At 41.3% G+C, this 121,896-nt stretch overlaps 2 protein-coding genes, 1 non-coding gene and 1 pseudogene across 6 annotated transcripts; all 4 read right to left on the bottom strand.

Annotated features, from left to right (window-relative positions):
• Positions 1-42,359: 42,359 nt before the first annotated feature.
• LOC137096861 (zinc transporter SLC39A7 pseudogene) lies at positions 42,360-43,235 on the bottom strand (annotated as a pseudogene).
• Positions 43,236-44,417: 1,182 nt separating this feature from the next.
• Positions 44,418-83,791, bottom strand: KLHDC8A (kelch domain containing 8A). Of its 4 annotated transcripts, none has more exons than XM_060772918.2 (7): positions 83,174-83,791; positions 56,367-56,409; positions 55,612-56,027; positions 53,946-54,110; positions 50,395-50,610; positions 46,941-47,042; positions 44,418-45,918 (listed from the first exon to the last, which is right to left on the bottom strand). In XM_060772918.2, exons 3-7 carry the CDS (start codon positions 55,985-55,987, stop codon positions 45,725-45,727), a joined length of 1,053 nt encoding a protein of 350 aa, XP_060628901.2. In that variant the 5' UTR covers positions 55,988-56,027; positions 56,367-56,409; positions 83,174-83,791; the 3' UTR covers positions 44,418-45,724. The 4 variants fall into 4 exon arrangements, with proteins under 4 accessions (XP_060628901.2, XP_060628903.2, XP_060628902.2 ...); XM_060772920.2 differs by lacking the exon at positions 83,174-83,791 and adding an exon at positions 72,212-72,451; XM_060772919.2 differs by lacking the exon at positions 83,174-83,791 and adding an exon at positions 72,208-72,451.
• A 5,379-nt stretch (positions 83,792-89,170) lies between these two features.
• Positions 89,171-117,018, bottom strand: LEMD1 (LEM domain containing 1). Its single transcript, XM_060771525.2, has 8 exons — positions 116,829-117,018; positions 105,399-105,568; positions 103,718-103,834; positions 98,377-98,450; positions 96,555-96,638; positions 94,874-94,978; positions 93,102-93,160; positions 89,171-92,079 (listed from the first exon to the last, which is right to left on the bottom strand). The coding sequence occupies exons 2-8, from the start codon at positions 105,550-105,552 to the stop codon at positions 91,869-91,871; spliced, it is 804 nt and encodes a 267-aa protein (XP_060627508.2). The 5' UTR covers positions 105,553-105,568; positions 116,829-117,018; the 3' UTR covers positions 89,171-91,868.
• On the bottom strand, positions 116,659-116,730 carry TRNAW-CCA (transfer RNA tryptophan (anticodon CCA)). Its single transcript has one exon. It is a non-coding gene; the product is annotated as a tRNA-Trp (tRNA).
• Positions 117,019-121,896: the final 4,878 nt, after the last annotated feature.

Consider the following 121,896-nt stretch of genomic DNA (forward strand, 5'->3'; position numbering starts at 1 on the left):
GCTCTGGCAGGAGCAAAACATACCACAAGAACACGCTAATACAATCAGTGCAGAGCAAATTTGTCTGGACATAAGGTTTCAACTGAAAGTAAATCCAGTTAATTCCGTGCCTGATAGGGTTTGAATAAGGTCAATGGGAGCATCCTATATCACCCATCAGTCTTGTATTTTTAATTTAGTTCAGCATGGATTTGGTCTGACAGTGATATTTATATAATAGACCAGGCATGGGCAAACTTTGGCCTTCCAGGTGTTTTGGACTTCAACTCCTACAGCCTGTTAGGAATTGTGCGAGTTGAAGTCCAAAATACGTGGAGCGCTGGAGTTTGCCTATGCCTGTAATAGACCATTTAATACCTGGAGATAATAAATGTCATCACCATCAATTGAATAAAATTATACGGTGTTGGTATTGAAGTAAAGCTCATTGCAGAAAACAATACATAGAATGCAGTGAGAATGGTCAATGATTGCTTATCTAGATATAGATTAGTTATCTAGATATCATCATTAAGGTTAAAGGTAAAAGTTCCCCCCTGACATTAAGTCCAGTTGTGTCCAACTCTGGGGGTTGGTGCTCATCTCCATTTATAAACCGAAGAGCTGCCATTGTCCATAGACACCTCCAAGATCATGTGGCTGGCATGACTGCATGGAGCGCTGTTACCTTCCCGCTGCAGCGGTACCGATTGAACTACTCACATTTGCATGTTTTCGAACTGCTAGGTTGGCAAAAGCTGGAGCTAACAGTGGGAGCTCACACCACCCCCTGGATTCAAACCTGCAACCTTTCGATCAGCAAGTTCAGCAGCTCAGTGCTTTAACCCACTGCTCCATTGGGGGCTCCAGATATCATCATTAGAGAGAGAGAGAAGAAGCCGTTAAAATTGAACTTTTTTTTTACAAGCCATAAATAAAAATGCAGATGTGTCAACCTGAATAAAACCTACAACAAGGGATCAAGAGAAACTTGAAGGCATGCAGGGCACATCTCTTATTTCCAATTAATGCAATTACTGTGATTTATTTATTTTCTAAACGTTATCCAGTCCTTGTAAGAGAGATGGAAGAAACATGTTATAATAAAGCATGCTATGAGCATGTTCCAACAGCTGTCATCTTCACAACAGCCCTTGACAACTACAAATTATTTCTTCAGGTCAGCTTTGTTTGTAATGCTCTATGGTTAAAACAAAATGTGTGTATTAATTCATTAAGCATCATGAAAGAAACTTGATTTGCATTTCTTGAGTGTATGCCCAACTTGTACATTGTGGTAAATAAACTACTCCTGGATAACAAATCCTCATAATGCTTAGCCAGCATAGCAAGTCTTGAAGATTATGGCAGCTGAAGTCCAGAAATGTATCGAGGACCAGAAGTTGTGTATCCCAATGTCATAGCAAATCTCTGCTTAAAGAGAAATGTTCACATGTTGTAAAGCTTTGCATAATCACAGTTTTGAAAAAGGAGTATAGAAGAGCCGTGTGTAATTAACTAAAAGGCCTATATAGTCAAGCATTCTGTACACATTAGAATTAAACAAGTGCCTTCAGTGAGTGAGAGAGTATTGTCCTTGTGGCCCAATTTCTCAGCAATTGATATACAGTTGGATCTTGGTATCCACTGTTGGTTAGTTCCAGGATCACCTGTAGATAGTAAAATCTGTAGATGATAATGTCCTGCTATATGCAATGACAAAGTAAAGTGGTGTACCTTAATTAAAATGGCAAATTCAGTTCTTTTGGATTAAAAAATGTATTTTCAAGCCATGGGTGGTTGAATCTGTGGGTACAAAATCCATGGATACGGAGGGCTGACTGTACAGAGGCATGCTACTTCCCTTACTGGATGGAATATGTATATCAATCATTATGTGTAGAAAATGACAGTTTGTTGATCATTATGTGTAGACAATGACAGTGATGCTATCCGATATTGTTTATTTATTTATTATTTATTTCCTGCATTTATATCCCATCCTTCTCACCCCAAAGAGGACTCAGAGCAGCTCACAATAAAGGCACAGTTTGATGCCTTGAGTACATATAAAAATAAAACAACATATATTTTAAAATCACATAATTAAAACATATCAAATAAAAAATACTTAAAATCGCACAGTCCAAAAGCATATTCCAGGATTGTCAATTGTATAATTCATTGACTGAGGGATCATTGTTCCACTGGAATATCACGTTACCTTGTGGCAATCAATTTTGCAGTTTGACTCAATCATGAAGAAATAATTGAGCATCGGTTAAACCACTGGGCTGCTGAACTTGCTGACCAAAAGGTCAACACTTAGAATCCAAGGAGCAGGGTGAGCTCCTGCTGTTAGCTGTTAGCCCCACCATCTGCCAACCTAGCAGTTGGAAAACATGCAAATGTTAGTAGATGTGATACCATTCCAGTGGGAAGGTAGCGTTGCTCCATGCAGTCATGCTACCCATATTACCTTGAAGGTGTCTACAGACAACTCCGGCTCTTCGGCTTATAAATGGAGATGAGCACAAACCCTCAGAGTCGGACACAACTAGACTTCATATCAGGGGAAAACCTTTACCGTTACCTTACAAAACTCATTAAAATACATTTGTTGTTTATTCGTTCAGTCACTTCTGACTCTTCGTGACCTCATGGACCAGCCCATGCCAGAGCTCCCTTTCAGCCGTCACCACGCCCAGCTCCTTCAGAGTCAAGCCAGTTACTTCAAGGAAACCATCCATCCAACTTGCCCTTGCCCAGCCCCTCTTCCTTTTTCCTTCCATTTCCCCCAGCATCAGTGTCTTCTCTAAGCTGTCCTGTCTTCTCATGATGTGGCCAAAGTACTTCATCTTTGCCTCTACTATCCTTCCCTCCAATGAGCAGTCGGGCTTTATTTCCTGAAGTATGGACTGGCTGGATCTTCTCATGGTCCAAGGCACTCTCAGAATTTTCCTCCAGCACCACAGTTCAAAAGCATCTATCTTCCTTTGCTCAGTCTTCCCGATTGTCCAGCTCTCACATCCGTAGGTGACTATGGGGAATACCATTGCTTTAACTATGTGGATCTTCATTGCCAGTGTGATGTCTCTACTCTTCACTATTTTATCGAGACTGGTGATTGCTCCCCTCCCAAGAAAAAAACATGTCTGAGGTGTGCATGAAGCCCATATAAAAACCAAATCCAGTGGAAATTAAGGAGATTTTAGTTATTTCAATCACTGTGGCTTTCCTATGATTAACATTTATTCTAAGCACATACAAAGAGTCAAGGAATGTAAGAGAACTTGCTTGAGAAATCATCGAAAACCAGAGTGTGGTTTAAACTCTTGTAATGACCAGCTTCACAAAACCAAGCCCATCTCATGTGGATTTTAATGTATTAAAATTCACTGAGTTCCGCAGATACATACCCAGATAACAAATATCAACACACTCAACACACAGTGAATTTTATTGTGGATTTTTATTGCCTGAATTTGGTGTCATCTGGACGACAAGGAAGAAGGCTTGTTGCCAAACATGACGGAGATGAGAGAGATCATCAGACAGAGACTCAACGCATGCATGATCTGAGAGATGCCGTGGCAGAACCCAGCAGCCCTTGTGGTCATAGACCATTACCAGGCACAATTCTGTGCATGCCTTTCTTGTTCACCCAAATGAGGGCATGCAGTTATCCAGCTACCTAATTGTGCCTAGCGACTCAGAAAGCTGAATGCCATGTCCCTATCCTCAACTGAACCCCCAAATTCTAGAGCCTCATTCACTAAGAGGCAGAGGCATTTTTTTGCTACTTTTTTAAAAAATGAAGCCTTAATATTACTAAACTGATGCAGAGCCAGGAAGCCAAACATTTCTATTTCCACCTTCGTTTGCAAGCCAAACAGCACAAGCATTTCTAAACTTTTATTATCAGAGATAAACCCAATATATACAAATTTCTGACAACACATTACAGCAACAGCAAAATTTGAACAAAAACAGTAAAAACAGTAAAATCAGCTTTTTTAAAACAGAGATTAATTTAGTTGTACAGAAGCTGCAACAACTGTTACAGGTAGAAGAAATGGAGTGGAGAGAAACATTTCTTTGAAGAATCCAACATCAAACAGAAATCACAGGATTGGTCAACTGTCAGGAAACATTTTTGTAGTTTGACCACAGGCTGCACTGTTGCATCATTTCACACCCGGTTGTTATTTCTGGCTATTTTCAATACTTTTTTAAAAAAACTTTAAGCAGGAGATTGGAGATACTGAGTGGCTGGGTGGGGGCAGAAAATGGGATTTGTGGCCTGTTTGAGGTTGCTTGGACCTGTTTGAAAATTGGCACATTTTTAAAAATAATAAACTCAAGGATTGACATGAGCCACCGGTAGTGCAGTGGGGTAAACTCTTTTGCCAGCAGGACTGAAGACCAATAGGTCAGTGGTTCAAATCTGGGGAGAGCAGGTTGAGCTCCCTCTGTCAGCTCCAGCTCCCCATGAGAGAAGCCTCCCACAAGGATGGTAAAACATCAAAACATCCAGGCGTCCCCTGGATAACGTCCTTGCAGACAGCTAATTTTCTCACACCAGAAACAACGTGCAATTTCTCAAGTCACTCCCGACACACATACACACACACACACACACACACACACACACACAAAAGGATTGACAGAGTTGAAAATTGCAAAAGAGGCTCCGGGCCCCAAAAATTATTACTGAGGGGCATTCTTACAGGAGATGCATCAAATGCACAAATGTAACAGAAAAATCTTCTCCTATTAATTTATCTTATCTCAGACTGAATGGGTGATTATCAGACATGTAGCTGGCATTCAAATTAGAATGAACAGCTTGTAGATATTTAATGGTATGCTTCGAGGGCAAAGCCCAGAAAACTAGCACTTTTGAATTATTACTGCTGTCTAAGAAGGAGAAGAAGCAGCCAAGGCCCCGCTGCTGAGGTAAGGAAAAGGGGCTGGATCGAGGCAGTTAGCCATATGAATAGAAGGTAAAAGTTTCCCCTGACATTAAGTTTAGTTGTGTCCGACTCTGGAGGGTGGTGTTCATCTCAGTTTCTAAGCTGAAGAGCCAGCATTATCCATAGACACCTCTAAGGTCATGTGGCCAACATAACTGTGTGGAGTGCTGTTACCTTCCTGTGGAAGCGGTACCTATTGACCTACTCAAATTTGCATGTTTTCGAATTCCTAGGTTGGCAGAAGCTGGCCTAATAGCAGAACCTCATCCTGCTCTCCGGATTCAAACCATCAACCTCTTGGTCAGCAATTATAGCAGCTCAGCAGTTTAACCCACTGCGCCACCAAGGAGCCCTTGGCCATGTGAATAGGTGATGGAAAAACTGGCCCAGGTCAGGCAATGGAGGAGAGGAAGAAGAGGCTGTGGGCCAAGGAAAGGCAGGGGAGATGTGTAAGGAAGGAGGAGGAGCAGGAATGGGCTTTTGCTGCTCTAGAGGATAGGATATGGAGCAAAAAATTCAAACTGCAGAAAGAAGAGATTCTGCTTTTTTGGACGTTTTTAAACAGAGGCTGGATAGCCATCTGCCAGAAGTGCTTGGATTGTATATTCCTACATGACAGGAGGTTGAACTGGATGGCCCTTGTGGTCTCATCCCACTCTATGATTCTACACATCTTGTTTCCATCAGAATGCCTTTCAGCGTATTATATTGGGATCAGCCTGCTTCCCCACCGAGCAACCAAACTGTTAAGTTGCTGCAGTGATATGTAAAATCTCCTTGCTAGGAAAACAAATGCTTTACCCTTTTGCCAGGGAGTATTTATGTTTGATGTATTCTTGTGCACCAGGAGGCCCCTGTACCAGGATGGGCTCCTAAGCCGCCAACACAACTGTTTGATTACTCTCTTTGATGTGGTTACAGACATTCCATGTCAGATTCTATGGTTGCCTTTCCTATTTGATCTTTTGCAGGAGACCATTTGATAAGAAAGAGCAAGCATGGAAATATAAAACAGAAGGGCATGAAATGGAATAAGAAACCCAAGGTTTAAATGTTCATCCCTCTGGGCAGCTTGCTTCCCCTTCCACCCCCACCCCACCTATGTGCACACAGACTCCACCATTATAAGGAACTGTTTGCTTTCACTAAGATGGAAACACAATCCTTAGGACCTACTTCAGACTCACAAAAGGTTGGGAAATGTCAGAGACTAAGAAACACTCCATCCTGCTCTGCAGCCCTTGATTTTTATCAAGAGCAATTTTGGGGCTTTGTAGCAGTGAAAGGTCATGCAGTACTGTACTGGGTGGGGGGAATTTGAGGAATGAAAGATAGTGCTCTCCCTTTTAACTCTTAGCATGCCCTAATGGTCTCATCTTGCATCAGTATCCCCCTCCGAATGGCCGTCTCTTCCCTTTAGGCAAATTGCAAGGTGAGTCAGTAGCTAGCCAACCCAGTGTGCCAGGCATGCTGGTTATCTTGGCTAGTTAATGAGTGATCAGCTGTTCTGTTTTTAGCATGTACTTGTGCAGTTTGAGCAAAAACAGGCACCAGCCCCAAGACCTGTCGATGCTGGAGGTTGAGCACTAAATCACACCCACTTTCCTAAGTGAAGGTACAAAGGGCCCAAGGGCAAGCATGTTGTTTTGATACATGGGGTGGGAAAAACCCCTTCTCCCTACAGGAGTAAAAAAAAAAAAACACCCAACAACAATAATCATTCTGATGACTAGCAATTGCTTACCCATTTGCGACACCCAACGTGTGCCACCTGAGGCAGTTGCTTCACTGTCTAATGGTAGGGCTGATCCTGGCAGAGCTTTAACAGAGGTCGGGAAAGTTGCTACTTCAGACTACAATACCTAGAACCCCTTAGATTCCCAGAATTTCCTGGGTCAGAATAAACACCAGACATGCTGGTTGCGACATTGTGGAAACTGTAGTCTAAAGCAGCAGCTTTTCAGACCTTTGGTTTGTTAACAGTAAAAATTACTAGCCCCTTAATGTGGGAAGCACAATGCATTTTCACAGCTTTCCCTTTTTTGGTGGGTTGCTGTGAGTTTTCTGGGCTGTATATATATTCCAGAAGCATTATTTTCTGACATTTCACACAGATAGGGGTGAAACAGCAGGAGAGAATGCTTCTGGAACATGGCCATACAGCCCGGAAACCTCACAGCAAGCCAGTGATTCCAGCCATGAAAGCCTTCGACAACACATTTCCTTTCCCTCCTGTTTCTTCTGTAATTATCTCTTATTAGGAATTTGCATATGAATGTATCATCTTCCACCCACCTAACCATTCAGAAGGCAATCAATTATGCAGACATTGCTGGTAATTTGGACGGAGTATCATTTACCTTCTATCATCGAAGTCATGTAAGAACTCATTGAAAAAGCCAGAAACAAACTAAAATCATGAATGGAAAATTTATTATGTATTTACTATTGCCCCACCTTTCTGAATCCAAAAATTAAAGCAATCTCAAAGACTGCTGACAAAAGAAGAACAAATGAAATGAGGAGACAAAGCAGAAGGTTTAAAAAGCCACACACAAAACTGAAAACAGCAATGAAAACAGGAGCAAATATAATCAAGCTGTGTCCATACCAAAGGGCTGCTGTAACAAAGAGAAAACCGCATCCTATAGAGTGACATAAATGACCAGGCAGATTTCCTGAAGCAGGGTGTCCCCAAGGCTGGCTGCCAGAATTCAGACATGTTGCTGTGTGCCTTCAAGTCATTTCAGACCTATGGTGACCCTAAGGCAAACCTATCATGGATTTTTATTGCCATAATTGGCTCAGAGGAGGTTTCTGCAGCATATAATGGACATAAGGTATAAATCCAAACCACAGTGGGTTAAACCAGTGAGCTGTTGAACTTGCTTAGTGGAAGGTCGTAGGTTCAAATCCGGTAAGCAGCATGAGATCCCGCTGTTAGCCCCAGCTTCTGCCAACCTAGCAGTTCAGAAACATGCAAATGTGAGTAGATCAATAGCTACTGCTCTGGCAGGATCATGCCAGCCATGTGACCTAGGAGGTGTCTACACACAATGCCAGCTCTTCGGCTTATAAATGGAGATGAGCACCAACCCCCAAAGTCGGGCACGACTAGACTTAATGTCAGGGGAAACCTTTACCCCCCCCCCCTTTTTAAGTGATAACACCTTTCCAGAAATAAGGCATTCACTGGAAATAATAAAGAATTTCCATTACTATCAGTGGGTACAGGACACTCACTGCAATCTTCTGTAGCAAGAAGAGGTTAGTAATAGGAAATAGGCTGAATTTGGGCTGTTAAATTATCTTTTTGCCTGTACTTTAATTCCCTTTGTTATTGTGTGCCTCCAAGTTATTTTCAACTTTTAGTAAACCAATCACACAGTTTTCCTGACTAAGTTTGTTCAGAAGAGGTTCACTTTTCCCTTCCTCTGAAGATGAGAGAGTGTGACTTTCCCAAGATACCCCAGTGGGTTTCAATGACCGAGTAGAGATCTGGACTGTAGTCATACTCCAATTTTCAAATCACCACACCACACGGGGTTCTCAGGACAGGTTGTATATCACTTCAAAATGTATGACATTCATTGTGAGGAAGGGTAATACAAATTCCCCCCAGACATTTATCTGTCAATGTGGAAATGATGTAATTGTTGACATAACCTTGTAAAATCATTCCAAAAATGCCCTAGTCCAAGCAGAGGATCTATTTGCCAGCTCTTATCAGGATGATAAAGAGGGGAAGAATCGTAGGGTCATTAGTGGTGTAGCAAACTCTAGATAAGGCTCCAGTTTCCTGTTTTGTAAAAAAAAAAATCCTATGTCTTCTCTAAATTTCTAGCCACAGGAAGCTAAAAATAAACACAGGTCCTTTGTGCTCGAAACTATTTATTGTTTCCTATTGTTGGAGAGATAGCTGAAGGGTCTTTTGCTCTGACTCACCATGGAAATTACCATCACTTCCAATACATTGTGGCAGAAGTGATTTGTATATTCAGAAACACATTTCTACTTCCATGTGGCTTTGTGGGATGACTGTGACATATAGGAAGAGATGCCACAACCTGAAAATAAAAGAAAGAAATAATAAAAGATTTTGAACAGCCATTCTTAAAATGAACTGTAAGATAAATTAAGCAGAAATGTGGAAACAGATGAGATCACCAATGAACTTTTTCCACACAGAAATAAAACAAAACAAAATCTTGTGATACCTCAAATCCTAACAGATTTATTGTAGGATAAGGTTTTGTGGTCTGTATCATCTTATATATTGAAAGAGTTGAATTGGAACATATGAAGGGAAAATAGTAAACCATGAAGACTATATAAAGGCACAAAAAAGGAGGTTTGCATATACAGTTCAAACGGATTCAAGATTAGTATGAGGATAGATCAACTTATATCCCCATACCAAAAAAGGGAAATGCGAAAGACTGCTCAAACTTCCGTACAGTGGCCCTTATTTCTCATGCCAGTAAGGTAATGCTCAAGATCCTGCAAGGAAGACTCCAGCAATACATGGAGCGAGAGTTGCCAGATGTTCAAGCTGGGTTTAGAAAAGGCAGAGGAACGAGAGACCAGATTGCCAATATCCGCTGGATAATGGAGAAAGGCAGGGAGTTTCAGAAAAACATCTACTTCTGCTTCATTGACTATTCTAAAGCCTTTGACTGTGTGGATCATAATAAATTGTGGCAAGTTCTTAGTGGGATGGGCATCCCAAGCCACCTTGTCTCTCTCCCGAGGAATCTGTACAAGGACCAAGCAGCAACAGTCAGAACTGACCACGGAACAACAGACTGGTTCAAGATTGGGAAAGGCGTACGGCAAGGCTGCATACTCTCACCCAACCTTTTTAACTTGTATGCAGAACACATCATGCAATGTGCGGGGCTGGATGAATGCAAAGCTGGGGTGAAAATTGCTGGAAGAAACATTAACAACCTCAGATATGCAGATGACACCACTCTGATGGCCAAAAGCGAGGAGGAGCTGAGGAGCCTTCTAATCAAGGTGAAAGAAGAAAGCGCAAAAGCCGGGTTGCAGCTAAACATAAAAAAAAAAACAAGATTATGGCAACAAGAATGATTGACAACTGGAAAATAGAGGGAGAAACCGTGGAGGCCGTGACAGACTTTGTATTTCTAGGTGCAAAGATTACTGCAGATGCAGACTGTAGCCAGGAAATCAGAAGACGCTTACTTCTTGGGAGGAGAGCAATGTCCAGTCTCGATAAAATAGTGAAGAGTAGAGACATCAGACTGGCAACAAAGATCCATTGCCTAGTCAAAGCCATGGTATTCCCTGTAGTCACCTACGGATGTGAGAGCTGGACCTTAGGGAAGGCTGAGCGAAGGAAGATCGATGCTTTTGAGCTGTGGTGTTGGAGGAAAGTGCTGAGAGTGCCTTGGACTGCCAGAAGATCCAACCAGTCCATCCTCCAGGAAATAAAGCCCGACTGTTCACTGGAGGGAAAGATGCTAGAGACAAAGTTGAAGTACTTTGGCCACATCATGAGGAGACAGGAGAGCCTAGAGAAGACAATTATGCTTGGGAAAGTGGAAGGCAAAAGGAAGAGGGGCCGACCAAGGGCAAGATGGATGGATGGCATCCTTGAAGTGACTGGACTGACCTTGAGGGAGCTGGGGGTGGTAACGGCCGACAGGGAGCTCTGGCGTGGGCTGGTCCATGAGGTCACGAAGAGTCGGAGACGACTGAACGAATGAACAACAATGAGGATAGAACCAAAAGTTCTGTCTCTGTGCAAAATAATAAACCAAAACACAGGCCTGGAATCAAAAACAAAAACAGTCCAGAACTAGTTGGAGAATATTTTGGCCTCAAAGGACATTTGAAAGTCAACATTCATGGGAAATTTTCCAGTGTAAAATCCTCCAAATTTCAATTTATTGAGAGTGTTTATTCTCTTAATTTAGAACTCAGGGCCAATCCAGAAAGGCCCATATCTCAGGACCTGTCGCAATTTTACCAGAGGTGTCCAAATGACGTCCGGTAAAACCGAATTAATTAAACACTTGGTAAGACCCAGACCCAATCCACACAGCCATCTCAGCCGATCCCTGGGCCCAGTCCATACAGCCATCTCAAGTTTTTGTTCTCCATGAGCATCCCACCCCCCAAGCTCCAAAAGAACCCTTTAATTTTTTAAAAAATGTACCCAGTCACCACTGTGGTCCTCCTCAGACCCCTGGGCTTCTGGCGCATCATTTCCTCACACCAGGAAGGTCTGAAGATGGCTGTATGCCAGCCCAATTGGTATTGGAATGGTATGTAGCCCACCCCCACCCCACCCCCCACACACATTTTTGAACAGGAAACATAATGTTGATGGACAGGAAAAGAGATTTAAAGATGGGCTTAAAGCTAACCTTAAAAACTGTGGCATAGATGCTGAGAACTGGGTAGCCCTGGCCCTTGAGTGCTCTAATGAGAGGTCAGCTGTGACCAGCAGTGCTGCAGAATTCGAAGAAGCACAAATGGAGGACAAAATGGAGAAATGGGCCAAGAGGAAGGCGCATTAAGCCAACCCTGACCAGGACCGCCTTCTACCTAGAAACCGATGTCCTCACAGCGGGAGAATATGCAGATCAAGAATAGGGCTCCACAGCCACCTACGGACCCACCTCCAAGACACTACACTTGGACGACCATCATCCTTGGGCTATGAGGGCTCCCCTAACACTGATAAATGGGCCCAGTCATAGAAAAAATATATTATTTTCAATTTACCCATGGTTTATAAATTCCTTTTTTTTTTTTACAGGACTGGAATGAGAAGAATTATGCAAAATAGATCACACATCTTCTCATTGACAGATCCCTGTGGTCACATTCATCAGTTATATAAGCCAGAGGAGCAATCATTGAGTCTCTTATGTCATAAATTACCCTTGAGGTGCTCTTTTCTAGTGGTACTAATGTGTTTGCCTATCTCTTCTGTTTGTCCCTGAAACTAGCAGGATTAGATTAGAGCTAATGTCTTCATTGTTCTTCAAAGGATGGGTGAATTTCACACCTGTCTGAGTTGCTGAGCTGTAGGTAGAGGGTGTCACTGGCTAGTAAGAAAACAAATTAAAGCCAATTATGGTTCAGACATCTCATCTAGTCAACCAGCTGCTCAGCAGGTCTCAGTGGACTATCTTCTTTCCAAGGAAGTCTGACACTGTCATCATAAGATGCCAATAAATAAGAAATCTGGCACCTTTAGAAGATGATAATACAATAAAAAATATCACACAGGGCCCAGAAAAGTTCAGATGACAACTCTCAACATCCCAAAGTTGGTAGGGATCTGGGGAATTCTGGGAACTGTAGAGAGTTTTAGAGGGAAATCCCCAAGCTTTTGGTTCTCTTTCTTTTATATCATGAAATTCCTATGCAGAATGTCTTTCTTGGAGGACCTATTTTCCCTGCCATAAAACAAAGCACTTTGTATGATGGTAATTCTTTAAAATAGTTAATGCTACTTTCTTTGTGGGTCCATGTTAGTTTGCTACAGCAATGAAGCTTCAGACACCTTAAAGACTAACAAGTTTTTTTTGTTTTTTTTTTAGCACAAGCTTTTGTGGATTGCAGGGACTTCATCGAATGCATGGAATGTAACTGCAGTTTGGATGCTGCAGGCAAGGGCAGGGTGATTGCAATCCATGATGGTAATGAGCTACAAAGATGTGGGCCTTTGAGCCCTAAATAACATGACTTCTTAAAACACGGTTTTCTAAACTCTCGCACTATCTAAATTTTATTTCTTCTAGCCTTCACTGTTTAATCATCATCCCCAGTTACCAGTCATAGACAAATGTATCTGAAACTTGGAAGAACACTTCATGCATCTAATATAGTCAGTCCCTTTGGTTCTTGAAAAGTAATGCTGCAAATCCCCTAGTTGTTTCTGTTGCCCTCTTGAATTTTTTTATCGCTACTATTGGGAGTCACAACTGAAAGACATAGGTTTACCAGGCCAGGAAAAAGTTGTCCCAAGTCACATTCCATATTTTCACTTCATGTGATGAAGCTTCTTAGAAGAGCCTTGGGCCCACAGAGCAAAACAAAACAAAGAAAAACAAGCAATGCATAGTCCGGACTTTTTTGTAATCACCGGGACAATGTTTTCACAGGCAACATGACCTTTAGTGTGTTGGGTGGCACCTGTGTACACATCCAATGGCTGTCATGCATCACTGAAATATCACACAGTAGAAACTTATTTTACAGCCATTGAAGAGACAGCTGGATAATATAATTACTTCGGTTACAATGTCTGCTGGTGAAAGAATGAAGTCTGATGCCTATTTATTTATTCATTTATTTATTCATTTATTTAGAACATTTATATCCCATCGTATTCGCAACCTCTGGAGAGGGACTCAGGGTGGCTACCAGCAGACAACAATTTGATGCCAATCTATATAAATAAAAATGTAATGTTTGTTTGTGGGATTAACAGAACTCAAAAACCACTTGGGGAATCGACACCAAATTTGGGCAGCATACACCTAACAATCCAATGTATGTCCTTCACTCAAAAAAATGAGTTTGACATTTGGGAGTTGTAGTTGCTGGGATTTATAGTTTACCTATAATCAAAGAGCATTTTGAACTCCACCAATGATGGAACTGAACCAATCTTGGCAGATAGGACTCCCATGACCAACAGAAAACACTAGAAGGGTTTGGTGGGCATTGACCTTGAGTTTGGGAGTTGTAGTTCACCTACATCCAGAGAGCACTGTGAACTCAAACAATGATGGATCTGGACCAAACTTGGCTTGAATATTCCATATGCCCAAATATGAACACAGATGGAGTTTGGAGAAAATAGACCTTGACATTTGGGAGTTGCAGTTGCTGGGATTTATAGTTCACCTACAATCAAAGAACATGCTGAACCCCATGAACGATAGAATTGGGGCAAACTTTCCACACAGAACCCCCATGACCAACAGAAAATACCTAAGGCCATCCAACTCCCTTCATGAGGGCAAGAAAAGGTAATCAAAGCCCTCCTGACAAAGATCCATCCAGCCATAGATATAAATAGATATATATGGTTCTCACAAACACAGATATAGTATCATAGATTTGAAAGGGACCCCTAAAGAAGGACAATGATATGTTGCATATTCCAGAGTAGGCAAACCAGACAATCTCCACATCAAGAAACAACAAGAAGTACTGTTTACCCACAAGCATAAAGAAATTACATATATTAGAAACCAACACTTCCTCATTACTTTAATTTCCAGATCACCAGACTGGGCCACAGCAACGCATGGCAGGGGATGGCTAGTCTATATAAATAAAAATGTAATGTTCATTTGTGGGATTAACATAACTCAAAAACCACTGGACGAATTGACAAGAAATTTGAACACTACACCCCTAATAAACCAATGAGTGACCATCACTCATAAATCCCTCCCAAAAAACAGCAGAAAGGACTTAAACACCCCCCAAAATCTAAATGACCATACAGTGCATGCATGAAAATGACAGCTCCCAGCATCCCCTAGACCAGACCCTTTAGGGGAGGAGGATGCTCGAAATGCACTGCTTCCAATCTGCAAGCTTGCTTCTCCTTGGATTTCTTTGAGAACATCACAATCTGTACATATTTCCTATTCCTGGACTGCAACTCCTAGCAATCCTCCAGATAGATAAGATATATAGATTAGATAGAGATAGATAGTAGGTAGATAGATCAATCAGGAGGACTGCTGGGAGTTGCAGTCCAAGAATAGGTAGAGAAGGAAGAAAGGAGAGAAAGAAAAATGGAAGGGAAGGTAGAGAAGGAAGGAAGGAGAGCAGGCATTGATGAGCTGACCTCACAACCTCTGAGGATGCCTGCCATAGATGCAGGTGAAATGTCAGGAGAGAATGCTTCTAGAATATGGCCATAGAGCCTGAAAAACCTACAACAACCCAGTGATTCTGGCCATGAAAGCCTTCAGCAATACATTCTTTTGTATATGTGGATTGGTGGATGACACAAACAAACTTGATGCCATGAAAAAAACCAGTTCTATATATATGAGCAAACTACAATGTGTATATCCAAAAGTAGGGATAAAATGAAATATCAAACAAGATACAGCTCAGTTTTGCAGTTTCTGCCATATAAAACAATTATCGGTGCAATTTTCATCAGGAAAAAAATGATTAAAATCACATGGAGATAGAAAATAGAGGAGCCATATTGCCTTTGGTTGGCTTCTTTTCGGTAGTGCTAATAGTGTAGTGCCTGTGGTCATTTCTTTAGCCTCAGATTAGATACAGGAATAATTTTGCTCAAAGTAATGCAAAATGCTGAAGCCATGAAAACAACATTCTGTGGCACTTCTAACAGCTTGATTTTTAAACAGCATACAGGAGGACTTAGACAGCAACCATCATATTTGAGGCAAAGAATTTGATAGATTTTGTATATCCACAATTACTGAGTTTTAATAAGGACAAATGTACAGGGCTGTAGGCATTTTTCTTCATGGAAAGTGGGGGTATTAGTGGCGTGAAATAAGATTTGGAGCAAGTGTGGGTGAAAGATGGCCATTTAAGGAGCAAAACCCACCGGTAGCTAGAGAACTAAAAGTAATCTTTATTATGGGAATGCCATTGTAGATAGGAGAGATAACTGGGGGCCTGCTCTATTGTTTGTCTACATCCTACCCTCCACCCAAGTCTACAAACCAGCAGACTTTTTTTTTTTGGTGAAGGGGACAGTGACTGGTATCGGATACTCCCTACAACTATGAGGATTGGAGTAATGATTATTTCAGTTGCCTTCCACCAATACCGAAGTCTACAAACTAGCAGACTTCTGAGGGGGTGGTTGCCGACTAAGATCATCTCTGCCTTGTGCACTAAATCTGCAGGGAGCAGAACAGCCATGATCTTAGGCCCCTTCCACACAGCTGAATAAAATCCCACATTATCTGCTTTCAACTGGAATATATGGCACTGTGGACTCAGATAACCTAGTTCAAAGCAGACATTGTGGAATTTCCCACCTTGATATTCTGGATATTATGGCTGTGTGGAAGAACCCTTAGTCACTATGCACTTGTTAGATGCAAAGGATCACCACACACCCCCACTGTAGTCTGCTGCTTTGTAAACTTTGGTGGGGAATGGATGGCAACTAAAATCGCTACTGCTCGGCTTCCCACAGCTTCAGGGAGAGGTGCAGTGGCAATCTCACCAACCCCTTGTCAAACTCAACGAAGGAGCAGATTTTGAGGAAGCTTGGTGACTTCAATTATTGCTGACCAACCATGGGAAGCAGCGCATTCGCCAAGCCTGTAAATAATCGAATTCCCAAATGCCAATCCTGTATTTCCATTTCTTACATGTTCCATGTCTTGTTTGCCTTTTTCTTCATTTTCATCATGGATCACAGAACTAGGGCTTGCACAGTCTATCCATCCTGTATATTTTCATCTTTTGCATCTAACAAATGTATGGATATGAACAACAACAACAACAACAACTCTATTTTTATACCCCACCTCCATCTCCCTGAAGAGACCCGGGGCAGCTTACGAAAGGACAAGTCCAGGGAGCACAGATTTAAAAACATAATGCAATAAAACAAATCAAAACAAAACCAAATAGAAACATATCGCAATAAAACATAACATCATTAAAAACAGTACCATGGAGAGCAATAAAAGGGCTGAGTTCAGAGGGCTCTGAGTTTGTTTAATGAAGAATAAAATGTCTTCATGAAACAAATTCTGTTGATATGCTTTAAGGGACTGTTTCTATAAATATTCATATATTAATTCACACACACACATCTGTAAATATTCATCTGTAAGAAGTGGGGGAATGAGGACATTGTTCCCCTAAATAAAAATTATTTCTTTTTTCGCCCTCAGTTCTAGAATTCATAGCACTGCAGAGACTGAAACGTTATTAATTTCCCATATCTCTGCAATTTGTTGGGTTCTTATTACCTTGGTGACTTTGCCTACTCCTTTTCTTTGCATATCTCACACTGTATTTCTAAATGTTTGACCAAATTTTAAAGTTGCTGTAATACTAGAAATTTGGAGACTGAAGAAAATGCCTTAATTTTCCACACATACACACTAACAGTAGAATGGAGGAAGGAGGAATTAGAATTGAGTAAGTGGAATTAGAATTGTGATATAGAGCAACCTATATTAAACTGGCCATGTAAGCTTACAGATTCGTAGAACTGTAACCTAAAAGATAACTTTTCCAACTTCAGCCTTAGGATGAAGATGGAAATTCAGATAACCAAAATTTGAGAGGCATCCCTTCTCCAGACATTATTTTTCTTTTAAACAAATTACTTGGAAAATTGATCTGTGAGTACAGTCTTCCCCCACCTTTTCACTTCTCATTTTTTGGATAAATCATTTTTTTTTTCATTTCTGTGAGCTTCAGAGACCTATGAAATTCTACACACTACATAAGAATAATTCTGTTTCAATATATACACCCCAGCTCACTGATAAGTAGTTACATCACATGATAACATACATGTATATTTCTATTTTCCTTTTGTAGGTACTTTTTCAATTGTGTTTGCATGCTATTTTTTCCTAGAGTGTGGCTTCAAAAAACAAGTCCTTTTTTAACCATCATTTTTCTAGTCCTCAACTTTCTAATTTCCTCTCCTGGAAAACAAATGTAATGGTGTATCTCACAGATCCTAAGGAGTGCTTAAATAAGGAAGGAAGTAAACCTTTCTCATAAAATGTTCCCTTGTTGCTCTCCTGCTTCTTCTTCATATCTATGTCTTCATTTATACTTTTGAGTACAGAACTATGTCTATTTGTGATTTACGTGTATGCTGTACTTTCTCCTAGTTGCATGCTATGTGTTGTTAATGTTGGCATAGCATGCTGATTTCTTTCAATGCAGAAATTTATGTTCAAAGCTTGACAAGGCAAGCTTTGTGTAAGGTTGCCATTGCAGTATCTACAGATATCATTTCCTCACCTAACTAGAATCAACATTTTCAAACGTCTGTCTAAAAAAGAACAAAGGATACCTGTATGATTTTTGGGGGAGGTGGGGGGAGGGGTTGTTATGCATGATAAGCAGCAAACAGGACTTTGAACCTTTGCAATGTTTTCCATTCTCTTCTTTGTTGCTCTTGATACTGTGTGAAGCAGGTACTTCCTTAACAAAGTCAATTATGGAAATATTTACATAGTATTTTTTAATCTTAACACAAATACTTTGGATGAAGTTGTGTATAGATGTTTTTAATGTATATCACTTTAACAGAAAATATACATCTCTCATTTCTTTCTATTTTATGAATTTTCTCATAATGAAAATGGCATATACTGTATAAGGAAAGGGAATAGGATAGAAATCACGCCATAAAATTCTAGTTACAGCAGAACCATTGAACCTATTACTTTTTAGTTAATCTATTGGATTCAGGCCAATATATAACATTTTGACTAGTTAAGAAATCCTCAGACACATTACAAAGATAAGTAGGAAATTTTAGAAATTTTGAGAAATCCCAGGGCCCTTCCTACAGTTATACAACCCAAAATATCAAGGTAGAAAATCCCACAATATCTGCTTTGAACTGAGTTATCTGATTTGTCCCATTCAAGTATATCATAGAATCATAGAGTTGGAAGAGACCTCATGGGCCATCCAGTCCAAACCCCTGCCAAGAAGCAGGAAAATTGCATTCAAAGCACCCCCAACATATAGCCATCCAGAGTTCCACTGCTGAACAGCTCTCACACCTATCCTTTTTTTCTAGTTTTTCACCAGCAGGTGGCTGCTAAATTAGGTGAAGCAATTACATTTCTTTCTTTTTTTAAAAAAAAAAACTGAAACTGATTCCAGCCACCCAGATAAGATGCAGCCAAAACAAAGGTTTGTGATGGTCTCTGTGCCCATTTCATTGCGATGTAGGGAACCATAATAATCCAGTGTTAAGTAATAATTTGGAAGTTCTAGTTTAGGCTTGTGTGTATATAATCCCATATGTACAGATGAGAAATGTTTTTAGGTCTAATATTCTCTTTCCTGTTTTTCAAAACGTTGCCTTTCTAAAAAGCTATGTAGCATTTCAGACAGTTTGAGGGTTTGCCACTAAGAGAGTTTGCCACTGCGGAAAGGGTCTGACTGTGTATTTTCTCTGAACATAATCCTTTATATCGCACATTTTAGTGTAGCAGAATTCCCAAATGTGGAAGTAACTTCCTGTTCGCATTTAGGGAAAACTATGTATTTAGCCATTTCAAAATGAAAATAAAGAAAAATATTATAAATCTTGCTTTTAATTTTGCAATGATAATGAATTATCTCACAATGATATAGGAAAGGGAGTTATAATAAATTCTGCACACTTATATTAGGTCACAGGGTTTCTTCAGTCCTCATTTCTTGGCTACTGTTTCACTCATAGCAAACCGAAGGTAATGAAACTGGCTTCACTGTATACATGAGTGGAATTGAAATATTGAAAACTTAAGGTAAAGGTTTCCCCTTGACATGAAGTCTAGTCATGTCTGACTCTGGGGATGGTGCTCATCTCCATTTCTAAACCAAAGAGCTGGTGTTGTCCATAGACATCTCCAAGATCATGTGGCAGGCATGACTGCATGGAGTGCCATTACCTTCCCACTGAAGCAATACCTATTGATCTACTCACATTTGCATGTTTTCGAAGTGCTAGGTTGGCAGAAGATGGGGCTAATAGCGGGAGGTCACCTTGCTCCCGGGTTCGAACCGCTGACCTTTCATTCACTGACCTTTTTTCATTGATTGCACACACTTAACAAATACTTTGGTGTGAAAGAAAAATGGGAAAAGTGGGTCAGAATTTGATATGTAATTCCTTTTCTATTCAGTATTAACATCTGGGAACTCAAGTCAACTAATGCATTGTCCTGGAATGTTCAGAATGTGCATGAACTTTTATGAGTTACATCTGATTTTTCTTTTGGAACTACAGCAGCATTCTGCGAGAAGAACCTATTAGATTGTTGTTTTGGTGTGCTGAATACCTCATGTCTCATAGTATGAAAAGCAGTAGGCTGCCAAAACTCCAGGAGGAGCGTAGGTGATGAAGTTATCCTGTTGTCAAGGAGTCGTATCCCTCACAGCCCCCAATTTTGGATTCAGCATTTATATTTGTGTGCCAAAATGACAAACAGGGAGCAAAAATACAAGTATCCCAAGCACAAATGCTATTGCTATCTCTGCTACTTAATGTAAGAAAAAGAAAAGAATATACTTGGGTGGTCTAAATGCACTCTACTGAGGACAGTATGCAAAACTGTTCCATTTCACAAAAGGAGCAGGGAGGCAGAAGATGAATGACAGTCTTAGGTCACACATCTGCAGCCCTGAAGAAGTTTTCTTTCCTTGCCCTCAAAGCTGACACTGTATGATCTAAATCCCTGGCAAAATTCCCTCTTTTGAAACAACTAGACTATAAAAATTGCATAGCTAATTCTGGTAGTTACATAAAATGAAACTTCAAAGGACCAGCACCTGTGTCCTATTAGAGTTGGGTTAAACTGGCAGACTGAGGTAGGAAAACAAACAAACACTCTTGGTACCATTCGCTGCTTTCAGGCCCCTGTGACAGACAGAATAACAAATCAGTGTTTGCAAATCGAGTCTGGGGATGCAATTACTAATGGCAAGTTCCATCTTGACTTGGTTGCACTAATATATCTGGAGCTTGTTGGCCTCTAAATGTATTAAACTAATCTTGCTCCCTGGATTCTATAAAAAGAGCTAAACTAAAAAGCAAGGTCTTGTATTAAACATGAGGTATTCTTGCATCTACACTGTTTTGGAATAGACATCCATATGGAAATCCTCAACCACAACTGGTAGTGTCCAAGCATTGTAAGGCTCTGAAATTCGTGCTCATCGTTTTTCTTTCTTTTCTTTTTTTAGATACATTTTATTAAACACAAAAAAGTTTTGTTTACATAAAAAGAGGTGGAACAATATGATTACAGAAAAGTAGAAAAACAGACTTAACAAACAAAAGAGAGAGAGAGAGAAAAGAGAGAGAGAGAGAGAGAAAAGGGGAGCGTTCATGTTGACTTCCATTCCAAGCTTTGCGGTTCAATTTATCTTTCTTAATTAGTCTATTCTCCTCATTTTGCCTTATTCTTACATACTTCTGCTTGACTTATCTTACTCCTCAAATGATTCCAATTTGTCCATTTTATCACATTTCCCGAATTTTTCTTTAAAAAAATAAGTTAATTTGTCCATATATATTCATTTTCTCTCAATTTGCTTATCCAGCTTTCAACTTCAGTACCTTTTCAAGTTTCCAAAGTTTTGCAAAAGAAATTCTCACTGTCGTAGTCATATATGTAAATAGTCTATCCTTATTTTCATCCAGAGACAGTTCTGAGTCCGTGATGCCCAGTAAATAACACTCATCATTTTTCATCTGTAGCTCTTTCCTAAAGATACATCTTCATATTGGCAAATTGGTGATGACATGTGCTTACTGGGACATAAACATTCCAGACAGTAATCCTGCCTCGATAATCCACTGTAAAGATTCAATATGTACCCACTGACTTTTTGTCTATATTACCTGAAATAAGATAAATAACCTTTTCTCCTTTAGGTGCTTAGAACTTAAGGATTTCGCTAAGCAGCCTTCATGACAAATTTCTTGTTTAAAGCTTTTTATGTTACTGAGGATAGATAGTTACCAATTTGTGGAATCATAGAGTCAGAAAACCACAAGGGCCATCCAATACAAACTCCTGCCAAGTAGGAATGCACAGTCAAAACAGTCCCAACAGATGGCCATCCAGCATTTATTTTTTTAAAACCCCAGAGAGGGAAGGCACCATGCTGAAGCAGTATATTCCACTGCTGAACAGCTCTTACCGCCAGGAAGTTCTTTGAATGCCCGTTTAGGTGCAATCTCTTTGTGTTGTAGGTTTTTTGGGTTGTGTGGTCATGTTCTAGAAGCATTCTCAGTTTCCAACAAACCTCACAACCTCTGAGGATGCTTGCCACAGATGCAAGCGAAACATCAGGAGAGAATACTTTTAGAACATGGTTATACAATCTGAAAAACCTACAACAACCCGGTGATTCCAGCCATGAAAGCTTTCAACAATACATTGCAATCTCTTTTCTTGGAGTTTTAATCCATTGCTCTGTGTACTAGTCTCTGAAGAGACAGAAAACAATCATGCCCCATCGTCAAATATTTATTTCCCTTTATGCCCATACAGTGCCTAATCCTAAAGATACTCTGAAACTGGCATTCAAAGATACCTAGTTGGTGATATATGCTGTACGAGTGAATCAAAGTTCTATAGCTTTAAAGAAGTTTTGCAGTGATGTCCAAGTTATTATAGCAGTGATTATACATGCTGAGAGTCTGAGAATTGTGTTGGTCTGCAAATATTCTAGAAGGCCAAACAATTTCCACTGCTAATGGGCATAACATACATGCCTACACAAAAACAAATGCCTGCGTCTTCACTCTCCAATACAAATATCGCAAATGTAGTACCAAATCCTGATTCAGTGCATGTTTCAGTGGAATTCACTTCCACTAGGTTCATGAAGATGCATTTCACTTTTGCAGTAGATTTTTAACTATTTGCTAGAGCCTTGTGGATCTATATTGTAGAGGCTATGAGATCAAAAGGCATAGCAAAATATGTTAATTAAGGAACAAATAAATAACATTGTTGTTTGCATTCAAATCATTTAAGATTTATGGTGACCCTAAGGCAAGGCCTATCATGGAGTTTTCTGGGACTAAGTGTGTGTCGCAGTGGGTTTCCATGGCCAAGTAGAGAACTAAACCCTGGTCTGCAGACTCCTAATCTAATGTTCAAACCTGACTTTTCTCTTTAAAGAAGTCTGACAGTGCAGTCAGGCACAAAGTAATGAATTTATTTCTTTGCAAATGCATTTTAAAACCAGAGTTATCTAGTTTATCTGTACTCTCCATGTTGTGTCTTCCTTCACATACATAGACACCTGGAATTACATGTATTGCTGTCTGAGAACGTAAGTATACGTCTGTATACGTAGATAAACAAGTTAAGGTTCATGATTCCAGTGCACATAAGAGATGTGTTGTGTCTCTGCAGAAGCACACGTAGACAGGGCAATCTCTCCCTTCATCGCATCCCAGGTCTTTGAGGCTGAGTCTTCAGAAGCAGCCGAACAATTTTTTGGCAGACAGACAGCTTCATTGTAAAGTTTCATCCTGACAAGCAGTTTCCCATCACCCTCAGCAAAGGTAACTAAGTCTGCCATAATTGGTAATTATGATCAAAGACCCTACGCAACAGAGCTGGTTTGATCACCAGTTAAAATTGCCTGGCTTATGTTTTCTCTTGTCGCCTTGGGCAGAGTAAGATCCATCAAGTATCACTTTCAAAGATGGAAACAGTCTCAGATCCTATTGCTGAAAAGAATGCTCAACGTTTTGCTTGTGGACTTGCAAAAAAAGACCCCAGCCTCATTTCCTTGGAGATCACAAGCAGGAGATATGCCATGGGATTCTGCCAGAAACCATTCAAATCTGCTTTTCTACTGGAGAAAAAGATCATCGGATTTTCAGGTTCATCCACAGAAGTCAAGGTACATATATACTGGAGACAGAAAATCCCACCAACACTTCTAAAAATTGGCTACCCTTTAATGACACCACAAAACTGTCTCTAGAATTTCACACTGAAGCTGGCAATGCAGTTTTTTCTTTTCCTGATAGAGACATCCTTCTTTGTGCTTTATTTCTCATCTTCTGAGAAATGGGTACTATCCTATGAACACACCCTTTACAAAAGACATTAAGGATCATGAGTTAGAAGACTACTTGTCAAAGAGATAGAAGCCACTTCTACGGTGCAGGTTACACTATGTCATTACATAAGTAGGTTGTGTAATAGGTTGTGCAACTGAAATTAGATCTGCAGCAGCATGCTGAAAGATCTTATCTTCATAAAAGGGGGCTCTGCCAGCACCCACTCCTAGAACAATTGACCTGCTATCTATCACAGCAGAAGGGGAGCTTGGACTGTATTTCTAGCACTTCGTGGTCCAGCCTAGATATGTTGGTTCTCTAAGTAAAATAAAAAGACTATAATATAATAAAATAGATGGCAGACTATGAAAAGCCATAACTTAGTAAAAAGTATTAACTAGAACTGGTTGATTGAGTAGTTCAAACGAATATAAACGGTTCCGGCCCAGCCTACCTATCCGAACGCATCTCTTCCTACAAACCCTCCAGGAAGTAAAGATCATCTGAGGAGGCCCTGCTCCCGATCCCATCTGCTTCGCAAGCATGCTTGGTGGGGACGAGGGACAGGGCCTTCTCTGTGGTGGCCCCTCGGCTGTGGAACTCCCTGCCTAGGGATATTAGACTCCTGACTTTTCAGAAGAGAGTAAAAACCTGGCTCTTCGAGCAAGCATTCGGAACCCTGGAATAGATAGTCAAGCTTGAGATGGAGAATGACCCAGGAACAGCCAAGACGATGAAACGGATGAGGATTGGAATGAGAGGATGTAGCTCTTTTAAAATTGTTATTGCAATGTCTTTTTGTCTAAATGCACTTAATTGTTTTTGCTTTTGTATTGTATTGATGGCATCGAATTGTGCCAATATGTAGACCACCCTGAGTCGCCTGTGGGCTGATATGGGCGGGATATAAGTGATGTGTGTGTGTGTGTGTGTGTGTGTGTGTATATATATATATATATATATATATATATATATATATACATACACACACACACACACATACACACACACACACACACACACACACACATCACTTATATCCCACCCATATCAGCCCACAATATCAGCCCCCTAAAATTATATACATGTGTGGATATTGAATAATAGGCAAGAGTCATTGGGTAGCCTGCTTGCTATTCTGTCTGCTGTCTAGGTACCAAGTGTTGGTGGGAAACATCAACCCCCCCCCCCAAATTTTTTTATGGTTTTTCTGTAATGTGAGCCTACATTGAAACAAGCAATGCTTTGAAATACTACTTCCTGGGAGTTCTTCCAAACAAAATATATGGTCATCCTAACTCATGAATACCCACATGTATTCTGACTGTGAAGAAATATTATATATATTATATAATATAATTATATATATAGTATTGGAGTGCTTCAGTTTTGTCTAAAAATATTCAAAATAGTAATGAGTACAGCACTGAACTTATGCAAAGTATTTTTCTCATTATTGAGCAACCCCAGACCACCTAAGAGTTACGTTTTCCAAGTCAGGTAGTTTATACCTTTTTTTAAAAAAAGCCAAAAATCAAAACCCAAAACAAAACCTTACAGCAGAAAATTTCTGAGTAAACTTTGCAACCAGACGGTATGCATATTGATTGAGAGGTACATCCATCTTGCTCATGCACAAACCCAGATTATAATAACTACCTTGGAAATACCAATAGCAGACACTGAGATCAGCAAAGGTCTGCATGGCCATAGTATCCATGTTTTTCTTTATGTTTAGAACAATCATTGTCTTTCCCCATGTCCCATGAGAAACCAAAGTTTTGAATATAAATGAAAGAAGGGTTGGCAAAAGGCTCTAACTGATGCTAACATGACAATTATGGCAAGTCTCTTTATTCCTCTTTTAATCTTAGAGTTCTGGTGCCCTCTGCTGTCAAAACTCTACGGAATTAATAAAAACTATACGATAATATCAATTACAATTGGTATGATGGCATAATGAATTCCATAGGAGTCACTGCACTGGAACAATGGCTTTAATGCACAGGCAGTCCCCAAGTTACCAACATTCAATTTGCAAATGACTCATAGTTAAGGACGGGGGTGAAACAACAGGAAGTGAGAGAAATCTACCTTTCAGAAGAGAAAGGTAGATTTCTCATGATAACTCCTGGAAGAATTATCATGAGGGAAAGCTGTTTCCACCGAAGCTTTCCCATCAATCCTTCTTTCTACAACAAGTCAATTTTTTTAAAAAAATCCAATTATCACTAGTTAGTTTGAAAAGGCAAACACATTGGAAATAGGGGGAAGGAAACACACAGTGCAAAATAGGACAAAAGAAGATACCAGTTTGCATAAAATGTGCATGCACCCATTTGTCTTACAGACCTAAAATTATATACATGTGTGGATATTGAATAATAGGCAAGAGTCATTGGGTAGCCTGCTTGCTGTTCTGTCTGCTGTCTAGGTACCAAGTGTTGGTGGGAAACATCACCCCCCCCCCCAATTTTTTTATGGTTTTTCTGTAATGTGAGCCTACATTGAAACAAGCAATGCTTTGAAATACTACTTCCTGGGAGCTCTTCCAAACAAAATATATGGTCATCCTAACTCATGAATACCCACATGTATTCCGACTGTGAAGAAATATTATTTCACTCATATGGCCATCTGGCATGAGGGAGGGGGAGAGAGCCTGACAGATTGGTGGGTAGCAGAAAATGTTCAGTGCTACTTGCTGGGGTATATGTTTATGTTTAGCATTAATGCAACTGATCCCATTTATTATACTATTATTGATGAAGAGTACTGAAGCTGCCATCCACACCCCAGGTGAGCACAGGCATGGGATCAATGGGGAGGAGACAAAAGGAAACTAAACTAAAAAAAGTATATATTCGTTCTCATAAAATTAAAATTAGGTAGCAAGAGAGGCAGAAAATAGCTGATATTCAAACTGGTAAAAAAAACACAACAGAGCTAAGGTCCTTTTGATGTGAAGTAAAAAACTGGGGGGGGGGGGGGTCCTTATTATCCAAAGGCCCTTATCCATTGAGGATGAATTGGACATATCAACATTGCAAAATCCCTTCCTTTACTTATGTAGAGAAAAAGACAATGTTAACAGCTGTCTCCTTTAGTCTCCCTTTTCCCAGATAAGGGAACTGAGGCTGACAAGCTTGATTTATCTGTGGCCACCCACACAGTTCAAGGGAATATGAACCTTGTCAAACACACTGTCTGCTTGACTTACACTTATGGATTGTCAGATTTACAGATATGGGATCAAAGAGGGCTTGTTGATGTTTTTCACTTTGAAGTCCCCTGTGGCTCAGATACTCTGCTGAACAGTTTATAGAAAACATTTCACCAAAAAGATATAGTTGTTGCAGTTTGCAATAAATAAATAAAATAATCCTGTAGAAGCATTTCAAAGATCACTTGGGCACTTAAGTCAAAGTGATTGGTCATATTCAGTAAGGATATGTAGTGTTGGGATGGTCTTTCAGTGTGAACCTCCTATGCTGTTAGAATGTCCACGTACTCTACTCATTTCCCATTGCTGGCAGTCCTTTTTTTCATTACAGAAAGTAAAGAAGCAGTTCTCAAAGCTGTCTTGTACAATGGGGCAGAGTACCATTGATAATATTCAAGTCAAAGGAATAGGACTGGACCTACCATTAGTGAGTTTGCTCTTTAGCATTACAGAGGACAGAAACCAGAATGTTTGACAGATGGTTCTTGGGTGGTCCTTGCTGATATCAAGGCTGATATCCTTGCTAATATAAAGATTTAATTTGTATTAGTGACTATAGGCAGGAGCCCCTGGTGGCACAGTGGGCAAACCCTTGTGCCGGCAGGACTGAAGACTGACAAACCAGAGGTTCAAATTTGTCAGCTCCAGGTCTCCATGTGGGGTCATGAGAGAAACCTTCCACAAGGATGGTAAAACATCCAAACATCTAGGCATCCCCTGGGCAATGTCCTTGCAGACAGCCAATTCTCTCACAGCAGAAGAGACTTGCAGGTTCTAAAAAAGTGACTATAGGCAAGTCAACACTGGACATTTAGTCAGAAGTGGCCAGATGCACCCAGCTGAACCTGCTGCAAAACTATGTTGGCATCCAACCAGTCCAGTAGGCCCTGCTGTTACATCACCTCATCCTCAGTGTTCCATCACCACTCTTGGCTGGCCACAGAGCTCCATCCATATGGTTCGCTGTCACCTTTCACATCAGTGATATCATGATGCCCGCATGACCAGCAAGAAGGAAGGAAGAGTGACCTTCTGTTTCTTACTGGTTACCTTATTCTAATAGCACAGACATGATGGCAGTGACTAAATGTTCAGCTAGAGCTTTGTGACTGATAGGGAACAGTCATAGTGGGATAAGCACCCTCTTTATCTGCGCTAATTGACGCAGGGAAAGGGCTGGTTGTATGTTGTCACGATAATGGATTGGGCAGAATCAGATCTGATCCAGCTGTCCAGGCTATCACAAAGTCCTGAGCTACTCTCAAGCTTCCAGCAAGCTCTAGGGTATCTCTCAACATTGCCGAAAGTGGAGAAAAGTCAGGAAGTAGAAAGTGGGTTCACATTCTGCGTTGCATTTTTTTGGGGAAAAACAATGCATTTGTATAACCCTGATTTAGACTTTCAAGCATGCTAAAATCCCATCAATTTGAAAGGAAAAAATATATGGCTCTGCTCAAATTTCTTAACATATTTTATGAGCATATTTTATGAAGGTGGGGTTTAAAAATAGTCTAAAAATGCAAGTGCTATTAAAATTAATTAATATAATTATACAAGAAGAATCAAAGCAAAGCAGTGTTTTCCTTAGTTCTTCAAACACCACTTTGAAAAGAAAATTCATATACATATACCTAATTGTGTGGGGTTTTTTTTAAAAAAAATAGCCACTGAATTCTGACATTTTGTTAAAAGTGAGAGTCAAAAGTGGAGACATAGTTTAACCCTCTAAGAAATCACTGCCTGATCGGACTTCGTAGAGACCATTATTTCTCTCCCACCCCTCCTTCAACTTTATCAACAATGGTTACACTCTTCTCATGCATATCTTTATTTAATGTGTGAACCCTTTGCTTTTCTGCTTTAAAGTCAAACACATTTTGGCACCAGGCAGGTGAATTTACCTGACACTTATGATGGATAATCCAATGGGACCTGAAAGATATAGAGTAACAGAAGTTACCCAGTTTGAGAGAGTGCAGAAAAGTGGCTCCTCGCCACCAAGACTCTTGTTTTTACAATGAATTGTGGTTTTTTTCTTCTTTATGACACATATTATTTGCTGGCCCCTCACATGGTTAATTGAGGGAAACCGTCTAGTGCATTTCATGACCCAGGAGCATTCTTGTGGCTCTGCAGTTTCTAATCTGTGCTTTATTCCAGGACTCTTTCATTATCTAATTTCCAGGCCAGGACTCTGATGCCACCCATGATGTTTGCTGAACAGACAGGCTAGTCACAAAGCTTTAGTCAAGCACACCAGGTAGGACGCCTCTTGCATGGTCCATTTCCCCTGGGTAATAATTCAGTCTTGTCTGCCTTTGTTTTTTTCCCTTTACCTCATAATTCATAAGTTCAGCAACTGGTTGTCAACAGTTAACTTGTCTGCCTGCCAGTTTGGTTTCTTGTGGTACTATGTAGGTCTGGCAGTGATTCAATATTTGACATCAGTTCTACCTAAAGTACCATCAAAATTAGCTTTGTGACTAGCCTGTCTGTTATTTGTTTGCATTTTCCCTATTGATACAAACTAGCCTTCCTCAACCTGGCACCTTCTAGATATGTTGATCTATACCAGTGGTTCTCAACCTGTGGGTCCCCAGATGTTTTGGCCTTCAGCTTCCAGAAATCCCAACAACTGGTAAATTGACAGGAATTTCTGGATGTTGTAGACCCAAACACTTGAGGGGACACAGGTTGAGAACCACTGACCTAGACCTTCCATCACCATCCACATTGGTGGTGAGATACTAGTGAGATACTAGTGTGCCACATATAAAGAACGTAAAGTTATGGAAGATTACTGAAAGGCATGTCTAGGATATGTACCATATCAGTCCGTTTGGTTCCAGTGTCCTACAATTTCCAGCACATTTGTATGCTTAATGTGGATGCATACATAGAACAAATGGAGGGCAAAGAAGAGACTGCAACTTCAAGTCACCATCAACTTAAAACTTGTTTGGAAAACTTCTCTTGACACAATAGAAATAGCAGCAAATCAGAGGCGTAAGTTCTATGCATACTTCTAACAAGTAAAAGCTTTCCTTGTCTTGATAACATAGGATGCCACAAACCTTTATTTATGCATCATGGTATTACTGTGCAGCTTAAAAGCTCTACTCTGTCATTTCTGTCAAAGCCATTTTAAGATAAGTAATCTAATTTACAGCCCCAATTCAAATGTAAAAGGATACTATCAGGATTGTTATTATGACAATAAAAACCTCAAATCATGTTAGTGAAGTTGTAATCATAATCAGAAGGTCACTGTCAATGGGGTGCGGTGGGGGAGGGCAACAAAATTATGCCATTAATAGAAAACCTTGGAAATATTAAGAATGTGTACTTCATTTCCTAGAATTGCTTCAACCAGCACAACCATTACTCTTGTTGGTTGGTGAAATTCTGGACTTGTAATTCAAAAAACAAACTTTCCACATTTTGCTTACTTTTAGTTTTTGAGAGGGCATATTTCCAAAGTTTTTCAAACTGAGATTATTGAGCTAGCTTTGGTTGTATCTATGTGTGTTTAGTTTATTTTTTGTGGTGGTGGTGGTGGTGGGGATGTTTTGGCAATTATTTCCAGGATTCCTTCTGCTGGATTGTCCCACAGATACCTTGTATAAACTTCTCTTACACACACACCCAAATGGAAATTGTTAAACAGGACAAATTTGTGGAGTAATGGAGACCAGAACATATTTTGAAAACACTCGAGAAGAGCACAATTTCTTTTTTGAAAGTTTGTAGCTCAGTAGTGGTGCTAGGATGGTCAGATACAAGGAAGACTTCTGAACCTTTCCTTTCATAGGATGAGGTTTCAGCTTGTGAAATCCTCCTCCCCTTTTCCACCTGCCTTGTCCCTGCAACCACAACTTGATTATGATGTCAATTCATGGGTTGACTAATGATGTCATTTTATGTAGTTTTTATGTTGTTTTATGATGTTGTTTTTATACATTTTATTATGCTATGTTTTATTTCTGTTTGATCAGGTTTGTCCCCATGTAAGCTGCCCCAAGTCCCTTTGGGGAGATGGTGGCGGGATACAAAAATAAAGTTGTTATTATTATTACTTACTGACATAAAAACACAGTATGTCACGTCAAACGAGATATATATGCTGGATTTCATATCACAAAATCACATTATTATTATTATTATTATTATTATTATTATTATTATTATGGATACATCGTTCAATTACTTTCAGAATGAATGGCATTTTTAAAACATGGATGTACAGGCAGTCCCCAAGATAGGTTCTGTAGGTTTGTTCTCAAGTGCTTAAGTTGAATTTTTATGTAATTCAAAAAGATATATTTTAAAGTTCAATGCCTATCTATCTATCTATCTATCTATCTATCTATCCATCCATCCATCTATGGTGTTTTGTTTTGCTGTCTGTGCCCCTGTTCAGAAGATTTCATCTCACTTTCTGTCCCTGTGTACACTGGATGTAGACAAATTTGACTTGTTGTGGAAACAAGGATTGGTAATAAAGCTTCAGTTGAGACACCTTTCCCCACAATAACTCTTTCAGGAGTGAATTTCCCTTTCAAATGCTAGCTTTCTCTCATTTTGTCTTGCCCCCATTTTTAATAAGTCAGATGTTTGTAGCTTGGGGACTGCTGTATATGATTTTAATATTAAAAATACACTGAATAGAATGTATGGAAAATGCAATGTTTCTAAAAAAGGGAGACAGCAAAAAATGTGAACTTAATCCAGCATACTTGTTACTTCCATTTCCATGATGGAAGGAACTGGGGGGCGGGGTGTCCTCCTGCTGGTTTTTGGGTTGGGGTTATACATCTTATTGCATCTTTCATTTTCCACTGAGAGAGGAATCTCGCCTGCATTCTCCAAAGCTGGCATCCCACCAGGAGACCTGGGTTCTCCTCTCTTGGCTGCCTATTGTGCAGCATTGATGATGCTGGAGAGCACACATTGATGCGAGGAGGAAGAGAAAAATGGAGCTCATTGGCTTGTTGCCAGCAGACAGCCCCATTCTCACAAACAGCAATTGGTGCTAATGAGAGGAGTCATTGGCGCCGAGGGCATGTCCTCCTGGGGACAAGGTGCTTTCAGGACAAAGGGAAGTGTTTCATTAGGGGCAGATAAATGGCAATGCTAGAGAAGGGAAATATAAAGTCTGACATGAGAGGGAAGATAAAATGATATTGATTTTGTGAGGTGAGGGGATGACAGGATTGTCATTAATAAGACCCTTTTATGTCACATCAGCCTATCATACATGTTAATTATTTCTATGGGTGGAGCCCCCGGTGGCGCAGTGGGTTAAACCCCTGTGCTGGCAGGACTGAAGACCGACAGGTCGCAGGTTCGAATCCCGGGAGAGGCGGATGAGCTCCCTCTATCGGCTCCAGCTCCTCATGCGGGGACAAGAGAAAAGCCTCCCACAAGGATGACAAAACATCAAAAAATCATCCAGGCGTCCCCTGGGCAACGTCCTAGCAGACGGCAATTCTCTCACAACAGGAGCGGTTGCTCCTGACACGACCAAAAAATAATAATAATTCTATGGGTGCATTCATACTGTAGAACTAGTACCATTTGACTCCACTTTAACCATAATGGCTCAGTGCTATGGAATTGTGGGAACTGTAGTTTTACAAGGTCTTTAGCCTTGTCTGCCAAAGAATGCTGGTACCTTACTAAACTACAAATCTTAGGATTCCACAGTATTGAGCCAGGGCAATCAAAGTGGTGTCAAACTGCATTCATTCTACAGTGAATGCCGTTTGCCCTAGGATGACACCATCAAATATTGACTAGCTCCGTACTCCACAAAAGATGGTTCTTTTTTCTCCCTTGTCTGATCCCATAACCAAAATGAGCTCGGCCTGTTAGTAGTTGCTTTTGGTAATCAAGATTTACATCTGGGAAACCATACTGGGAAGCAAAAGGGGAAGAGTTATAAATTGGAAGGCACCTAGGCACTAAAACGACAAGCATAGGGTATGTCTAGATGTGGGGGGACTTATTTATGTGGACTTATTTAAACACATGGGAATGCCTTACACTAATTGTGGAAACAGTGTAGATGCACTCTCAGTAATACCAAAGGCCAGTGAATAATGCATTTAAAAGAGGGCAGCAACCATCAAGTATAAATAGCAGAGCCAAGTAACCTCTATTCAAATTTATTTATTTTATTTATTTGCAGCATTTATATTCCGCCCTTCTCACCCCGCAGGGGACTCAGGGTGGATTACAGTGTACACATATATGGCAAACATTCAATGCCAATTTTGATTTACAACATATACAGACATACACAGAGGCTATTTAACTTTTTCTGGCCGCCAGGGGAGCTGTCGCTTTCATCGTCCATCTGCGACACTGATGAAGTACTTCCGCATGCTCCGCATGCTTTTTTTGCTGGAGTGCTTTGCTGGAGTCTTTTTTATGGCCTCATAAATTAGTTAATTTAGCCTCCCCACATTTTAAGGTGGTACCTAATTTTCTACTTGACAGATGCAACTGTCTTTCGGGTCGACAACAGGCTACACAATTGGTTGGAAACCCACTCCAACCCGGGCTGGCTTTGAACTCACGACCTTTTGGTCAGATGATCTTAATGCAGCTGACACTCAGCCAGCTGCGCCACAATCCTGGTGCCTCAAAGTCACCTTAGCACCCCCAAGTGAGGCTAAGGCTGGATCTACACTGCCATATATCCCAGGATCTGATCTCAGATTATCTGTTTTGAACTAGATTATATTAGTCTACACTGCCAGATAATCTGTGTTAAGAAGACAATCTGGAATCAGGTTGTCAGATATAGGGCACTGTATCCAGCCTTAGCAGTAGCAAAAGCCTGTGAATAATGTTTCCAAAAGAGTATATTCCATATTTAGTGCAAGCATCAAGTAGGAATCAAGAGACCACTTTTCAAACTCATCCCATCCCTTCATGTGAGGCTTAATATTATCATAGAACAGGGAATAATGGTTTCAGTTAAAGGACAGTGTGTGCCAATGGTTGGTGCAAGCACAAAGAGTGGGGTCAAGTGGCCACTCTGAATACATGTAAACACCCCATGTGGGATTGAGTAGTAGCATGGGCCAGGAAATAATGGTTTTACATAGAATACAGTATCCAGCTCCTCACCTGGTAAACCTGCAGGAGACCACTGTGTATCAAGGGGATAGGTCTGGTGTGTCACAATTATTCTATCCATCCCTATATCTCCTACATATCCTTAACGTCGACTCCTTTAAGGACTGTTATGTTGAATATGATCAGGAGAGGATGGGTCTAGAATGCAAGAAGATACCCTAATCCAGTGGTTCTCAGCCTGGGGTCCCCAGATGTTTTTGGCCTACAACTCCCAGAAATCCCAGCCAGTTTATCAGCTGTTAGGTTTTCTGGGAGCTGAAGGCCAAAAACATCTGGGGACTCCAGGTTGAGAACCACAACCCTGATCAATAAAGTTGTTTGCTGTCAACTGCTTTGGCAAGATATGAAACACCTTGCTGTTCAGTCAGAAACTGAACATCAGTGCTGGCCAAGATGGGGGTATTTGCCATTCTAGGGTTCCCTACAACTGATGGGGAAGGAAACTTGCTAGGTTTCTATTTCTCTTCTTTAATATTTTGCCTGCACTAGGGAAAAAAAACATTTTGAGTTTCAAACTACCTCTGTGCTTATTGCCTCTGAATAAAAAAAAAAGAAAACAAAAAAACCCCAAAAACCAACCTTTGCCTTCGGGAAAACAATCAGATGCTTCTTGGAAGCCCAAAGAGAAGTCTTGAAAGTGTTAGCCCTACAACTCCCAGAATCCCTAAGCCAACACAGCTAATGTTCCTGTGCTGGCTGGAAAATCCAAAGTCTAGAACATAACAATGCTGCAAGGCTGTCTGTCATGCCTAGTAGCAATCAACTTTCCCATAACTTTTTGGATTGTGATTCAGAGAAAACACAAATTTCATCTGCAGCCTTTATAGGGAAAATAGTTTTTCCCACAGCTAACATCCTGGTGCCAGCCATCATTATTCAATATTTGCCCATACATATTAACCAAAACCTAATATGCATTTAAATTAGCCCAGTCACAAAATGCCATGGAAACAAGCCGGCTGTGCCTCCTGTCAGCAAGCGGTTGTCAACCTGGGAGAATCAATCCCCAGAGCTTCCCAGGATGGGTTTGGAGAAGGCATCTGATTCGTTCCACATTTTGCATAGCAAATCAGAAGCACAAGAATCCAGCCCAAGCTCTAATCCTCTGTCCCTTTGCAAACACCCCTGTCATTTCCTTCTTGACACCTCACTGCCTAGTCCCTCTTTTAACCTGATAGTTTGTTGACCTTTCCTTTTGATATTGTTTGTAACTAGCACAGCTTGAGAATGCATCATTTCTCTGGGGCCAAACAAAGGGGTGTCGACTCAGAACATGCTACCAGATCCTACAGATGTTTCTGCAGAAGTGAAATCCAACCAAGTCCAATGACACTTGGCTCATCCAAGTGACCATATGCATTAATTTATTGGACGAATATCTCACTTTTCTGCCAAAAGCATGATAAAAAAGTGGGGTATTCATCCAATAGATTAAATGTATATATTGGGTTTCTGTGAGTTTTTCAGGCTGTATGGCCATGCTCCAGAAGCATTCTCTCCTGATGTTTCACCCACATCTATGGCAGGCATCCTCAGAGGTTGAGGGGTCTGTTGGAAACTAAGTAAATGAGGTTTATATATCTGTGGAATGTCCAGGGTGGGGGAAAGAACTCTTGTCTGCTAGAGTATGTGTGAATGTTGTAATTTGCTACCTTGATTAGCAGTTAATGGCCTGCAGTTTCAAGGCCTGACTGGTTGCTGCCTGGGGGAATCCTTTGTTGGAAGGTATTAGCTGGCCCTGATTGATTCCAGATATATATATTCATTTGGAAAAGGACTGGAATCATCTAACAATAATAAAATCAGATAAAGAACTGGAGGAAACTAACAATGATAATATCAGATAAAAGAAATGCAATTGAGATGTCAAACAACATTTAAGGGATTACAAAAATATTTAGATTTACAACACCACACTCACATTGTTAAAAGTCCTTCTCATGGTAACCCTTCTGAAAAACCAAAGGCTTGCCTGAAAAAGATAAATTAGGATCAGGGTGGGCAAAACACAACTGATGGACTGCCTGCAATCCCTGAGCTGTTTGGAAAAGAAGGGTAAAGCCATCCCCAGAGTTCCTTTAAAAATGAGTGGGAAGGAGTGCTTTTCTCTAAATCCTAGATATTTAAGGAGTACCTTAAAGTATCAAATTGGTGATATCCTTTCATCTCTGAGCTCTCTACTACTGGAGGGGAAAAAACTTTCAAAAGCTTAAGGCAGACCAATTAAATGGTTTATATTCAATTTATTTAGAGTTGACTCGGTTATTAATGCTGCTGTCTTTTTCAAGACTAATAACACAATGTTATACTTGCAATGCCTCCAACAGAGTAATTTGTCACCTGTGGAAGTGTGTCTTGTAATCAGTAAATGAGGAAGCCAAAGGTAAAGCAGTTGTCTTCAATTTTTATTAATCCCCTGTTCTAAACTTATTCTGCCTTCAGTGCCACGCATTCTTCCAGTGGAGTATTCCAAATATATGGGTTGAATGGCTTCTCAGCAAAAGCAATAAACCATTAGTTTTCTGCCACAATTCCCTCTTTAAAGATGGGCTTCACCCTCCCTGACCCTCCCCACTAAGCCTAGCTTGATAGGAAGTGAAGCAAAAAGCCAAGATGGGCTGGAAAGGGCATTGATTCCCCATAAGAGAAAGTCCTTCTGACCGGTTACCTGGAGGTGAGTCTTAGTACTCACCTGGAATCCCTCTACATATCTTATAATATGGAGACCTATTTTACATTTTGAGAATTCAGGACAAAACTAGAGAAGTCACTTAAAGGAGTGAATTTCATATAGGAGAACATTTGGGGGCCAAATTCCAGCAATTGAATGGATAGAGCTACTTCCAGAGGTCCAAAAATATTGGGCATATTTTAGCTTAAAACTGTTATTGTCAATATCTAAGGGTGTGTGTGCACTGTAGAATTAATCCAGTTTGGCATCACTTTAAGTATGATGGATCAACACTATGGGATCATGGGAGTTGTAGTTTTATAAGGACTTTTGCCTTCTCTGGCAAAGAGTACTGGTTCCTCCCAAACTACAACCCCCATGATCCATGGCAGATAGAGTGGCATGACTAATTTTAGCAGCCATTAACATTACATGCCTTGCAAAATACTGGCACCCACTGGACAAATATTAAATTATAAGGGTTTTAAAAATTCTTTATGAACAGAGTGTTTAAGTTGATGGAATGCTACCATCTAATGGCCATTAATATAACGGCAGCTAAAATTTCATGACTGGGAAATACTGTCACCCAGTGGACAGCTACATTTGAAATGATAAGGTGTTGGGTTTCCAAAAACAGGGGGATTCCAGACAAGAATCAATCAGGGCCAGCTAACACCTCCCAACAAGATTTCCCCAAACAGTAATCAGCCAGTCATTGAAGCTGCAAGGCCATTAAATGCTAATCAAGGTGGCCAGTTGCAATATTCACACTTGTCTCAAGCACACAAGAATTGTTTCTCCCACCCTGGACATTCTACAGATATATAAACCCCACTTGCCTAGTTTCCTACAGACCTCACAACCTCTGAGGATGCCATAGATGTGAGCAAAACATCAGGAGAGAATGCTTCTGGAACATGGCCATACAGCACAGAAAATTCACAGCAACCCAACTTCAATAGTAATGGCTAAAAAGTTGGATGAACTAAAACACAAAGGACTTGAAACAATTTGACAAGCAAGGGGAAAAAACCAAGTACTAAAACAACAACTGAAATTGGAAATAAGAAGGAGCCTTTTGAATCAGCTGGACCAGGATGAGTAACACAGAAATGCCTGCTTGGAAGGCCGTTCTCTGACTTACCCAGAAGTGGCATTTGCAGGTTGGCAGAAGCAGAATGAGGCAGGCACCTCTTTCTCTGCCTTCAGAAGTTTTCTTTTGAGCATATATAGTTTATCGTCATCATCATCATCATCATATTATTATTATTATTATTATTAACTTTATTTGTACCCTGCTAGCATCTCCTGAAGGACTCGATGCGGCTTACAAAGGCCAAGGCCTCAAAACACAACAATACAACACCTAAAGCAAACAAACAATAAACAATACATCAAGACACTATAAAACTGGGCCGGGCCAGGGTAATGGGTACAAGATTAAAAGTGCTGATGTGATAGGTGATATGTAAGGATTATAGGGTAAGTGTAGTGTGCAGAGTGCGGCAATCTTAGTTCTAATAAAGTGCTTCTGGGACTTGTTATTGGAGATTCCTATTCTGGAAAGGCACATTGGAACAGCCAGGTCTTCAAGTTCTTTCTAAAGACTGCCAATGTAGGGGCCTGTCTAAAATCTTTTGGGAGGGTGTTCCAGAGTCAGGGGGCCACCACAGAAAAGGCCCTGTCTCGCGTCCCCACCAAGCGCGCCTGCAACACAGGCGGAATCACGAGCAGGGCCTCTCCGGATGAACGAAGTGAGCACGTGGGTTCATAAATGGAGATGCGGTCACGCAGGTAGGATGGTCCCAAACCGTTTAGGGACATATCATAGGCTATCACTGATGGCCAAGTATGATTATTTTCCAGGGGTATACAAGCTCTGGGAAAGGACGCGTACACTAGCTAATGAGATCCCAGGTACTTGGCTAACAGGAAGAACTAGAAAAAATAGAGGATTCTCATCTGAACCCTGCTTAGATACCAGTCTCTGAATCACCAATCAGCTTGGTAGATGCATCTCCTCCCCTACACCCCCTTTGCCCATCTCCAGGGTTAGTTACTTTGTTGAATGGAATCTTGCATTTAGTATTGCATCTTGCATTTTTCTCACAACATGGGTGGTTTTAACATGGGGCCAAAATCCAGTTGGAGGGAGACAAGGCCTGGGCATTCATCAGATCCAACCAGGTCTGCTTATGGCTCTGGCCCACAGCCAAGTGGTGGGGGAACCACCTAATGATATATTCACATCTAAAATCCCACATATGTTATTCTGGAAGTATAGCCAGCATGTGAACTGGATGTTTTCTCTCATAGGTCAGCAAGCAAGTCAAAAGATACATGCATCCAAACATATGCTGGAGCCAATATGGACTGTTTTTGTGTCTTTATTGCCAACTAGAGACCCATCCTGAATGAGCAGTTATCGTTACATGACTGGGAAATGCTGCCACCCAGATAATACAAAAAATTTGAATTATTATGTGTATTTTTTAAATGACAGCTAAAGTCTCCAGAGTCACAGACAATCCCCAAAGCCAACCTGAGTCCTATGTCCGTATAAAGGCAGGATTCCGTTCACTGAACAGATACATTCAGGACCTTCTTTCCATCTTCCTTTCTTGTTTTATTCTTTCCAGTCCTTCACCTTTTGAAGAGTTTCCCCAGTTATCCACTGGTTTTCCTTTCTTTTTAGCTACATATTTTTTTGCATTTTTCTTTAACAAAGTCCCTGACGTCATCCCAGAATTCTTCCAAACACGGTGCCACTGATTGGAAATCGTGAAAAGTCTTTCTTGGCTGGTTTCTAATGCTTTCAAGAATGAAGATCTTAATGCTCCTGACTCACATACCCATCAAAACCCATATCCAATTATCTTACCTCATTATCTACTCTGCTGATAACATTTGCTTTTAGCTACCCAGCACTGTTTCATGCTGTGCTTTCACATTTTACCTAGGCGACCCATTTCCTTGTCTAAATATCCATCCATTTCCTTTTTTGTAATATTCTACTTAAATGTCTTCTCACTGGCATCGATTGCACTTTTACTATCATGCTAAAAAGTCAATAAACATACATATGTGGAAATAAAATAAAATAAAAACATGAGAAACAAGACCTATGATGTCTTGTTTAAAAAAATATTGTCCATTTTGCATCACATACTTATAAACTTTTGACTAATCAGGCTTCAATCACCATCTCATCCCAATGGAACTGTATTATTCTCAAATAGCCAGTTCCATATGAGAGGGAGAAAATGTCTAAGACCTGATCCTGTTTTCAGGTTCCCTTGAACCAATTCCAGATAGGATTACATTTAAAACCCTGCACAGCTGGTCAAGATGTTCTGTTGTCTGAGACAAAGATTTGTCTCTCCTTTGCCATATGAACAATGACTGAATCTTCCACAGCTTTCCACAGTGTACCTGAAGGCAACAAGGAAGCTCATGGGTTTCAAGAGAGTATACAGGGCACACATTGTTCTGTCCTCCATCGCATTCCTGTAATTTAGCACATCCTTCCCTGGAAGATCTCAAAACCAGTTGCCTCATTCTACCTAAAATCAGTGGTAGTTGATTGTTTCTATGTCAACGGTACATTGATCCAAGTTTTAGTCCTAACTTTAAGGAACAATTTGGGGAGGAGGTTGGATATCTCCTTTAAAGTTCACACTGAAACCAGGAGCAGATTCACACCCTAATAACATAGCCACCAGCTACCATTGCTTAATGGTATGACCAGTCCTGTAAACCCATTACTTGCCCTTTTGTCCTGAGAAAGAATAGCTGCTCATCATTTCCATGCTGTTGTTTTCTAAATTGTGTGAAGAAACCTGTGACATTTCCCTCTTGTAGCCACTTCACTCTGAATATTTTGACCACACAGCCATTGCGCTGAGCTCATTGCATATAATGATACTTGTTTCACTAAAAAGAAGCTGCTCCATGGAGAAAGTACTCAAAGATGTATAAGAACACATAGTATTTGCTTGCAGATTTTTTTTTACCTCTTCCAGCATTATTGCAAGAAGGCTATATTCAAAGCTACTCTTGATCTTGACTTCCAAGCCTGAATACATCCCATGTGTCTCCCTCCCACTTGATATAGGCTTCAGTATGCACTATCAAATTGCAGTAGGAAAGTCGAGGGATGTTTTGCCTACTTTATTATAGTTATGTACGACAGAAACCGTTTTTTCAGAAGCACTCCCTGCCAACATGTGCGTCACTCAGTGATTCTGCCAGTTCTGTATGGGCAGAGGATTAGCACAGATGGCTCTATCTGCCTGCCAGGGGAAAGCCAGCCTTTTATATACTGCCTGAGAAACTCTTGCTGTGACAGCTCCTGCCATGTGAGAACCATGGAGGAATAGCAACAGTATCTGAAAGAAGGCAAGAGGCTTAGGCCATTTACACTTGGGATCAGTGCTTGCTAAGCTGCCATGCAGCTTTCTCCTCCCCTTCACCCTGTACAACTATGGGCTGTGATTATAATACGCTAAATCCCATTTTTCCTCCTGTAGGCAAAGTGACTTTATTAATGCGTGTATGACATGATAAGATTTGCAGTTGGTGCCTGAGAAAGCATGAAGGTTATCCCTCTGCCAATATTACAGTCAAAAGAATCATGATACCTTTTCTGTCGTCTGTGCTTCTACTCTGTGCTACATAGATGTCCAATGGCTGTTATTAAACCATGGCTGCATTCTGAAGTAAACTAAAGATTTTCTTTTATTCCAAAAAGATAGATTTATGACCCCTCAGGATCTGCGATAGGTATGTTCCCAGGCTTTGTGTGGATACATGAAACCACAAATGAAAGTAAACCCTGATGAAATTTGAAGGCCCTTTGGTCCAGAATACTATAAACTTGCACTGGGAGACCTAGAAAATGCCTATAGATGGTATGTGTTGTTAGATATGGATAAATGAAACTGTGACTAACAGTCCCGCAGATACAATGGCTATACTATATGGGCTTAATTTTTCACGTGAAATCAGTAGGTATACAGTTTTGACATAAGCCCCTTGCACTTTAGTACACACTTTCGACTGTCATTTCTGCTGTGGGCTAGAATAGGGTATGTCCACAATATAACCCAGAAAATCCATATGACTAATGCCATCCTTGTTCTGCAGCCAACTGACAAAGCTGGGTAGAAGATCCTACCTTCACCTGCACAGTTCTAGATCCGCCCCCATCTCCCTCAAGAAAAGTGGCTCCTTTATTGGAAGGAGCAGAGAAGTGATTCAGACCATGAAGTAGCAGCTGTGCTCAACTTGTTGCTGGAAGAGGGGGAGAAATGAGGATGCATTCACAGATGGAGCTCTCTTTTTGCTTCCCATGGGTGTCCAGAGCAGCTGTATTTTTATGATCGGAGTCGCTTCCCCTTTTTCTTTTTCACCAGTAAGAAACAGCAGCAACAGCTGCTCCCAGTACTTCATATTCTCAGGGATTGATTTGGTTGGACAACAGCTTCCAGAGCCTATCCAGAATGGGACATATGCATACATAACCCTAGAATGACCACCCTACCCATGTTTCCTGGGAACTCCTTATTTCAGCTAACTTTGGGGAATTCTCCCAGCCCCCAAATTGCTCTTCCAGTGGACGTGTCCCCCCTTGATGGGCTGCACGAACTTCTCTACCACCAAAAAGGCCATGATGCCCCCCACCCAGGATTCAGAGGCCCACCGATATCATGTGCTGGTACTCAGGGACCTGGTGGGTGTGTCCATGTCTGGTGGATCTGGCATGGGAGTGGGGGTGTCCGGCTGCATTCTCATGATGGGAATGGGGATACCAAGACATGGGGGAATGAGGTGGAGGAAGGTGTCCTCCAAGAAGCCCCTCAAGGCAAAGCTGAACAGCAGCTTGTGTAGGGCCTGGTGCTGGGAGGAACTGGACTCCACTGAGATCAGGAAGAGGATGACATAGGGCACGGCACTGATCAGGAGTGTGGCCCTGACAGTGTAGGCCCACAGCTGAAACGTGTCCAGCTTCTTTCTCCTGGGAGAGGGCTCTCGTGGTTGGGGAAGGTCAAGCCCTGGCTGGGGCCACCAACGTGGTCCTTGTGTGAATGATCATGAAGGTGGCCATGGGCCCTATTCATGGTAGTGGCTTTGCCCATGCTGGCGCTCTCATGCGAGTGGCTGTGGCTGTGGTAAAAATCCTCATGGACATCAAGATGGTGGTGATGGTCCCTAGGATCATGCCAGAGGTTCTTGTGCATGTGGCCATAGCCAGCGTGGGTGTGGCCATGGTGCAAGTCCTCATAGTTGAAGACCTTTGTGACTGTGACCATGGTGTAGGTTCTCGTACACATGACCGTGGAAGCCTTCCTGATGTGCAGATGACATCCACAGCAGCAGAAACATGGAACAGGCCATCGGAATGGTCACCATGTTTGCTAGTTGCCTGCAAGCCACCACCTTAACCATTGCCTCTTCTTCTGTGGCTCCAGTCCTCCTGGTCATAAAGTTGAGGGGCGGGGGAGAGAATGGGGGCAGTCTTCAATTCAAGAGAGATATTGACAAGCTGGAATGTGTCCAGAGGAGGGCGACTAAAATGATCAAGGGTCTGGAGAACAAGCCCTATGAGGAGTGGCTTAGGGAACTGGGCATGTTTAGCCTGAAGAAGAGAAGGCTGAGAGGAGATATGATAGCCATGTATAAATATGTGAGAGGAAGCCACAGGGAGGAGGAAGCAAGCTTGTTTTCTGCTTCCTTGGAGACTAGGACGCGGAACAATGGCTTCAAACTACAAGAGAGGAGATTCCATCTGAACATTAGGAAGAACTTCCTGACTGTGAGAGCCGTTCAGCAGTGGAACTCTCTGCCCCGGAGTGTGGTGGAGGCTCCTTCTTTGGAAGCTTTTAAGCAGAGGCTGGATGGCCATTTGTCAGGGGTGATTTGAATGCAATATTCCTGCTTCTTGGCAGGGGGTTGGACTGGATGGCCCATGAGGTCTCTTCCAACTCTTTGATTCTATGATTCTATGATTCCTAGGCCCTTTCTTTGCAGAACCCTAAGACCACTCTTTTGGATCTTTTAGCAGCATCCGTTATGTGCAGAGGTACACAATCACTGTGTATGTGTATGCACATGATGAGGAAGGGCTGGAGAAGCTCTTTGGGAGGAGGCAGTTATGGTTACAGAGAGGTGAAAGGGAGAGTGAAGCCATGGATTACCTCTGCTTCTTTGTATTTAGAAATGTATTGATCTGCCTTTTTCCATATCAGGCAATTGGCCGAAAAGCACGAGGAGGAGGAGGAGGAGGAGGGGAGGAGGAGGGGAGGAGGAGAGGAGGGAGCAACAGAAACAGGTACTGATTGAGCAATTGGTACCAATAGCCTACTAGTACTGGAGGCACTGGAATGTTTTAGAGCAGTGGTTCGCAACCTGTGGGTCCTCAGGTGTTTTGGTCTACAACTTCCAGAAATCCCACCCAGTTTGCCAGCTGTTCATATTTCTGAGAGTTGCAGACCAAAATATATGGGGACCCTCATGTTGAGAATAACTGCTTTAGAGGAACATTTATTGAAAGCACAATTATAGCAACATGGGTCTCTTTGGAAAGCATATCTTTCCCTTGGCCCATCCTCAAAGAAACAAGCACTCAGGTTAATTTGAGAACATAACTTTTAATTGTGCTACTTGTTAACAATTCACAAAACTGAAACTGATGTTCTGTACATAATTAGGATAACAGTGACAATTTCAACCTCTGAGTTGAAGTAAAGAAGGACAGAGTGTGTGTGAACCTGTGAATGCACACATGTACATACAAAACAATAAAATCAGCAGGCAACACTGTACCTAAGCTTTGTTGTTTGATGAGCTCAGAGGAGCTGAGCTGAATCCAGAATGTCTACTTCACAAATGTTATGCTACATTATGCTCAGTCCAGGTTTGGCAAATGCCCCCTAGAGTGCAAAGGAGTTGACTAAAACAATGAATATGACTAACACTGAAATTGTGTGTGTGTTGTGTGCATGTATGCTTGTTCACACATGCCTGTGTGTATGTGTGTGTGTACACACACATTTCAGACTAAAATCTAAAACCTTTGCTTGAAGGCGTTCCTTTTCCCAAACACTGCTGTCTTTCTCTGCAGCTTTTAACCTTCCAGACAAGTAATATCCAACTCTAATTGCAGGAACTGCCGATCAAGGCAACAGATTTGCTCCTTGCCCACCAACAGAGATGGTTCTCCATCCAACTAGCTGCATGATTAGGAAGCTTCTTGGAAATCCGTTCCATATGCTTTGAATCTAACGTCACAGCAGGCAACGTCTGGGGTAATGCACCGCTGCAGGGCTTCCACAGAATGAAATTAAGAGTCCATCACTATCAGGACAGCATTTTTAAAGTGCACTGGAGACACAAGCACTAATTCTGTGTGATTCACTCTCTTCTTTGTTTTCATAGTTAACCTGTGAAGAACCCAACAGAGGCCCTTATGCTTCACTCAATGGGTGTGTTTCAAACACAGTATTTCGGAGGAAGACAAAATGGCTGGTGTTACTTCTAATCCTTGGCTAAAACACCCTGACCTGTGTGATAAACTTCTGCTCCTTTGTGAGAAAGTTGGCATGTGCCTCAGCCATTTAGAGTTGGCAGGAGGGAGTGACTCTAGATTCATCAAGTGGTGCAGCTCAGTGATGCTGGCAGGGATGACACTCCCACAAGTGTCTGAACTTCTGTTGGCTGAATGAGCCACGAAACTACAGCTACATAAGGCAAGAAGGGACCTTCTCCGAAATACAGAGTGAAGGGAGCTACAGGAAAGCTGCAGTGTGGAATGGATGAAGGTGTCAACTCTTCCTGTGTTACGCGGTAGTGGCCCAACACTCAGAACGCAGAGTAATTACTTTTTTCAGGTGGTTTGTGTAGGCCCCTTGTACAAGGAGCATCTGGAGATGGACCCACTAGGAGTCAGAGACACACAGAGCTTCCACTGCATCACTCAGGCCCTGGTTCACTCCTCCAACAGCCAGAAGGCAGTTTTTGACCACAATGTTGGAGCAGGCACATCGCGGGGTGAGCATAGGAGGTAGGCTTTCCCATTTGTTCTTCTCAGGATGAAAGGCCTCAGCTGATTCCAGAACAGTTGGTTGGTTTCCTGAATGCAGGGGATGCAGATAGAGGGACAAAGAATAAAGCTATGCACTCAAAGTGAAGGCACCAAACTTTTATTGTTAGTTAATCCTTACATTACATAATATCCACTAAACCAATGGCTCTGGCCTAATGGGGACTAACCACTAGATTTAAGTCAAAATATCCAGACTACAGTTACCTACTTTGTAGTATGGTACAGAACTTTGCCTTTTTTACCTAGAAAAGAATTAGGGCACTATTTCAGGAGTGTAAAACATATGCACTTTATGATTTTGTTGGACTGCAATTCCCCTAATTTCTCACCCCTGACTATTTTGGCTAGAGCTTATAGGAAATGCTGTCTGATAACATCCAGAGAGCCATACATTGCCTAACCTTTTCATAGACTCCAAGTTGGCACTATGCTTTGCCTGCCCAATTGTGCACAGAGTGGGGATTGAAGATGAAAATACGGTCACATGTGACAAAGCAATTTCACAATATGGTAAGAGTGCAAAAGTTAATACTGTGGAAGAAAACACAAGATAGGAGAAGTTGCAGCACTTTGATTTGACCTGAGTTTACTGAGAAACGTAAGATTCTACCCACTTCTCTCTTCTCCTATCTCTTTCTACTAGGAGTGTGCAATTTTTTCGTTAGTTGTTGTAAGTCATATCAAATTTGTTAAATTTGTATTTATGATGTGATATGCAATGTGCAGGCAGAATTGAAACTACCCAAACTTTTTCATTTGAATTTCGTAGGGCTGTCTGATCGATAAAAAAAAGTTTCAAAACCATTACAAAATTAGGAGGTGCTGGCATTTCGTTTCTATAATGTCATTAGCAAAAATTTCATTATTATAACAAGACTACCGAAATTTTGTCACTTTTTTGTTTCAGCTGAGTTAATTGAGTGCAAACTATTTTTGCATTTTGAATTCAGTTTGAAGCAGCTGAAGTAAACTGAAAGCACAGGAGAAAAGGAGATAAAAAGTATGCCCAATTGGAGGATATGGCATAGAAGGATAAGGATCATTCTCACCTAACCCTCCAGCTACAACAATTCTTCCTTTCAAGTAACCAGATACAAAATCAGCCCGCCGTTTCTTCAGAAATATTGAATGCTCAGTCTTCATCCAGCCTCCTGAAAATTAACCAGATTGCATGTTACATAAATGTGACTTTTCTTTACTCCTTTGAGAAGGCTCTATCACCCTTATACTGAATTAAAATAATAGTAAATGAAAACTTTGATATGTGTGTCTCATTGCAACAGTATCATAATTTTTAGCACACATATTTTTGTCATGCACGATTGATCAGTGGCAGGCCTGGTAATGACACTGAGTACATCTAGGCAAAGGTCAAGCTCCAGGACTTCAGGAGAGCCCACTAACTGTTGATGTTGGGGTTGGTCGGTTCCTTGGTGCAGACATGTGGACCTAACCTATGTGACTGAACTCAACCCACTGCTATTCTAATTCTGCCAAAATGTAAGGCCGCGTGGATAATTAATATGGTGTCATATTAATATCGTGTCAGGGTAGTCAGGCCACTTGGTGTCAGTTATTGGATGACCACACACTTTTAAACTAGTAAGCCCTTGAAAGGATATATTTTGCCAGGAGAAGTATTAAAGGTCCCCAATGAGATGGACATCAGTGGAAAAGATTCCCAAGGCAACTTTAGATCTGAAGTCAGGTTCTGAATGATGGGCAGCCAGATATAAAAGGTGGAATCTAACTCTGGGTGAATCTACAGCAAGCCTGCTTGGCAATGGTAAGGGGCTGAAATTAAATAGGCTAAACCTCTTTGGGTTGCAGATAGGTTTTTAGCACCTCACTCAGGGTTTACCTTTCCCTCAGAGCAAGCAACAAAATGGTTTAGCCTCCCCTCAGTGTGGTGGCAGGTTGCAGTTTTTTTCTGAGGGACAGAAGAAGTGCCTCATCTCTTGCCTCTGCTTCTCTTCCTTTTTCTTTGCCTCTGTTGTCTCCTTCTTCTTTGGAGGAAAAAACTGCCAACTCTGCACAGTTTATTTCCCTCATTTGTGAGGAAGAAACGTATCTTTTCTATGAAGACACAACAACAACTTCATGGTGAAGCTACATTTCTCCTTTACAAGTGAGGGAAATGAATGGTGGGGAGTTGGTGTTTTTTCCACTGAAGGAGGAGAAAGAGATGACAGAAGCAACCCAGTGGCAAAGAAAAGGAAGAGAGGCATAGCCAAGTTTTTCCCTCATATGCAAACAGTGCAGAGTTGGCAGTTTTGCCACTGAATGAGAAGACAACAGAGGCAAAAAGAAAGGAAGAGCGGCTGAGGCAAGAACTGAGGTCCTTCTTCTTTGTCACCTTCCTCTAAAACGGCCAATTTAAAGGAGCCCAAGATTCCAACCTCCCCGAATAAAGGCCTGATGCCCCTTAAAACTTCATCTCTACTCCCTACTACTCCAACCAGAGTCCAACAACCTCTTCAGGCCATGTTCCCAACTGAGACAAGCACCTCCAGCATCCTGACTGGATCTGTTGGTGGTGCCCCTTTTCCCATAGGTTAGTTTGCTAATTTTGATGCCCAGAGATAGGAAACACATAGAGGTAAAAGACTTGGAGGGGGAAATGGTGGGTTCTGATGACTATTCTGCTATACCGCAGCATATGACCTTCTTCTCTAAGGTGTAGGCTCAGAGCCTCTGTGGGCTGCACCAAAACCTTGTGAGGCCTGGGCCACATATTATGCAGGCCTGATCTACAGTGTAGAATGAATGCAGTTCGAAACCTCTTTAGCTGCCATAGCTTAATGCTGTGGAATCATGGGAACAGCAGTCTCATAAGGTCTTTAGCCTAATCTTCTAAAATGCTGGTGTCTTACCAAACTATGAATCCCAGGATTCCAGAGCACTGATCCATGATAGTTAAAGTGCCATTATACAGCTTCTGTCTCAGCAGTGCTGCTCCATCCTACCCGTATACTGCATTTGATGCTAGTGAAGGAATTTACTAGATTTATCTTCCAAACTTCAAACAAACAGCAGACTGGACTGCTACTCCCATCAATGCCCAGTTGCTGGAAAAAATAGGCTATGTGGGTTAAAATCCTCTGAAACATACTCGGTAGGAAAGAGCATCCTAGTAGAAGGTAAGAGATCTCCTTTCTAGCTTTCATTTCCTTCACACAGAAGACATGGTGTTCCTCACATGCTTTGTTTCCATGTAAAGGGAGGTCTTTCACTGGGTTAAACCTGACTCCTGCACTCATTGTTTCCACAAAAGGTCTGTTCTGATTCCCTGTTATAGTGGATCTATATTCATATGTAGATTCGTTCATTACAAAGCCCAAGAGAAGCTGACAGTACAGTGAGAACAGAAGGTTTGCCTGGCACAGGTACAGGGCCCATAGATATTACTACTATTCTTTTGGCTTCTGTAGTCCTTGAGATGACATCCACTATCCTGAAATAAAGTAGAAGCGCTTTACAATGGCATAAATTGACTGATGGATTTCATTAATATTTAGCAGTCAGTGTGCAGCCTGGTGAAATACATCCAAATCTGTAAAAACAGAAGCAGCAATGGATAGGAATCGAATTTTAATATTTGCTTTCTTCTATATGCATATATTTAAACCTCAAAAGTTTTTTTTCTATACTGAATGTGAATAACTTCATAGATTTTGATAGATAATTATAAACAAATCATCATCATCATCTCTTCCCTATATAACAGATAGTGGCAACATTGAATAGATGCAACTAAGCTCAGCATGAGGAGCACCATGACATTTATGGGTAGCACTAATATGGTTGAATATAGCAGGATTTAATCCTAGACTTTTAAGTCCTAAGTACCCAAAGTTCTGAGCTTTTTTTCTCTCCCAAATGCATTTCGAAATGTATCTATTTTTAAAATGAACAAATTTGCCAAGGTTTTGGAGATGTCTGGGGAAAGCCTTCACACAGGTGTGGATATTTATTACCATTACATATCCCATAGTGTCTTTTAAAAATATTATAACAGTACCAACATTTTGAGTTCAGTGGGTTTTTGTTTTCCACTAGGATTTAGTTCCAGGACCCCCTTTGGATACCAAAAACCACAAATGCTCAATTTCCATTATATACAATGGTGTAATAAAATAGTGCTGCTTATTATATAAAATGGCAAAATTAAGGCTTGTTTCTGAGATTAAAATATTTTCAAGTCATGGATGATTAAATTGGTGAGTACAGAGCTCGTGGATACAGAAGGCTGATTGTATTGCACTAGGATTCTGACAAGTCAAGGTTTGAATCCTTGCTCAGCCATGGAAATCGACTGGGTGATTTTGGGCCAGTCACATTCACTCAGTCTGAAAGGAAGGCAATGGGAAACTCATGAATTAATTTTGCCAAGGAAAATTGTGTCAGGTTTGCCTTAAGGTCACCATAAACCAGAAATCACTTGAAGATACAAAACAACAGGAATAATTGTGGAAAACTGAGGGAGACTTCATAAGTACTCACCTTGCTCAATGTCAAACACATCCACATTCTTCATGAATTTCGGTTGTCTGTATAACCTGCCCTGCCGCAATCCCCCAACGCTAAAGATCTTATTCTCTGCACAGACAAAGCTGGAGAAAGCCCTTTTGCTGGGAATGTTGGGAAATTTTGTCCAAGATCTTGTTTCAGTGTCAAAGACTTCGAAGGCATTCACGGCATATTTGGATTGTCTTCCACCTAGGAGGAAGGAGGAAGTTCAAGTACTACCTTGCTCAACCAGAAAAATGCTGCCATGTCCAGCATCTTTGCTGGAATCCAGCAAGCATCAGAGGCAAGGTGGTCCATCAGAAAATGTCCATGGGTCATTACCTAACCTATTTTAGATTTAATCTAGATTAGATTAGAGTCCCTTAGAATGATAGAGTTGAAAGAGACCTCGTAGGCCATTCAGTCCACCCCCCCTGCCAATAAGCAGGAAAATCGCATTCAAAGAACCCCCTGACAGATGGCCATCCAGCCTCTGTATTAAAGCCTGCAAAGAAGGAGCCTTCACCACACTCCAGGGCAGAGAGTTCCATAGCGGAACAGCTCTCACGGTTGGGAAGTTCTTCCTAATGTTCAGATGGAATCTCCTTTCCTGTAGTTTTGAAGCTTCCTATCTATTAATTTACTTTCCACCCACCCCTAATATAAAAGATTCCAAAGCAATTGGATACTTCACCTTGACTAGACTTGATGTCGTTAATGTCAAGGAGAAACATCCTTTAACCTAGGCCCCTTCCACACAGCTGTATGAAATCCACATTGAACTGGATTATATGGCAGTGTGGACTCAGATAATCCAGTTCAAAGCAGACATTGTGGATTATCTGCCTTGATATTCCAAGTTATATGGCTGTGTGGAAGGGCCCCTAGTCTTGTAAACTCATAATATGTTTTCTTACAGGCAGCAAGAGATTTGAGTGCAGAAATACTGTCTGGTGGGGTAACATACCTGCTATGTACACAACATCATGTTTAATGGTACCTGATACCCAGAAATTTACCAGTAGAAGCCTTTTGTGGTTGCCTAAATGAATTCCTAGTTGTTCTCATGACTGCTTTTAAAACCATGAAGCGGTGGCAACAAAATCTGGTTCTTTAACCTTTTGGATAAAGCTGGATAGAAATGTAATTGAATGGAGAGGTTTATACAGCCAGAAGGTAGAATTAAACTGAACGGCCTTCCAGAAACTATCAAGCATAAACAGCAGAGAAGTCTTCTGGCACTTTAAAGACTAACTGATTTATTGTGTTATAAACATTTGTGTTTATGCGGCAATAGATCTGTGAGTCATAGGGGTTTCACAAGCTTCTTTTTGTTTCTGCTGTAATGCAACTACTCCTCTGCTGTAGTCACCAGGGTAAACTTTGCAAGGCTAAAAATAAAAGCCACTGGAAATGTGGCACCAAAGTGTTTGTTTTACCTCTGAATAGCTTCTAGAAAAGTGTGAGAATCACTCTCCGTTGCTCAAAATAAGTATACATTTGGGGGCAGTGCTATGTGCAATATAAAACATTTCATTTCAAAATAATAAGATTTCATTTCTTTTTTCATTTTAAAACTCTTTTTAAAATGACTGGTTATTACTTTTATAAAAACAAAAGAAAATGATAAATCTTCCACATACACTGGGGAAGAGGCACAAGACCTTCATGAAAGTTGAAAAATTGTGAATAAAAAACCACGTGCTGTTGAAGGCTTTCATGGCCAGAATCACTGGGTTGCTGTGAGTTTTCCAGGCTGTGTGGCACTCTCTCCTGACGTTTTGCCCACATCTATGGCAAGCATCCTCAGAGGTTGTGAGATTAGTTGAAAACAAGGCAAGTGGGGTTTAGATATCTGATGAACCAATCTGGACACAACATATTATTTGAGAACACAGAAATGCTGGATCACTCTAACAACTACCATGTCAGACTACACAGAGAAGCCATTGAAATCCACAGGCATGTGGACAATTTCAACAGAAAAGAGGAAACCATGAAAATGAACAAAATCTGGCTATCATTATTTTTTAAAAAAACTCTAAAATCAGGACAGTAAAGAAATAACAACACTCAAAACAGGGAAATTCCTGACAATAAACAATCAGGGCCAGCTAACACCTCCCAACAAAGGATTCTTCCAGATAGGAAGCAGCCAAGTCTTGAAGCTGCAATGCTATTCAATGCTAATGAAGGTGATCAATTACAGCATTCACACTTGCCTCCAATAAACATGACTTCTTTCTCCCACCCTGGACATTATTCCACAGATATATAAACCCAACTTGCCTAATTTCCAACAGACCTCACAACCTCTGAGGATGCCTGCCATAGATGTGGGCAAAACGTCAGGAGAGAATGCTTCTGGAACATGGCCATACAGCCCAGAAAACTCACAGCAATCCAGAAAAAAAAACATTTTTTTTACCTGAATAGACATCTCCCAAGGAATTTCTAGGGCCTTCCCACTGAAGTTGACCACAGAGCCATACTAAAAGGCCTATAGATTTCTAGAGAGAACATTTAAATCAAATCTGCAAAAGTCAAACCTGCAAATATAGGGGGCTTGATTGTATTATGGATACGACACAATCTCGAGGCAATCTATGCTTATAATTAGAATTTTATGCTTATATCTTAATTTGCTTCAGGCATTACACTAGCATAGTTATGATCCAAAACACAAGGAGTTTGTACGGGAATCTGAAAATGAAAGGGATTATAATCTGTCAAAGGACATGGAATTAGAGGGGGGCTAATACTACAAAATAGAGTGTGGAGGGCCCCTCGTAGACTTGGGTTTGGACCTCTTTAAAGATAGAACAGTTTGTAAGACCATACATTTTTTTGGGAATTTTCTGCCATAGGAGGGCTATCTTCCTGAATAACCAATGAACCAGCATGACCTAGTGGTTTGAATGTTGGAGTAGGACTCTGGGAATCCAAGATTTCAATCTCTTAGCCACCAAGAGAGGAAATGACAAACCCTCACTGAACAAATCTTGCTAAGAAAATGCTGTTATAGGCTTAGGGAACCTTGGGGTCATTATAAATCAGAAATTACTTGAAGGCAAACACCAAACATATATGGGTTTTTTTCTGAAGGAAAGCTGATTATCAGGACCAGCTTCCCTCAATCTGGCATTACCAATCTTAGGCAATTTCAGACAGTGCATTGTGTATTAGAGGGACAATGCCTTAGGCAAGGAAGTGAAGGTTGCTTAATTTCTTTGAGAGGAATAGAAGGGTTAAGATTAGATTAATGCCCACTAATCACTCACATGCATAACAGCAGATCACTCCAATGCCAAACAATATTTTAAAATACATAAACAAAATAATGTATCAATATTTAGCCCTATTTTAACTTCTAAAATTATTTAATATTTTAGTCTATTTGAATTTTTAAAAATTGTTTTAACCTATTAATACTGGTTTTATCTGTGTGTGTCCCCCGAGATCTTTCAATAGACAGAAGGATATTAGCAGTTAAAAATAAGATACATTTAACAATTGAAGGGAAAAGGCCTGAGACTGATTCTTACCCAGCACATAGATCTTTGTGCCTCGCAGGAAGGATGTAGCAGCATATCTTGGTGTTGGCATGGTGGCCAATGATACCCAAATGTCCTTTAGCATGTCATAATGCTGCATATAATTGTGTGGGCGCAGATCTGCTCCCATTCCACCTGCTGCATAGATCCTGTAATCTGGAAAAGACAGGAAGAGACAAGTAACTCCAAATGCAAAATACAAAATTAACGTCTGGTCTATCTCTGATATATCTCAATAGTCTAAGAAGAGGTCCCCTTAAAGTGTTGCTCCACAGGGAAATTGGGTATTGAGGCTTTTTATTCCGGCCTCAGACAAAAAGTAAAATACAGGGTCAATATCAACTTGAAAACAAGAGAACCTGACTGCATCCTCCCTCAATGCAGAGGCGGGAAATAGAGGTGTCTTTTGGCCATATATGACCACCCTAGGTTGCCTCCTATCTCCTCCCCATCCCTGGCCATTGCTGGCAAAAATGGGCCTGAAATGAGCAATTGTTGCCCCAGAAGTCTATGTAGGAACTGTCCATTTTAATGCTGTAACCCTCAACATGACCTGCAGCTGTCTTGAAGTGGAACAGATAAGAGTTCAGAATATCTCCAGATGCCCACCACCCATCCTATACATAACTGCAGTTTTAATCATGAAAAGCATGTTTCCTTGCTAAAGAAAAAATGTATACAATATATACATCAGCTTTAGATAATACGATAATATAAAATAAAAATGGGAATCATGGGGCTGTAAAAATATCCTTGGACTATTGCTCCCATCATTTCTCATTGTTGGCTATGTTGACTGGTAATCACACCCATTGCAGTTCAATATCATTTCAACTGCAGAGACATTGTTACCACAACTTTGTATCATTTCCCCCCCTGAAAGATGCTTGCATTCCCTTTGGCAATATTAATAGTATATGGAATTTATCTGTCATGCAAGAATAATGGTTTCTTTGAACATGGAGAGTAGTCACGAGAATAATAGGGAATGTACCATTCCAACACAGGCTTCAAAAGATCCATGCCTTCTATTTGAAGTGGAAGAGGCTCAGGGTTTCAAAAGCAGCTCTACAAGAAAGAGCTGCAGTTAAGGAGGTGGAGTGCTTTACAAGAGATATACAGCTTTTTGGACAATGACCTTCACTTTCTCAGTTCTTGTGTCCTGCTCTAGCTAAGCCTTTCAATTTGTCTCATACACTAGAAAGCACTGGTTCTTTTGTCCTTCAAGAATGAGTAAAGCCATTCTGCAAACGAAACACAACAATCAGGCTGTCCTATATATTTGGCAGGAATACAGAACGTGTCTGCTTTTGCTTGCTTTTTTTTAAAGCAAGCAGAGACGAGGTCAATGAAACAGATGGTGCACAGCAATTATGAGACGGATTTCACAGCCAGTCCTAGACTAGACTGTTTAAAATTGCCTGACCTCACCTCCAGCAATTCAGAGATGGTCATCCCAACACCTCAGGCACAAGGGTCAAAGCCAGGCCATAATCGCAGTGTACAAGAAATTGGCTCATAGCTGTCTCTGAAGGAGCAATGTACTTGACCCCATCCATCAAATTGCTTAGAAGAAATACACAGGGGTGGTAAATACTTCCCTAAAAGTCAATATTATGTTGTCAACAGCTTTTTTTTGTAAAATAATCTGTCTTGCCTTTCACTGTCACAGAGATCCCCATCGAAGCTTCCCTCAAGGAGTTGCGTTTCTTCCACTTGCCCTCATCTATGTTGTACATCTCCACAATCTTCAAGGGCATCTGGTTAGCGCCAACTCCTCCAATCACCATTATTCTCTTGCCCAATGTAGCTATAGCTACTCCAGCCCTGGCTGTGGGCATTGGGGGAAGAGAATTCCACTGGTTGGCTTCAGGGGAGTACACTTCAAAGCAGTCCATGGGGGTGCCATTGTCATTACAGCCCCCAATGGCAAAAACTTGGCCCCCAGCTTCAACCAGGGAGCAATAGACTCTTGGGCTGGACAAGGGTGCAAGAGTTTTCCACTGAAAATCCTTGATGCTCGGCACTTCCATCTCAGGCACAAGACGACATCTGCGAGGTAGCCTATTTATACTGCAACAAAGCAAAACAAAAGACAAAACAAAGTCATTCCAAAAAGAAAAGAAAAGAAAAGAAAAAGAATCTGGAAACTAAGATTCTAAGAATTCAGAAGACAAAACAAGCAATGCATCTCTGTTCTCATGGCCTTCAACAAGAATGTCTTATTCAAGCATTTCCCAACCCAATGCCTTCCAGATGTGTGAGGGTGCAATTTCCATTATTACTATTCAAGATAGCCAATGGCCATGCACAATCAGGATAATGGGAACAACAGTACTAAATGTTGGAAGATGCTAGTCTGAGGACAGTCTGTTCTGTCTGCTCCACATATACACAAAGCAGTGTTCATACCTTTCCTTGTATCCTCCATTTCTGCATCTCTTGGATCTTGCTCCTAAATAAACAAAAAAGGTTAGTCTCACTTTGCTTTCTGACATTCATACATATCAGAACCCTTCTCTGCTCAAAAGATTTTCCTTCTGAAAACTTTATTTCAAATCCCACAGTCTGTCTATATCACCCTGCACAAGCAATAGCTACATCCTCCCCATTCCCTATAGCCTGCCTCTGTCTTATGCAGCAGAGTGCTGAGCTGGAAGTGCGCTAGAGAACAGCCCATTAGTTAGGACACAGTCAGAGTCACAAGCACCTATCACAAGCCAAGGGATTATTTTTGCTCTCTTGCTCTGAACAGATGACAAGTATGTAGATGAGAGGAGTAGATGCAGGAAACTAGAGCACGGCGTTGTCCAGAGGGAGGCAGCTGCTGCACTCTCCCCCTAATAAATATAACCAGATCCAGACAGAAAAGCTCACAGGGTCATTACGGAACCAAGGTATTGTTTCCTGTTTAAAAGGTCATGCTTGCTTTTATCCGCTTCTCTGATTTAGTCACTAATGCCTAATTTATATGTTGTCATGCATATGGGCCAAATGAAAGGGTTTACACATAATACTGGAGAACAGTGTTGCACACTGTAAACAGTGGAGGACTCTGGTTCATTCCCATGGCTGCTACAGGGATCGTTCCTGCCCCACAAGCCATTTACTACTGACATGCAATTGTTAGATAAGGAATTCAGAGATGGACACCAAAAGTATGCTGATGGCACTCTGCTACTCCTCCTCACTGGAGCTGTACAGATGCTGGACTAGTGCCTACATGTTATGCAGGCTAGGTGAAGGCCAGTTAACTGAGACTGTATCTCAATCAGACAGAATATCTGTGGAATGGCAGTTCCCAGGTCTTGAAATTGGCCAAGCAATGTTCTGTAAATTTATAAAAAACCATCAAGGAGAGAATATGAAATGTGGTGTCAGTGCAGAGTTCTATGGATCCAATGGTTTGCCAAAATGACCAATAAGAGGACCCTACAGTAAATCAAGCCAGAACACTCCCGGGAAACCAAAATAACCAAACTAAGCCTACTAAACTTTGGCCATACCATGAGACAACTGACTTTGTCACATGGCCACTGGAGTTGCTCTGCTTCATCAGGGGGCATGGGGAACTCGGCGCTACACACCCCACATTGCCTGGCTCCAGCTTAAGGTAATTACATGGTGGGAAATGTGAACATGTGTGGAATGTGTGGCTTCCCTCCATGGATTCTAATGGCAACATGGGAAGCCGTGTTGCTGTGGCAGTTGCATGCTCCGGCTCTGCCTTCTTTCATCCATGGAGCCATGCCAGCATCATTTGATGGGAGCCAGTAGGCTCCATGGGTGACCTGGGCTAAACCGATGCATGCTGCCGATTTTAGCCCCACGTGAAGAGGTCCAACATGACTCATTTGAAAAGGAAATAACACTTGGTAAAGAGGGAGGTACAACTGGAAAATAGAGGGAGAAACCGTGGAGGCTGTGACAGACTTTGTATTTCTAGGTGCAAAGATTACTGCAGATGCAGACTGTGGCCAGGAAATCAGAAGACGCTTACTTCTTGGGAGGAGAGCAATGTCCAATCTCGATAAAATAGTAAAGAGTAGAGACATCAGACTGGCAACAAAGATCCGCCTAGTCAAAGCCATGGTATTCCCTGTAGTAACCTACGGATGTGAGAGCTGGACCTTAGGGAAGGCTGAGCGAAGGAAGATCGATGCTTTTGAGCTGTGGTGTTGGAGGAAAGTTCTGAGAGTGCCTTGGACTGCGAGAAGATCCAACCAGTCCATCCTCCAGGAAATAAAGCCCGACTGCTCACTGGAGGGAAAGATACTAGAGACAAAGTTGAAGTACTTTGGTCACATCATGAGGAGACAGGAAAGCCTAGAGAAGACAATTATGCTGGGGAAAGTGGAAGGCAAAAGGAAGAGGGGCCGACCAAGGGCAAGATGGATGGATGGCATCCTTGAAGTAACTGGACTGACCCTGAGGGAGCTGGGGGTGGTGACGGCCGACAGGGAGCTCTGGCGTGGGCTGGTCCATGAGGTCACGAAGAGTCGGAGACGACTGAACGAATGAACAACAAAGAGGGAGGTGGCAGGAAAAGAGGAAGACCATATTACAGGTGAATAGACTCAATTACTTAAACCATAGCTCTGAGTTTGTAGAACGTAAGCAGCACTGCTAATGACAAGAATGTCTTGGAAGTCTCATTCACAGGGTCCATATAAGTCTAAGCAAACTCAATGACAATTTTTAAAAAAATAATACATGAGGCTGCATTTGAAGGTGATGGCAAAAATGCACTACGCTCCAAATAGATTGCTGACAGGAATACCTTACAGAAAGCACACCTCAACTGTAAAGGTTTTATGCTGTCTGCCAGAATGCTTCCGGTCTGAATTCAAGGTGTTGGTGATGACATTTAAAGCCTAGGACATAAATATGTGAAAGAAGGTCTCTCTCTCTATACATTTGCCAGTGAATTAAAATATGCCAGAGGAGTAATACATTGTGATCATGTGTAAGAAAGTTTGCTCAATTGCCCACCCTACTTATGATCACTTTAAAGGGCCAAAGGGACAGTGATCCAGACTATATTTCAGCTCCACGTTGAAATGTATCTTTTAAAATGGGACCTAAGGATATTGATCAAATAGTAAAATGGTTTTAAGACAGTTCTATATGTCTTACACTGTTTGAATGATTCTATACTTTTTAATTTGGTTTTTTATGCTACTAGGAGGTCTAATGATATAAGGCAGAATAGAAATGTTAAACAAATTAATATTGCATGATTTCTTGCACCTCAAGCAGCATCTGCTTGCCAGCACTAGAAAATTTCTGATTCACATGAACAATTCATACCAAACACACAGGATTATCCACAAACAAGCAGGAGAAGGAAATAATTCCCCTCTGTCACATTAAATCATGGGGGCAGGTAGGAAAACAGGTGGCCTTGGGTTTACTTAAATATTACAATTTGATTTTGTAATAATTCAATTGTATCCTGGCCTGAAGACCATTCTGGGGAGAAATGTAAGGTCATGACTGCACAAACAAACCAGTGTAAGATTCCCCTCTCAACTTTTAAACTTACAGGCATTGGCAGAAGTGATGGCAGAAGATTACTTTGAAATAAAAGTGACCAAGGAGTAATTTGGCCTTGGGTGATTTTTAAACAAGGTGTTGTTACAAGGTCACTTAAGAGAACACAGCATATTAAATGTCCTTTGTTCACACTGAAAGCTGTAGGTGAAACATAAGGAATGTTAACTAACAGCTGGATGGATATAACAAATCTCCTTTTAGCCCAGGCTTCTTGTTGGTTAAGTCTGTTTAGCTTTTTTCTCTGTCATTTGTAGCAAAGTGAAAACAAAAAAAAAACCTTGTCAGCTTTCACTTAGCAAATTCAGTCATTCAGCTACTTATGCTAAGTCTATCAAAAGTATGGAGAATTGTGCTTGGAAGTAAGTATTTCTTAGCAATTACAAATTTTGTAATTCCCTTTCCTAATAACAAAGATTAAGGTTGCATATATGCTGTAGAACAAATGCAGCTTGGCACCAGTTCACCTGCCATAGCTAAATGCTATGGAATTATCGGAGCTGTAGTTTTAAAAGGTCTTCAACCTTCTCTAACAAAATGTGTTGGTGCCTCACACAACTGGCAGGATATTATTTTACTTTGCAGAGGTCTGTTTCTGCTTTGTTGTTGTTAGGGAGGGGAGTCTGGTACATTTACAAATGTGAATCCTAAATTAGTTTGTCCTCCTATGGAGACACAAAAAAAAATCCTCAAGCCTATTCTCCTACATTTGAATGTCCCAAAGTATTTATTCTGTCCCAAAGAGTTTATTGTGTCCCAAAGAATTTATTCTGCACAGAAAAACATATTTTGTGCAAAAAAAAGTTTGTTTTCTTCTGCACAAAATAGACTTCTTGCTCATGGAACACTGTTGTCCACAAAAATTTTTCCAAAAATAAATTACTCCTCTGTGATACCTTGAGATATTCAATATCAGGAGAAAATTGTACAAAATTCCAGCTGGTCTTCTATTTTAAACCTAGGAATGAATCATCATGAATATTCTTTCCATCTAGATTACATTAGGCTGTCAGACTAGTTTTTTTATTACATATTCAATTATTTATACAATAACTAACCATTTACTATCCTGCAGTAGCCACTCAGCCTGCCTAAATATCCTGAAGGCACCAGATTCTCTCTGATCTTGAAAACTAAGCAGAGTTAAATAAGGTATTACAGAGGAAGGAATTGGTAAACCATCTCTGAGTTTTTCTTGCCTAAGAAAAACCCAATGAAATGTATGGAGTTGCCATAAATTGACAGTTGAAGCTATGAATTGACGAGACATAGAGAGAGAGAAAGTAGCCACTCGATGATATATTAATGTGAGTATTTAGAAAGATGATGTTTATGTTCTACCAGAGTAGAGGTGAGACATTTGGCTCAGTTTTGGTGCAGATGCTAATTGTTTTGAGGATGATAGCAAGAGTTGCATGAATACTGTCATAGGTTAGCACACCACAAAACATACATCTGGATTAGCCTGGTGCAGTATTTCTCAACTTGGGGGTCAGACCCCTTTGCGACCCCCTGAGGGGGTCGCAAAGGGGTTTCAGAGGGGTCACCAAAGATCATCAGAAAAACATATTTCTGATAGTCTTAGGAACCCCTTTGGCAAAGAAAGTTGAAGATCTCTCTGCCTGTCCTCTTCCTTTTTGGAAATAGATAGTGAATCTTCTCACCAAAAAAGCTCTCCTCTTGCTTTGGTTGGCTAGCCTCTCAGCCAAGGGGTGGAGTGTTTCTGAGACTCCAAGCAAGGAGGGGAGAACAGGTATGTTTGGCATATAGCAGTATGGTGCACATGTGTGGGCAAGGGAAAGTGTGTGAGGCTGGAGGGAGGCTTGCACCAATGAGTCTCTTTGAGGCATGCGGGTTCTGTATGTTGGTGGGATTAAGAATGCTCTTTGATTGTAAGTGAACTATACATCCCAACAACTACAACTCCCAAATGTCAAGATCTATTTTCCCCAAACTCCACCAGTGTTCACATTTGGGCATATTGAGTATTCTTGCCAAGTTTGGTCCAGAGCTAACATTGTTTGAGTCCACAGTGCTCTCTCGATGTAGGTGAACTACAACTCCAAAACTCAAGGTCAATGCCCACCAAACCCTTCCAGTATTTTCTGTTGCCCATGGAAGTTCTGTGTGCTAACTTTGGTTCAATTCCATCATTGGTAGGGTTCAGAATGCTCCTTGATTGTAAGTGAACTATAAATCCCAGAAACTACAACACCCCCCCCCCCAAATGACAAAATCAATCCCCCTTCCCAAACCCCACCAGTATTCAAATTTGGGCGTATCAGATATTTGTACCAAATTTGGTCCAGTGAATGAAAATACATCCTTCATATCAGATATTTACAATTCATAGCAGTAGAAAAATACAGTTATGAAGTAGCAATGAAAATAATTTTATGGTTGGGGGTCACCACAACATGAAGAACTGTATTAAGGGGTCGGGGCATTAGGAAGGTTGAGAAACACTGACCTAATGTATTTTATGAGCATGGTAGAAAAATCTGATTTTCCACTGATGTTGTATCTGACATGGTACATTTCTAGCCTTTGCCATTATGGTGTGTTTTTTTTATAGCTTGTCACTTGTCAAGGGCTGAAAACATACCCAGGGACCTAAGAGTTTGCACAGCCAAGAGCTGTGATCGTATTTATTTGTTTCTGGATAACAGCAGCTGATGGAGCACTGCAATTCATCTCAGTGAGATGAAAAGAAAGAAAACATTCCCTTTGTTTTATGATGGCCATGGAGGGGGCATATTTTATCCACTTTTAATAGAGAAGTGATAAATTGCAGAAACAATGTTATAATGCAGAGTTGTCTTGTTTACTCTAAGAAGGTCAGAATAAAGGAAAGCCATAACTGAACAAAAAAGAAAGAAAGAAATATAAATCAAACCCAGTGAGATTGTGACAGCAATGAAAGGTAATTTGTTTACATTAACATAGCTATTATTAAACATTTATGTTAAAGATAACACAGGCTGTGGTTTCTCATCAGTCAATATTCCTTAAGATAAAAATGACCTTATTGCTGTAATGGGCAATGGTTTATCTTTTTACTCCTTTTAACAAGGGAGCAAGAAGTCTTATGGTCTGCCATCCTCAGTGATGGCTGCCAGCTTCTTTCAACTTTTATGTATATTTCTAGTCTCTATAATTGAATAGACTTTCCAAAACAATAGAAATTAATTTTCCCCATTGAGTATTTAATCCTGTTTTAATGTTTGTATATTTTAAATTGTATTGATGTAAGATGCTTTGAATCTCCTTGTGGAGAGAAAAATCAGGGTAATAATAATAATAATACAACAACAACAACAACAACAACAACAACAACAACAACACTCTGGCACAGGCCAGCAAAGGTGGTCCCAGTGGTGATCAGCACACTGGGTGTAGTGCCTAAAGACCTTGGCCTGCACTTAAAAACAATTGGCACTGACAAAATTACCATCTGTCAGCTGCAAAAGGCCATCCTACTTGGATCTGCACACACCATTCACCGTTACATCACACAGTCCTAGACACTTGGGAAGTGTCCGATGTGTGATCGAATAAAAAAGCCAGTATAGTGATTGTGTTTGCTGTGTACTAATCTTGTTGTGTATCAAATAATAATAATAATAATAATAATAATAATAATAATAATAATAATATCTTGACTGTGCAGACAGTATAGGCCTTCTGAAAATGACTGCCTGTGAGATGGACTAAGCTGAAGGAACATAGTGCTCAAGGTCCTCACCATTGTTACCTAATTAGAATTGGTTAACTTCAGAAATTAATTTGTTCTAATCCCCAAACCCACCTTAGAATAGCTAATTGTGTTACAAATTTAAAGAAGTAACTGTTTGCTTCCACATTTAATACATGTAACTGGTTGTTAGCTTCTGTTACATTTGTGCATATTTAACTGCTACAGTGATCCCCTAACCCAGGGGTTCTCAATTTTTTCAGCCACTGAGCCCTTTTTGAAGCAAATATTTCTCATGGAGCCCCAATAAATGTTTAGGGTTTTTTTTTTGCACAGAAAATGCAATTTCCTTCATAGAAATGTTATTTTCTGCATAGGACGCACATTTTCTGTACAAAATTAACATTTCTGCATATAAAATATTGTTTTTATGCTTGCCATAGATGCAGGCGAAACATCAGGAGAAATGCCTCTAGAACATGGCTCTATAGCCCGAAAAAACCCACAAGAACCTAGTGATTCCAGCCATGAAAGCCTTCGACAATACAAAATATTGTTTTCTTTGGAACACCCAGCATTTAAATTTAAACTATACATATTTTCATTGTAGAATTACAGTTCTGCCAAATCAGACCAAGAGTCCATCTAGTTCAGGCTCATATCTTTAACAACAGAAAAGGTGGGTTGCTGTGAGTTTTCCAGACTGTATGGCCATGTTCCAGAAGCATTCTCTCCTGACGTTTCACCCACATCTATGGCAGGAATCCTCAGAGGTCTATTGGAAACTAGGTAAGTGGGGTTTATATATCTGTGGAATGTCCAGAGTAGGAGAAATAACTCTTGTCTGTTGGAGGCAAGTATGAATGTTGCAATTGGCCATCTTGATTAGCAGTTAATAGCCTTGCAGCTCCCACCCTGGACATTCGACAGATATATGAACCCCACTTGCCTAGTTTGCAACAGACTTCACAACTCTGAGGATGGCTGCCATAGATGTGGGTGAAATGTCAGGAGATAATGCTTCTGGAACATGGCCATATAGCCCGAAACGCTCACAGCAACCCAGTGATTCCAGTCATGAAAGCCTTTGACAACACAATAGAAAGGTTACATTATGGACTACAACTCCCAGAATCCTCCAGTGAGAATGGTCAGCGCCACACTGGCTGGAAGATTCTGTGAGGTGTCATTCAAAATGTTACTTTCCCAAGCTCTACCCAATAAAGTTGCAAACTCAATAAAACTAGAACGACTTCCAACTTTACAGAGGTGGTTTTAAGATGGAGATTTTTAGCTTTTGTACTGACTCACTTTGTATTATCAATACAGAACTGGTGTAGAGGAAGCTCACTGTAAAAACAATTCCATCGTGAAAATAGATCTGCATCAGCTCTGGCATCAGCAGTATTTCTCTCTTGCGCAAATCAGCCGGCCGATGCAGTTTAATTTAGTTTGTGTGTCTGACATTTCTGACCTCACGTCAAATTGAACAGTTCCCTTGCCATGGCAACCACTACAAAAAGAAAGCCGACTACCTTCATTTTTTACACTTGGAAAACACCATGTGGGAATAATACAAATGTTTCCAGTGTAGGGAGGGATTAAAATAAGTCTTCAGATGATCAGGAAATGTCTCCTTAGCTTGAAAGTAATCAGAAAAAGGTCTAACGTGTTTGTCTCTTTTGGTCGCTCCTTCTTTCTAGGCCATCTTGATTTCCTCAGAGGTTTCTGAGGAGCTCTTGCCTGTGCATTGTCTTTCCACGTTTCTTTTCTAATGACTGTGTTTCCTGTTTAAGATATGACAAGGTTTCTACTTGTTTCTTCCTGGCACCAGCTGCCCCTGTACCATTTATGTACAAAACTGAGACATTTTACTTTTTTGAAACATGATGCCCAGGTTTTCCCATTCACACAGTAGAAGTCCAAAAAATAACTTTTCAAAGCTCTGGCCAGATGTGAAGAAGCCCTTGGTAGAGTTTCTTTTGGAGGGCCTCCAAATACACAATATTCAAATGAATATCTAAGAACAATCCTGATTCACTATTTTAAATGTTCATCATGACCCCAGTGCAACATCAACCCAGGGCTTTCTGGAATATTAAAGCACAGCATAAATAATACTTGTAAATATATGAATCTCAGAAAAAAAGATGAAATATCCTGATGAGGGACAAACCGAATATATAGAATTTTGCACAGTTTGAGACAATTATCTACACAGAAATGTTATTTTCTGTATAGGGTACACATTTCCAGTTAACATTTTCCACATACAGAATCATAGAGTTGGAAAACACCACCTGAACCATCTAGTCCAACCCACTGCCATGCAGGAAAAGCATAATCAAAGCACCCCTGACAGATGGCCATCCAGCCTCTGTTTAAAAGGCTCCAAAGAAGAAGCTTCCACCATACTCCAAGGCAGAAAATTCCACCGCTGAGTAACTCTTACAGTCAGGAAGTTTTTCCTAATGTTCAGGTGGAATCTCCTTTTGCGTAATTTGAGAAACCATTGCTTTGCGTCCTAGTTTCTAGGGCAGCAGAAAACAAGCCTGTTCCTCTACCTTTAAAATATTTAAACATGGCTATCATATCTCCTCTCAACCTTCCCTTCTGCAGGCTAAACATACCCAGTTCTTTAAGCTGCTCCTCATAGTATACAGGCCCTTGATCATTTTAATCACCTTCCTCTGGACACATCCCAGTTTGTCAATATCCCTCTTGAATTGTGCTGCCCAGAATTGGACACAGTATTCCAGGTGAGGTCTTACTAAAGCAGAATATTATTTTCTTTGCAACACCAACATTTAGATTTTGTGCAAAATAACTAGAGAATTGTGAATAGTTAAGAAAACTGTACAATTTTCTTTCCAGCCATCACTGCAGAATTACAGCCCTGCTAAATCAAACCAAGAGTCCATCTAGTTCAGTTCCTTACATTTAACAGCAGAGCTCAGAAAAATTATCTTGTGGACTACAATTCCAAGAATCCTCCAGCGAGGTCTGCCAACAGACCCAACCACTCAGTACAAAGAATTAAGAAGAACAGAGCTATAGATTGAGTCTCCCTTGACAGAAATGCTTGGGACTAGCTGCTTTTTTGATTTTTGGAATTTCTGTATTTGTACATACATATCTGAATGTGGAATGGGAGCACAGAGTGGTAGTCATATATTCAGCATCTACCAAGCCCCCTTCAAGGAATCCCACTCTACCACTGTAGAAACATGATAGGAGAAAGTGAAGAGGAAGCAAAATCACTTACATATGGACTCTGAGGGGAAAAAATGTCTCACATATGTCTCTGGCTATCATCACATTTTCTGCCCTTTAGCAAAGCCTGGAAAAGGAGAGGAAAATCAGCTCACTGTGAGTCTTTGTCATTTCCTCTGGGCTGGATACACATGGTGGCTGATGGGGTCACTCTATGCCTGCCCTTGCAGCTCATCTCCAGGGTGCCCACCCTGCCACATAGCACCGTTGGTGGGGCGGAAGTCGAGTGTGAAAGCATGTGGGATATCCGCTTTTTACAGGGGCATTTTGAAAGTGGTGTTCCTCCCCATTTCCCTTTGTCTTTTTTCTCTCATCAGGGTTCCTGAAAGAAAACTCAGAAGGTGTTTTTCCTCTGTGGTGGACATGACTGGCTGGAAATTTCAGATTTTGGAGAATTTTGGATTTCCAAATAAGGGAGTGTCAACCTGTGTTAGTGCAATGATGGACTCTGTCCGGATCCTAAGGTTCTGGCAGTTACTAGAGGTGGGAGATTCTATTACTGGATCTGGCTATATCCATATCTGCTAGCCATTATTATTGTAAAACAGATTCAGAATCAGAGATGCATGCTTTTTGAATGCAGATTATTAGGGACAGACAGAAGATTTATATTTGGCCTTATGTTGGGTTGTTGTGGGTTTTTCTGGCTGTATGGCCATGTTCTAGAAGCATTCTCTCCTGGCATTTCACCTGCATCTATGGCAGGGCCTCCTCAGAGGTTGTCAGGTCTGTTGGAAACTAGGAAAATGGGGTTTATGTATCTGTGACCTCATGTTCTCCATCTGGACTCTTCATAGGCAACTTGCCAGCCACTGTGGGAGATAGTCTGATCTAGCAGGGTATTCATTTGTTCTTCGTTGTCTAGGGGAAACAGAACAGCAGCCCTCACATAGTTGTTGTCCACTTGCAACCTTTTTGAATTTTCCAATTGCTTGGCCTTCTTTTCTTCCTTGTTACCATAGAGAATGTGTTGAAGGAGGGAAGTCCTTCTGACTTATAGTGGTAGAAGGATATGCCAAGAGGAAACCTCAGCCATTTTGCTTCCTCAAGCAAAGGACAAGATGCTGCACAAAGCTTGATGTATAAAAGCAAAGTAGAATCAATTTCATTTCAACCCTGGTGATGTTACAATGACTTCCATGTCCCTTCAGAGAAATGGGCTAGATTAGGAGGTTCGTGGCACACTTTAGAAAAGATGCTGCAAGGTATTATAATAGAATAGCATGGCTTCGGGGCTCAGGGTAAATTAGGGAGAGCACCACTGTTGCTGCCCCGAACATTTGCTTCCAGATGCGATAGCCTCATTGTGCTTATGGTACAGCCAGTCCCTGAAGCATGTATTTTCCCTAATAGAGAGGTGAAATGTAGACAGAATTTAAGAATCAGAGCATCTCTTGACCAGTTAAATGATTTCTTACAGTATGGAGACACGAACTTCTGCCCAGCTATTTTAATTCAGTCCTGTTCTAAGTTGTTTATTTAAATTTGGGAGAGGGCAATGGACTATTGAACACCATCCTAAACACTTTGGGGAAAATAAAATATAATCAATTCTTCTAGTGGCGGTACAATTCAGTGTCCCTGTTTTCATTTTGTCTTCTTTGCAGTAATCATTTGATTTTGTGCTATTCTTAGCCTTCATTGGATTGGAAGGAAATGTGAAGTAAAGTGTTCCACAAATCCAATTAGTACAAATGAACTGCTTTAAGGGAGAAGTTTAGTTGATCTCCACCTGTGTTTCTTTGTCCTTTTAGCACAAGTTGATATCTGACACTGGCTATCTGTAAAGAAGTAGAGATAATTGGAAATGGCAATGCTAGAGATTCAAAGCAAGGCTGAGACTATGCCAGATAATAAAGTGTGTAGCAGTAGTTATCATTCAATGGTTACTTTTTTTAATTAAAAAAATCTCTCTAAGTGGGAAAAGGCATCTACACCTCTAAAATGAAGAACAGGTGGGCATCTCTTCAATCTGAAAAACAAAACTGTGTGTTCCCCTCGAGTTAATTATTTTTTGGAAACGTAATATTCTGTATCAAATGGGTTCTGGAGAAAATGAATAATAACAATGAAATTACTCCTAAGAAAAGAGATTGAGCGGATTTTAAAATTAAGATTCCTAATGCAAACATGAATATTTACATGAAAATTTGAATCTGCAATCTTCAATATGAAGATAATGTGATATACATGAAAAGCAAACTGATAAAACATTCAATGTAATTGTATCAGACATACTTTTGATCAGTTCCAATCAAAATCATTGGTTCTCTTTCTCTCTCTCCTGACTACCTGGGATTATGTATAACTAATATGTAATAATAAAATAATGAAAAACTAAACTCTAGACCTGGAATCAATTTAGTCTTGGAAAAACTAGACCATGCAGTATAAAAATATATAGAGCTTGGGAAAGTTACTGTTTTGTACTACAACTTCAACAAGCTCTGCTGGCTACCAATTTTGGGAGCAATAGATCCAAATATACATTTTCCCAGCTCAGGATTGATCACCACAAGCCCATTTTAATATTCCAACTTCAAGAATTAATTTTTCAGGTTAGTTAATCAAAATGTACAAAGCAAAAATTGTGGCTCATTATTCCCTCTGTGAAATAGACATTGCTTGCAATGATAAATCATTTAGAAAACCTGGATAATGGCCTTCTCCACTTTTATTAACTTCATGGTTATGATGGTTAAATGTTCAGGATTTATTTCATTGTTGTAGCTGTCTTACTAGAATCTGATATCCATCAACCAAAACTTGAACATCAGAAACATCCTGTTTATTTATTTTTTTAAAAAAATTGTAATGTCATGTTTTGGCCCTAAAAAGCAGTTTCAATAACACTGATCTCAGGCAACAGAATCTAAAAAAACCTCCTAGGCACTTGAAATATCCACCTGAACATTACCTGTTGCCTAAAGTAAAGTGCATACACTAGAAAGAAGCTGGAAAATATTATCAGTGATTTTATACCAACCACTCTAGGCCCTGTTTTGAGCTTTGGAAAAAAGGTAACATTTGGATTTTTTTGAAAACCCCATTTTTTATTCACTCCAGGTTGTCTTGGATGATACATGCTTCTTTGACCCATTTCAAACCAGCTTCAGAGCAGGTTATGGAGTTGAGACTGCTATGGTCACTTTAGTGGATGACCTCGATCTTAACACCAGCAAGGGGAGTGTGTCCCTGTTGGTGCTTTTATACCTCTCAGTGGCCTTTGATAGCATCAAGGAAAAACAAATTGAAACTGAATCTAGACAAAACAGAGGTGCTTGCCATCAAGGTCCTAATCTAGGGATGGAGATGTGTCAACCAGTTCGAGATGGGGTTACATTTCCCCTGAAAGACTGTGTTCACAGCTTGGGAGTGCTCCAAGATCCATCCCTCCAAATGTCAGCCCAGATAGTTGCGATGATCAGGAGTGCTTACTGTCAGCTTTGGCTGATACGCCAGCTGTGCCCCTTCCTGGATGTGAGAGACCTTAAGATGGTAGTGTATGCACTGGTAACCTCAAGGTTGGACTTCTGCAATACGTTCTACATTGAGCTACCTTTGTACCAAGTTTGGAAACTCCAGCTGGTTCAAAATACAGCAGCCAGATTGGTTACAAGAACATCCAAGATTGAGCATATCACACCTATCCTAAAGGCACCCCACTGGTTGCCAGTTAGTTTCTGGGAAAAGTACAAGGTGTTGGTCTTGACCTTTCAAGCCCTACATGGTTTGAGTCCAGATGACCTACAATACAATCTACCCCACACACTTCAGTCCTTTGGGGGGGGGGGGGGGGTTGTCTGCTCCAATCCGCCAGAATCCGACTGACAACCACCACCCAGAGGACCTTTTTATCAGCTGCCCCAAGACTGTGGAATGACCTGTTGGAAGAACTCCGACAGCTAAATAAGCTGTCAGAAGTTTAAAACCATGTAAAGACCTATCTCTTCTGACAGGCCTACCCAGACAGTCTTTAAGCATGAATTTTAAATGTGTGTCTTGTATTTAATATCTGTTTTGTGTATTTTGATATGTATTTTATAGAAATATATTGTAATATGTTTTTGTAGTATTTTTACAATGTTTATGTGTTTAAATTTTTCTGTAACCTGCCTCAAGCAATGAGGAGAGTCGGGTAGGAAATAAATATTATTATTATTATTATTATTATTATTATTATTATTACTATTATTAAAGCGTGTCCAACCGCTTTAATTTTACAGTGTAGATATACCCTATGTCATATGTAATGTGATGGAGGAGAATCATCTGGATGCAAAGACAATCATCCTCTTTCCAAGCTGCCCTTCACTGCTTGTTGATGTATAACCTAGGAATAAACTAAACTGTATTACAGCAATCAAGAATTAAATACACAGTTTGAATTTCATAATCTAAGCCCTGTAATTCCCCAACCTTTGAAAGCTTGACAAATACAATAATTAATATTACAAAATCCAAAGAACTAGGCTTTGGGGGGAAAAATGAAACATCTGGGAAGTTAAAAATGTTAGCTCTTTATCACTGTCTTATATTTAATTAATTAACAACTTAATCACTTAATTCTGGGATTAAGGTAATACTAAAATTCCTATTTAGATTAATTGCTTTAGTTAAAATATGAATTTAATTAAGTTACTCATTTAACTTAGAAAATTTGCAACAATTCAAAATGGCATTGATTTTGATTTTTAGTTCCTATCTCTGCTATCAGATTAAAAGATAAAAATGACATCTGCCCGAGGCCTACAAGAGCCTTTTCTTGTCAGTCAGGAAAACAACTCTTACCTATACAGATTTACAATCTGACTTCACTGGAAAACTTTGCACATTGTCACATATGTAGTAATTTAGCAAGACTATTTTGATCCAAATACCGAGCTCAGGATTTTGGCCGTCAAGCAAGTACCAGGTCTATCGAAGGAGTCCCGCCATAATTCCCACATTTCTTCATATTTCTCTTTATGTTCTTTTGTTTTGGATGGGATGTGAGCTGATTCATTGTGAAATTCCTTCTAGAATTGGCTTGATAATCTTGGAAAATACAGTTCTCACTGACGATAACAATGAATCCTTTCCTGATTATGCTTATCTTTTCCATTTCTCCTATGAATCTTGACATCATAAACATGAAAAGGATGAACCACACACACAATTCACTTTGGGGATGATCCAGACATGTTTGTGAAATATGTTCCAGAATGTCATTTCTTGTTTGACATTTAGAAGCCATTTGGTAGGTGATGAACATTATTGCATGTTTCTCTTTATAAATAGGTACAGCCTCACTTGTTTCGATGATGAACCTTAAGCGACAGTGTGTAGATTTAAAGACCTCAAGCTTTGACAGTACCAAAAATAATAACTCCCCAGAATGACCCACAACCTTATTTTCACAGTAACATTGATGATAAATCTTACCCCATAATTTAGGCTCAGAGAAAAGCTATTCTCTAGGAAAAGCATAAATGCATAAACACACACACAAACTGAGGGAGAATGTAACCTCAAAGGAACATATTTTGATTGAGCAGCCAACAAAAACTTCAAGATGGCTTTATATGTTCAATTTGAAGAAGCAGCTATGTATCCTGGCAAAACAGGCTTTTTCAGAGGAAATGTACAGCAAGTTTCACCCAAGAAAATCCACATTTCTACATACAGCAAGTCTCAGTTTCTCCCTTTTTTCCTACACACCCACTCTCCAAATCCACTGGTATAATTACTCACATACATCTGTGATGGCTGTTCTCTGGAGGATGCCGTCCTTTCTAAGTGGGAAGTAAGCCCTAAGGAAATGCAGACTGTACGTTGGTAAAGGAAATGAATCACCCCGCTGCACAAATCCAACTCTCCTAATATTCACTTTTTGTTATATAGGAGCTCAGCTACTCTTGGAGGCGGAGGAATCCCCATCTGCTGGGGTGACCTGTATTTTTTCAGTGCTTAGACTAGAGGCAGCTAGAGGAGGAGTGAGTGAGTGTGTGTGCATACATGCACTGGATTACAAGAGCTAGAATAAGCCTTTTATGGCTCCCATGCTTGTACAGGAAGTTTTCCAATACGCTCTCACATGGCAAATTGCAGAAAACTGGCAGGAGGGGGCTCAGTTGGGAATGCAAAGCAGAGATGGGTGAAAATGTCCAAAACACTGATGATGTAACTAGGAAGGCTTTTCAAAATCCACAGTACTTTATGCACTGTTAAATAATCTCCAGATAATACTGGCATTGATATCATCTTTTATCAACCACTTTGGTTCAATATCCTCACTGTGAAAGAACATGGCAGTGAGTCTGTACAGTCACCTACGGACCCACTGCCAAGACCCTACACTTGGAAGGCAATCATACCTGACCATAAGGTAAACCCATTTCTAACATCCAGCTAGGTTCTATTTCTTCTCCTGCCCCACACATTCAGCAGTAGTTCTGGCCTCTGCATTCAGATGGCACCAAATCTACTCACTTATGCATCACAGGTGCTTTTGCACCCAATGAATCTTGCATCACAGAGAAACACAGTGTAGAACAGTTTCTTAACAGCAACACAGTTATGAAGATCAGGGTAAATGACACCTAGAAAAATTAAGTTTTTCCTTCCAACTTAGCAATAAATGATTATCCAGCCAGCAATAGCAAGATACAGTTGGATTGCAACTTCTATCATTATTCTCTATTTGTTGTATTAGGCAGGATTCACAGAACTTACGTTCCAATATATGGAGAATTGCACATTTCCTACTCCTGTCACATAACTTTACTCTCTTATTTCTTTGATTTCAGCACACAGACTGAGAATGACTAAAAATGACTTAGCTATAGGTCACCAACACACTTCTTTCACACTGCCTTTTTAAGGGTCCTGTGAAATGCTCAATTCATTTTGAGGCTGCTAAACTATGTTGGGCCATCATACTATGTAGAAACTGAAGGCAGGATACAGTAGAACTATAGCAGGATGCCAGGCTTTCCTTGAGATTACAGGTAGACTTGCACATAATGGTGTATTGGCTTCTTGGCATGTGCAGAGAAAAGATGCACCACTCATTCCACAATTAAGGTAACACAGAAATATGTGTATATTCACTTTTCAGCTATTTATGATAGCCTTTTTTTTAAAAAAAGATTTTTACATGCTATCTTTATATAAAGTATGTAGGTGTCTTGTTTTTTTCCTCATGTCAAGAGTGACTTGAGAAACAGCAAGTTGCTTCTGGTGTGAGAGAACTGGCTGTCTACAAAGACGTTGCCCCAAATGTTTTGATATTTTACCATCCTGGTGGGAGGCTTCTCTCATGTCCCCGCATGGGGAGCTGGAGCTGACAGAAGGAGCTCTTCCATGCTCTCCCTGGATTCAAACCTCCAATCTGTTGGTCATCAGGCCTGCCAGCACAAGGGTTAAACCCATTGTGCCACCGAAGACTCCTTTGTGGATGACTGTCTATCAATGATAGGTGACATCTTTCAATTTAAGACCCAAATCCAATTTCAGAAGGTTTTTTTTGGGGGGGGAGGGGAGGGGGAACGTTTCAGTGGTGAGTGGGCCAAGGTTAAAAGGTGAAGCTCAAAACACCAGCTTGTTCTTGCTTTAAAGTCTGATTTAGCAGAAGCATTTCAAACTCTTTATAATGGAGGAAAACTCACACAAATGTTAAGAAACCAAGCAACAGTGCAATTGCAATGAAGGAGCCACCTGATCTAGACTAAGTATTTGCTTTGGTCATAGATGAGGCAAGGAAATGAGCACAACAAAACAATATCAATATAATTTTCTAAAGATTGAAAGGGGAAAGTAGTCATTTTAATTTTTATTTATTTCTTTTTGCTCTCCTGTATAATGAGTAATCCTGTACCTAATTAGTCCAGACAGCCAACTGTATAAAACCCTATTTTCTATGGCACAAAGTGTGTTCAGTTGCATATTTAAACAACATCTGGATGCTGGAAGTTTCAGCTCAAAAAATCAGTTTTCCAAGACACTGTAATTTAACCTCCATTCCTGTAGGTGGGGTCATCTCTTCATGAGAATGATGCAGAAAGCTCTCCTTTCCACCTTCTCCCCAATGCTAGGTAACAGAAATAACTGAATAATCATAAAAATGTGGGTACTTTTCCATTTGTCTGGGCGGAGCCACAAGGGGGCACTAGAGAGAGAAGGATAGTCCATTTTACGGGAATTGTGGGTGTGTTGAAGGAAGAAAACCATTTCCCCCTGTTTTCCTGTTATTCCCCCCACCGTTGTGGAAACAACCTTTGTTTATGACATGGGAAGTGAGGAGGGGGAATAACCAGCGAGAACAGGGGAAATTGTTCTCCTCTTTCAACTCCCCCCCCCCCTCCAGTAAAATAGACTATCATTCTCTCTCTAGCACCCCCTTGTGGCATCCACCTGGAAAATGGAAGAGTACCAAAAAGTGTTGAAAGATTATTCATCATACGTGATTGATAGCAAAGACTTAATGGGAAGTGAGGAGGGGGAATAACCAGCGAGAACAGGGGAAATTGTTCTCCTCTTTCAACTCCCCCCCCCTCCAGTAAAATAGACTATCATTCTCTCTCTAGCACCCCCTTGTGGCATCCACCTGGAAAATGGAAGAGTACCAAAAAGTGTTGAAAGATTATTCATCATACGTGATTGATAGCAAAGAAATTATTCATACAGTTTGCATTTAGAGTTAATGGGAAAATGTTGAATCATAATTTACAAAAATATTAGCTCACATTTCTCATTAAGGGAATTATATGCAGCCAACTTTATTAAAATCAGTGTTTGTAGGTGGTTCTGAATGAATGCAAATAGATTTCATGGCAAGCTGAAATCTAAAGTTGGAGAGCAGGAATCCAAGAGGGGCTGCTGTTTTTAAGTTGTTCACTGATGAAGCTGCCTCCTGCTAAGCTATTCACTTTTCTAGTAAGCAAGCTGAGCAATTTTCTGCATGGCATTTATGTAGAAGAAGTCACACAAAGAGGGTTTGAAGAGTGTGTCAGAGAGTGGGCTGTGATCCAGAAAGCCCCCGCTTCAAATGTCACCTCTGCTATAAACTTGTTATCAGTGTAGATGGGATGGTAAAGCCATCCAGGTTTTAGTCTGAACTTTAGAAAATCTAGAAGAAATCCAAAATGGGTTTGTTGTTCCACTGGCACAGAAGACAGCTCGGAAGCTCCAACTAGTCCAATGCTTGGCAGCCATGATTTTAACAGAGCATACAACCCCCCTGTTGCGCCAACTCCACTGGCTACCGATCTGCTACCGGGCTCAATTCAAAGTGCTGGCGTTGGCCTTTAAAGCCCTAAACAGTTCCGGCCCAAGCTACCTATCCAACCGCATCTCTGCCTATGAACCCACCAGGACTTTGAGATCTTCCGGGGAGGCCCTGCTCTTGATCCCGCCTGCTTCTCAAGCACGGCTGGCAGGGACGAGAGATAGGGCCTTCTCGGTGGTGGCTCCTCGTCTGTGGGACGCCCTTCCTACGGACATTAGACTAGCACCATCTCTAATGGTATTCCGCAAAAAAGTGAAGACCTGGCTGTTTGAGCAGGCGTTCGAATAATTAGTGCAATGATTGGTTAATGAACATTGGAATGGAACAATGGATGACGAATCTGGAACGTGTTTTTGATGATGAGATAACAGTGAATGGGTATTGTAGTAACTGTTTATTAATTGTGTAATGTGTTAGGTTGTTAACTGTTTTTATACTGTACAACTGAATTTTTGCTGTTCGTATTTGTTGTGAACCGCTGTGAGTCACCTTCGGGCTGAGAACAGCGGTATATAAGTAAGGTAAATAAATAAATAAGTAAATAAATAAGATACCAGCCGCACTCCACCCTAGATCATGGTACATCATACGTATTTTGACATCCACAAGCATCCTTGTTCGTCACTCGATGGGAAAAATAAATATAACAATAATAAATTAAATCAATAACTTGCTGTATTTTTATGACATCCAGAGTTACTGCCATGAGGCTCCTTGCCTCTGCCTAATACTGTCCTTGAAACTGACTTACTACCTTACATTACCTGTGGTTATTCATTGTTTATTTATTAAATGCATAAATCTCACCTTCTTCCTAGCAGGAGCTCTGGTGAGACACAGTTAAAATTTCATAAAATAATAGCACCACAAAAACAGGAAACACAGCATAGACCAACTTTGGCAAAAAAAAAAAACCCATAGAAAATAAATGTTTCATCATTTCATTATCCAGCATCTTAGTCATGTTGAAATGAAAAGATAGGGAGCTCTTCCAATCTTATCTCGGCTGAACTTAGGACATGTATCATGTCTTCTGTGGTATAGTGGTTACAGTGTGGGACTAAAACTAAGGAGGGTGATCACCTCACAGATGACTTCACTAATTTTCTCCTAGTCTTCTTATTTATTTATTATTTATTTATTTACTTTGCTTATATACCGCTGTATCTCAAGCCCGAAGGCGACTCACAGCGGTTCACAAACAGTAAAAACAGTAGAAACAGCAGTGGTTCCATACAACATATAACAATTGACTTAACACATTATCCATAAATTACCAATAAGCAATTACAATGCACAATTATTACAAAAAACAACCGTACCCAATCTTCTCATCATCCAAGCGTAGTCCAGGTTCATCGTCCATTGTTCCATTCCTATGTTCCATTACCAGATTGCACTAAATTACTCAAACGCCTGCACAAACATCCAGGTCTTCACCTTTTTGCGGAATACCATTAGAGATGGTGCTAGTCTAATGTCCGTAGGAAGGGCGTTCCACAGCCGAGGAGCCACCACCGAGAAGGCCCTATCTCTCGTCCCCGCCAGCCGAGCTTGAGAAGCAGGCGGGATCGAAAGCAGGGTCACCCGGAAGATCTCAAAGTCCTGGTGGGTTCATAGGCAGAGATGCGGTCAGATAGGTAGCTTGGGCCGGAACCGTTTAGGGCTTTAAAGGCCAACGCCAGCACTTTGAATTCAGCCCGGTAGCAGATCGGTAGCCAGTGGAGTTGGCGCAACAGGGGGGTTGTATGCTCCCTGCGCTCTGCTCCTGTTAAAATCATGGCTGCCGAGCGTTGGACTAGTTGGAGCTTCCGAGCTGTCTTCAAAGGCAACCCCACGTAGAGAGCGTTGCAGTAGTCTAAACGGGATGTAACCAGAGCGTGGACTACCGTGGCCAAGTCAGACTTCCCAAGGTACGGGCGCAGCTGGCGCACAAGCTTTAGCTGTGCAAATGCTCCCCTGGTCACCGCCGAAACCTGGGGTTCCAGGCTCAGCGATGAGTCCAGGGTCACACCCAAGCTGCGCTTCTCCCCTTCTCCTTCTCCTTCTTCTTGTTAACTGCCATTATATCAACTCTGACTTATGGCAAACCTATGAAGGAGAGTCCCTCAGTGCCTAAATGCCCTAAAGCAATAGATCCCATCTGATCTTGGAAGCTAAGCAGGTTAATACACTGGTTAGTATTTGTATGGAAGCCCATCAATGAATAGCAGGTCCTGTAGGGCAGATTTGAGAGGGCACTGGCAAAACCACCCTGGAGTATTGCCTAAGAAAAGCCAATGAGATTCATGATATCACTATAAATCAACAGGTAACTTGAAGGCAGGGGTGGCTCAACCAATTACGCAAAGTAAGCATTTGCAGTATAGTTGATTTTGCCCAGGGACACTCTTGAGGCGCTCTTGGGGGAAAATAGACCTTGACATATGTGAGTTGTAGTTACTGGGATGTATAGTTCACCTACAATCAAAGAGCATTCTGAACTCCACCAATGATGGAATTGAACCAAATATGGCACACAGAACTCCCACGATTAACAGAAAATATATATCACTGATTGGTTGTGGGGGGGGGGGGGGGATACTGTTTGCTTACCATTGAAAATTACCTAGGGCCGCCTCTGCTTGAAGGCACATACAAAGAGTGAATGAGAAGCCTTTGGGTCACTCTTGAAGACTTAGGGCTATGCCTTCCTTGACTGAGTCCACCTACTACAATGTTGTCTTTTTGTTTTTCTCCCTTGCCGAACATCAATGTCATTCCTAGTGAGTCAGGCCTTCACAACCTACCCACCCGAAAGTTTTGTTGCAGAACAGACCCATTTTTACATAGACTCAACTCTTTAAAATCTGAACTTGATTTTTTTGTGTATTCAGCCGTGTTATGCCCACAGAGTTAATGTTGTCTCTTTTCCCCTCTGGGAAAATACATGGCAGGCAAGTACAACATGCCCCTCTCCATAGCCTCTCTGTTTAATGTGCCTGATGCAGATGGGAGAGATTTCATTTCAATTTGGTTTCTGACGAATTCAACCAAACATGCAAATTCCTTTTTATATGGCACTGAACAAACATATTCTTGAAACTTTTCCATCTGTGAAAATGATGGATTTACTAAGAGGTCAGAGGCGATAAACAATTGCTACCATGCCGTTACAAAGCTGTTGGATTCAACTTTCATCTTTTGTTTACAGCCAGTGAGTGTTATGTGGAGGAGGCTATGCAGGTTTAATACAGCTTTGTTTTTAAAACTGGAGCAAAGCATCAGAAATGTGGAAGCTAATAAACAAGATTATTATAGTTGTTCCATACCAGAGCAACCTCCAGTCCCCTATCAGCTATTTTAATCTGCTAACTATCCAAGGGGAGGATTTAATTTGCATATAAATAGAATGTTTTCAAATGGAATGAATGTAATGTTAAAATGCTAATTGAAGCTTCATTTAGTACACTAAAAAGAAATGAAAACAAACCTTCTGACTCTATTTGGGCACAGTAGACGAAATAGCTCCTGTCTTTCACAGACTCTTGTTCATTACATACTGTGGAAAAGATTTGAAGGGAATCTGACATCACATACAGAACTTTTGAGCAAGTTTGTTATTCTGTACCTTCATGTCATTTCCAATTTATGGTGACTCTAAGGTGATCTTATCATGCGGTTTTATTTGTAGGATTTGTTCACAGGAGGTTTGCCAATGTTTTCCTCTCAAGTCCCAGAAAAGATTTCCACAGCTGAACAGAGATCTGAACCCTATCTCCAGAGTCCTAGGCTGGATCTGCACTGCCATATGATCCAGAGTATCAAAGCAGATTATGCAGATTATCTGCTTTGAGTCTACACTGCCACATAATCCAGTTCAAAGCAGATAATCTGGATGTATATGGCCATGTAGATGGGGTTGTAGTCAAGCACCTGAACCACTACACTAACTCTCTTTGAGTATATAGATTACCAGAATCACACTGAAATTGATGGGAAACATATTTTAGGTACAAGAACTACCGTATATTCTGGTGTATAAGACAACTGGATGTATAAGACGACCCCCAACTTTTCCAGTCAATATATAGAGTTTGGGATATATTTGCTGTATAAGACTACCCCTCTTCCAACGCACACCAAATAAAATTTTTAAAAGCAACAGATTTGATTTCAATATGGTAATATTCCTATTACTGTATCTCCTTCTCTGCCTCTCAGATATCGCACATGTGCACCTGCACCGCTTCACTGCAGTCTTCAGGAGCGGGATCTGAGAGGCAGAGGAGGAGGTATGGTAATAGGATACAAGGAACGGCCAGACATGTAAAAAAGTTGTGTTTTTCTGGGCCCAGAGCCACTCTATCTCTGTTTTCCATACCCCAGGCGCCCCGGAAGCCTGCAGCTTGCTCCGCCTTTCACTTACACCTACCCGGTGAGGTGCACCTTCACCTCACCATCAGAACCGCATTAAGTCCATGAATACTGATGAATGGATTTTCTTCTACTGTACTTGTACAGCGTTGCCCTTGATGCTTTCATACAGTCGTTGCATATGGCAGGGACACGGCCATTGCTATTTTTGAGCTCCCCCTACCATATGTGGCAACCACAGATTCTCCAATCCGATTGGAAGTTTCAGCACCCACTCTATAAGACGACTCCCGTGTATAAGACAACTCCCGTGTATAATACTACTCCCGCATATAAGATGACGCTGCGTATAAGATGACCCCTGACTTTTGAGAAGATTTTCTTGGGTTAAAAAGTAGTCTTCTACACTAGAATAGACGGTATATGTATGTATACAGTAGAGTAGTGCATCTCAAGCCATCTGATGTGGGAAGCTAGCCATTTTCCTTTCCAATGTGCCAGGAACAGGTTCTGTATTTGCACCCACTGTTTACAAATGTTTCTTTCTTTCCTGGAAACTCACCAGAGAAGAGCAGCCAATGGTTCATAGATAGACAATGGTTCATAATCCACCACTTTGCACTACAGCTCTCAGAACAGCTAACAAAACATTAAATTAGAGTACTATATTGAGAGTTTACTAGTTAGATTTGCATGCCTTTCTTCCAATAAGGTTAAGGTGTCACACAAGCCTCTCCCCCTCCCCATTTTATCTTCACAAAAATCCTTTGAAGTAGGTCACTCTGAGAGAGCATGAATGGCTAAGGGCCCTTCCAGACAGGCCCTATATTCCAGGATCTGACCCCAGGTTTTATGCTTATCCCAGATTATCCGGCAGTGCGGACTCATATAATCCAGTTTAAAGCAGAAAACCTGGGGTCAGATCCTGGGATATAGGGCCTGTCTGGAAGGGCCCTTAGTTCACCCAGCTCCATTGAGGATTTGAATAATCAGTTCTCAGGTTCTAGACCAACACTCTAACCACCATGCTATGCTAACTTCAAGTGAAACATATGTAAATAGTGTTGAAGATTAATATCCTAATTTTCTATGTTAAAAGCTTTTGTTTATGCAAAATCTAAGATGTTTTTTGTTTGGAATTCAAGTGGATAGTTCCTACAGCCGTGTTAAAGGTAGTCTCTTTTTGGATCATCCAGTCCTTTAGAATCAATATTAATATTCCACTTCCTTCCCCCAAAAGTCAGGGTGTGTGTCTAAATGGGGTATACATAGAAAACCACATGTAGCTAAAATGCAAACATGCCAAAAGTTAAGATTAAAACAAAGCCTACCTTTAGAAGGATATAAGAATTAGATCAATAATAGTACAGCACTAAAACAGAAAAACAGTGATATAAAACAATCAGTTCTGAAAGGTCTGATTGAATATAAAAATCTTGACACTAAAAGGAGCTACTTTTGAAAGGGAGTTCTAGAGTCCTCTCCCATCTTTCCACAACATGTCTTCTCCACCCTTTTGAAGCTCAAACCCCACTTTTAAGCAAAGTTTGAAAAATGAAGCATCAAGCCCAAGTTATTCAACTTTACAAATGTGGAGAGATTATTATGTCCCGTTATCTGTAAAATCTCTTCTCATTTGAATAGATACAGGCCTGCATTTTGTTAGTCACAAAAAGAATAGGCTCGCAGTCAATTGTTGGATTGTAGATCAATACAAAGATACACTCCAGCTATGCAGTGGGTCAAGAAATTAAAAATAAGATTCAAACTACAGTATTTGGTTGTTTCACCAAATTCCCATTGCAATAAAGAATGTAGCTTTGAGTTCAACTTTATCCAGGATTTTTAAAGAACAGGTAGAAATTGAAGAACTAATACTTTTTTGGTGTCAGGAGCAACTTGAGAAACTGCAAGTTGCTTTTGGTGTGAGAGAATTGGCCATTTGCAAGGACGTTGCCCAGGGAACACCGAGATGTTTTGCCATCCTGTGGGAAGCTTCCCTCATGTCCCTGCATGGGAAGCTGGAACTGACAGATGGGAGCTCATCCCACTCCCCTGATTCAAACTGCCAACCTTTTGGTCAGCAGTTCAGCCAGCACAAGGATTTGACCCATTGCATCACTGGGGACTCCTAACTGGGACTATTACATAGAAATTCAACTTTTCTTCCATCAGATTTGTCAGGAAAATGAAAAACTAGTTTTTGAAACTTGGAAAGCATAAGATAAAGCAGCACTTTTTACTTTCTGAATACAAGAAAAAAGCTTCATCATGAGAAAAGCACCTAGAAATGCTATTTTACTTTGCTTACTTATCATAATCTGTTTTTTTCTCAATATGGAAGTCTACACAAAACATAATGTAAAGATTACACCATTTGCACTAATATCAAATACAGAAGTCTCCACCTGGTGCCACACTTTACCTGGATTCAAGGTATATTTTTTGCAATCCCATTATCCTTAGTACTCAGTATGTTAACTTAGGCTGACACCTTCATGCGTAATGAGATCCCCTTCATTGCACTGCACCTCAGAGATTCATAGCCATGGAGTGGAGTGCTTTCTCAATCTGCTTCATGGGTTTGATGGAGTTGGCCACGGCCACAACAAATCGACTAGCTCCAGCAATTGCTCTCCCTGGGCAAAAACATCCCACAATTTACAATCTGCAGACTGCACAGCGGGCAGTAGCTTTAGCTACATGTGCCGCTGAGAATGGAGAAAACTAACAGCAGCAGATAATAAAGAGATTCTCAATTAATGCCTCTCTGTGACACACTCAAAAGCCGACATCACTCTTCTACATTATTGGTAAGGCTAGAAATCCCCTCCACCACACCTTCTTAGAGCAAAAACACCTAGTCCTGGAGCATCTTCAACTCTAGGCCACACCTGTCTGGAAAAACTTGCAAAAGCCCTTGTTTGTAGGATCTAATCTGAGAAAATGTTGAATACCCATTAAGTCATTTACTTTGCAAGGAACCAATTCACCTTCCTTAAAACACATACCTATGTGTTACAGCCATTTCTGTCAAGGGCAACAGATGCCAAAAATATTCATAAATGAGCTTACCTTATCAGGGAGAAGACACCACCTCTGAATATCAGCTGTACAATAAAAAAGAAGGGGCATAACAAAAACTGGGAAGAATCTAGTAAAGAAGGACTACGACAAATAATAACCAGATTTGAGGGGGAAATTGCATTCAGCTCAGGCACAATACAAAATCCAAGGCATTCAGAGCAGAACTCATGCTTTCCCTGTTGCCTGGCTTGTAGCTGACAAGAATGGATGCTTAAGAGCCATGCTTATATAATAGCAGGCTCCTGATAACAATAAGATAGAAAGGCAGAAGTTGGCTTTCTCTAGCTGGTCCTTTTCACAAGGGAATAAACACACACAGAGAGAGACAGAAACTAGAAAGCGGAAAAGAGAGGTGTAGAGAGAGAAAGAGTCCCCAGAGCTTTTTCTTGCTTGCTGAGGTCTGAAGGAAGGGAATATCGTGTTGTGTAGAAAGAGACTGCTAACAGTTAATGCCATGGAAACAACCCCATCCAAGAGATTGAAGGAGTCAGGCTGTTGAAGGAAAAGAAGAGGGGAGGGGAATGCACTTTGCATATCCGGGAGAGCTTGTGTAGTGGCTTGTTAAGCTGAAATATGATCAGAAGAGCCACGTATAGCTGAGAGGGCAGACTCCCAGCTGCTGCTTGGGTCTCACACAGATGGGTTTTGCTTTGTCGTGACATCGAGGCAGGGCTAAATTTGTTGCAAGATGCACAAGAGCAGCTCCTCCAGCCTTCTCAGTGACTAGTTCTTGTAAAACAGGCTGTGGGGAAGCTATGAATTTATGCACATACAGTTAAATTATAGATGAATTAACATCTGTGGGTTAGAGGCCAACCACAGACAGTAAGGATTTTTTTTCCAAATCAGCATCGGTTTCCATGGGAACAAGGGCAGAAATGTTCTTTGGACTTGTAAATTAAACATAGGTAGAACACTCTTATGTTGTACATGATTTCCTCGCTGAGCATGCCGCTTTTAATGGTCCAACTGGTTTCCAACATAACAATTTTTAAAGAATAAAATGTATTTTTCCTACAATTCTTGCTACCCAGTGGACAGAACATAATGTACACGCATACATATTCTGTATCCACTAAAATGGGGGTATTCTGGTATAATTTTTGTGGCTCTGGTGAAGATAATATCTGTGATATGATCAGAGCACTCAGAATGCACCATGTGAATGTTATATATTTATTCATTAATGGAATGGTGCAAAAGTACTCAAGTTGCATAATTCATGCCAGTCAAAAATATTTTGATTCCTTCACAGCAGACATTTTAAAATATGTAAGTTCTTCTGAAAATATTTCACAGTAATTTTTTTCATGTCAGGAGAGATTTGAGAAATTGCAAGTCGCTTCTGGTGTGAGAGAATTGGCCGCCTGCAAGGATGTTGACCAGGGATGTTTTATCATCCTGTAGGATGGTTTACCATCTTTCTCTCATGTCCCTGCATGAGAAGCTGGAGCTGACAGGTGGGAGCTCATCCTGCTCCCTGGATTCAAACTGCCTACCTTTCAGTCTGCAGTCCTGCCAGCACAAGGGTTATAGATAGACAGGCATATAAGGTATGGCAAGGCACCTGGCTCAAGAGGTAGGGCACAAAGGGAAGCTGAACAAACATCAAAAGGGACCAGCTCCCATGAGGCTTTCAAGATACCCCCTAATGGCCATGGAAATGTTGTTATTGTACCACAGGGAGAAGAAAGGATAGCTGCAGTTGTTCCCCTGGCAGGGAACACATTGTGACACCTTGGACAATTCTAGCGTTGACAATCCAGGTTTTATGTAGATCATGATGTTTCATCACAATCAGAGAAGTCATATTTTAGGATCTGTTTCCTAGAATCAGAAGTATGTGTGCTGCTCCAGGCCAAATTTATTTACAAACAGCTATTTATCATAAATGAGATTTTCCTGCTTCTTGGCAGGCAGGTTGGACTGGATGGCCCACGAGGTCTCTTCCGACCCTATGATTCTATGATCTATAATAGTGGAACCATACTGAGATTGATTTTCTTTCATTCGTTTTCAGAATTTCCCAAAGAATTGCTTCAAGGCCATGCACTATGGAGCACCATAACACTGAGAAGCATTGACAGGTCCAGCAGAACTAACATACTTTTCAGAAGTATGTATTGTATATAATGGCACTTGAGTTCCCACACAGATTTTGGGATCCAGTGGATGTGAGAGTTAGTGGTATTTTCAGTGCCTCACTCTGCAGTGCTAGAAATTTGGAGGATGAAGGAAAATGTTTGGGGAAGAAGAATTATTCTTTAGCATGCCAATATTTTCCATCTAGATGGAAAATCACTATAGCCTGCACTTTTCTTTAAAACTGAATCTAAAGCTGTGTTGTGTAGAATTAATTAGGCAAGTGTTACTATATTCAAAATGGATCCCTAAAGCCCAAACGCTGCAGACACAAAGAAACAATAGCTATTTTTTCTTTGGATATATGAAGTGTGTTCAAATATACAACAGGCCCCCTACGGAATAGAGCTCTGAACTAGAAACATTAGGAAAAACTGATGCATGTTGATAGATTCCCATGAGACAGAACACAATGTTACTCAAATAAATAAACAACAAATGAAAGGTCGCTTTCATTATTCAAAGCACAACTTGTCAGACTTAGTAAATAACAAAAAAGAGATATCCAAATATAGTTGCAAATGTTACTTTAGACTAAAAGTTTCCCTTTCCAAATTAACCAAATTCTACACAAGCTGCAAACTAGAGGAACTACGTATGTATAAACAAGAGTTAAACTAAGAATATGGAATGAGACAGACACAACTTTGTTTAATGTTGACAACAGCGCTTACTTCTGAGTTGCTCAATACTTCTGAACTGCATTGGTAGTATAAGTAAAGTGCTGCTCTATAGAGAAAGTGTTTTTGCCCCTTCCACACACACACTTTATTCTCATCACAAAAATCATTTCGTCTCCCACCCAAATACCCACAAATACTCTCATAGTCACATATGAGTAAACAAACATCCCCACAGTTTTTTAAGTGTCTGGAAGAAAAACTTTGAATTGTTCCTGATCCCCTCCTACTTTTTCTCACTTTTGCTTCTTCAACAGCAATAAGAGTGCCTGTCCATTCGTATCCACTTCTGATTCATTGATAGGTGATTTCCATCTTCCTCCCATCCACTTTTTCTATTGATTGATGGGCTAGCATAGGCAAAACATCCATTGTTGTTGTTCATTCGTTCAGTCATCTCCGACTCTTCGTGACCTCATGGACCAGCCCACGCCAGAGCTCCCTGTCGGCCGTCACCACCCCCAGCTCCTTCAAGGTCAGTCCAGTCACTTCAAGGATGCCATCCATCCATCTTGCCCTTGGTCGGCCCCTCTTCCTTTTACCTTCCACTTTCCTCAGCATAATTGTCTTCTCTAGGCTTTGCTGTCTCCTCATGATGTGGCCAAAGTACTTCATCTTTGCCTCTACTATCCTTCCCTCCAATGAGCAGTCGGGCTTTATTTCCTGGAGGAAGGACTGGTTGGATCTTCTCGCAGTCCAAGGCACTCTCAGAACTTTCCTCCAACACCACAGTTCAAAAGCATATGTTCCTTCGCTCAGCCTTCCCTAAGGTCCAGCTCTCACATCCATAATGTAGATTTAATGATGCTAGTGATCGGGATTGCTCATGATAAAGTTATGAATCCAAGACGTATGCTAAACATTTTGCATAGTGGAGCCTTTTTATGTCCCCAAAGGTATTTTCATGACTTTTGGGACAAATTCACACATACACAATTGGAGAAAAATGTTCAAAATCACTTCTTAAAACAGTGGTTCTCAACCTGTGGGTCCCCAGATGTTTTTGGCCTTCAACTCCCAGGAATTCTAACAGCTGGTAAACTGGCTGGGATTTCTGGGAGTTGTAGGCCAAAACACCTGGGAACCCACAGGTTGAGAACCACTGTCTTAAAACCCCCAAAGAATGTGATGCCCTTCTGTCCCCCTTTCCAAGCCTGTTTCAAGCCAAGATGGGCCTATATATCAAGTATGTGGATTGGAAAGATTGGTATCAGATCGCATTTCTTTTATGTGGTTTTGGGGAAAATTCAGATAGTGAGAATACGGAAGATCAGATTGCAAATGAAGCCCACAAATACTCCATGTATGCCTGACACAGTCTCACAATCCATGGAAATTTCTCATTCCTGCTTTATATTCTATTCAGTTTATACATAAATGCAGATTTAATTTAGAAATCCAAATATATGCTTAAAACCATGCCTGTGCCAATGATCAATGGGCTTTGTTTGTTTTTTTGGTTTCACTGCAAAACAAAAGTCTAATCAAAAGGAAGTAATGCTTTGTTCGTGATGCTTTTCAAAGCAGACTATGGACAATTTGTACAGTGTAATCTTATCTACATTTATTCCCAAAGGAAGCTTCACTGAGTCCAGCAAGGTTTATTCTCCATAAATGGATATAGGCTTGCCTGCTGATCTGTCTAGGCAGTGTCACAATTTCAAATTCAAAACAAGCAAGGATTTGAATTCTTTAGATATACAGCAATGATTAATCTTTCTGCAGTAATCCATCAGTTCTAATGGCTTGTGAAATGCTGGTTTTATCCTCTGCCTTGAAGAAGGGCCTGATTAATGCTTCCCTAATACTCTGGCAGTTACTGCCACTACTAGTCAGGTCAATATTTGAAGATGTGTATTGAGCTGAGAGTTTCTGGCTGGTATGTAGCCAAAGGCAAGAAGTTCACCAGCTGGGCCTGACCAGTCCACAACACACAGGGAGGCATCCTTTCAGAGCAGACAGCTGCTATGAAAAGGAGTCCAGACCTAAAAAAAAAAATAAATAATAAAATAAATGCATGTGCAACTTCACAGTTTAAATATTTAGACAAAAAATTGCTTAAGCTGCTTTCAAACTACTTGATACTAATGGGGTAAAAATGAGCCAATAGTTTTCTAAAGAGTCTTTGTTAGCATTCAGCTTTTTGATCCTACAAAGAGAGCCAAAATATCTTCCTGGTTTGCATGTTGCTTTTCTGATCAATGGGATAAGAAATAAAGCAGGTAGCTAGCCAAAATAATTCATTTGATGTTCAGAAGGCCAAGAATTCACTCCTGCCCTAGACCAGGGGTGGCATTCACACTGTCCTCTAGGTATTTTGGGACTGGCACTTCTTTAGGACTTCAGGAAGACTAAAAGGTCTGATTCCCACTCCTACTCTGTACTTAAGTTCTCATGCACTTTGTTTTCATATGCAGATAATATGTGCCACATATAGAAGAGGATCCTTGTTTTCACTGCAGAGACATTTGTGCACTGACCTTGCTTGAAAATAAGTGCAAATAAAATATTTTTGCTAGAATTATTATTAATTATTAATTATTAATTATTAAGAATTATTGAGTCCCCCTTCGGGGGGAGAAGGGCAAGGTATAAATATAGGAATGAATGAATGAATGAATGAATAAATAAATAGGTTCTGAATCTGTGATACAAAAGCAAGCCGGACCTGGGTGTTATCAGTTCAAAATTCACCTCAGTCAGTTTTATTTTATCTGTATCCCCACTTAGCCATGGCTTCCTTCTGGGTGATCTTGGGCAAGTCGCATTCCCTCTGCTTCAGAAGATAGAAAGGGCAAACCCTCTGAACAAATCTAAGACAACCTCATGATTGGTCTATTCTAAGTTGGAAATAATATGAAGGGTCACAAAACAACAAAGCCACCTAAGTCATTATTTGGTGTAAGGGCAAATCAAAACATAGCACACAACATAAATAGTCTCACACAACCACTCTCCTTCAACCAACCACTGACATATAAGAATAATATGGATTCCCATAGTTCCCTATGCAGTTCATATTAACCATTAACCATTAACAAAATCAAAAACAATAAAGAAATATACACGCAGACATTGCTTCAATGTTTTTGAGAATATTTATTTTGTTTTATTGATCAGGACCCAAGGCAGCTCACAAAAAGAATTAAACTTGACAGTAAAAATTTTAAAACAATGCAATCACTATTACAATAAAACCATATAAAATTATTTTAAATGCATTTAAAAATTAAAAATCAAAACACCTCCTACACTAAGAAACCTCTCTGTGAGAAATTATACTTTAAAAGTCAGCTTAAACCAAAATATCTTTGTCTGCTGGTGAGAGGAGAGCAGGAAGTTGGCAAGCCTATCCTCCATTGAAAAGGAATTCCAGAAGGTGTGAGAAATGAATGGGTCTCCTGTCCTCACTAAGCAAGCTTGTGATGGTGGCAGGACCAAAGCCTTTCCTTGGAGTTTAAAACTCTGTCAAGGTTCATACAAGGAGATATGTCCTTTCAGAAAGTCTGGACCTACATTGTATGGGGCATAATAGGTTGTGGCCAACACTTGAATTACATCCAGAAACAAATCAGTTACTAGTGAAGTTGTTTTACTAAGGGTGTTTATTATATGCTGTAGGTTACGAACAGTTTCCAAATGCATCTCCATATACTGTGCATTATAGTATTCCAAATGGAAAATAATCAAAGGAAAATATGATAGTAAAAATATGTTGATTTGGAAAGGTCAGCATAACATGCATAGAATGGAAAGTGTGTAAAAATATGTGTGCAATTCATTTTTTTAAAATCAGAAATTGATGATAAAAGTGCACAGAATGAATGTTGGGAAAATGAAATAGTGAGTGAAATCAGACTTGAAAAGTCATCCTTTTCTAAGAAGAGTCATGAAAAACTAATTTAGAATGGATTCCTGGACAATTATTTTTTCTCCAGCTTGAAATTTTGGCTCAACTCTTAGCACTTTGATTGAACAGAATATGACCTGTTAACATAAGATGAATGTCTACTGCATATGCATGTGCTGTTGAGATTTCACTCTGATTTTACCTCCTTGATCTAGCACAGACAAAAAATCTGATTAATGATGTTTAGTCATGACCAAACAAGCAGAGGAGTGCTCCGAGTAGCCCGCCACGAAACATGTGAGTAATTCCAGAATAACCTCAAATGAGAAAATGAACTTGCTTTTTCTGTGTTCCCAAGACTTTCAAAGTTTTCTAGAAGTGCATCACCTGTATGGCATAAAGCACTGAGTAAATCAAAGAAAGATTACTAACAGTTAAGAAGAGGTGGGAGGCAAAGAACATGGAGAAGTGAAAAACAATTATCAAACTGCAAAAAGTAAGTGATGTGAAGGTAGGAAGGGGATATGGATACATCCTATGGCCACAATGGGTATTCTGATGGTCCAAATTAAATGTACAAACCAGGGGTTTCACTACTCTGGATTCTTAGAAATCTATTCATGTACCAACAAAAAAGGAGACAGACTTTGAATTTCAGTGTTCAAGTTTCCTTATCCTGGGCTTTTTGTACAATATCATTTTTGAAGACATGTTGGGGATATCACACCATCTTTCATTCTCCTTTCGAAATCATATGCCAGGAAGTAATCACAGGAAACATTCACTGAAGGAGGTGAGTGGCAGCTAGATTGTTATTTGTGCCCCCTCATTGCCACAGAATAAAATCACAAGCTGTACAGTTTAGCAGCTTGTGATGGGAGTAAGGGTGTGCAACAAGGCTCTATATTGGATGTTGTCAAAATTTGCAGTCACAGGTAAACTGGAACACAACATTTGTCACAGAGCAAATTTTAGGTTTACACCATTTGAAAGCTACTTCATGCTTTCAAAAAACAATTAACAGCTACACCACTTCAATGCAGTATTTCATTGTGTTACCAATGAGAAAGAACAAGATGAGTAAAAAAAGCCAGCACATATGAAGAACTTGGCTTCGACAGTTTAAAGACAGTAAAATAAGGCATGAAAAGGTATTAATATTTCTTTATTTCTCTAGTAACCAGTCTATAGTTTTGGATTACATATCCCAGGAAATTCCCCACAGGATGATCAATGGAAGTCACAGATTAAAGCTTGCAAGTTCTCAAAAGCAACATATCACACTGTCCATGAGAAGAAAACAGGTACACAGAAATGTATGCGCCATAGCTGTGCCTGTATGATCAGGCATCAAGGACTCTGTCATTTTACATTAGATTACATAACAGGTGCTTCTACTTATACTAGGATAGGCAGCCCAGCTCCACAGCCTATTTCTGTATAGAACAAAGGCTTCGGGTTGAATTAAAGCACCGAGCTATGATGGTGAGAGCGATGGAATCTACTTGGCTCTGAGAAGAAGCTACCCTGCAACTTGTATTCTGTGTGGGTATATCACAGGGCAGTTGAATTACCCCACAATCATTTTTGCAACCTTTTCTGCAACCTTTTCCTTCTAGGTTTATGCTTCTTACTCGTGGGTTCATTAGGCTTTGAGAAACTGTCTTCTAAGCATAAGAACCACTTGAATAATACAAACAATGGTGGGAGGACTGGCTGCAAAAGGAAAACTTCACCTTCTGGAATTAAGAAAGGAAGAAATTGGTTTCCATTAATCAAGAAAGCCTCTACCAATGAGCTAAATCATGAACCACTGTCAAAAAAGTAGATGCTGCCAGATATTTTAAGATACAGACGCTGCAATGCATTTTAAATTCTAAACAAAGAAAATACATACATGGTATATCCACTTTTGCTTTTTAATTAGCTACCCAGACTGCTTATTCATAAGCAGCTAAACAGAACCACCACCTTTAGTCTTTTGATGTCATCTCTAAATGATGAGATGCTCTCATTTCCCCATGCTAAACCTTGGGAATGGATTCCCCATATTAGTTTCCATAGTAACATACACAACAAGAAGGAAAATGAAGATAGCAAACACTGCCATCTTTACACGGGTTGGTATAAGTTCTTCTACAGGCTTCTCAAACACCTGAGATTTTGCTACAGAAAGTTGCTTCACTGAAGGTGTCTTTGCTTGTACCGTCCTTCTTCTAGTACTAGAAGAACAAGAAACAGCATGATGAGGATCTTTGTAAACATCCAGACTGAAACATTACCTGGTATTTCATAAACATAGACATGCAATCTCAACCCAGAGCAGCATTCTCAAGAAGTGAGAGCTGAATCCAAAACACCTGGAGGACCAAAGATTGAAAACCATTTATTTAGAGGAATGAACTGGCAAAGCCACTTGTCAGTATGCTTTGCTTAAGAAAACCATAGAAAATTCAAGGGGCCATTATAAATTGACAGGTGACTTGAAGGCACATACACATAGATGGAATTTCAACATACATTTATTATCTGTATAAAATAAAATAGACATAGCAAAGTGGTGCTAGGAATTCCAAGATTCTGGACACCAGAATCTACACACTGCTAGCAGCTTTTTAAAAAACCTATCCTTTCCCTAAAAGATTTCAAGGCAGGCCTTCTAACAATAGCTTCTCCAGTCTGCTCAACCACTGCTCAACCACTGCTACAGTTAAACTCCATCCCAACCCCAAATGTCCATGAGCTACATCCTTGGGATTTTAGTCTATTGGTGCTATCTTCCTCTCTCAACAGATAACTTGATTAGAAGAGGCACTACAGCCTAAGTTAATCAATCTTCAACCTAGTGTATTATTAACTTACTTCAGATCTACTTCATAATTAAATTAAATTATACATTACACACACAAGCACAAAACACTCTAAAAGCAGCAGAATTTTACAGCCTTTTTTGCATACAGTTTCTCATCAAATAAATGTGAACAGTAGTCACATGTGTTTTTGATTTATTCCAATTTGTATCAATCCTACTTAGTATTGTTTTATCTATGACTATCACTGCTGCCTAGCACTATTTCTCCTCTGACTGGGAATATTCATGAAGTTAATACCTCAAACAAGAGTTATTTCTCAACATATTAGAAGCTGTAAAGCAGCCTCTATCATACTTCCAAGAGCAAGGAAAAGCCTACTGATTTATAGAGTATGCTTGTCAGACTTTTTAAGGAAATCCTAAAGAGATTACCTTACTCCTACACGGTTAGCATCAGGATAGCCATAATCTATGTGTGGAGGATGATTTATCTGCAAAAGGAAAGAAGGTTTATAAATAGGTGAATTTGCATAAGCATCTTACCTATATATTATGATTTTTTCATGCAAAGTAAAGCAAACACTTCTGAAATAGGAATACTAATGTGTTATTTTGTATAGTACACTTTAATGACATCTTGCTTTTGTTCTTTTATCATCTGCCTAATTCCCTGAAGATGCTTTAAGGGTGTCGTCCTTTTGTTAATAATAATAATAATAATAATAATAATAATAATAATAATAATAATGACTTATTTTTTATACCCTACCTCCATCTTCCCAAAGGGACTCAGGGTGGCTTACAGGGACAAGCCCAGCGAGCACAGAGTTAAAAACATAATGCAATAAAATCAAATCAAAACAAAACTAAACAGAAACATATCACAATAAAACGTAACATCATAACAACAGTACCATGGAGAGCAAAAAATGTGCTGAGTTCAGAGGGTTCTGAGTTTGTGCAAAATTCCTAGACAGAGCTAAGGGAAAGTGCAAAATTCAGGGTCAGGGATGGGAGAGTAGTGTTCTTGGGCATTAAAATGTCAGGGTTGTAGAGCGGAGGGTCATGCTAAAGTGCCGGAACGTAGGTATTATTGGGCCAATTATTTGGAACTGCCTAGTTAAAGGCACAGGGGAACACCCATGTTTTTAGGTTATTTTATCAGGTTAATTTCCATAATCTGTCATAGGCCACTCTTACTCCTAATGGTTTCTGACATCAAAACATGGATAAAGGTTTTCCCCTGACATAAAATCCAGTCGTGTCTGACTCTGGGGTGTGGTGCTCATCTCCATTTCTAAGCATTTCTACGGCATTGTCCAAGGTCATGTGGCTGGACCTTCCCACTGGAGCGGTACCTATTGATCTACTCACATTTGCATGTTTTTGAACTGCTAGGTTGGCAGAAGCTAGGGATGTCAGCGGAAGCTCATGCCACTCCCCAGAGTCAAACCTGTGACCTTTTGATCAACAAGCTTAGCAGCTCAGCACTTTAACCCACTGTGCCACCGGGGGCTCCATTCAAAACATGACAAATAGTTTATCATGAGAGAACTGCAAAGGTGTTAATTCATCTTGGGCAAGTCATCTGAACATGACTTGCCCCAAGATCTCTACAACTATAGAAAGGTACAGCCCTCAGAGGAGTCCTTTCAGAAGAAGAGGCTATTTTTGATGTCTAAAGCAGATGTAACTTCCAACAGGGGAAGCACCTTGCTTTCTAAATGTATTGTTTCAACTACTAGCATCTTAACCGCCCACCCCCCCCCACCCCCACCCCCCAAAGATAAAGCTCCATACTGAGCCTTAGATCTTAAGGCATACATACCTTAATTTATTGTCAGCAGATCATTAAAATATCATGTTAGATATATTATAAACAAAAATCAGGGCATTCAAATAAAAAAATTACAAAGCCCTGGAGCTGGATAGCCACGAAAGACTCAGAAGAGCGCTCAAGGAAACATTACATTATGGGGTATAGTAGATCTTCCTTAGGCTGGGTGCGTGCATGTGGGTGAAAAAGTACATGTTATTACAGAGCAGATACAAAATGTGTAATTATTTTGGTAAAGAAAAGAGAAATACAATAAATTTCAGCTGTTAGGCAATTGACAAGAAACATATACAATCTGATACAGTAGCCGTAGCTCTTTAGGATAATACCTATGAAATGGCTACATAGCACATCATTGCAAGAGTACCTTTTGTTTGCAGCTCGGTCCAGGGCTGCTACCAGATTTTCTCCTTGAGGTTGGTCCTTGTGACCGATTCAATGCCACCTTGCCCTCTGGCAATATTTCCTGTAGCTATTAATAGATGATATTATTATGAAAAGTGATCTTGCAACACCTTAGAGACTGAGAGAACAAAGTGAGTAGTATAAGCTTGGGCACACTTATATGCAATATTATATTAATTCCTCATGCATGCACTATTATATTAATGAAATAATAAGAGGCAGACTAACAAGACAGAACAGGTACAAAACAACGATTAACTGCTGTTTCTGAGTATCTTTGAAATTTGCTAAAATATATCTTCTTGCAGGCAACAGTCATACCATTTTTTTGCATTAGAAACTACAAAAATATATGCCTGATCTACTAATCTAAAGTGGCCATGGAAAACAGATCTGATTTTCATTGTCTAATTATATGCTTGCAGCTATTCGTTTTCAAGCAACTTGCCACTGATTATAGCACAAAGAATTTGGACAATGTGTTTCTCTGCCATCATCTTTCACTGATGGTCCCCAATTAAGCTCTACTATAGGTATGTGTGCATCCATGTGTATAGCAAAAGAGTCTATAAAAAAGAGAACACCTCAACTACTTTTCTTCTATTTAATGGAAATGGGAAAACAGGCATGGTCCAGGACTTAATTCTGGATAAGCATGCTAACCTCACTTACAGATGCCTGGCAGGGGAGAGGGGAAACTCTCCAGGGTTTGCCCACTTTAATGTTCCGTACAGCAGCAGATGGCGGCTAGTGGAGAAGGGGAGCAGAGCTGTAAAGATCTATCATAAGTCCATCTTCTTTACCAGATCTGTTGGGTGTGAGTGTGCGTATTTGAAGGTGGGTGGCCAGGACAGAAGTGTGATTGTGTTGATTTATCACCCATTAAACTGCTCAACAGTCTCCTTTCATGAGCTGACTCAGTTGGTCTTGCCACTGGTATTGCAATGCTGGGGATCTTCAACACCCACATGAAGACTGCTCTGTGATAAGCAGTTGAGGACCTCAGCCAAATGTGTTGCATTGATTGGACTGGGACTTTTTGCAGGTACAGATTGTATACCACACTGAGCCATAAAATTCACTACTCCTTGACTCTTGTTCTTTCCAAATAGATGTGAATAATAAATTAGAAAGCTCCATGTAGTATATTTACTCGAGTCTAATGCACACCTTTTTTGGCTAAATTACATTGCCAAAATTGAGGTGTGCATTAGATTTGATAGCGAGTTAGAACTGTGCAATTAAAACCTTGGGCCTGGTGCCAGGCAGCAGCATGACCAACAAGCAAAGGGAAGCCGCGCCCTTCTGTCAAGCCAAGACTGGTGAACCACAACAAAAAAAGAAAAACAGGGCTTCAATGGGGGAGCTCCAGTTTTGGTCCCCTCTCCCTCCTTCCAGACCTCCTCCTCCTTTTTTTTTTTTTTGTTTTTTGGGGGTTTTTTTTGGTAACGCACTTTCAGAATTGAGGTATGCATTACATTCAATGGTGCAATACTCAAATAATTAAGGTATATCACCTTGGACACACTGGAGAAAAAGTAAACTACACATGTAACTAATGATTTTTAAGTAAATTTGAATAACCCAAAAAATCAAGATTTATAGATATATTAATCTCTAACTGAGTCAGAGTAACTACTTACCTCTGCCACTATTTTGGCCAAACTGTGTTCAATATTAGATGATAACAGTTTCTTCTGACGTTCTTCAACATCTACAGTTGGCTTCTATGACAGAAGAGAAATAGTTAAAAACATGACTGAAAGCTAAAAGACAGGGGAAAAAATCACATAAAATGTGCTGCACTGAGATGATACAAGTTCTCATTCATGACTCATGACCCTTCAAGCGGTCATTAGTGCTGTCACACGGATGGGTTCCATATCAGCACCAATCACTAATCAGACCTCTAGTGATGCCTATAAAATGGTGTTTACTCATCTCTTGAAGATAAAAACTTATGCACATGCTTCAAAGGGCAGTGAAAGCCCTGCTGAAATCAAGAAGTAAACATTCCCATGCTGCTACTATGGTAAATAAAGAAAATGAAACAAAGATGGTACAAATGCTTTTATGTTTTATTTTTGTTTTATGCTTGTTTTATTTCTGATATAATAGGTTGTGTTTAAATTTTATTCTAATTTTCTCAGTTATATTTTGTTTTTATATGCTGTGGAGTTTATTTTTTGTTATTATGTGTGTATTAGTTGTTATGTTCAGACATTGAATGTTTGCCTTTTTTGTGACTGGAATCCACCCTGAGTCCCTTCGGGGAGATAGGGCAGAATTTAAATAAAGTTTTGTTGTTGTTGTTGTTGTTGTTGTTGTTATAGTTTTCTCATGCAAAATGTATAGGAGGAAGATTTTTTTCCCCTAGAGAGGAGGAGCTATAGGAACTGGTTTACAAGGTATCCATTCTTAACAGTTCTGAACCATTTATTGACAGATAAAGAATTAGTGTGTGCTTTCCCAGAATTCACAAAAATCTCATTATGAATTTGAAATTAAATAACAATCACAAGTAATTTGAAAGGGGGAAAATCTTCCATCTGCAATGTATTGGCAAGGACCATATCAATATCTCATAGGTTCCCAAGTGACTCTTTTCAGACTTCAGGAGCAAAAACTTTAAAGAATGTATAAAGACTACAAGGCATTGTGGTCTGTTTCAGGTGACCTCAGTTCCCCAACACTGAAGCTGGCTGCAGAAGGAACAGAGGAATGAAGAGTAGTTGGGCACTGGAAAAGTTGCTGAGGAAATTGTGGGATCCAATGTCCCAATTAAGAGGCTTGTCAAGTACAGCAGGCCCTCCATATTCATGGATTCTATAGCCACACTTTTGAAATATTTTGTTAAATCCCAAAAGCAAGCCTTGACTTTGCCATTTTATATAAGGGACACCATATTACTATGTCATGGAGTTTGACATCCACAGGTATTCCTGTGCCTAGGCCCTACTGAAGCATGATTCAAGGTTATCATTATTTTTGATACAAAATGGCTAGACCTGATCAGATGTGAGGGTGACCTCTCTAGGTAGATGTGGCAGGTGACAAGAAGTTCAAGTTTATCTTGGACCTCTTACTCAGAATATCATTTACCAGACCAAGTATCAAAGCAGCAAATTGAATTTTATTGAAGATCAATAAAATACTTCTGCATAGATATGATTCCATTTCTAGATTGTGTAACACGTACATGTTCCCAGCTATAATGCCCACTGACTTTCCATCTGTAAAATAAAGTTGGCTCATCCTTAAATACCTGAGTAGGCTATTTTGCATCAGATTTCCTAGGGCTCTAATGCATTAACAGCAGCCACAGAATAAATACATTCTAATTATGTGATTGGAGTAATTGCCTGACTTGTCAGGAGACTAACACAAAGTACATCAGTTTATATTATTTTATAATCTCCTGCATTTAATTGCATCCATAAAATATTCATGCTTTGGGTGACTTACATTACCAAGCCCAGAGGCACATTCAGCTGTCACTCTGAGGTTGTTTGTTTGGAGGACTACTTCTGTGGTTTGTCCTGTGTTAAAATGGGGGGGGGGGGGGGAGAGAGAAATTGAGTAATTTTCACGGAATATTCGGAAATATAGGTATCCAATACCAATTAGGAACGTCATGTTATGTTTCAGGAAACAAATTTTCTAACATGTATCCTTGTCTATATGTGTGTGAATAATGCCCACAAGTGTAGTCTTGAAAGCACAGACAGCAGATACTGAATCCTGATAATCAGCTATTGAGGAAGGAGAAGCAGGATGAGGATCATGATGAACTGAAGGAGAGGAGATGAGCATTCTGTTACAGGCTTTCTTCTATTATCTCAGTTGCTGAAAATGTTGCTTGTTGGCCCCCAAAACTATTTACATGTGTAAAGAGTCTGTCATCACAGCATCCACGAGAAAATTCTGATCCTTCTAGATCATGGATAATTAAAACTCTCTGTCTGGAAATCTCAAGTTTTAATTAAAGTTTGCTCAGGCATTTGCCCAATGTAATCAATACCAACTGTATTGCAATTTGACCTCCTGGTGTGCACTTTCTGATATAAATGTGATCTATGAAAACAAAGGTATACATTATGCAGGCACACTAAGGAAGAAAAAGCAGACCTACAGAATGAGCAGGGACACACGTCTCTGGTCTCATGTACCAATATAAAATGCTTATACAAGCAGTTCCCAAGTTATGAACAAGATACATTCTGCAGGTTTGTTCCTAAGTTGAATTTGTATATAAGTCCTAACGGGTACATTTTAAAAGTGTGTGTGTGTGTGTGTGTCTATGCACACGTGCGTACACACACACACACACACACACACTCTTTGGATACCATAAGGAGAAGTGAACAACCCTGTGGTGTTTTGTTGTCCGTTCAGAAGATTCCACCTAACTTTCTGTTCCTGTGATAACTGAATTTTGAAAAAATTGACTTGTTGTGGAAACAAGGATTGGTGATAAAGTTTCAGTGGAGACACCTTTCCCCCATGATAACTCTTTCAGGAGTGAACTTCCCTTCTGAGGGGTAGATATCTCTCACTTCCTGATGTCCCATTCTTAACATGGAGTTGTGTGTAAATCAGGGACTGCCTAAAATTAATACCCAAATCAGACATTAAGGAGAATGCATATTCCTTACCATGAACCTGTTTCCTTCCACTGAGATTTCCACATATATAGGTCTCTTTTAAAACCAACAAAATGCATGATGTTGCTTGAGTCAAAGAATTATTGCCTGAGGAAATTACCGCACACTTGCTGCCATCCTGCACCATTCCCAAATGTGGGATAGTAGCAATTTGTTGTCATGATGAGTGGCTTTGCACAACCACTGGTGTTGCACATTTATGATGCCTTGGCTGTGCAAAGCCACACTTCCTGGTGGACATTACAAATTCACCCTCCCCTGTGGTGCTTCTTCTCTTTTTATTTATTTTTTACAGTAACTTTGCGAATCCAGTTTTAGAGTTCAGCTATAAACAGTTGCCAGACTTTGCCCATCAATACCCATGGCAGTTTTGTCACAAAGTCCTGGTGGACCAGTAATAGAGATTACATGATGGTGTGCAACAGGGACCGTCACCAAAGGCAACAGATCTGTTACTGTGATGGTCTATCAACTCATTGCAGTGAGGGTCCTAGTTTACTTCTTTTCTCCATTTAAAGAATGAGGGCAAGAATTGTTTTATTATTGGTCTTTGGAAACAACTCTGGCTATCCTGCAGACCTGGGACAAAAGTCACGTGTCTCAATCTAGAGCAATGTTTCTCAACCTTCCTAATGCCGTGACCCCTTAATACAGTTCCTCATGTTGTAGTGACCCCCAACCATAAAAGTAGATTCATTGCTACTTTAAAACTGTAAAATTGCTACTGTTATGAATCATAATGTAAATATCTGGTATGCAGGATGTATTTTCATTAACTGGACCAAATTTGGCACAAATAATTGATACGCCCAAATGTGAACACTGGTGGAGTTTGGGGAAAATAGATCTTGACATTTGGAAGTTGTAGTTGCTGGGATTTATAGTTCACCTACAATTAAAGAGTCCCTTGAACCCCACTAATGATAGAATAGGGCCAAACTTCCCACACAGAACCAGTATGACCAACAGAAAATACTGGAGAGGTTTGGGAGGAATTAACAGTGGTTTAGGGGAGATGTATTTCACCTACCTCTGGAGAGCACAGTGAACCCAAACAACTATGGATCTGGACCATATTTGGCAGAAATACCTGATACGTCCAAATTTGAATACTGGTTGTGTTGGGGAGACTGATTTTGTCATTTGGGGAGTTGTAGTTGCTGCCAAAGGTGTTCCTAAGACCATCAGGAATATGTGTTTTTGATGGTCTTTGGCAACCCCTCTCAAACCCCGTCACAACCCCCCAGGGACCCCTATCCCCAGGTTGAGAAACACTGATCCAGAGCAAGATACTGTTTGTCCCCTGCACCCGATGTTCAAAGCAATATGGTATCACACTGGGGAATTTCAGCTTCAGAGTTCAGATCTAAGCAAGCAGGCAAATTAAAAAGGACTTAGTTTTGGATTTACATGCATTGGCAGTAGTAGTGGCTCTCGGTTCCTTTTCTAAAATAAATGAAGAAAATACTAGTAACCATATATGAATACACAACTGCTTGTTCAGAATTTATCAGTACATTTTCAAGCTGCCAATTTTTCTGTTCTCAGCAGTTGTAAGAATCGCCCCAGTCAACCTTCTATTTTGGTAAAGAAACCAGAAAACTTCACTTTATCCTCAGTGAGTTCAAAGGCTGCTTGAAAGCAGAAAATAGGTTTGCTTGACATCACTGAACAACATTTGCAAGATTCTAGTTCAGGTAAGAGAACAGACAATTGTAACATCTTCTCATTTTCAGTTCAGACTCATTCATTTAACTATTGAGAAATCTGCTACACTTAAGACTGGATGAAATGCAGACATATTTTAAACCATATTAATAGTTTTCAACGGGAAATAGAATAATAAAAATTTGAATAATTCACAAACTTAATCCAGTTGTTCAATCACAGGCCCCAGCTACTGGATGGGTGATTGGAATGGATGCTGTGTGTGGAGCTAGTAAACAGCTCCTTGTGAAACACCCAAAAAAGACATATATGCACATAAAACCAAATTGCATTTGTTATGTGACTAATAAGACCTATGTTAACAATAATGTCAATCATCATAAAATCCTCATGAAACAGAGTACTGAGAAAGGGGGGCGGTGTCTTGCATGCACATTCTTTAACATATGGGACATAACTGCTTTGTGTACACACTTTGCTATTCTAGATACAATTACTAAAACTCAAGGTCAACAAATTGATATGTATTATTCTGCCAAAATACAATAAGAAATTTCTCATTTGGTCATAGGAAAGGGTCTTAGTGAGACCACTGGTCAATCTAGCCAGATATTGCCACTGGGGGAAGAACTGAAAGGAGTTACTCCTAGCCCTACCTGGGCACCCCTGGACTTTGGTCTTCATTGAGTGTTTCCCATCCAAGTACTGAGGAGACTCAATCTTATTCAGCTTCTAAACTCAAATAAAAGCACATGTACCCAGGGTTGTATAGTTCTTATATAAGGAATCCCTCTGAAATTAATTAAATAGCTTTACCACTTTTGAATAAAAGGCTATGCTATTTAAAAATAGGATTTGTGTTAGACCAAGGAACCTTGTGTACAGTCACTCTTCTTTTGCATAAATTCCTTATTCTAACTCTAAAGAGGCAAGGAATTTTAAAATTAAATGGCAATAGTACAGAACAATAGCACCAAAAAAGGAAGGTGGGTTTGGTTTCCCCTTGCAAATTTATAATTGTACAATAGGGGTTGGCAACTGAAGGTCGTATTAGCCCTTCAGGAAAACCTTGGAGGCCACACCCACTACCACACACAGACCCACATAGAAATCACCCCCAACTGCCACCCCAAACCCTTCAGGAACCCCATTTATGAGCCTCTGTTGGACTTAGAGGGCTTTTTGGATGAAGGCCAAAAACATTTTTGGTTCCCCCCCCCCCCGAAAATTCCAAAACCTTAGAAAAATTTCCTTTTTTTCCTGAAAGAAGTGTTTGGGAGTTATCTGTTTATGGAAGAGATATAAATGTACACAAATATTAAGGTGCACATTTGGAGACCTCTGAAGGGTTCAAAAAAGTGGTCTGTGGTGACCCCTGCCCAAAAGGAAGACTGATCAACATTGTGCAGACTCACATTAGATTGTTTTGTTGTGAGAGGAATACTACAATTCAGAAAAGGTAAAAGGGTCTCAGCTAGAATATAAACAATCTCATTTTCAAGTGCCTTTCAGTAGACATAAGCAAATTTCTCTGAAATCCAGGCAAGGTATTGCAATCATTGTTGAAAATACAGGCTAGACCAGGCCTGGCCAAATTTCGGCCCTCCAGGTGTTTTGGACTTCAACTCCCACAAATACATAGAGCCAGTAGGCTTACCTTAAATCAGCACACAGTAAGCTTACAGAAGAAAAGGACTGTTTTCATAGGGGCTACAGCATACTTCCATCCCTGCTATAATAATTAGCAATAAAATTCCTTTGAATGTCATGCAATTCACTATTTTGACCCCAGTAAAGGGGGGCTCAAAACATAGCAGAAATGCCATCTATATCCCCCAAATATCATTGTTGGGCATTCTGGAGCAAAAACAAATGTATTTTTAACCCATGGGGAGTTCTAAGGACCACAAAAACACTCCTGTGGAGTACATGCAGCCTATGGGCTAAACTTTGCCCTCTCCTGCTCTAATGCAATCCAGAGGGAAATATTTTGAAATCCAAGCAGACTACACTGAAATCTATTTTCACCCTGAATGACTTTTTTTTGTTCCAGATGGATTTGCTGAATAATTGAATTGCGTATTTCTACTGGTATAGCTACTGAGGGAAATATAAAGTTATGATTGGTAATGCCAGTAATAATATGTATTGTCTAAGGCTTTCATGGCCGGAATCACTGCGTTGTTGTAGGTTTTTCGGGATATATGGCCATGTTCTAGAAGCATTCTCTCCTGATGTTTCACCTGCATCTATTGCAGGCATCCTCAGACATTGTGAGGTTTCACAACCTCTGAGGATGCCTGCCATAGATGCAAGCGAAACATCAGGACAGAAGGCTTCTAGAACATGGCCACATAGCCCGAAAAACCTACAACTCAGTAAAAACAACTGGCAAGTCGTAATTCTTAATCTGTTATCTGCAATGTACTACTCATTCACAGACATTCTTAAAACATTACTTGATGAATCCGTACCATGTTCTCCATTTTCCTTTTCAGAATCATCAAGCCTGCTATTTTCCCCAGCTGCACTGGTTGGGCATTGTTTCATCAACTGTAACAGCTTGTTCTCATAGGTAGTCCTTGTGGAAGCTAAAAGAAGCAGGCCAAAAAACAACAGCTTTAGTACTGGCTTGTTATACTGTTCCCAATGCACTAAGATTTCAGGAGATTCTAAGTGCTCAGAATGGTTGAAAGGACTGGAGAATCTTATACACCACTAAACCCCACTCTGTTCTTAAAGCATCAAATCCAGGCACACAGTAATTCCAACTAGACTAAAATTCTGCAGCAGCAGCTTCAGTAATTTATGTCTGTTTGGATCTTATACTGTCACCTGGTGCAGAATTCTTCAGGCGCATGAACACTGCTATCATTTTTCCCATTCATTGTTTTCTTTTTCAGGCCAAACCTGCCTTTTCTTTTATACCACTCACTCTCTTTGTCATCTTCTAAGCCTGTTCCAATTTGCCTATGTGGAGCGTGGGCATATTTTTCTGTAGATGCTGATGACCTGTCAACATTGCAAATGTTGATGGTGACAGAAGTCACATCCCGACATCATTTGGATGACAACATAGTCTCCTGCCCTGCCTTATATCATTTTAATTCTGTGTTGTCCAATACTGGACACAACGATCCAAAATGTATTAGAAGTATTTCTGATAACTTTAAAACTATTGTTCTGTCAGTGAAGGCTAAATATTCATTCGTCAATGAAAGCATCAACTTTACAAAAATTACTCAAGTTTGGCCATTCGCTAGTTTCATTGTGAGATACGTTTTGCATGTTTTACAGCCACATCAAGTTAGCCTGTCCTTCAGTGCAGAACTTTGCATTTGTCATATAATTTCACTTTGTTAGTCTTGGATATCTATCGGCCAATTCATCCTATAAGTGTTTGTACTAATGGTCAGACCCAGGCCCGTAGCCAGGATTTTGATTCGGGGGGGGGGGGGGGGGCAGAGTCTGAGTGAAAGAGGGTCTACCCTAGCAAACTTTTTGTATCGTTACCCCAATACCCCCATGCATATGGGATATATTGAGCATGGTGATTAGATCATGATATGAATAAACATAACAGTTTAAATAATATAAAAGTAAGGCCTTCTTGTGGACCACCATGAGAATTTCGGGGGGGGGGGGGCTGAAGAGCGAGGCTTCAGCACTCTGAATGGTTTCTTTTCCTTCCCGAAAAGACCATCAAAAATCAAGTAACTCTATTACAAAATGTGTGCATTTGCAAATATAAAATGTACAGAATGCAGCCTTTCTTGATGCCTACTGATGGTTACCCAAATAATGTTATAATGGTTTTTAGCATAGATAATGTACAAACCTGTTTACATTAGCTAAACAAGATGTGTATTTTGGAACATATTCAAAATACCTGCAGGATAAGACAAATTAAGAGTCTGAATAAATAAAAGCATATGTTCTACAGCAGGAGCTGAACATCCGGTCCTTCAGTAAAGAGTCATCTCAAATCATTTATACCTACCTGGTTAAATATAGCTTGACTCAGACTGGGATTGTTTTAAGAAGTAATTAATCACTTCTTTCTACCAAGAAGATTTAATTTCCTACCCACATATTGGGTTCTGCTGACCTTTATACCCTTCAACCAGTTTAAATCATCATTAAAGTGATGCCTACGTAATATCGGTCCAGCATTGAATCCATGTACAGAGAGCTGTTCTCGTAATTCAATGTCATTCAGAGAGCGAACTTCAATCACATCTTTGGAAGTTTGTTCTGCAGAGTCTTTTTCTTTGCTTTCTATGCGCACATCTACGGTAACCGTCTCCATCTCCTAATGATACAACCTATGAAACAGGATACAAGACCAGTTAAGAATTTTGTCTTAATGAAGTTTCCCATCACCTTGTGTTATATCTGAGTGGTAAACTTTATTTACTATCCTGATTTTAGAGGTTTTTAAAAATACAGATAGCCAGATTTTGTTCATTTTCATCGTTTTCTCCTTTCTGTTGAAATTGTGCACATGCTTGTGGATTTCAATGGCTTCTCTGTGTAGTCTGACATGGTGGTTGTTAAAGTGGTCCAGCATTGTGTTCAGACCCACTAAGAAAATCCTACAAATGCTACGTTCAGCAAAGAACAAAAGGGATCATCTCACCTCTGCAGGAGTCTACCGTATACCATGCAGCTGAGGACAAGTCTACATAGGGACCACCAAATGCAGCATTGCCCAAACACGAATCAAGGAACATGAAAGGCACTGCAAACTAAGTCAGCCATAGCAGAGCACCTGATGAATCAACCTAGACACAACATATTATTTGAGATCACAGAAATGCTGGACCACTTTAACAACCACCATGTCAGACTACACAGAGAAGCCACTGAAATCCACAAGCATGTGGACAATTTCAACAGAAAGGAGGAAACCATGAAAATGAACAAAGTCTGGCTACCAGTATTTTAAAAACTCTAAAATCAGGACAGTAAACAAAGAACAACACTAAAAAAACAAGGGAATTCCAGTCAGGAAACAATCATGGCCATCTAAAATCAGGACAGTAAAGAAAGAACAAGAGTCAAAAACAGGGGAATTCCAGACAAGAAACAACCAGGACCAGCTAACACCTCCCAACAAAGGATTCTCCCAGGCAGGAAGCAGCTAGGTCTTGAAGCTGCAAGGCTATTTAATGCTAATCAAGACAATCAATTATAGCATTCACTCTTGCCTCCAGACAAGAAACAATCAGGCCCAGTTAACACCTCCCAACAAAGGATTCCCCCAGGCAGGAAGCAGCCAGGCTTTGAAGTTGCCAGACTATTCAATGCTAATCAAGCTGGCCAATTGAAATATTCCCACTTGCTTCCAATAGACAAGAGCTCTTCCTCCCACCCTGGACATTCCACAAATATATAAACCCCATTTGCCCAGTTTCCAACAGGCCTCACGAGTTCTGAGGATGCCTACCATAGATGTGGGCAAAACATCAGGAGAGAATGCTTCTGGAACATGGCCATACAGCCCAGAAAACTCACAGCAACCCAAATAATGTATTTTAAGAGAGAGAAAATTATTTTCAGCTGGACAACGAAGACAGCTGACTGGAGGAAAATCAACTCATTTTGGAATGTGGTGCTGGACAACAGTGCCGGAAATACAGTGGATACCTCCAAAAGGCAAGTTAATAGACTGAACTCTGAAAGCCAAAATGATTACACTGAGGCTCTTGTACTTTGACATATCGGGAAATGACATGACTCACTGAAAAAGACAATGAAACTCATTGAAGTTGAAGGTAGAAGGAAAAGAGGAAGACTACGTAACAGGTGAATTGACTGGCTCAGTAAAGGCATCCACAGCCCAGACTTTGAAAGACTTGATTAGGTCTGTTCATAGTAGGATCTCTTGGAGGTCATTCATCCATAGCATTGCCATAAGTCAAAGGGAACTAGATGGTACATAACAACAGAGCCGTGTTAGTCTACTGCAGTAAATAAGTAAGCAACTTGCGGAAATTTTAAATTTATACAATTTGAGCATTCACTTTTAAAGATAATTTGTATTTAGAAATATGGCTATTGGATACAGATTTACATGTTCTGGAGTAAACCCAAACTTCAAACTTAATTGTCCAACTCTTGGGGGTGGTGGTGGTGCTCATCTCCATTTCTAAGCCAAAGAGCCAACGTTGTCCGTAGACACCTCCAAGGTCCTGTGGCCAGCATGACTGCATGGAATGCCATTACCTTCCCTCCGGAGAAGTACCTATTGATCTATTCACGTTTGCATGTTCTCAAACTGCTAGAAGCTGGGGTTAACAACAGGAGCTAAACCTACTCCCCGAATTCAAACTGCCAACCTTTTGGTCAGCAAGTTCGCCAGCTGAGCAGTTTAACCCGCTGCGCCACCAGGGGGCCACTGTCACTTCATCATCCATAATGAAGAGCGTTGTTGTCTTTAGACACTCTCCCAATCAAATTACTGGCATGTCTGCATGGCTGCCTTTTATTACCTTCCCGCCAAAGCGGTACCTATTTATCTACTTACATTACTGTTTTTGAACTGCTATGTTAGCAGAAGCTGGGCTGACAGTTGAGAGCTCATGCCAACCCGGGCTTGAACTGTCGCCCTTTCGATCGGCGAGATTTTCTGCAGCTAGAGGTTTAACCCACTGTGCTAAAGCCCAGCCCTTCCTATTGAAGTCCTTCCTGGACTGAGTCTGCTGTGCTTGCTGTGAAGGGGCAATAAAGATCTCCAGCCTGCTCCCAGGACTCCTTGTGAGTAGCCAGCAGCCCAGGCCTCCTCCAGTGGGGTGTGACTCAGCAATCTGCAAGGAGGCCTCTACATCTATAAAGCTGAGTCCACAGGCCTGCCAGGGACTGAGTCTGCTGTGCTTGCTGTGAAGGGGCAATAAAGATCTCCAGCCTGCTCCCAGGACTCCTTGTGAGTAGCCAGCAGCCCAGGCCTCCTCCAGTGGGGTGTGACTCAGCAATCTGCAAGGGGCCTCTACATCTATAAAGCTGAGTCCACAGGCCTGCCAGGGACTGAGTCTGCTGTGCTTGCTGTGAAGGGGCAATAAAGATCTCCAGCCTGCTCCCAGGACTCCTTGTGAGTAGCCAGCAGCCCAGGCCTCCTCCAGTGGGGTGTGACTCAGCAATCTGCAAGGAGGCCTCTACATCTATAAAGCTCTACATCTGCGGCTGCCATCTTGCGTCTCGCTTTTCCATTGCCGCCGCCGTCCCTTCACCGCTGCCGCTGCGACCGGACCACCGCTGGGGCCAGGGCCGAGCCAGGGCGTCCCGCTTCTCCATCGCCGCCGCCGTCCCCTCACCGCCGCCGGTACGACCGGACCACTGCTGGGCCACGGAGAGCGTCGCGGCCGCTGAGGCCGCCATCTTGGCGCCCCGCCTTCACCATCGCTGCCGCTGCTGCGACCGGTCCACCGCTGGGGCCGTTGGGCCAAGCCAGGGCACGGAGAACGCCGCGGCTGTTGCGGCCGCCATCTTGGCGCCTCGCCTCACCATCGCCGCCTTTCCATCGCTACCACTGCAGCTGCTGGGCCGCCGCTGGGCCGCTGGGCCATCGCTGCCGCCTTCCATCGCGGCCACCACCATTTGGCCCGCCGCCTTGTCATCGCTGCTAGATTTCACCTTTGCCACCACTGCTGGATCTTCTAGAGTTTCATCTTTTCAGCGTTGACTAATATTGTGTAGAACCTTTGTATGTGCCTTAATATTGTGTAGACCTCTTGTGCTGGCCTCAATAGTGTGTAGACCTTTGGTGCTAGCCTTAATACTGTGTAGACCTCTTGTGCTGGCCTTAATATTGTGTAGACCTCTTGTGCCGGCCTAATATTGTGTAGACCTCTTGAGCTGGCCTTAATATTGTGTAGACCTCTTGTGCCGGCCTAATATTGTGTAGACCTTCTGTGCTGGCCTTAATACTGAGTAGACCTTTTGTGCCGGCCTTAATATTGTGTAGACCTCTTGAGCTGGCCTCCTTTGGATTGATAGATATACAATAGACCAACTGTGCTGACCGCCACTGTGTACACCATCCCCGGATGCCCCCATCTGCTCTCAGACCAACCGTCTAGAGGTACATCTGAATCATAACAACCTTATTCAAGTGGTATCACCATCATCTTCGTAAGAACGTGACTACATATTACTATCTTAGCACACTCTTCTGGTTGTCGCTGCTGCTAAGCTGATATAAGAACACAACAGCACTTTAAGGCGCCTGCCACCTGCTGCTAAATAACACTAGCACTTACGCCCCCTTCCTTATCCCTCTATGCCGCACTTTAGTGAATGCTGAGAACCAGTTTCAGGTTACCTATTGCACTTTAGATCTTGCACTTTATGTATGTGCCCAACGGCACGTAGTGTGTTGTTAACTGAGTGGTATTACTGACTGTGCTGCACTGAAGACTCTCGCACTCTCGCACTTTACGAACTATCCTAACTGGTGTGGCTGGAACGCCCCTTCCTTCTGAAGCTATTGTTATCCATGAAGTCCCCCACCCCCCTGTTGGTACTATCCCTGTTGCTACTGACTAGCGGAAGGGTCAGGGGAGGAGGCGGGCTGGAGCCTGTGGACAAAAATGGGGCGGGGAAGGGGGAGGAAGGGGAGCAAGGGTGTTGGCAGGGACCAACAAATCAAACAACTGATGAAGCAGGAAATAAGACCTTGATATTAGATCGCGGCATGGAGGGGGGGAGGTGTTCCACTAGCCGAGGGGCCCCCATAGAGGTCGTGGTGGGGAGGAGGAGATGCGGAAAAAGGAGACCTCGAATTTGGCCTAATTCGGACCGTTTATCTACATTAACAATTCCCAACCGGTCTCCTAAGGTAAATTGGTGTAACCAGGTGAGCGGGCCCTCGGGATTGAAGGTGGTGCTGCTGAACGCCAGATCTGTCAACGGAAAAACGACCTGGATCCAGGACCTAATCCTGGAGGAGCGGGCAGATCTGGCGTGCATTACGGAGACCTGGTTGGATGAAGCTGGAGGCGTAAATCTGACCCAGCTTTGTCCTCCAGGCTTCTCCGTACAGCACCAACCGAGATCCGGAGGACGGGGAGGCGGGGTCGCAGTGGTCTATAGAGATTCCATCCGTCTGACCAGGAGCCCCATCCCGCAGACCACAAATTTTGAATGCGTCCACCTGAGGGTGGGTGACCGGGACAGAATAGGGATTCTGTTAGTGTACCGTCCACCTCGCTGCACTACAGTCTCCCTACCTGAGCTAGCGGGGGTGGTCTCGAGCCTGGCGTTGGAGTCTCAACGGCTTCTTGTGCTGGGGGACTTCAACATCCATGCCGAGGCGACCCTCACAGGAGCGGCTCAGGACTTCATGTCCGCCATGGCAACCATGGGGCTGTCCCAACGAATAACTGGCCCCACCCACTGTGCTGGACATACATTGGACTTGGTTTTCTGCCAGGGATGGGAGCAGGGTGGCGGGGTGGAGGAGTTGTTCATCTCTCCGTTGCCATGGACCGACCACTTCCTGATCAGATTTAGGCTCACTGCACCCCCTAACCTCCGCAAAGGTGGAGGACCCATTAAGATGGTCCGCCCCAGGAGGCTTATGGATCCGAATGGATTCCTGATGGCTCTTGGGGACTTTCCCGCTACCTCGGCAGGTGATCATGTTGAGGCCTTGGTCGCTCTCTGGAATGGGGAGATGACCAGGGCAATTGACATGATCGCTCCGGAACGTCCCCTCTCAAGTAACCGAGCTAAACCAGCTCCTTGGTTCACTGAGGAGCTGGCAGCGATGAAGCGAAGGAAGAGGGAACTAGAGAGCGTGTGGCGCTCGGACCCAAGCGAGCCAAACCGAGCACGGTTTGTGTCCTTTCTAAGGGCATATGCCGCGGCAATAAAAGCCGCAAAGAAAACTTTCTTTGCGGCCACTATTGCGTCTGCAAAAAACCGTCCGGCGGAGTTGTTTCGGATTGTCAGAGGTCTTTTGACTCCCGCCACCTCAGGCGGGAGCCCTGACAATTCGGCCACGCGCTGTGAAGCATTTGCTCGGTTCTTTGCAGACAAAGTCGCTTTGATCCGTTCTGGGCTGGACACCATATTAAATGCAGTCTCTGTGGATGTGACACGAGCACCTGCTTGTCCTGTTTTGATGGATTCTTTTCAGCTTGTGAAGCCCGAGGATGTGGACAAGATACTTGGAGGAATGAGGCCCACCACGTCCATCCTAGACCCCTGCCCATCCTGGCTTCTGAAGGAGGCCAGAGGGGGATTGGCTGAGTGGGTAACGGTGGTGGTTAATGCCTCCCTTCGGGAAGGCAAGATTCCAGCGAGCCTAAAACAGGCTATTATAAAGCCGCTGTTGAAAAAACCATCACTGGACCCCACTAAATTTGACAACTTTCGGCCTGTTTCCAATCTTCCCTTCTTGGGCAAAGTCATGGAAAGCGTGGTGGCCTCACAACTCCAGGTATTCTTGAGAGACACGGATTATCTGGATCCGGCACAGTCTGGTTTCAGACCGGGACATGGTACCGAGACAGTCTTGGTCGCCTTAGTGGATGATCTGCGCCGGGAGCTAGACAGGGGGAGTGTGTCCCTGTTGGTGCTCCTGGACCTCTCAGCGGCCTTCGATACCGTCGACCACGGTATCCTTCTGGGGCGCCTTGCGGAAATGGGTCTTGGGGGCACTGCTTTGCGGTGGCTCCAGTCATTTCTGGAGGGTCGTACCCAGAAGGTGTTATTGGGGGACTCCTGTTCAACCCCACAGCCTTTGACCTGTGGGGTTCCACAGGGCTCTATATTGTCCCCCATGCTGTTTAATATCTACATGAAGCCGCTGGGTGAGATCATCCGGAGTTTCGGGGTGCGGTGTCATCTGTACGCAGATGATGTCCAGCTCTGTCACTCCTTTCCACCTGCTACTAAGGAGGCTGTCGAAGTCCTGAACCGGTGCCTGGCCGCTGTAATGGTCTGGATGAGGGCGAACAAACTGAAATTAAATCCAGACAAGACAGAGGTACTCCTGGTCAGTCGCAAGGCCGAGCAGGGTATAGGGTTACAGCCTGTGCTGGATGGGGTCGCACTCCCCTTGAAGGCGCAGGTTCGCAGCTTGGGTGTGATCCTGGATTCATCGTTGAGCCTGGATTCCCAGGTTTCAGCGGTGACCAGGGGAGCATTTGCACAGCTTCGGCTTGTGCGCCAGCTGCGCCCGTACCTTGGGAAGTCTGACTTGGCCACGGTGGTACACGCTCTGGTCACATCCCGTCTTGACTACTGCAACGCTCTCTACGTGGGGCTGCCCTTAAAGATGGCCCGGAAGCTTCAGCTCGTCCAGCGCGCGGCAGCCATGTTGTTAACAGGAGCAGGACGCAGGGAGCACACAACGCCCTTGTTGTTCCAGCTCCACTGGCTGCCGATTTGCTACCGGGCCCAATTTAAGGTGCTGGTGTTATCCTACAAAGCCCTAAACGGTTCCGGCCCAAAATACCTTACGGACCGCATCTCGGCCTACGAGCCCACGAGGACCTTGAGATCATCTGGGGAGGCCCTTCTCTCGATCCCGCCTGCCTCACAGGCACGTCTGGCGGGGACGAGAGAGAGGGCCTTCTCGGTGGTGGCCCCCCGGCTGTGGAACTCCCTCCCTGCTGACATCAGACAGGCGCCCTCCCTCATGGCCTTTCGTAAGGGCCTGAAGACGTGGCTCTTCGAACAGGCTTTCAACTGAGTGCTATGTTACTGGAAATGACAACCGGAATGAATTTACGACTACGAGATTGATTATGATTCCATAATATGACGCAGCGGATTTTTAGTGTAATTTAAATGTTGTGTATTAGTGATGTTAGTTTGTTGTCCTGATTGCTTTGTAAAGTGTCTTTTTTGTATTGTACACCGCCACGAGTCGCCCTAGGGCTGAGAGCGGCGGTTAATAAATGCAAGAAATAATAATAATAATAATAATAATAATAATAATAATAATGTTCAGATTCCTACTGCTATACTATTCTTAAAGGTAAAGCAACTCTTATCATACAATTCCATAATCCCTTTAAAATATTATTTATTTACATTATTTTTATCCCACTGGTGGCTAACAATAACCATAAAACAATCAAAGCTAAAATGCAAATCCACTAAAATATATAACAACAACAACAACAAACCACTTGGGTCATTCAAGCTATTTAAAAAAGGCATTAAAAACTACAGCCACCCCAAAATCACAATCACACCGTATCTATGTGATAGAGTGCATCTATAGAGAATGAATGCAGTAACTCAATGATATGGAATCCTGGGAATTGTAGTTCGTTAAGACACCAGCACTCTTTGACAAAGGCCAAAGAACTCATAAAACTACAACTCCCAGCATTCCATAGCATTGAGCCACTGTAGTGAAAGTGGTGCCAAGCAGCCTTAATTCTATAGCATAGATCATGCATGGGGAAACTTTGGCCCTCCTGCTGTAAGAAATTGTGGGAGTTGTAGTCCAAAACACCTGGAGGGCCAAAGTTTACTCATGCCTGCCTTAGATGAAAAGGATGTTTTATAGTCACACTTGTTCTATGATATCATCTCCCCAAACTACATTTTTCTTGTATTGTCAAAGGCTTTCATGGCCAGAATTACTGGATTGTTGTGAATTTTCTGGGCTTTATGGCTGTGGTCCAGAAGCATTATCTCCTGACGTTTTGCCCACATGGCAGGCATCCTCAGAGGTTGTGAGGCAAGTGAGGTTTATATATCGGTGGAATGTCCAGGGTGGGAGAAAGAACTCTTGTCTGCTCAGGGAGGTGTGAATATTGCAAATGGCCAGCTTGATTAGCATTTAATGGCCTAGCAGTTTTCAAGGTGTGGCTTCTTGCCTGGGGGAACCCTTTGTTGAGAGGTGATTAGCTGTCCCCAATTGTTTCTTCTGGAGTTCTCCTGTTTTTGAACGTTGTTCTTTATTTACTGTAATGATTTTAGAGGGTTTTTTTTTTTTTTAGTACTGGTAGCCAGATTTTGTTCATTTTCATGGTTTCCTCCTTTTTGTTTAAATTGTCCACATGCTTGTGGATTTCAATGGCTTCTCTGTGTAGTTTGACATGGTGGTTGTGAGAGAGAGTCCAGCATTTCTGTGTTCTCAAATAAAATGCTGTGTCCAGGTTGGTTCAGCAGGTGCTCTGCTATGGCTGATTTCTCTGGTTGACGGGAGTCTGCAGTGCCTTTCATGTTCCAGGATTTGTGTTTGGCCAATGCTGTGTTTGGTGGTCCCTATGTAGACTTGTCCACAGCTGCATAGTATACGGTAGACTCCTGCAGAGGTGAGAGGATCCCTCTTGTCCTTTGCTGAACGTAGCATTTGTTGGATTTTCTTGGTGGGTCTGTAGAGAATTTGCATGTTGTGTTTCTTCATCAGCTTCCCTATGCGATCAGCAGTTCCTTTGATGTATGGCAAGAACACTTTTCCTCTGGGTGGATCTTCGTCTTTACTCTCGTGGCTTGTTCTTGGTCTTGCAGCTCTTCTGATGTCTGAGGTGGAGTATCCATTGGCCTGGAGAGCCCAGTTTAGGTGGTTCAGTTCATCTTGGAGGAGGTGGGGTTCGCAGATTCTTTTTGTAAGGTCTTCCAGGGCTTTAATTCACTTCTTTTTTTTACTTGTGTGATGGTTGGACTTTTTATGTAGGTATCTATCTATCTGTGTGTATAGATTTTCTGTAAATTGTGTGGCCCAATTGTTGATCTGGTTTGCGGATGATTAGGACATCTAGAAAAGGCAGTCTTCCTTCATTTTCTTTGTCCATGGTGAATTGGATGTTTGGGTGGATGCTGTTAAGATGGTCCAGGAATCTGTTTTGTTCTTCTTGTGATGGAGTCCTGATCCGTTCAGTTGTTGGATTTTATCAGTTCCAAGCAAACATGACAAAACTGAAAGTGGCTTTTGTTCTTTTTCAGATGGGTGCATATGTTCTTGTGGTACATGTTGTTTATATTGTTTGGTTGCTTTGGATCCTTCATAGATGAAAAGCGGGATAGTTTACACACCCATACACTATATATATATATTGCAGAGTTTGCCTCCCTCTCCCCATCAGACCATAGTTTGAAACATTATTTTATGTCGGGCATGGGCAACCTTTTTTATCTTGTGGCCGCATTGTGGGCCCAATGGAGAGAGCCGGGAGGAAAGGTGGCCAGGCATGTACTGGATGAGACAGGCCTGGGAGGGAGAGCTTGTGAGAGGTTGGGCCGAGAGGGGGTGGGGCAGGACCCGGGTCATCCTCAGGGTTCCCTCCTGGCATAAGGATGGGTCTGCTTAAATATTAGTCAAATATGAAATATTAGTCAAATATTATCCATTATTCTTTAACCTGATTGCCTGAAGGCCTGGTCCCACAACCACAATTTTACCTTCTTTCTGAAGGTGAGGAGGGATGACAATGATCTAATTTCCCCGGGAAGCAAATTCCACAGGTGGGGGGCTACCACCGAGAAGGCCCTGTCCCTCGTCCCCGCCAAATGTATTTGAGACAAAGGCAAGGACAAGAGCAGGGCCTCCCCAGACGATCTTAAGCTTCGAGGTGGGACATAGAAGGAGATACGTTCGGACAGGTATGCTGGACCGGAGCCGTATAGGGCGTTATAGGTCAAAACCAGCACTTTGAATTGTGTTCAGAATTGGATCGGCAGCCAGTGGAGCTGACACAACAGGGGGGTGGGTATGCTCCCTGTATGACGCTCCAGTGAGTAGTCTAGCTGCCCCCCTTTGGACTAATTGCAATTTCTGAACAGTCTTCAAAGGCAACCCAACGTAGAGCTTGTTGCAGTAATCTATACCTTTGTTATGTGTTTTTGAAACTACCAGGCTATTCAGTGCTAATCAAGCTGGCCAATTGAAATATTCACACCTACTTCCAACAGGCAAGAGCTCTTTCTCCCACCCTGGAGTTTCCACAAATATATAAACCCAATTTTCCTAGTTTCCAACGGACCTCACAACCTCGGAGGATGCCTGCCATAGATGCAGGCGAAACGTCAGGAGAGAATGCTTCTGGAACATAGCCATACAGCCCGGAAAACTTGCACCAACCTACATTTTCCTTAATCAATATGACTAGACCTGTCAATCATCTCTTCCTCGCCATTCTTTAAAAGGTTTGGAGTTGGCGTGGCCAAGGAAGTTGTCCCTTGGTGTTTCTCCCCCTGGGTATTGTCCCGCCTGGTTTTCCTTTCCAGGGACTCTGCACTTGATGAGGTTCAAGCAAGTGACGCCCCATGCCCCTTTGTTACGTGTCATGAATTGTGCTTTGACGCTCACGTGGATTTCCCTCCTTATTATCCCTTCTTGTCTATGTTGTAATTTGGCCCCCGGCTTTTAAAGGGAAGCCAGGACACTCAAAACTTCCCTTTCCCTTGCTTTACGGTGTAAAATAAATCCCCTCCGAGGAGGGGCATTCCGTGACCCCGACGTGATTCGAACACGCAGCCTTCTGATCTGGAGTCAGACGCGCTACCGTTGCGCCACGAGGTCTCCGGCAAGCTGCTCGGAAGCCAAGCTTCAAGAGTCTCCCGAATGCCTTTCCGCGCATGCGCACTAGACCTTATTTTTTGTACTATACATTGACTCACCGTTTGGGGGCCCGTTATTTCCTTAAATTTGGCTATTCTTTGCTAAAGGTGAAAATAAACCACATTACTTTATTGTTTCCACCTCGCTTTTCTCCGTACCCCTGCGTTTCCCTCAGGAAAAGGCCCACAAGTGGGTAAAAACAATTGCGGGCCCTCCCGGGTTGCTTTGAATGCTTCGTTTTGACAGACAGCCTCTTCATGTCCAGCCAGCCAATCGCAAAGAAGGCCACGCCTCTTTTGGGCGGGGCCTACAGGGAAACTAAGACTGCCAAGTTAAAAGGGCCGTTACGGTGGTACCTGCACCTCCCAAGGGGGTGACGTCATCACCATCATCCTGATTGCCGTGCCACATTCCTATTGAATCATGGGAGTTGTAGTTCCACAAGGTGTTTTACCTTCTCTGCCCAACAGTGCTGGAACCCCACTGAACTACAACTCCCATGATGCCTTACCATGTATAGTTAAAGTGGTATCAAACTGCAATAATTCTACAGAGTAGGTGCACTTTTCCTCAGAAGGACAAATATAGCCTTTCCTTGGAAGCAGCCTTCCTAGTTTTAACATGGAGTCATGATAGTTAAAGAGTTAAGGTAGGCTCAGAGCCAACCTTAAAAACTCTGGCATAGGTACTTTTTTTTGGTTGAGTCAGGAGTGACTTGAGAAACTTCAAGTAGTTTCTGGTGTGAGAGAATTGGCCATCTGCAAGGACGTTGCCCAGGGGATGCCTGGATGTTTTGATGTTTTACCATTGTTGTAAGAGGCTTCTCTCATGCCCCTGCATGGGGAGCTGGAGGTGATAAGAGGGAGCTCATCCGCGCTGTCCCCGGATTCAAACCTGCGACCTGTCGGTCTTCAGTCCTGCCCCATTGCACCACTGGGGGCTCCTGGCATAGACACTGAGAACTAGGAAGCCCTGGCCCTTGAGTGCTCCAGGTGGAGGTCAGCTGTGACCAGCAGTGCTGTAGAATTTGAAAAGGCACGAATGGAGAGCAAAAGAGAGAAACGTGCCAAGAGGAAGGCATGTCAAGCCAATCCCGACCAGGACCGCCTTCGACCTGGAAACCAATGCCCTCACTGTGGAAGAAGATGCAGATCAAGAATAGGGCTCCACAGTCACCTACGGACCCACTGCCAGTACATTGACCTTGGAAGAGAATCCTACTCGGACAACGAGACATCGCCTAAGTATAATAGGTAAAATGGTGTCAAACTGCAATAACTCTACAGGGTCGTAGATGCACCCTTCCTCAGAAAGGCAAAAATATTGCTTTTACTTGGTAGCAGCCTTCCTAGTTTCTAATGAAAAGCGTTCTTTTCTTAAGTGACTATGCTGATGTTGTTGAACACCTGAGAGCCCATCATCCCCAGCCAGCATGTTCAATGCTAAGGGATGATGGGAGCTTAACCACATTTCCAACTCATTTCAACTTCTGATTCACATATTTAGTATTTAAATAGGTCATAGGTTGAAGTGAATACAGACAGTCCCAAAGTTACAAACAAGAAGGGTTCTGGGTTGCTGTAAGAAAGGTTCTGTAGGTTTGTTCTTAACTTGAATTTGTATGTAAGTCAGAACAGGTACATTTTTAAATGTAACTATATATATGTCCAGTCTCGATAAAATAGTAAAGAGTAGAGACATCAGACTGGCAACAAAGATCCGCCTAGTCAAAGCCATGGTATTCCCTGTAGTAACCTACGGATGTGAGAGCTGGACCTTAGGGAAGGCTGAGCGAAGGAAGATCGATGCTTTTGAGCTGTGGTGTTGGAGGAAAGTGCTGAGAGTGCCTTGGACTGCGAGAAGATCCAACCAGTCCATCCTCCAGGAAATAAAGCCCGACTGCTCACTGGAGGGAAAGATACTAGAGACAAAGTTGAAGTACTTTGGCCACATCATGAGGAGACAGGAAAGCCTAGAGAAGACAATTATGCTGGGGAAAGTGGAAGGCAAAAGGAAGAGGGGCCGACCAAGGGCAAGATGGATGGATGGCATCCTTGAAGTGACTGGACTGACCTTGAGGGAGCTGGGGGTGGTAACGGCCGACAGGGAGCTCTGGCGTGGGCTGGTCCATGAGGTCACGAAGAGTCGGAGACGACTGAACGAATGAACAACAAACAACAACAACAATATATATATATACACACACACACATACATATACACATACATACACACTAGCCGTCCCCTGCCACACGTTGCTGTGGCCCAGTCTGTGTATATGTGTTGTGTGTGTATATATTTGTGTATGTGTGTATGTGTATGTTTGTGTATATATGTGCATATTTGTGTGTGCTTGCGTATATATATGTGTGTGTGTCTGTATGTATGTGTGCATGTGTATAATGTATATGAATGTATGTGTATATGTATATATGGTTTATTTTGGGAGGTTTTTAAGTCTGTTCTTCTGTTTTGTGTGTTTTTAGGGGTGATGGACACACGTTGGACTATTAGGTGTATTGTGTCAAAATTTCATGTCAATCCATCCAGTGGTTTCTGAGTTACGTTTCTCACACAAACGAACATTACACTTATATATAGAGAGAGAGATATAGATACTAGCTGTGCCCTGCCATGCGTTGCTGTGGCCTATCGTAAGAATTTTTGAAGTAGAGGCAGATATCTGGACTATCTGGATTTTACATGGCAGTGTGGAAGGGGTGAGTTTGGATGCATCTACACTAGATTTAATAAAGGAGGATGAAGCTGGTGAGGGGAGGAGAAAAAGGAAGGAGTTCTGTCTTTAAATCCTCATATTGTGTTAGCTTTTCCAGTTGCTTCTCGTCAATCCTGCTGTCACCTGGGTTTACAACATCAACGATCCATACTCCCCCCCCCCCCCCCCCACGATCGTGAGGTCGAGTATTGTGCTCCAAAACTCTGTCAGTCTGAATTTGGAAATCCCAGAATAGTTTATGTTTTCATTTTCTGTAACCTTTCCAGGCTTGTGATCCCACATGGCACATGGTATTTGTGGCACAAGTTTCAGTCATCGGAGCAATGGTGTTATGCTTCTGCTTGTAATCCATCTGCGAGATCTTCTTGCGGCAGCTGAGTATATAATCCATCGTTTTTTCTGCTTCTTTGCAGAGTCCTTGCTGTATTATTATTATTATTATTATTATTATTATTATTGACATAAAAGCACAATATGTCACAGCAAACAAGATCTATATGCTGGATTTTATATCACAAAATCACAAATCGAACACTTCCCAAGTGTCTAGGACTGTGTGATGTATTTTCAAATGATGCGTGCAGATCCAAGTAAGGTGGCCTTTTGCAGTTGACAGATCGTGACCGCATTTCCATCTACGAACCCACGCGTTCTCTTCGGTCATCTGGAGAGGCCCTGCTCGTGATTCCACCAGCGTTGCAAGCGCGCTTGGTGGGGACGCGGGACAGGGCCTTTTCCGTAGTGGCCTCCCAACTCTGGAACACCCTCCCCAAAGACCTTAAACAGGCCCCTTCATTGGCTGTCTTCAGAAAGAACTTAAAAACCTGGCTTTTCCGATGTGCCTTCCCAGATTAGGAAATCTCCACTACCGAGTCCCACAAGCACTTTACCAGAACCAATGATTGCTGCACACCGCACATCGCACTTGCCCTAGAAACCCTTTATACACCTCCTGTCAAATCAGCACTTTTAATTCTTGTACCCACCTTTTGGCCCGGCCCAGTTTTATTGTGTTTTAATGTATTGTGCCTGTTGCCTATTTTGCTTTATTTTGTTTTTAATTGTTTAATCTGCTGATTGTATTGTTATGTTGTGTTGTTTGAGGCCTTGGCCTGTGTAAGCCGCATCGAATCCTTTGGGAGATGCTAGCAGGGTACAAATAAAGTTTAATAATAATAATAATAATAATCGTGATTTTGTCGATGTTTATTGTTTCCAAATGCCGGCAGAGATCTTCTGGCACTTATTATTTTTATTATTATTATTATTATTATTATTATTATTATTATTATTATTATTATGGCAGTGTAGAAGACGCCTCAGTTAAATAACAAAGTAGATGTGTTCCTGGGTATTACGTCTTAAATTAAAAATTTGATATTAGTGGCTAATATGAAGAAAGGGAACAACAACAAAGATGAGCAACTCCAAAGTGTTTTTCCTCAAGTTGTTTATTCAAAACTAACAGTATGTATATTTCAAGTGAAACAGGTTCAGCAAACTTCGCATAAGTAAACAGAAACATTCTGTAGACTCTTCAAGGCTTTCTGTAGACTCTTCAAGGCTACTTCCAAATTGCAAGCAGAGGTGATCTTTTCTTTCACTTAGCTCCACTTTTCTAATGATTTTCATCTTGACGGTCACACCTATAGATCCTCCCAGTGCTGGTGCCGCTGAAACATCTGATTAAACCACCAGTGGGCCCCAAGAACTAAAATATGGTTTGCGGCCTCACCATTACTGTACCATTGCATCAAGAGCAACTGGTCTCGCAAAACCCTCTTAAAGTGCCAATGCAATGGGGATGTCGGGAGGGGAGAGGCTGACTTCCCACGAAAGCCGCAACTACAAACCTAACTGCGGCTTCCCCTCCTTCTTCCCTCCTCCTGAGCGTTCCATGTGGTGCCTGGAAGTCTTCCTTTTTAGGCCTGGTCCTGGGGTTATTTGGGGTGTCGATTCATAAAATTGCATTGGATAGATCACATCAGCTCTAGGTTATGAAATATGGTTTTCTGTGGGCAAGCAGATGGTGACTACCGGATGGCATATGTTCTGTATCAGAAATTAGAGCTAATGTGGTCTATCCAATGCAGTTTTATGAATCAGCACCTGAAATAACCAAACCAAATCGAAAGTTGACCAAAAAGTGATTGTAACGTTTTTGGTACTAATGTTGAAGAATAGTCCCTGGTCAAAAAAGGTTGGGAACCACTGGATTAGACAAAGGATGAGGAGCAGGAAGCTGTAAGAGTAAAAATACTTTGGAAAAAGATGCAGGAATGTTTGTAGTGGTATAAGGACAGCTTGGATAAATATTACTGATTTCAGTGGGACCCCAGTTCAATCAACAAAACAGTCTTGTACCAACTTGAAGTTTAATTTATTATGGCA

The sequence above is a fragment of the Anolis sagrei genome, chromosome 4 (genome assembly GCF_037176765.1).
Source record: "Anolis sagrei isolate rAnoSag1 chromosome 4, rAnoSag1.mat, whole genome shotgun sequence".
NCBI lineage: Eukaryota > Metazoa > Chordata > Lepidosauria > Squamata > Dactyloidae > Anolis > Anolis sagrei.

Coding starts and splice junctions, on each gene's coding strand:
- KLHDC8A (XM_060772917.2), bottom strand. CDS start 56,452: ATGTCAGAAAGCAAAGTGAGACTAACCTTTTTTGTTTATTTAGGAGCA. Junction 50,611..53,945: donor CACAAAGATCTATGTGCTGG/GTAAGAATCAGT, acceptor CCTTCCTCCTAG/GTGGAAGACAATCCAAATAT. Junction 45,919..46,940: donor TGTTGTAGCTGGAGGGTTAG/GTGAGAATGATC, acceptor CCCTGCATTCAG/GAAACCAACCAACTGTTCTG.
- LEMD1 (XM_060771525.2), bottom strand. CDS start 105,552: ATGGAGACGGTTACCGTAGATGTGCGCATAGAAAGCAAAGAAAAAGAC. Junction 94,979..96,554: donor TGGCCAAAATAGTGGCAGAG/GTAAGTAGTTAC, acceptor ATCTATTAATAG/CTACAGGAAATATTGCCAGA. Junction 93,161..94,873: donor GACCGAGCTGCAAACAAAAG/GTACTCTTGCAA, acceptor TTCCTTTTGCAG/ATAAATCATCCTCCACACAT.